The sequence below is a fragment of the Enhydra lutris genome, unplaced genomic scaffold (genome assembly GCF_002288905.1).
Source record: "Enhydra lutris kenyoni isolate GAN:26980312 unplaced genomic scaffold, ASM228890v2 scaffoldscaffold13, whole genome shotgun sequence".
Taxonomy (NCBI): domain Eukaryota; kingdom Metazoa; phylum Chordata; class Mammalia; order Carnivora; family Mustelidae; genus Enhydra; species Enhydra lutris.
Window position 1 is genome coordinate 34,224,557 of NW_019154097.1, and position 138,850 is coordinate 34,363,406.

Here is a 138,850-nt window from a genome sequence, read left to right on the forward strand (position 1 = left end):
CGTGAGATGGAGCCCCACATCCTGCTCCTGTGCTCACCAGGGAGTCTGCGTGGGGCTTGCTCTCTCCCCTTCCCTCTGCCCACCCCCTGCCCAGTCCCAGGTACTCTCCCTATCTCTCTATCTGCAAAATAATAAATAAATAAATCTTAAAAAAAAAAAAAATCCAGGACTATTATTGTCCAAAAGCCAAAAATATTTTTCACAAACCACCACAGGAACAAAATAGCTAATTTTCCTCAAGTAAAATGTTTATGAAGGCTTTGAGAACACAAAATATTATGGTAACCAACATAACCTATGCCAAAATCACTCTTATCTGTTTCTATTCTATGCCAAAGTCACATTTACCTATTCATTCACCTAACAATATTTTACCGATCACCTACTATATGTCAAACACTATTCTAGGAACTAAGGACATAGCAAACAGAAGACAGAAATTCTCTCTTCTCACAGAGCTTAACTACCAGTAGACCTTTACTGTACAGAGCTATAAAGAAATTTACATTCCCATGAGAATTACTAGGTCTTCAGAGAGCAACACTTAAAAGCCCATTGATACATATTAGCAGAGTTGACCATCAAAGTATTTAATAAACAATTACCAACAGATTCCTCAATCAGTCAAAACAGAGACCAGCTGTGCTGAGGCATCCTGGCTGAAAACCACCTTGTCTGTGGCCCAAATCCCTTCCAGAAAGGTGACCAAATACCGTGCTCACCAACAGGGTCCTACTATCTTACTGAACCCTGACCTGGACTGAATATCACCATTTATAAAACAAAAACCAACAAACAAAGAAAAAGAGGAAGAGGAAGAAAGCTTTGCTTACTTGATAAGCAACTTGCTTTCTGTACGCATTTCTTTATTTCGGAAATTAACCTTTTCAGATATGTTCATTAGCCTTTGGAATTTCCATTTGTAACCCTTCTCTCTCTTTTTAAAAAATATTTTATTTTAATTTTTACTTAACCTCTATTCTCAATATGGGACTCAAACTCACAACCCCAGGTCAAGAGTCACGTGCTCCACTGACGGAGACAGTCAGGCGCCCCATAACTTTTCTCTTCTTAATCTTTACCTATTTATTTATTTGAACTTTGTTTTTATCTCATATTTTGCATAACCCCTTCATACACTGGGGCTACCATACTAATTCTGTCATATTTGGTATACATGTTCCTGGTTTGATTAATTATAAATTTTACAGACATTTTTGGCATGGAGACATATGAATGCATGTTTATCTCAGGGGCTTAGAACTATGAGGGATCCCCCCCCACCACTATTTTATACTTCTCTGTGGGTTCAAAATTTTCTTCAGTGAGCATTTGTCCTGATTATCAATGTAGTACTATACCAATGTAATTAACGGGTCTATTTTAAAGACACCTAAGGATATCACATGTAAATATCTATTATGAAGTAAGTTCTACATCACTTTATTAGGGAATTACCATTCTCTTCTTGGTAGTAATTAATGACAAAATAGCATAAACTTGCCATTTTATTCAAGTTTGATGTTTTCAGTAAAAGGAAAAATGTCTCTACTGATATGTTACAGAACATTAAGTGGAAATCCAGGATTCAGGGGCACCTGGCTGGATCAGTCTGTACAGCATGGGACTCCTGACCTTGGGGTCATGGGTTTAAGTCCCATGTTGGGCATGGAGCCTCTTTGAAAGAAAGGAGGAAAGGAAGGAAGAAAGGGAGGGAGGGAAAGAAGGAAGGAAAGAAGAAGAAAAGAAATCCAGGATTCATTTCCAGCTGTCTTTTCCTCCAAATTCCTGAGTCTACTGCCAAGCGCTGCTACCTTTACACTAACCCACTTCCCAAAGGTGCACTTGACATTCTTTTTAAACATTTAAAAAAATTTTTTAAGTAATCAATACACCCAGTGGGGGCCTGAACTCACAACCCCGGGATCAAGAGTCGTGCACTCTGCAAGTGAGCCAGCCAGGCGCCCCCATGCTCTCGGCACTCTTACCAGGAGTGCTAACACTAGTTACCTCTCTCACTTGGCACGCCTCACCTGTACCTGACTCCACACCCTGCCCCATCAGTCAAGACAAACATGCACAACCACCTGCGTACCCTTTGATAAGTGTTTGCTGAATGAATGAACGAGTCCATGGAAACTTCTCCAACCATCACTGCAATACTGCTGTGTAATTCCTTCCAGCCTACGGCCAGAGTAAGTTTACTTCACATTTGTAGTTTATTATTCTGGATTTTAGGAGAATGTGTGCCAGCTGCTCCCCCAAGTGCTGGGGCATGCCGACTATGAGCAACAAAAGAATATTCTGGCCCCGGGGAGTTACTGAAAATGGTATGTACAAAAAGCACATTCATACGAAATTTTATATATATGATTTTTTTTTTCTTCCAGTCATTCCATTAGGAGATCTCAAGTCCCCAAGATCAGGTGCAAAAAAGTTTTAAAAAAAATTCTGGTGCATGGCTGCCTTTCCTAAGGTGTTGCCAAGGAATGTGAGATAGTTAAATGTTTAGTTACCTATAATCCTAGTGGAAGTGTTTTCCTTTCATTAATTATACAGGGCAGTCAGCTCTCCTAATAGCCTTCAAGTTTTAAAAGTAACCATTAATAGATATTTCAAAGAAAACCCACCATGTTTGGCTCTATTCTGGAGGGGTTGTAAATTATTTCAGCTTCATTTTACTTCAATGGTTTGAGCTCCTCTTTCTTCGTTACGAATTTATTTTGGGCAAATGCTAATGTAACCAACACGCAAAGCATTCTATGCTTTAAAAACAAACCAAAACGAGTAAAATGAACATACACAGCGGTGTAGATCACACTAGGCATTTTCTGCAGGAGTGCGGGGTGGGCGGGGGGGGGCGCTCCAGATTCTGCAGCATGAAGCACGAGGGTCAGACCGCCCATGCTCCGGCCAATACCCTCGCCCCACCAGCAAAAAGTCACTTTACTTCTCAGGGCACCTGGGTGGCTCAGTGGGTTAAACCTCTGCCTTCAGCTCAGGTTATGATCTCAGGGTCCTAGGATCAAGCCCCGCATCAGGCTCTCTGCTCAGCAGGAAGTCTGCTTCCTCTTCTCTCTCTGCCTGCTTCTCTGCCTACTTGTGATCTCTCTCTCTGTCAAATAAATAAATAAAAATCTTAAAAATTAAAAAAAAGTCACTTTAGTTCTGTCTTAGTTTCCTTACCCAGAAGAGAAAACAATAACAATAGCACATGTAATGCCACCGAACTGTACACTTAAAAAATGGTTAAGGGGCGCCTGGGTGGGGTTAAAGCCTCTGTTTCCAGTTCAGGTCATGATCCCAGGGTGCTGGGATCGAACCCCGCATCAGGTTCTCTGTTCAGCGGGGAGCCTGCTTCCCTCCTCTGTCTCTGCCTGCCTTTCTGCCTACTTGTGATCTCTGTCTGTCGAATAAATAAATAAATAATCTTTAAAAAAATGGTTAAAATGGCAAATTATATGTTATGTGTCTTTTGCCACAATAAAAAAAAAAAGTTTATAGGAAAAAAAAGAGTATTAGTAGAAGTCAGAAAGATCATGTTGGGCCAGACCATCTGAGGCCATGCTGGCCACTAAAAGGAATTCTGGGATCCGCTGGGATGTCACTGACATACTTGGAGAATAATGAATTTATACTGATATTGTTTATTGGCCCTCCGTATGCATTTTACCCCTTTTAAGTTTCCACTTTATCATAAAGACTGCAAGGCGAAACACTATGTTTCTCAGACTTAGGGATCTGGGTTTGGGTTTCTAGAGCAAGGTGGACTCTCACGAGATCTCAAAACCAAAAGAGGCAATGAAAAAAAAAAAGGGTACCAACTTAGAGCTGCTGGGACATAAAATGAGTCAATATAGAGTAAAGTGCTTAAAACCAGCAGCAAGGAAATAAATAGCTAAATAATACCTTACTGACAAATTAAACATCACAGCAGTATCGTAACAGGTCAAACCATTAACATTTGTGTCCTAAAAGCACAGGCAAAGCCATCTTGAACACTAGACTGTACTCCCCCTTTCGGCACATCAGTTAGTCATGGTGTGAGCTTGTGACTAACCCCACACTGCTGTGGTTATAGGACCATCGCCCTGAGTCTGTAAACAGAAATCCTAGTGTTCCAGGGATTTCTGGCAGGACCATCAGAAACCTCAAATTCAGAGGGAAGTGCCTATATTTCTTCAAAACATTACACAAATGCAAGCTATTTTATTGATCCAGGATGTACTGGCAACCCGAGATAATCTCTAGGTCAACGAACTGGCTACATCTTTGGGCAAGGGTGTTAATGGGTTTAACTCCAATGTATCCGATGTTACTAGCCATATCAGTCGGGCTAGTCTTTTTCCCGTTTTTGCAATCAAAGGTAAGGATCTGGTAAGATTCGTTTGAGACAGACATCATCTAACCTGAGTTCTCAGTCTCCTGAGTATAGATGTTCGGGTCACGGATAACAGTCATGGTGGCTACAATTTCCAGTGTCCTTACTGTGGGCATGCTCTGGTCCAAGCACTTACACAGTTCATTCAATCCCCACCACCATCCTAGCAGGCCGACACTGTTACTATCCCGACTCCAGAAGGATAAAAGAGGCACAGAAAGGTTAAAGGTTAAAGACCTTGTCCAAGCACCCACCCCCCGCAGTGATTAACCAGAATGGATTTGAACCCACAGCTCTAGAGTCTGTGGGCTTAACTGCTTCTCTAGACTGTCGACTCAAGATGATCTTGTCTCTTGATTTCTTCCGGTGTTGGTTGCTCACATGGTGCTAGGTCCTTTCTAAATCTTGTATCTTTCACCCCTGCGGTAATCCCATGGCAAGGCCAGTGTCAAGTCCATTTTTTTGACTTGAGGTCACAGAGCAAGCTGTAAACGGCAGAATTGGAATCTGAACCCAGTTGTGATTCCAAGGTCTGTAATTTTAGCCTCTATGGAGATGGAAAAAGAGTTGGAAAACACTCAGGAAAGAACTTGGTAATGAGCAAAAGACTCAGCAGCTTTTTTGGGTTGGGGGGTGGGTATTTACAGTGGTCACTTGAGTCAGAAACCCACCAATCAAAGGTTGAGTGGGTGTATTTGAAATTTTTAAGTGGAAAGGAGGGAGCTGGCCTGGACGCAGCCTTAAAGAAAGTAGTAATACTCTTGAATATTCAACAGTAGAGTTTTACATTAAGCAAATATTAAAATGTAAAATTTTTAACGTCTACTATAGATGTTAACTTACAAAATACTGAAACAGGGCGCCTGGGTTAAGCATCTGCCTTCAGCTCAGGTCATGATCCCAGCATCCTGGAATTGAGCCCCATATCAGGCTCCCTGCTCAGCGGGAAGCCTGCTTCTCCCTCTCCCACTCCCCCTGCTTTGTTCCTTCTCTCTGTCTCTCTGTCAAATAAATAAATAAAATCTTTAAAAAAAAAATACTGAAACAAAATTACATTCTTCTGTGTCCTTCAACTAATGCAGACTCTTTTAAGTTTAAAATAAAACCCACAGATAATTTTTTCCTTTTTAACAGCTAACAGCTCCAAAAACACAGTCAACAATTGGGGCGCCGGGGTGGCTCAGTCGGCTAAGCATCTACCTTCAGCTCAGGTCATGATCCCAGAGTTCTGAGATCGAGCCCCACATCAGGCTCCCGGCTCAGCGGGAGCCTGCTTCTCCCTCTCCCTCTGCCTGCCTCTCTGCCTACTTGTGGACTCACTTGAGCTCTCTCTCTCTCAAATAAATAAAATCTTCTTTAAAAACAGAGTTTAAAAAAACGCCATCAATGTTATAATAGGTTACCTAATGATCTTAGTGTACTTAACCCATTTTTTTCTATGTAATGTACTTTTTTCCCCCAGGGCATCTGGGTGGCTCACTTGGTTAAGTACTCCACTCTTGGTTCCAAGCTCAGGTCATGATCTCAGGGTCCTGAGACTAGTCCAGCATCTGACTCTACACTCAGCAGGGAGTCTGCTTGAGATTCTCTCTCTCCTCTCTCTCTCCCTGCCCCTCCCCTCACCATGCATGCTTGCTCACTCTCTCTCTTCCTCTCTCTGTAAAATAAATAAATAAATCTTGGGGCACCTGGGTGGCTCAGTCAGTTGGGCATCTGCCTTTGGCTCGGGTCATGATCCTGGGTTCCTGGGATCAAGCCCCACATCGGGCTCCCTGCTCCGCAGAGAGCCTGCTTCTCCCTCTCCCTCTGCCTGCTGCTCTGCCTGCTTGTGCTCTCTGTCAAATAAATAAATAAGGGGCGCCTGGGTGGCTCAGTGGGTTAAGCCGCTGCCTTCGGCTCAGGTCATGATCTCAGGGTCCGGGGATCGAGTCCCACATCGGGCTCTCTGCTCAGCAGGGAGCCTGCTTCCCTCTCTCTCTCTCTCTCTCTCTGCCTGCCTCTCTGTCTACTTGTGATCTCTCTCTGTCAAATAAATAAATAAAAATCTTTTTAAAATAAATAAATAAATAAATAAAATCTATAAATAAATAAATATTTAAACATAAAAAGATATATATATACATATATACCCGTGTATATAAAAAAGTGTATATATACAGATATATACACTTTTTCCCAGCAGTTTCAGGTTTACGGAAAAACTGAGCAGAAAGTACAGAGTTTCCATACGCTGCACCTCCTTCCCCAACCCCCCAGTTTCTGCTACTATTAACATGCTGCATTATTAGGCTGGCACATTTGTTCAACTGATAAGCCAATATTGACTGATACATTATTATTAACGTGTCCATACCTTACATTAGGGTTCACTTGCGTTGTATGGGTTTTGCCAATGGAAAATGTCCTATATCCGCCATGGCAGTATCATACAGAAAAGTTTCATTGCCCTGAGAATCCTCTGTGTTTCCTTCCTCCCAACCACTGGCAACCACGGATCCTTCTACCGTCTGCATAGTTTTACCTTTTCCAGAAGGTCATAGAGTTGGAACCAGATAGTATGCAAACTTTTCAGACAACTCTTTCACTTAGCAATATGCATTTAAAATTCTTCCGTGTCTTTCTGTGGCTTGATAACTCATTTCTTTTATTGCCTGAAAAATATTTCACTGCCTGGATGTACCACACCTGGCTTATCCATTCACCTGATTGAAGGGTATCTTACTTGCTTCTCAGTTTTGACAATTACAGATAAAGCTGCTATGAATTTCCACGTGCACCAATATTTTACCTTTAAAAAGAGAAATTCTTTTTTATTCCCAGGGTTGTTTGTTTGTTTGTTCCTTCCTTCCTTCCTTCCTTCCTAGCAACATTGATTAACAAAACAATTACAGAACTATTTTTAAAGCACACTATACAGAAAAGTCAGGATTTCCTCAAACTAAGTGAACTTTCTCTTGGATGGTTTTCTCTGCACCATCAGGCATTTATAAGAAATGCTAAAAGACAAAAAAGACACAGAGCCTCTGTTTGAGAATTATGAATAATTTAATTATCAGCATGCCTGTGTAATTTTTTTTTTCAGGCCCTATTTGTAAAGATAGCATAAATCAGCAGGACAAGATTCACTTCTCTAGGGAAGCCTCTTGGAAATCCCCAGACTTAGCTGGCTTCTCTTCACATCCGGTCTCAACATGATGTATTCTGCTCTTTGTGGCAAGAATCAGAGCATAAATCCACATTTATCTGATTATCTGTGCGGGCAGCCCCCTCTGTCTGTCTGTGCTCACCCCTGTACTTCCCCAGGACTTAACAGAAAGAATAAATATATTTGCAAAAGTACTCTTGCAAAAGTAACGCTCGTCAGTGTTAGTAAGAAATTCCTTGAACTTATAAACTTACTTCTGGTTTTGAGACAATTCAAGTGATATTTCATATACAGCTAATTAAAAATTCTTGTAGAAAGAAAAGAATTGCTAAGGCCCCCTCTAATTTGCATTACCTCAAGACTGTATAATTAGACGTGACATACAGCATATAGAGAACCCCTGGGTTATTTTATATGTAATCCAGAGTCTCTTTTTACATAGAGTTACTTACCTCCTACTAAAAAAAGTATATATGGATACAGAAGGTGTGGTTTACATACATACAATGGAATACTGAGCCTCCAGAAATAAGGAAATCCTGCCATTTGCAAAAGCATGGAGGGACCACGAGGGCATTACGTTGAGTGAAATAAGTCAGAGAGAGATGAACACTGTATGATCTCACTTAGACGCGGACTCTAAAAAAGCTGAACTAAAAACAGAGTGGAGTGGTGGTTGCCAGGGACTGGGGGTGGGGGGGATGGGGAGATATTGATTAAAGGGTAGAGACTTCCAGTTACAGGGTGAGTAAGTGCCGAACATCTAATGTACAGCCTGGTGATTATAGTTAATAACGCTGTATTATACACTTGAGAGTTGCCAGCAGAGATTTTAAATGTTCTCACCACAAAAAAAGAAAGGGTAATTATGTGATTGATGGAGGTGTTAGCTAACTCCATGGTAGTAACCACTTTGCAATATATAAGTGTATCAATGTTTCACACCTTAAACTTACACAATGTTTTGTTTATGTCAGTTACATTTCAATAAAGCTAGAGGTAGGGGAGCCTGGGTGGCTCAGCCAGTTAAGCGTCAGACTCTTGGCTTTGGCTCAGGTGGTAACCTCAGGGTCCGGGCTCCATATGCTCATTGTGGAGTAGGCTTGGGATTTTCTTTCTCCCTCTGCCTTTCCCCACAACTTGTGCTCTCTCTCTAAAATAAATAAATAAAATCTTAAAAAAAAAAAAAAGTAAAATTGGAGGTAAAGAAGACTAGATCGTAGCTAGATTATATTAACAGAATTTCTACAAACTCTGAAAATTCTGTCCCCTGAAAACCTAAGTGGAGACTTTATTTCAAGCAAATAAGAAACACCTTTTGATGGCTAGAAATAGTAAAATACTACATCAGAAAAGACAATCAGGAGTGCCTGGGTGGCTTGGTGGGTTAAGCCTCTGCCTTGGGCTCAGGTCATGATCTCGGGGTCCCGGGATCGAGCCCCGCTTCGGGCTCTCTGCTCGGCAGGGAGCCTGCTTCCCTCTCTCTCTCTCTCTCTGCCTGACTCTCTGCCTACTGTGATCTCTCTGTAAAATCAATAGATAAAATCTTAAAAAAAAAAATAAAGAAAGAAAAGAAAAGACAATCAAACCAATATATTCTTTCCTCAGATAAAATCCAACATAAAGCAGCCAACATTGTATTTTTGGATTAAGCTGACAAGTTGGATGCATTGGTTTCATAAAAAGTCTTTATGGGTTTCATAGTGATTTTTTTTTTTTTTGGATGAGAGATACATCCACGGAGAGATTTAAGAAAATATTTCAGAATATCAATTTTATAATTTGCTCTAATGTTTACAAAAATCAATGAATAAAGCTCCAAAACAGACCTTCATGACTACTCCATCTGGAGCCAAAATCTGCTGCATAAATTCAAATTTGGCAATAATTAGCTGGAAAGAAGTCAACAATTGTGTGATTTGTTTGTCTTGTTGTCTGGTTAGGTTTTCACAGCGAAGGCTGGCCAGGGAGAAACCTCAAGGTTTTTGAGTGGTCACAGGCACAAGGCTGATTTTATCTATCTAAATACTGGACTATTTCAACAAGCCTTCACTAGATAAAAAACAAAAAAGTCTCCAGAACTGGAAAGTAACTGTTTAGAGCTGTTCTGATGACTTGCCTTTTAGGCAACAGAACTATGTTTTAATCACATTTCTCAATGGGAATGCTAAGAGGAGAAATTTCCTTTGGCTCTTGAAACCCTGGCATGAAACAAAATGGCATCAACAACAAGGGCGCCTGGGTGACTCAGTCAGTTAAGCATCTGTCTTTGGTTCGGGTCATGATTCCAGGGCCCTGGGATCGAGTCCCGCATACCCATATCAGGCTCCTTGCTCAGTGGGAAGCTTCTCCCTCTGCCTGCCGTTGCCCCTGCTTGTGCTCTCTCGCTCTCTTTGAAAAATAAAATCTCCAAAAACAAAATAAAAACAAACAAAAAACAAATGGCTTCAATGGCAGTGACTTCACCTTAAGTAAGAGACCCCTGTGACCCAGGTTTATTTTCCCATCAGCAATACACACGAACATGGGCCTTCTTATTTATTTTTTTATTTATTTAGAGAAGGAGCCCAAGTGAGGGGAGGAACAGAAGGTAAATCCCAGAAAGACTCTTAGCTGAGCAGGGAGCCTGATACAGGGCTCGATCTCAAAACCCTGAGATCATGACCTGACCCCAAACCAAGAGTCAGATGCTTAACCGACTGAGCCACCCAGGCGCCCCAATCAGGCTACTTCAGAAACACCTCTAACTTTTCCTGTGTTGGCATTATTCCTCCCACTCCCCCACTCCACTTTTTTGCTTTACTAAATGTTGTATACTTGAGACGAAACATAACAATAATCATTTTAAAACTACTATTTCCAGGGGCGCCTGGGTGGCTCAGTCAGTTGAGCATCGAGCTCTTAATTTCAGCTCCGGTCATAATCTCAGGGCCGTGGGTGGGATGGAGCCCTGCGTCAGGCTCTGTGCTCAGCACGGAGCCTGCTTCTCCCTCTCCCTCGCCCCTCAGTGCTCGTGCTCTCTCTCTCTCTCAAATAAATAAATGCAATCTCAAAAAAAAAAAAAAAAGACTATTTCTGTAACATGTAAAGTATCTCACTCCAACATAAAACCAAAAGGCGCTAGTGATAACAGTGAGTTACCGACAAGAACGATGAATTAATGATACGCCGCACCAGCTCAGCAGAAATTCAGTCTCACTGAAACCTGAAATCTCTCACACTCTGCTCTGAAATGCCTAAAAAGATTCTAGGGAGGTGACCACTCAAGAACTTAGAAAAGCTCCATCGTCTCCAGCAGCCAGCAGCTTTTAGCCCTTCTAGGAGCAACCGAGAACATAAAATGCAAGGAGGCCAGCACAGAGTCAGACTTCCTTCGAACATCCTCCATTACTAAGACTTATTAAAATCATTAATGAACCCATTCACACAGATTCCCACCTCTGCTTTAAAAAAACCAAAGACTTCTCCAAAACAATGTCACATCGCTGCCTATCTTTCCAAAGTATCCCTGGTAAAAGATCCCGTGAAACTGGTCATTCAAAACAGATGGGCTTTTAGGTAATGAAAAATTATTATAGCAATTTCTGGAAACCTCATCCCTATTAAACATAGGGACAGCTATCAGGTCTTCGTATCTGTCCCCCACGGCAGCCAACTCAGTGCCTTGCACACGTGTTTGTGGAGGTGAGTGGCAACACAGGTAAATAAATGATGTTTATAGCCAATCTAACTATAGTAGCTTTTATTTTTTTTATTTTTTTTTTTAAGATTTTTATTCATTTGACAGACAGATATCACAAGTAGGCAGAGAGGCAGGTAGAGAGAGAGGAGGAAGCAGGCTCCCCACCAAGGAGAGAGCCCGATGTGGGGCTCGATCCCAGGACCCTGGGATCATGACCTGAGCCCAAGGCAGAGGCTTTAACCCACTGAGCCACCCAGGCGCCCCTAACTATAGTAGCTTTTAAAAAGAACTAAATAGTTATTTTCAGTCACACACTGTAATCACAGTAAGGTGTAAAAAAGTCAACCCTGACCGCTCACTGTGAGCTCCGCTCATCCCCTTCTACCTCGGCTCACGCTTTGCACACACTGCGAGAAAACTGCCATTAGCTGGATGGACTAAAAGCCAGTAAATACTGGTTTTAGTAGACAGCTGCACAACTGATTGGTGGAAAATTAATTTGCAGAAAGAACAATTCCCAATTAATCCTCTGAGTCTGGTTTAATGTTGTGGGTATAATTTTAAACAGTGCCTAATATACCCTTACAACCTGTTGTGCAACAAGATTATATAGGCAATCAGGAGGGAGACTTCAAACACAACACAGCAATCCTTTAATTTCTTGGGAAACATTGACAGAACCTTCTGAAGAGTTAAAGATCAATTGTTTCATATACCATTTACAACGGCTCTTGAATTTCCAAAAACCAATGCGCTTCCCGAATTACTTCTTTGCCCTCATAAAGACAACTAAGATGCCCAGTACCAATCTGTCTTGTATCTTTTTTCTTTTTAAAATTGAGATGAAGGGGTGCCTGGGTGGCTCAGGGGGTTAAAGCCTCTGCCTTCGGCTCAGGTCATGATCTCAGGGTCCTGGGATCGAGCCCCGCATCAGGCTCTCTGCTCAGCAGGGAGCCTGCTTCCCTCTCTCTCTCTGCCTGCCTCTCTGCCTCCTTGTGATCTCTCTCTCTCAAATAAATAAATAAACTCTTAAAAAATACATGAAAATTGAGATGAAATTCACATAACATAAAGTTAACCATTTTAAAGTAAATAATTCAGCACCATTTAGTACAGTCACAATGTCGTGCAACACTACTTCTATCGAGATCCAAAATATTTTCATCACCCTAAAGTAAAAACCTGTAGCCATGAAGCAGTTGCTCCTGGTTTCTCCCTTTCCCAGCCCTGCAAACACTGATCTGTTTTCTGTCACTATGGGTTTACTTATTCCAGATATTTTATATAAATAGAATCACATAACATGTGACCTTCTGTGTCTGGCTTCTCTCATTTAGCTGCATGTCTTTAAGGCGTATCCAAGTTTGTAGCACGGTCAGTACTCCATTCCTTTTTATGGCTGGATAATATTCTATTGTGTGGACAGACGACACTTTGTTTATTCATCATCCTCAACGGACATTGGGTTGTTTCCACCTTTTCGTGACTGTGAATAGTGTCGCTACGAACACCTGTACAAGTATTTACTAGAATATCTATCTTCCATTCTTTGGGCTTTATGTGCAGGAACGGCTGCATCCCCCAGGAATTCTGTTGAGCTTTCTGAGGGACCACCAACCCGTCTTCCACAGTGGCTAAGCCATTTTACATTTCCACCAGCAATGTACGAGGGGTCTGATGTCTCGACATCCTCCTTAACACTTGGTATTTTCCACTTTCTTGGACACAGTCATTCTAGTCAGAGTGAAGTACTATCTTGTGGTTTTGATTTCCATTTTCCTGCTGACTAATGACGCTCACCATCTTTCCATGTGATGGTTGAACATAGGTATACCTCTTTAGAGAACCAACGTCCTTGTATCCCTCACTTCTGTGACAATAAATATAAATAATTTTAATCTTTACTATTCCTTTTTTAAGACCCGTCACAGGTGCCTGGGTGGCTCAGTCAGTTAAGCATCTGCCTTTGGGTCAGGTCATGATCCCGGGGTCCTGGGATCAAGTCCCCACATCGGGCTCCCTGCTCAACGGGGAAGACTGCTTCTCCCTCTCCTACTCCCCCTGCTTGTATTCCTTCTCTCACTGTCTCTGTGTCAAATAAACAAAATCTTAAAAAAAAAGGAGTACTGCTTGGGGGCTACCCCTTTGGGTCCCCTCCCTCCTTGGGAGCTTTATACTTTGCTATTGCTCAACAAACTTCGCTTTGCTGCCCACCACTCTCTGGTCTACCTCTTCATTCTTCGAAGTGGTATGACCAAGAACCACGGGCACCAATGGAGAAAAAACCCCCGAAACATTTTTGGGGGTTCGTCCAGGAAATCCACCGTTGTTAAGGACAGCTAACCAGTAAAAGCCATCTAACTCTAAAAGGTGATGGTTCAGATGGAGCCTCTCGTGGAAGCCAAACCAGACACATGCAGGGGACCCCCTGATAGATGGGGATGAGAGGAACCGTGACTGCTGCCCCATCCAACGTCCCTGACCAGCAGGAAGTAGCTACGGTCGGTCATCGCCCTTCTTCGCAAACCACAGTTAGGGTTACCTCTCCAGAGGGGGGAATGACAGAGATAATCGGAAGGCAGGCAGGCAGGGACAATGGGCCCCCACCCTAAGAGGAAACCACCCTTAAAATAACTTTACACAGCCCTGGAAGGAGTCCTCCACCCTTTTCCACAGGACCAAAACCTCACTGGATGACAGGGAGGGTTAATCAGATTAAAACAGCCCACCAACAAGCCCATAAAAACCGGTAGACTTAGAAACTCCCTGGCAACCCTTTCAAGTCCCTCCCTCCTTGGAAGCTTTGTACTATCACTTTGCTTTGCTCAATAAATCGCTCAATAAACCTTAAAAAAAAAAAAAGAGTACTGCTTGGTACATTAATCAGGCATCTTTTACATAATCACAACTAGGAAATGCACAAATTTACTAAGAGTTTACAAAGCTTCAGGTCTAAAGGCATAGAACAATAGGCTCTGTTTTAATATCCTGGAGAATAAAAATGTCCGATAGCCACACTCTTGTTTTTTTATACCAAGAGTGAACTCAATGTTTAGAAATACAATTGCTATTGCATACCAAGTTACAGTTACAAATACCATCTTAGGAGATTTTTTTTTTTCTGGTAAAGGTATGACAAAAAAGTACACAGGTACGGTAGTCAGTCTAAGTGGTGAATGGTATAGTGCTAAAAGAGACAAGCTCAAGGTTCCTAGGGGTCTCAGTCTTTAAGCATCTATCTGCCTTTGGCTCAGGTCATGATCCCAAGGTCCCTGGGATGGAGTCCCGCATCGGCCTCCCTGTTGGACGGGAAGCCCACTTCTCCCTCTCCCACTTCCCTTGCTTGTGTTCCCTCTCTTGATATGTCTTTGTCAAATAAATAAGTAAAATTTTTTCTAAAAAAAAGAAGAGACAAGCTCTTGGGGCACCTGGTTGGCTCAGTCGGGGGGGAGCGTGCAACTTGATCTTGGGGTTATGAGTTTACACACTACATTGGGTGTAGAGATGACTTAAATAAATAAAAATAAATAAATAAACTTGAGAGAGAGAGAGAGAGAGAGAAGCTCTTGTCTAAGTCTGCTTGTTCTGGAGATTAGATTTAATCTAGCCTCTCTTTTCTGGGTACCTAAGATGAGATCATTCTGCGTTAGCCTCTTAGCCGTGGGCTCACTGGTTAAACCACATTTGCATCCTGCTCGTCACCACCTAAATGGAAAGTTGAATAGAGGACTAGAACAGCTGACAGAAAAAAAGATGGTTCTTAAACTTTGAAAAGATGCAGGAAAATTAAAATCACATCTAAACATCACATTTTTAGCCATTGATTAGCCAAATGGTTGGCCACACACCGTCTGGGGGGATGGAGGACCACGGGACTCTAACATCTGCCTGAGAGAGCCCAGGCTGTTTCAGGCCTCTGTGGAGGGTGGTTTGGTGTATTCAAGTTCCTGGTGTCCATCCTCCAAACACACAGGCAAAACAACGCATGAGAGTATTAATCTGTGCTATTTTTTAAAAAGACTTTATTTATTTATTTCAGAGAGTGAGTGCAAGCGGAGGAGGGGCAGTGGGAGAGGGAGAGAAGCAGACTTCCAACAGAGCAGGGAGTCCCACATAAGGCTCGACCCCAGGACCCTGAGATCATGAGCTGAGTCATGAGCCTAAGTCAGATGCTTAACCCACTGAGCCACCCAGGCGCCCCTAATCCGTACTATTTTTAATAAGGAAATATATTGAAAACAATCTAAATGACCACAGTCAGTTTCAGTATATCCATTATATTTTGGGGGCACCTGGGTGACTCAGTTGGTCGGGCAGCCAACTCTTGGTCTCGGCTGGGGTCATGGTCTCGGGGTCCTGGGATCGAGTCCTGCGTCAGGCTCCCTGCTCAGCCCAGCATCTGCTTGAGGATTCTCTCTCCCTCCTGCCCCGATTTCCTGCCCCCCGCAGCTACCATGCACATGCTTTCTCTCTCTCTCTCTCTTGCAAATAAATAAATAAATCTTTTTTAAAAAGAGAGAGATTTTTAAAAAAAGAAGAATTGATACTTTTGGGTTAGGCTCAGAGCCAGCTGATACCGGCTGGCTCAGTCAGTATAACATGCGACTCCTGACCTCAGGATCATGAGTTCAAGCCCCGCTTTGGGTCTAGGGCTTTCTTAAAAAAAAAAAAAAAATAATAATAATAATAAATATTAACAGTTACCTCAAGAAGAAGGAGGCAGCTAAAGGAAAAGAGAACCCCGAGATAGTGCAAGTGATCCAAAGGAAGGGACCAAAGGTGTGAATGGTAAAGAGAGGGGCTTTTATGTACAAACACGTGAGAGCTCCCTGGAAGAATTCACAAGAAACTAGTAACCTTGACTGCCTCCAGGGAAGGGCAGAGGTCACTGGGGGAAATAAGTACCACGAGCACAGCTGCTCATTCAAAAATACACAAAGAATCAAGAAATAAGTCATGCTTTCAAGGTCACCACTTTTCCCCAATTTTGCATCTTTAACAGAGACTCCCAGCATGCTGAACGGTCAGCCTTCATTTCCGTGTGTAACTACATGAAGGATGTTACTGGAACGAAACTGTCTACAAGTAGGGCTAGCGGAGGAGGGGAAGGGCCTGGGAGCTACCTGGGACAGGCTATTCCCCCCCGCCTCCCCGGGGGCCGGGGGTGGGGGGGGGTGGGAGCTAGGACAAGAAGTAGGAGCTGAGGCTCCAGCAGGCTCTCTCTCTCTTTTTTTTTTTTAAAGATTTTATTTAGTTATTTGACAGAGATCACAAGTAGGCAGAGAGGCAGGCAGAGAGAGAGAGGAAGGGAAGCAGGCTCTCTGCTGAGCAGAGAGCCCCACGCGGGGCTCGATCCCAGTACCCTGAGACCATGACCCGAGCCGAAAGCAGAGGCTTAACCCACTGAGCCACCCAGGCGTCCCTCCAGCAGGCTCTCTTGCTTGAAGGATGAGAAACCAAGACCAGCTGGAAGAGACAGAGTGCTGGGCTTGTCTAAATTTAGCTGTAATTCTGGGGCATTAGAGCCTTGTTAGGTCTGCACTCAAGTCTGAGGCTCTCCCACTCCAACCGTATTAGGCAATCCAGGTTCCTAAGGGTTCTCCCCACAGCACCCTTGGAGCTGCCTACAGTATCCAGAGGATGGGTTTTTTTGTTTTTGTTTTTGTTTAAATTCTGGGCATTTAGCATTTTACCCAATTTCCCTGAACTCAGACTTTCATCCACATTAGCAAATCCTACATTCCCCCTAGGCTCTTGTCTTTTCTCCTTTGCTTTCTTTATCCTCACTCCCAATGAGGTTGCCTGATCCCTAAGGATTGGCCCACAGTTCAAAGACTACCAAGTAAATAGAGCATATGACTGTATCCTTCATTGTCCCTTTGAGTGACCTTCGTCTCTGCCACACTGAGAAACCAAGATAAGTGTCATCTTCGGCATGGCCTACCCTGACAATCACTGAACAGTCCGCACGCACACTCCAGCCATGTGATCTGGGCGGGGTCTGTCCCTCAAGCAAACACCACCCGTTTTGAAACAAACAGATCTTTTTTATTGATCCCCACATATTGGTGATACTTGACTGAACACAACTGACATTTCTGCAACCGGCTTTATCAGAGGTTTCAATCTTTTTCAGATAAACTCTAGATCTGCCTGGAGTTCATCAGACACACGTTCTTTCTCAGCCAACTGTTTCCAACTCCTCGTGAGAGCTTTCTTCTCCTCTGACTCAGACAATTACTGGGGCTTCACAGCCACAGAAATCCCGAAAGCGAAGAAGAAAGAAGCCATCAGCCAGTGTTCTTCTCCATTAGCTTGTTGAATATTTTTATCTAGAAACGAAGCATCTGGCTACGGAAGTCTTTCTGGAATGGCGTTATTTACCCCCCTTATTTGCTGATCTACCAAAGTGACAAATAAATCATACAACAAGCCATTCAGGTTTCTCGGCCAAAACAGCTCTTGTTGAGCAAAAACAGTCCCTGATATTTTTGCCTACAGTGTCACACCCAAGACACTCAATCCACGTAGAGTGCCTGACAACTCAAGGAATGTGTCCGATGATTCTATTTATGTGTCACTTTTGGAATTGTGGAACCTTTTACAAACCTCCTATTAACATTATTAGCATTTCTTTGAGCTACAGTGTGGGAACGATACATAAAATCTCCCAATAGAGCTTCTAGCCTTGGAGGTAGCTACTCTACTGTAATTGACATGGATGCGTTCCCGACTTACGACGCATTAGGACTCACTCCTAGGACAACTTTCTCAGCGTCAATCGATCCCAGAATTCAGGTTACCTTACAACACCGGAGCTGAATGGACTCAAGGTCACACAGTCTAGTTTATACCCAATTCATGGATCACTTCTACACCCCTAATGAGGAAATGGCCCTCTGGTTTCTTCTGGATGTGAGATTCAAGACATGAATGAAGTATTATCAGGACCAGCAGCACATAAAGGTGACTAACGACGGCCAATGCTCGTACAGCTTATTGTGACGGACATTTACTGCTCAAAACTATTCATTAGCTCACTTGACATTCTCATTGAACTTAGAACGCTGGCGATACGATTATCCCCATTTTACAGCTGAAGGAACTGAGGTTAGATGACAGGCCCAGAATTACTCAGCTAGTCAGGATCAGGCTACGGACCAAGCAGTCTGGCTCCAGAACAGAACTCTCGAACAACAGGGCACACTGACTGAGTTGTAGAAGTCTCATGAAAATAAAATAGAGCGATTTTTAAATAAGTACCCGTTAGAGACTTATCTAGCCCAAGTCGCCCACTCAGAGAGTGAAGACGCAGAGTGAATGGGTAGCACAGACAGAACTAGATCCGTTATGTTTAGCTTTAGTCTGTCTGGTAGATTCACTGCCTCCAGAACATGGAAAAATTCGCATTTTATTGGATATTCCTCAAACGGCACTTCTGAAGTAGATCAGCATGGCTTCCATCTCAAAGAGGAGATGGATTTGGAAGAGGAAAAACTGGCAAAATGATTTCTTTTTTTTTTTTTTTAAGATTTTATTTATTTATTTGACAGAGAGAGAGATCACAAGCAGGCAGAGAGAGAGGGGGAAGCAGGCTCCCCGCTGAGCAGAGAGCCCGATGCGGGGCTCGATCCCAGGACCCTGGGATCATGACCTGAGCCGAAGGCAGAGGCTTTAACACTGATTCACCCAGGTGCCCTGGCAAAATGATTTCTTACAAAAGGGAATCACAACGAAGCGTCCTCTTCTGCAGGTGGATGGCTTTGACCACAAGGTACAAAATGTGATTTTTATCAAGAATGACACAGGGGGCATCAGAGAAAATAAGTATAAAAACTTATCTTTAATGTTTTTTATTAATGTTCTTCCACTTTTCAACTTCATATTCTGAGGGATTTCTTCAAAAAGAAAGTGATCTTATTTTTCTCTTTAGGGTAGAATAAGAGGGTACATGGTAGTCCTGTTGTTGAATAAATCTATGATGACATCTACTGCTATTACTATTATCTACGATGACATCCAAGGATATTGTTCTAGTTATTATTGTCAAATAAATCACCCCTGAAACTTAGTGGGAAACAACCATTTTATTATGGGTTAGCAATTTGGCAGGGACAACTTATCTCTGTTCCTCCATGGCTGGGGCCCCAAGTGAAAAAGCCTGAAAGGCTGTGGGGACTCGATGGCGGAGGGCTAGAATCATCTGGAAGCCTTTCACTCATATAGCCGGCAGCTGATTCTCACTGTTGGCTGAGACCTCAATTGGGCTGTCAGCAGGAACCTCTAGGGTTGGCTTCTTCATACAATGTGGACTGTCTGGCTTCCTAACAAGGAGGCCCTGGGTTCTAAGAGTAACATCCCGAAAGAAACAAGGCGAAAGTGGACACCATATTTGTGATCTTGCCATGGAAATCACAGGGCGTCCCTTTCGCCATACCCTGTTGGTCAAGGCAGTCCAAAGACCTGCCAAGGTCAAGAGGAGGGGATGTAAGCCCTCTCTTTCCTCTGAACAGAAGCAGTCACATTCTAAGAACATGCAGAAGGGCGCCTGGGTGGCTCAGTGTGTTAAGCCTCTGCCTTCCGCTCAGGTCATGATCTTGGGGTCCTAGGATTGAGCCCTGCATCGGGCTCTCTGCTCAACAGGGAGCCTGCTTCCCCCTCTCTCTCTGTCTGCCTCTCTGCCTACTTGTGATTTCTCCCTCTGTCAAATAAATAAATAAAATCTTTAAAAACAAACAAACAAACATGTGGAATGAGAGGGGCACCCGGCTGACTCATTCAGTTAAGCGTCTGCCTTCAGCTCAGGTCATGCTCCTGGGGTCCTGGGATGGAGCCCCATGTCCGGCTCCCTGCTCAGTGGGAAGTCTGCTTCTCCCTCTCCCTTAGCCCCTCCCCCTCACTCATGCTCTCTCTCAAATGAATAAATTTAAAAAAATATTTTTTTTAAGAACGTGTGGAATGGGAAATATTGTTGTCGCAATCTGTGCAAAGCAGACTCTGACACCATTCGAAGTTGATCTCTCCCCAAAGCCGATTTATTTGATGATCCAGTATTACCCCTTTTAAATCATCTCTGAGAAACAGAAAGAGGAAAATGAAACAGGATCAGGTACAACAGAGATCTCTGTCAACAAGGTGTGAATAGAATAATCCTGAACATTCCCTCCCTACTCATCGCCCAATGTCAGAACAAGTGCGCAGGCAATCCTCAGAGGGGTAGAATCTACCCTAGTAGACCGTCTCCAAAACCCTATTAAAATGATGCGTGTGTGACATTCACTTATCTGATCATTACCAATAACAGAATGCCCAGCGCTGGCCATTTGTTTTCATTTTGCTCATTTTTGAAATGGTGCATTAGTTTTACTTCTAAGCACATCAAAGCTTCAAGATCTGTTTATGGTGCTCTTCTAAGAATTTACAAAACCAATCAACTCTTAATTGCCTGTACTCCTCCCTCTATAAAACAAGTCCCACATAATGATTCTCAGGAAGGTAAACAGTTCAGCAAACAGAACAGCCACCATCCAAAAGGGCAGCGATCATGACAGTTTTGCTATGTGACGGAGTCCTGAAGTTAAGTAAGAGTGCGTGGAGGGAAGCGCGTTTCTGGCTCAGTCAGAAGAGCACGCGATTCTTGATCTCGGGTCGTGAGTTCAAGCCCCACATATGGCATAGAGATTACTAAAAAAATAGTAATAATAAAGTTAGTCCTTGGAGGAATATCACTGTAACAAGAGCTCAGAATTTTACCACTTTAATTCTAGTTTTTCTGATCACCTAAACATATATTGGGCAATCCGATACCAAAAGACCCAAATAGCCTGGACCTGTCCCCGGAGTTCCAAATGCATACATTTAACTATCGACTTGGCATTAAATATACTTCAATAGCTAACAGGCAACTTGCAAAGACGTCCAGCACGATACTCTTGTTCTCCTCCCCATCAACCCTAATCCTTCAGTTCCCGGTATCTTACACCCTTATTTTTCTCCATAGCATTTATCATGATCACATATATTATACAGAGAGGTGCCTCCCCGGCTCAGTTGGCAGAGCATGAGGCTCTTTTTTTTTTTTTTTTTTTTAGATTTTATTTATTTATTTGACAGACAGAGATCACAAGTAGGCAGAGAGACAGGCAGAGAGAAGAGGGGAAGCAGGCTCCCCGCTGAGCAGAGAGCCTGATGCAGGGCTCAATCCCAGGACCCTGGGATCATGACCTGAGCCAAAACCAGAGGCTTTAACCCACTGAGCCACCCAGGCGCCCTGAGAATGAAGACTCATTATCTCTGGGGTTTGAATTCAAGCCTCACATCGGGTGTAGAGATTACTTAAAAATAAAATCTTGAAAAAATAGAGATACATATAGAAAGACCACATAGAAGGGCAATATTTTTTACATTTTGGTTCACTGCCATTTTCCCTTTGCCCAGAATAATGTCTGGCCTCTGTCTGGTAAGTGGTCAATACTATTTGTTGAATGAATTCATGATGACTTAGCAGCACCATAGTAAATCACAACTGGAGAACCACAGAATACAAAGAGAATCTTAGAATGGTTTATGTTGGTCAGTGGCTGGAAGGATAAGGAGCTCCAAAATGTGGCTACATTTTACATTTCTTATAAAGAATTAAAATGAGCAGAAACCAAGAATGCATGAGAAGGAATCAAAGTGTGAGACAGCGCTCGCGGAGTCACATCAGAATGACCTACGAGAGCTTTTCAAATGACAGATGCTCAGACTTGCCAGTTTGGGAAATTCTATAAAGTGAGAAACTGATGAACACCCAGTATCAAATCTGGGTCCTTGAATGTAATCTCAGGGATGCAAGACTGAACAGAGATTCGAATTAAAAAGGTCTAAACATAATCAAATACTCTGCAGACTGTCTAAAGAAAGAATAAAGAAAAAGGAATCATTTATATAGTATGTGTGAAACACACTACTCTATTATTTTTTTTTAAGATTTTATTTTTTTATTTGACAGAGATCACAAGTAGGCAGAGAGGCAGGCAGAGAGAGAGGAGGAAGCAGGCTCCCCGCTGAGCAGAGAGCCCCACGCGGGGCTCTATCCCAGGACACTGGGATCATGACCTGAGCCGAAGGCAGAGGCTTTAACTCACTGAGCCACCCAGGCGCCCCCACACTACTCTATTCTTAATGCAAATCTATCCCTCCAGAAGACACAGAGGCCTCAGGTTTCCGTAACTTGGTGTTACGAGACATGAAATTCATCCAAATCTATTTTGCTTTGATGCTCTCCAAGAAACTTGGTATAGAATTTAGCTTTCCACATAAGAGTAGCCTACAGGGAGAAAATGTGCAGATCAGCAAATATGAACACCTCGTCCCTTTACGGATACACTTCTCATTATACATTTAAAATGTGCAGGGGCTCCTGGGTGGCTCAGTGGGTTAAAGCCTTTGGCTCAGTGGGTTAAAGCCTTTGGCTCAGGTCATGATCCGAGGGCCCTGGGATGGAGCCCCACATTGGGCTCTCTGCTCAGCGGGGAGCCTGCTTCCCTTCCTCTCTCTCTGCCTGCCTTTCTGCCTACTTGTGATCTCTGTCTGTCTAATAAATAAACAAACAAACAAACAAAAAAAGAGAAATATTTAAAATGTGCATTTCAGCTTATCCATCAGTCTTGGGAATTTGGTGAGCGGAAGTCACCTCCAGGCATATTGAAAATCCCAAATCCGTTAGCTTAATAAAGTCGAAGTAGAGACCCCTGGCCAAACCCGGCCGCGGTAGTGCCATTGGAGCAGGATCAGAGAGAGGACCAGAAAGAAGTGACTGCAGGCTTTGGTTTTGTGCCCAGCTGAGGGACGAACAGACCTGAGGCTGACCTACTATTTAACCCACAAGCCAAAGCGGTGAATTGGCCTCACCCTCCCAATCCCAGGGCTCGCCACCCCAGGCACACCCTGCTAGAAGCATCCAAGGCCCCCTAGCAATTCATTCGAACCTAATTCCACCCATATAAAAATAGTACTAGGGCCTGCTCTGTACTCCAACCCAAGCAATGAACCCAATCAGGCCTCAAACCTAATAGGGCCTCCAGCAATTAGCTTCTGTCCAACCCCCACCCTGCAGGAAGGAGACCACATGGCTCCCTGCTTTCCTCCCTTCAAGGCCAGCTGTGTGCCCTCAAGGCCAAGCCACAGGGCTCACATAGCTGTCAACCTCAGTCTACCTTTTTAGGCTCCTCTTGTGCTCTGCTCACTCCCCAGTCCCATGTACTCTTACAGGTATGGACCTTTTGGACATACCATTTACTCCCGGTTCCTGCAAGGCTTTGGATCACCTTCCCAACCTGACCCCTCCTGCCTCCCCCTACCTGCCCATACCGCTTCGCCTATATAATTAGCTCGTCCTATGGGATTCCACACGGATGCCACTTCTCAGCTGTTATATTCCTGTGAACATATTCCCATGGAGTGACCCCACCTTGGTCCTTGTCACACTGTACTGTGATTTGTCTGTATTTCTGCACCCCTACTGGATTATAAGAAGCTTGAGGACCAGAACCATGTCTTGGCACCTAGTAGGTTCTCAAAAAAATGGGCACTGTGGACAAAATACGGACATCTCAATCGTACACATCGTACCTGTATCATCTGACATAATTTTTATAATTTTGTTTAGTTTCTTCTTTTACATTCCAAAGTCGTAATTATTTGCCACCAACATCACCAATCCTCTTACCAAAAACAATCACAGGAATCTAGAATTAAATCTGTCCGTGGCACTTGGGTGGCGGTTAAGCGTCTCCTTTCAGCTCAGGTCGTGGTCTCAGGGTCCCGGGCTAGAGCCCAGAGTCCCGCTCCAGGTACAGTGAGGAGCCTGCCTCTCCCTCTTCCTCTGCCCCTCCCCCTGCTCATGCTCGCTCTCCAATAAAGAAATAAAATCTTAAAAAAAAATGAATTAAATCTATCCTAGGATGAAACTCTCCATGTACACCTTAGTATCTTTTGAAAATTGAACAACGCAAGTAGACAACCTTTTTTAAAAAATGGAACATTATTTAATGATTAAATCCTCATTGTACAAATGAGAAATCTTTTTTTAAGTATAATTAACATACAGCATTATATTAGTTTCAGGTATACATTATAATGATTCAATAATCAGTATACATTACTCAGTGCTCATCAGGATAAGCATACTCTTAATTCCCTTTATCTGTTTCACCCATCTCTCCACTCCCTCCCCTCTGGCAACCATCAGTGTGTTCTCTGTATTTAAGATTCTATTTTATTGCCTCTTTTTTTTCTTTGTTTGTTTTGTTTCTTAAGTTCCACATTATGAAAGAAGCCAAATGGTATCTCTTCCTCCTCTGACTTATTTCACTTAGCATTTTACGCTCTAGGAGGTCCATCCATGTTCTTACAATGGCAAGATCTCATTCTTTTTTATGGCTAAGTCAATCCATCACCTCTTCTTTATCCATTCATCTGTGGGTAGATGCTTGGGCTGCTTCCATATCTAGGCTATTGCAAATAATGCTGCAATAAACATAGGGGTGCATGTATCTTTTCAAATTAGAGTTTTTGTCTTCGGTGCAGCTGGCTGGCTCAGTCAGTAGAGCAGGTAACTCCATCTCAGGGTCATGAGTTCAAGCCCCATGCTGGGTGTGGAACCTACTTAGAGTTTTTGTTTTCTTTGGGTAAATACCCACTAGTGGAATTACTGAATCATATGGTAATTCAATTTCTAGTTTTCTGAAAAGCCTCCAATATGGTTTTCCATGGTGGCTGCACCAATTTTCATTCCCATCAACAGGGCACAAGGGATCCTTTCTCTCTACATCCTCACAACATATGTTTTTTCTTGTCATTTTGGTTTTAGTCATTCTGACAGGTGTAAGGTAATATCTCTGTGTGGTTTTGATTTGCATTTCTCTGATAATGAGTGATGTCGAGTATCTTTTCATGTGTCTGTGGACCATCTGGATGTCTTCTTTGAAAAAATGTTCAGGTCTCTGCCCATTTTTAATTGGATTATTTGTGGGGGTTTTTTGGTGCTGGGTTATACAAGTTCTTTATATATTTTGGATATTAATCCCTTATCACATATATCTTTTGCAAATATCTTCTCTCATTCAGTAGGTCATCTTTCTATTTTGTTGATGGTTTCCTTCACCATACAAACGCTTTTTATTTTGGTAGAGACACATATCGTTTACATGCCCGTATTACCCAAAGCAATCTACAGATTTAATGTGATCCCTATCAAAATACCAACACTTTTCACAGAACTAGAACAAATAATACTAGATAACCTACTTTTAAGGCTAAGTAAATTTAAATCTAAAAATTTAAAGTCACAGTGAAAAACTAAATTTATATATACAAACACACTCATAAAATCCAAATTTCTTTGCCCAAACAATGCCAGGCATTTCCATATATATCCATCCTAGGGCAGATACTTTTAAGCTTCTTAGTTTTCTTTGCTAAGTAGAAGTCAATCTCAAACTAAGCCGATATGTAGAAAAATTCATCAGATTGTGGTCTCAAGCAGCAAACATCCAGCTTTTGGGGGGGGAACATAATGTGACTTCAGAATAACCTTTTTTTAGAAATTGAGACAGAACTGACATATAGCATTATTAGTTTCAGATGTACAACATAATGATTCTGTTTGTATGTATTGTGAAATGATCACTACAGTCTAGTTAACATACACAGTTACAATATTTTTCTCGTGATCTGACAGAATTACTTTACGTCTTAAAATTTTTTTGAAGATTTATTTATTTATTTGAGAGAGAAAGAGCATGAGTGGGAGGGGCACAGGGAGAAGAAAGACGAAGAGATGTAGGCTGGATCCCACCACCCACAGATCACAACTAGAGCCAAAACCAAGAGTCAGATGCCCAAAAGACTGTGCCACCCAAGGGTCCCAATCACAGAATAACTTTTTAAAAATGTGGTAATAATAGCCAAACAAAGCTACTTCCCCTGGAGAGGTAACATTAAAATTATATCTTAGTAGACCCAAGTATATTGCTAAATATTGGTATGGTCAGTGTTTTGAAATGCATTTTTTTTTTAAGATTTTATTTATTTATTTGACAGACAGAGATTACAAGTAGGCAGAGAAGCAGGCAGAGAGAAAGGAGGAAGCAGGCTCTCCGAGGAGCAGAGAGCCCGATGCGGGGCTCGATCCCAGGACCCTGGGATCATGACCTGAGCTGAAGGCAGAGGCTTTAACCCACTAAGCCACCCCGGCGCCCGGAATGCATTTATTTTTTAAAAAAGATTTTAATTTATCTGAGAGAGAGAGGGAGAGCGCAAGTGGGAGAAGGAGCAGAGGGAGAGGAGAGGGAGAAGCAGACTCCCCACTGAGCAGGGAGCCTGACACGGAGCTGGATCCCAGGACCCCAGGATCATGACCTGAGCTGAAGGGAGACGCTTAACCGAATGAGTCACCCACGTCCCCCTGGAGTGCATTTTATACTAAAAAAAATTTTTTAAAGAAAAGAGATAAACATTCATGGTCTCCTAAAATCCAGACTTCCTTTCCAAAGCAACGATTTCCAGGCATTTTCCTACTATTATTTTATTGTTAACATGTAAAAAGAATTTTAAATCGAAGGACAAAGACTTTATTGTGAAAACCAGAAGGCTAGGACAGTGAATTGCTCATTTTTCACGAGTCCTGACTGCAGCAGAATTTTGCAATTAGGTTTCCAAGGAACAGGGCTTTTTTCCTCCCCATTATTATTTTAATTCGGATTTACCCATCACCTCTCATTGAACCATCTCAAAGCACTTCACAAACAAGCACTCACCTTTCTGATTTCTCGGGAAGAGGAAGCAAACGTCATCATACCACTTTATAGGCGGGGAAACCAAGGAACAGAAATGTGAGGGCTTGCCCAACGCTAATGCTAATAAGTGTTAGGTTAGGCAAGGAGCACAGCCCTAGCTGGGCCCTGCTGTGCTTTCTCTCTCACCTGGCAACGCCCACACCATTTCTCCCAAGAACCTGTTGGGTATTTTAATGCATTTCAGGAACCTACTCTCAGTTTTGGTTGTGCAAACAAAATATAAAGGGAATAGATCCCTTTAAAGATGCCATGTTTTCTTTTGCTGTAGGTAGCAGGGGAGATGGTTTTGTTTTCTTAGTCCCCGAGAACCAAAACTTTGCAGGTCCTACATGGGACTGCCAGAGCACCCCAAATGGTCAATTTCTAGAACCTCTTCATTCTTTCCCAATTTAGTAAAAAAGAAATGATTTTTTCAACAACAACAAAAATACTTTACAGCAAGACATACTTTTGGGACACAACGAAATCAGAAATTTAACCTTACTCTTAATACTTTTACAAGTTAATTTCTTTAAACTAGAAAGGAAGAAAAAATTAACTTTGGATTTGAAAAAATGAAGGAACCACTAGACACACACGACACACCTGCTGGAATATATGCTTCATTCACAACAGTTTCCTCTGGGGCTACAGTGCTCAGCCCAGGGAGTCAGTCACTGGTTCTCAATGCTTCTCTATATGAGTAACAGCAAAGGGTGTAGAGAGCCAAACCGGTATCACTAATGGAGAAGTATGAGTGAGCAATGGGTAGAAAAGGGCTTGTAAGCTATGAATACAGAAGATACAGTTTCCCAACTATGCTTGTCTGGTATCAGCAAAAAACAAACGAATAAACAAAAAACAAAAAAATAAAACAAAAATACAACCAACGTAAACCTGTAGCACGAGTGCGAGCATTCGTGGTTTGATGGAGTCTGGTCAGTAGCTTCACTGCTCCGAGACTCCTTTATTAAATGGAGAAAACTAGGGACGCCTGGGTGGCTCAGGGGGTTAAGCCTCTGCCTTCGGCTCAGGTCATGATCTCAGGGTCCTGGGATCGAGCCCCGCATCGGGCTCTCTGCTCTGCAGGGAGACTGCTTCCTCCTCTCTCTCTCTGCCTGCCTCTCTGCTTACTTGTGATCTCTCTCTGCCAAATAAATAAATAAAATCTTAAAAAAAAATAAATTAAAAAAAAATAAATGGAGAAAACTAGGGGTGCCTGGATGCCTCAGTGGGTTGAGCCTCTGCCTTCAGCTCAGTTCATGGTCTCAGGGTCTTGGGATCGAGCCCTGCCTTGGGCTCTCTGCTCCGCAGGGAGCCTGCTTCCCCATCTCTCTCTGCCTGCCTCTCTGCCTACTTGTGATCTCTGTCTGTCAAATAAATAAATAAAATCTTTAATAAATAAATAAGCAAACAAATAAATGGAGAAAACTATTAAGCTCACACAGTTCTTGTTAGCTTATAAAAGGATACACTTAAGTCCTCTAATCAAGGTGCACTGGACACTTAACAACGGGGTTCTCTCCTGTCTTCACATTTTAAGAGATGGGCAGAAGAATTTTGGTTCTTTGCCTGATTGCTCAGAAAAGTGAGTTAGCCCTGAGTGGCTCGCTCAGTTGAGTCTTCATCTCAGCTCCGGGTCATGCATGATCTCAGGCTTGGCTCCACACGGGGCTTGGAGCCTGCTTAAGGTTCTTTCTCTCTCTCTCCCTCTGCTCCTCCCCCACTGCTTTCTCTTTCTCTAAAAATAAATTAGTCAATAGTAACAGATACATTAGAAAAGGGAGGCAGCCGGCTAGCATTACAAGAGGTGGTGGAGAAAACCAGGGGCTCTAAATAAACCCGCTGGGGCCGAAAAGATGAGAAAAGAACAGCAACACACTGATGACTTTCAAGCTGGATGGTAAGGCCGTAAGGCTCATGATATTACTCAGTGTAAGTATGTTTGAAAATGTCCGTAACAGGGCGCCTGGGTGGCTCAGTGGGTTAAAGCCTCTGCCTTCGGCTTGGGTTGTGGTCCCGGGGTCCTGGGATCAGGTCATGATCTCAGGGCCCTGGGATCAAGCCCCACATTGGGCTCTCTGCTCAGCGGGGAGCCTGCTTCCCCACCCCCTCTGCCTGTCTCTCTGCCTACTTGTGATCACTGTCTGTCAAATAAATAAATAAAATCTTTAAAAAAGAAAAGAAAATGTCCATAATAAAAGTTCAAACAACAACAATCTTTTTGAAGGCATTAACTTAGAAATTTTATTTTTTTATTTATTTAAATGTTTGTTTTATTAAGTAATCTCTATGCCCAATGTGGGGCTGGACTCACAACCCTGAGATCAAGAGTTGCACACTCTACCAACCCAGCCAGCCAGGCGCCCCTGAACTTCAACAATTTTTAAAGGCTGAGGAAGAGGGCTCTTACAGCCCAGAGATGTGGAATTGAATCTCTATTTCTCCCTCTGTGAACTTGGGCAAGTTACTTTCCCCTTCTGAGCTTCAACTTCCTCTCTTATAAAGGGGACATTCATGGTGTGGCTGTGGCCAGTGCAGAGATGTCCCGCTTCCAGAAAGTTCTCCCTTCCAGAAAGAATTCGCAGCCTGACTGCAAGGCAGACTATAGGGTCAGCCTTATCTTGGGAGCCAAGGTCATGGTCTTCTTATGGCAACCACCCATCCAAGACTGAGCAAGATGGCAGCCAAGGTCACACTGCTCTTGGCGCAGCCCTTGGCCAATGAACATGCAAGGCACTACAACAGCCTGGCCATTTCTGTAAAATGTGAGATTCCTTGAATGGGTAATCTTTGCTTGGAGCTGGCAGAGACTCTGTCAGTCTGCGTCCTGGTCCCAGGGCTCCCTCTCCCAATCACACTTCCTCCCTCTTTACTGGTGTGTGTTACTTCCCATCAAAACCCTGCACACCTAACCCTTCTCAGCATCTTCTTCCCAGATGCTGAGATGATGGGGCTTAGCTCACTGGGTTCTTGGGAAGAATAAATGAGGTGACGGATGGAAAACACTTTGTATGGCCCTCGGGACTTGATAAGCTCTCAGTCATCAGTGATGGGATAACAACTTTTCAACAGTGTGTAAGGCGATAGGGCACAGTGCACTCAAAAAGATTACAAGAACTATAGAGTTTATGTAATTTATGAGCTATTTCTACTTTCCTAATCCATAAAGAGGGTAGAGAAGTACAAAGGGAGGCTGTACCTGCTGAACTTTATACACTAAATGACAGACGTTAGTCTAAGAGCTAATTCTTCGTAAAACCTTCATTCTATTTACTAGAATGGCAGGTTCTAAATGTCAAAAAATGCACAACACAGCTATTGTGATATTATAGCTTAAATGTGAGCAGGTATTATAACTTTTACAATATGAAATTGGAAGTTTCCTCTTTTTGTTGTTGGGGGTGGGTGGTGGTTTGAATCTATTTAAACTGAAGTTGTTTAAACTTTCCATATATTTAACACAGAATTTACAAATGGGATGAGATTTATGAGTTAAAAGTTGGTCCAATTGGAGGACCATGATTAATCAATATTAAAAACTTGTATACTCAGGACGCCTGGCTGACTCAGTGGGTTAAAGCCTCTGCCTTCGGCTCAGGTCATGATCCCAGGGTCCTGTGATCAAGCCCCGCATTGGGCTCTCTGCTCAGCAGGGAGCCTGCTTCTCGGCCTACCTCTCTGCCTACTTGTGATCACTCTCTCTGTCAAATAAATACATTAAAAAAACAAAAACAAAAACAAAACTTGTATACTCTCCAAAAAAAACCCACCAACTTTTATACTCTCAAAATTCTGTAATATAATATACATAATTTGACCTTTTGTGATTTTAACATTCTTTTAAAAGATTTTATTCTTAAGTAATCTCTACACCCAGTGTGGGGCTCAAACTCATGACCCCCAGATCAAGAGTCACACACTCTACTGACTGGGCCGGCTAGATAGCCACAGATTTTAACAATTTTTTAACGACACACATTAGTAGCCTGAAACTAGTATGAGTATACGTTACTAAAAAAGGAAACAAATATTTCATTATAAACACTAATTCTAGAAGATTTCACACCCACATTCTAAAATCTAATTAGATTAATTTCCCAGGGCATTCATGTATTCTTGGTAGCTTGCAATTTTTAAGTGTCAAAATAAAGCCTTGTTTTTCAATGTGGGCGGTGTTGATGAAACAAGGATGAGTAATACTTGCAGGAAACACAATATTAGCTTTAGCTAGGAAGTGGGTGATCCTTGAATAGTCCTCCGGAGAGCATTTTCCGTGTTGCACAGATGTAAAGCACGAGTTATATTATAAGGTAAGCAGAGACATGTACAAAACTCCGTCAGAGTGCCTGAAGTACAGTGTTACTGACCAAAAATGCCGTTTACACAAATTTTCAGGTTTATGTCTAGATAAAGTGAAGTCAACAAGCTGATGAGGGAACCAAGACTGCCAGCTCCCATTTTTGCTTTCTATCTACTAACCAGAAAAGGTGGTGCAAAGCCCAGGTCATGACAAGGCAGGGATGACAGAATTAAACTCCATTTAGCCTATCTTCTAAGGCCGTTCTGCTCCACTCGCCACAGATCTGGCGGTTATGAACGTCTCTCTCTCTCTGCCCTGTTAGTCTGACTATGTTTTATCCCAAGTGGAAATCTCTGAATGCTTAAGAGCAAAGAGGAGAAGAGCTATGAGTCTTTGCGAATTCTGCCCTACGTTTCGCATCCTGCATTAAGAAGAGGTACTCATTTTCCTAAACCGGGAACTATTAAGTCAATTACTCCAAGATTAAGAAAGAATCAGTAATGCCTGGTTTACAATTTTAACTCGGTGTAAAGTGTTCTTCTATCAAACAAACTCATACACAGCCGGCATCAGCACCATGAACCCCAGAGGAGATAAGTCTTCAAGCCTTACTTTAAAAAGTGAAAAAGGGGGGCACCTGGGTGGCTCAGTGGGTTAAAGCCTCTGCCTTCGGCTCAGGTCATGATCCCAGGGTCCTGGCATCAAGCCCCACATCGAGAGCCCCTAATCGGGCTCTCTGCTCAGCAGGGAGCCTGCTTCCTCCTCTCTCTGCCTGGCTCTCTGCCTATTTGTGATCTGTCAAATAAATAAATAAAATCTTTAAAAAAATAAAAATAAAAATAAATAAAAATAAAAGTGAAAAAGTTACCTTACTGTGCGTATTTGCGGGCAGGGGGTATATGGGAAATCTCTGTACCTTCCACTCAATTTGCATGTGAAACTACAATGTCTCTAAAAAAATAAAGTCTATTAAAAAAAAAAGATGCCTAAAGTTATCAAAAATGTTTACAACTGCGAAAGGGCAGAAAGGTGTTAAAATTACCCTCCCATTACTTTAAAAAAAGCAAATGTTAAAAGGGGAAAAAAGATCCATTCGTTTATTCAATAAATATTTACTGAATTCCCACTATGAGTCAGGCATTGTTCTCAGTACAGTTGGTAGATAACTCTTTCACTTCTGCCTCTACAAAGTGCACACCACCATCAATATCACCCTAGTCAACACACCGTGAAATGTACATTGCATGCCTGGCATTGCCTTAGAAACTCAGGTTAAAAAAACCTCTTTGCTTGCTTTCTTGCTTTTGATATTTTGGGTGACTCCGTTTCTTATTAGCACCAAAGTAAAGCAATGAAGATAGCAGAGAGGACACTGGGAGACCACAAAACCGGGTTCTGTCATTTAGTCATTTGTTAGCAGCAAAGATTAGAATAATTATGAGGAAAGCTAAAATTTCCAGTGGGTTTATTTATACTTTGCATTAATGAGCAAGTGAATAAAAAGCTGAAGTGATACTTCAGTAACTTGTCACTTCCCTCTACTAAGTAAGTAAGTAACAAAAAAACATTCAAATGTGAGAAATTTTTGCTTGGCCTTTTCTCCAACGATCAGTCACAACTTCAACAAGCCAGTGCAATCAATTTACACTATTAACATTACTTTTTTTAAAAAAAGATTTTATTTATTTGTCAGAGAGAGAGAACACAAGAAGGGGGAACAGCAGAGGGAGAAGCAAACTCCTCGTTGAACAAGGAACCTGATGTGATACTCGATCCCAGGACCCTGAGACCAGGACCTGGGCCGAAGGCAGATGCTTAACCAACTGAGCCACCAGGTGTCCCTAACATTACCTTTTGTAACAAAGGCTTGAGTAAATGCAGTTTGGTTAATCTCAGAAACATAAATCTCTCTCCTGACTCTGATTTCGCAGACTAGAGTTAAAACCTACTTTATATTCTTCCACCAAAATAAGTAGATATCCTTCAATGTATATGACATGAGTTGACCAGTATCTTGCATACAGTAATTGTTCAATTAAAAAATTAAGAATTGGGGGCGCCTGGGTGGCTCAGTGGGTTAAGCCGCTGCCTTCGGCTCAGGTCATGATCTCAGGGTCCTGGGATCGAGTCCCTCATCGGGCTCTCTGCTCAGCAGGGAGCCTGCTTCCCTCTCTCTCTCTCTCTCTCTCTCTGCCTGCCTCTGTCTACTTGTGATCTCTCTCTGTCAAATAAATAAATAAAAAAATCTTTAAAAAAAAATAAAAAATAAAAAATTAAGAATTGATTAAAAGGGAATAATATGCAATGGGGTGGGGGACCCTGGGATGGTTCAGCCAGTAGAGCATGCAACTTGATCTCGGGTTGTGAATTTGAGCCCCATGTGTGATGTGGAGTTAACTTAAAAAATTTAAAAAAATAAAAATAAAAAATAAAAAACCACAAAAAATAAAAATTTAAGAGTTGTACAGAAACTACTTAATTATATCCTAATCACTTTAAAACAGCCATTTGTTATGAACTTCTGATACAAAAATAGAAAGCCTCCATTTAAATACAAGCTGATCCAATAAAGTTATTACAAATTACGGGTTTGAGTTCATTTTTATAGTGGTATGATAACTTCCTGACATTTCATGATTTCTCAAAGTTTCCTGGAATATGAAAGTATAACCCTACAGAGGTGTTTAAAAAAAGAGAGAGAGATAAAGGATTTTTTTGTTTGTTTTAAAGATTTATTTATTACAGAGAGATAGAGAAGGAACACAAGTACGGGAGAGCTGGAGAGGGAGAAGCTGGCCCCCCCGACGACTGGGGAGCCCGACATGGGGTTCGATCCCAGGATGCTGGGATCATGACCCGAGCCTAAGGCAGACACTCAACAACTGGGCCACCCAGGTGCCCCAGAAGGAAAGGTTGTACTTCACCTAAAGGAGGACGTGCATTGAAAGCAGGCCTTGCAAGTGTAAAGTGTCCATTAGAAACCCGTGGGTCTTAAAAGCCTGTGCTGATCTTGACTAAAGCCCTAAAAAATGTGTAAAACCTGGTGGTACTTGTGAAGGTCTATGGAGCCACCTGTTACAAGTAATTCATGCCCATCCAAACCATAGCGCTGCCTACCCCCACCTAGAAACATAATTCTACCAACTTAGGCTTTGCACCCTATCGTTATCTCATTACCCACGTGCATGAGTCCAAGCCACCATTCAGGGAAAACCCTCAATGACCGCTCTCCGCCGGGCCGTCTGGGGCGCCGCGCAACATGACACTTCACCCAGTCTCTTCCCGCTGAAGCACTGGAAGCTTCTTTTTCAGAATCCTTCATTATGCCAATTTTTTAAAAATCTCAAATACTGATAAAATAAAGCAGCAGAAAAGAGATTTTGTTGCCCTTAAATCTCTTAGCTTTCACCCTATAATTCGAATACTGCACTTCTTTTACTAGTGCAAGTAATGTGTTTATTCCTTTCCCCTTATTAAACTATAAACCACTCAAGCCCAAAAGCTCATACTCTAGTGAAATGCTTTTTCACACACCCCCTCCTTAGAAATCTTTTCCACTCACTTTTATTGTAGAACATTCCAAGCGTACACAGTAGAAAGCACAGCATCATGAGCCCTTCTATGCCGATCACCCAGCTTCAACAATCACCAACTCCTGACCACTCCTGTTTTGCCAACATCCCTACCCCAATCTATTTTGAACCAAATCAAGACTTCATATCACAGATATATCATAGATATTTCAGTTCCTATTTATTTTCAACAACATTGTCCTTGCTTTCCCTCCCACCCCTGCGGCCCCCTAATAGAAGTATACAGAACAACGCAGGTGATTAGAGCTGCTCTACTGTTTTCTTCCCACAGCTACCTTCTCTTTCCCCATCACCTTTATTCCACTCACTAACATCCCTGGGATGTCCACATTGTACTCAGTCCCTTTAACCTGCCTATTGCACTTTAAAAATACTGTATTTTTTTCCTCCACGATCCTTTCTCTTGTTTGAACAAGTGAAAAGACAGCGTGCCAGGATTTCTCTTATCTTGATAAAATTTACTTCTGATTTGTTCCCCCCACCCCAAATAAGCTAAAAAGAGCCAAAGGGAGTGGAGAAGGAATGGAAGAGGAAAGAAACACTGCACTTAAATGATAGATTTTGCCTAAGATGTACAAATATTTAAAACCATCAGTTATTTTTTTTTAAATGAATATTTGTAAACATCAGCTGAAATCTTGAGTCCTTTTAGACAAGAGGATGTTTATAGAATAAATCACCAATTTAAGGGAGCTTTTGCCTTCAGGATTTTGGTGTCAATGGCGGTAGCTGTTTCTGAGCCTAAGAAACGGTTATGTAAAAACAATTAAAGCCAAAAAAAAAGAAAAATTAAGGGAGGATGCGCTGTTTCTATAGCTGCTCTAACCTTGTTTTATTTTGACGTGAGATTTCTTGGCCTCAGCTCAGACAGCAACCACCACCCCACACTTTCTCCTCCACACCCTTTACAAGTGGAATTCCGAAAGGAGGCACTTTTTGAGTTCATCATGGGAAATGGCTCATCTTGAGAACATTTCAGAGCAATGACTGAGAGATTTCATCCACTCCTCCCCCCGGACACCGCACTGCCCATCCCTCGCCCAGTGATTTCCCCGGGAATCCAGGGAAAGGCAGAGAAACAAGCTCCATGCCACCAGCCACAGCCTCCCCTCCCCGGGGAGGCCTGTGCACTGCCTCGGCATCCCCTGGTCGCCCGGCTCCGGGGAGAGAGCTTCCAGCAAGAGGTTCCAGACACGGCGCGCCTTGTTTACCCATCCGCAGTCCCAGGTTAAGGATCTCAGAGGGCTCCCCACGCCGCCAACCTTCCCCATTTTAAACTGTTCCCTCTGAGCACTTAAAGAATTCTTTCTCCCGCGAATGCCTCCCCCTGAACATGGTCACACAAGCTCTCCCCCTAACTCGGATTACTCTCCCCTCCAGGCCAAACGCCGCAGTCCCCGCCGCAAATCCAGGATCTGAGCTGAGCTGCTCTTCTAGAACTACAAGTGCGCCCCGCGCCGCCACAGGTCAAAAGTCCTCGCTTCTAGAGGGAAGACACCACTTCTCGCCCCTGCACCCCAAAACCCAAGACCTGAGACCCGGCGGGGCGAAAGACGCCCCGCCCCCGAGAGGAGCACCTCCGCCGGGGGAACAGCCCTAGACACTCGTTGCTGGGGCGCCTGAACAAATAACGCAGCCGGGAAAATCCGAGGGCCTCCACGCCCCCTTCGGAGCTGGTCAGCCGCGCGGCGGTTACTCGCCCCGAGGGATTAAGGTTGCTCTTTCCACACACCACACTGGCCTCGGGGCGCCGGGGAGAGGGAGGCCGGCCCGCGCCCTCTGCCCCGGCCGCCCGGGGAACCCAGATCCGCGCCCCCTCCTCGGGCCGCGGGGGGGACTCAGATCCGCACCTCCTGTCGAGCCCGCCGGAGTGGGGGGGGACCCGGGCGCCTACCCAAGCACCGGGGTTGGGGGGGACACAGGTCCGTGGCCCCTTGCCCGGGCCGCCGGGGACTCAGATCCGCGCCCCCAGCTCAGGCCGCCGAGGAGCCCCAGATCTGCGCCCAGATCTGCGCCCCCTCCTCCGGCCGCCGGGAGGACCCGGATCCGTGCCCCCTCCTCCGGCGGCCAAGTATCACACCAGCTCCCCTCGCCTCGGAAGGGCGAATCTGGCTTGCACCTCCTACTTGGGCCGAGGCCGACGAGGGGCACCCAGCCCCCCCTCCCCGTCTCCTCCGCAGGCCGCGGGGACCCCGACCAGCGCGCCATCGCCTCCACCGAGGCAGCCCGGCCCGCGCGCCCCCTGCCCAGGCGCGCCAGGCACCTTCCCCCCAGCCCGGCGGGCCCGGCCCCTCACTTACCCAAAGCTCGGTGCCCCAGCTCATGGTGCAGGGGGCGGGAAGGGGCGCGCCGCGCGGCAGGCGCGGCTCTCCGGTCCCCCTCCCCGGCGGTCCCCTCGCCCCTTGAGATCCCCGCGATCGAGGAAAGCCCGGCACGCGCGCGGCCGCTGCCTCCTCTGGCTCGCCGCTCCTCGCCTTGGGTCTCCTCAGCGGCTCCTCCTCCCCGTCGCTCCTCAGCAAAATGGCCCGAGGAAGCAGCCGCCGCGGCCGCCGCAGCGCCCGCCAGCCCGCCCCACACCCGGAGAGCGAGGGGAGGGGGAAGCGAGGGAGGGGCGGCGGGAGGGGGCGGGGCCGCGCCGGGGGCGGGGCCGGCCTGACAGCTCGCGCACGCGCGCGCCCCGCTCCCTCCCCGGCCCACCCTCCTCCTTGGCGCCCTCCAGCCAGCCCGCACCGCCCGGGGGTCCAGAAGGACGCGGAGAGGGAGGCGGGAGGGCGTCCGGGACCGGGAACCGGGAGAATTGCCCCCGCCAACTTTATCATTAGCGACCACACTCTCTGCTCTTAGAACAACCCCTCGCCTTTGAACGAAGCCGGCCCCTGTTATTACCGGTGCTCTACCGAGGCCTGAGGTTGCTCCCCTGCGCCAAGCACCAATTTAGACTTAAGGACTTTTCCTTTTCCTTGGCACCCATTCGAGCCGATCAGAGTTCGCTCGGGATGCTCTTTCCCCAGCGCCCAGCAGCCGCGGAGGCCCAAGGTGACCTGCAAACTTGTGCTTTGGGAGTGGGGCCTGGTTTGGTGATGCCGTGGAGGATACAGATAGGGAGGGACGTCGAGGCCAAGAGCGACCGAGCCGCTCTGAGTGGCTGGGGAAGGAATGCAGGGCTTACAAGCAGTGATTTTCGATCTCTGAAACCAGTGGTTCCCAACTTGTTCAGCCAAGAAACGCTCAGACGTGAAATCACGTTGCCGCTTAGTGGGAAAAACGCTGGGTCCACAGTTAACGCGTTGGGTTCCAATCCAGCCTCCGGCATGTACTAACTGGGTGGCCTCAGACAATGACTCCACCTCTCTCTAGAAGCTCAGAGCCCCCCCCTCCCCCCCCCCCCCCCCCCCCCCCCCCAGCGGACCCCAGCCCCCCCCCCCCCCCCCCCCCCCGCCTGCCACATGGAGGTGATAACGGTCCATCTTACCCTGTGCTGGTGAGGATCAGGAGATGAACACCTGTTACCCGGAATTTGGTGGGGAAACAGCAGACTTTTTTTTTTTTTTTTCAAGATTTTATTTTTAAGTAATCTCCACACCCATAGTGGGGCCCGAACTTATAGCCGAGATCAAAAGTTGCAAGCTCCCACAACTGAGCCAGCCAAGCTCCTCCTGACTTGATTTTTTAGGTAGATACTCCCCTTTTCTTTCTCTGTGTTTCAAAGGTCTACACGAATATTCCCAAGAAGCTATGTTGAATTTTTGGAGTTCCAACTTTCTTCTGAATCACTGGGTCCTTTCTCCTGCACTTTTCTCTCTTATTTAATACTACAGGATTTTCTGAGTAACTTTGAACTAAAATGGGCCCCACTTTAGAAATATTGCACAATGATATATCTCTCCAATACCCACCCACCCCCCCAACCACCAGCCTCAACAAGTTTACATTCTCCTCCATGAAAGGTGGAACTGAAAACCCTTGCAGATAAACCTACAAGTCTACTTCCTTTGTTGGACACAGTTAACAAAAAAATTTAAACTGTCAAAAACGGTTTTGGTCTTCTTTGAGTTACAAGCGCCCCCTACTCATTTGTTTTTTAGTGTGTGTGTTTAAATATTTTGCTCTGTTAACCAGCTGAGAATTCTTTACTCTGGAGCCTGCTAGACTATTAACAATCGGGATGGCCCCCCACTTACTCCCAAGTAAGCCAGAGTGAGTTGGAGGGCTTAGAATTTCAAACAATGCCTCACAATTTAGTTTGCTATTTGGAAATGGTAAGTGAAATGCAGGTTAGCTTACAAGACCTTGCTCAGTAATCAACTCAATTTTCCTTCCTGCCAATGCTTAAATATTTTCCTAGTCAAATACAATGATCTAATCTTGACTGAGTTCTTGGAGACTTCTCAAAAACAGAGTGACCAGTTGTGAAAATATGCTAATCAGAAGGAAAAACAACCCTCTGCTCTAAAGAAGGTAAAGAAGAGGAAGGGACAGCCGAAGAAAAAAAGACCACATGACAGTGAAACCTTTTAAGGTGAGTAAGCAGGAAATAGTTATAGAAACCCATTAGAAGTCACAGTAGCAGAAGTATCTGAAACCAGGTTAACTAGACCACACTGCAAATATCTTTAACCTCATTAGGTTTGGGCAGTAACCTGGAAAAGGTTTGAAAATGTCAGAATCTTCCAAAAAAAAAAAAAAAAAAGAGAGAGAGAGTTAAAGGAAATCTGATTTCAAGGCAATGGAAACAAATGCAGTTCAGGATAAAGAGAACCCAGCAGAAAAAAATAAAAAAAAGATAAAATACAGCACAGTATTTTCCAACAACTAAATCCACTTCCATTTCTCTTATGGTGAGGGAATAATTCTAAGACAAAGAATTCTCACTATTAACAAATCACTGTGATAAAACCTACTTAGTAATCCATATTCACAAGGGGTATTCTGAACTCTCTGTATGTAAGTGCGTGAATTACACAGATCAGCTGGGGTTAAGCCAACCTGATTCACCTCTCAGGAACATTTGAAGAACACTGATTTACAAAGTTCTGATCTCGGTGGGTGACTATATAAATTTTCGTCAAAAAGTCTGACCGCGTGGACATTATTAGAGACCCTATACTGGTCGCTATGTAGTTAGAGGCCAAGAATGCTACTAGGGTTTTTAACAATTCTAATGCTGCTAGCAAATAATAAACATCTCATTCAGGACCTTTGATGTATAGGTATCTCTATCTTATCCATTTTACAGGAGATAGGTTTTGTAACTGTTAAATCGAGATTTTAGTGTCCCATTACTTACTAGATGTGTGTGTGTGTGACCTTTGCAAGTTAACTTAAACCAAACTTCTGGCTCCTCAGTGGTGAAACAGGGACCTCGTGGGTTGTCCTGAGGCTGAATGGAGCAACTGGCAGCGCGCACCGGCTTTGGTGATAGCGGACTGGGAGAGCCTTGCACGGAAAGCTGGAGAGCTCTAAAAAATGGAAATAATGCTACTTCCTTCCGAGTCACGGAGATTTGTAGCAGCACTTTGAAGATTAAAGAATATGTGTAAAATGCTTAGCACACAAGGGCCCCAATACTGGGTCCTCTTCCTTTCCTCTTGCTTTCTGGAGGATTTTTACTTATTGTATCAGAGAACACAATCCTTGACGCACGTCTAATGCGGAAAAGTGGCTCGCCTGAGCTACAATTGATTGGTTGTCTGTTGCTGAAGTACTATTCATAATGAACCTCTCGGGATTTTTTTCCCCTTTAAAATAGCTTCCGCTAGTTTCTAGCTTAAAATTCGCCATTTGTTTAGCATTCAGACTTCTCACTAAGGACCCAAGAAAGCAGTCAAGTGGAAAAAGTTGGAGTGGGATAAAAGTAGCTACTCTAGGGTGAGTAGAATCTTAAATGCAACCAATTTTTGTACCTGATCGTGGAATCCCCCTGAAGGTCTATGGAGATGTGCACGAAATCAGGAAAAGCCAGGTAGCTGTCCTGCGGCTGAGCAAGTTACACACTGTGCCACCAAATGAAGGGGAAGTGAACTTGATGCTTTTCTCCGACTCACAGGATTTAAGACATGCCAGGGCCTAGTTCCAAGGTGGCTGTCTTTGAGAAGATTTGATGGCTTCCCCCACGGCGCAAGAAACGACGTTTCAAGTCAAAGAATGAAAGTGATATTTCACCAATTTCACCTCTGGTTCTTCACACGTTGTTTACAGAGGTTTTTGGTCTGAAATAACAACTTTTTTGATAAAAATAAATGGCAATTATACCTTATTACAACCACCAAATATTAACTCACTCATTTCTAGGTTTCTGGAAATTTCTAAACTGGTATCAAATGTCATTAATAGTACTAGGTTCAAACTATAAATTCAACTACTAGTGGCAAACTTTAGTGGATCTTGCAAAGTTAGAGGAAATGGAAAAATAGACTTGACTAAGAGAGCGAGGTTAAAAGTCAGGTTTAGGAGAAGAGTCTTTCCAGCTCCTCCAGGCTTTTTCAGTCGATACCTAGAAGTTTAATGTCCCTTTGAAAATGGTGCCAGGGAGAAGCAGGCATAACTTGTTCTGTTACTCAACATGTCTGTTTCCAGTTACAGCATCATGATTATGCAAATAATCTTTTCTTGAAACTCTGAAATTATGTGCCTAAATATAATTGCCAAGATAGTTTTCACCAAATTTGAAAAGTAATTGTCTAAAACCCACTTCACTTTAAGTCTTTACTTTTTTTTAAGATTTTATTTATTTGACAGACAGAGATCACAAGTAGGCAGAGAGGCAGGCAGAGAGAGGGGTGGTGGGGGAGGCAGACTCCCTGCTGAGCAGAAAGCCCGATGGGCTCCATCCCAGGACCCTGAGACCATGACCTGAACCAAAAGCAGAGGCTTAACCCACTGAGCCACCCAGGCGCCCCTCACTTTAAGTCTTTGTAACTAGTGTTCCCTTTCTTCCCTCAATTTCAAACAAATGACTGGCACAATATAGCTCTGAAATACCTGAAGGAAGCGATTCCTTACAAACTTCTGGATAGATACCATTGGTATGTAATAACCCTGTGAAGGTCACATAGTAATTCCCAAGGGAAAAGAAGCAAAGAATAAGGGGTGCCTGGGTGGCTCAGTGAGTTAAGCTTCTGCCTTCAGCTCAGGTCATGATCTCAGGGTCCTGGAATCAAGCCCCATATCTTGGGGGGGGGGGAAACTCTGCTCAGCAGGGAGCCTGCTTCCCCCTCTCTCTCTGCCTGCCTCTCTGCCTAACTGTGATCTCTGTCAAATAAATAAATAAAATCTTAAAAAAAAAAGAAAGCAAAGAATAAGAACCCAACTTTAAGCCCTTGTAAAATGTTTCCCAGAAACTAAAAGACAAAAGCTTTCTATTTTATAAACTATTTAAATGTTTCATGGCAGTTATAACACTTAATGAAATTAAGACTCTTCCTAATCATTCCATTTTTAGAAGCCTATTAGTATATTCGAGTTGAAAACCAGAGTCTCAAAAACGGCACCTTGCTTTAAAAAGTAAACAACAGAAATACTCCAAAGCATTGCAGACTGCCTTTGAAAATGAAACTGCAATTAAAAATCACCTTTTCTTTGAACTACTTTCACAGTGAAGTGAGAATCAGCTATCTCTGAAATCTCTTGATGCCAAAAAGAAAGTACCACTTATTTTCCTACTATGTTCTCTCATTTTGCTGATTTTTAAAGTGCCTTCTGAAATTATTTCTAACATTTCTCTTTTTTTTTTTTAAGATTTTATTTATTTATTTATTTATTTGACAGAGAGAGAGAGAGACTTCAAGAGAGGAAACATAAGCAGGGGGAGTCGGATGGAAGAAGCAGGCTTCCCACTGAGCAGACACCTGAATGCTGGGCTCGATCCCAGGACCCTGGGATCATGATCTGAGCCAAAGGCAGATGCTTAATGACGGAGTCATCCAGGTGCCCCTAGCATTTCATTTAATAACACATTGGTTACTTATATTCTGGGATTTTAATCTTTTAAAAGATTAAAAATAGTAAGACTTAGAAAACCTTGCAAGCTATAGTACGAGATGCACAGACCCAGCTCTGAAGCAGAGGACGTTGTAGTCCTGGTTCTAAAGATACTTGCAGAAGATTAACAACTAGGTGTATGATCTTGACCAAGTCATTTGAGTGCCTTGGATTTGTATTCAAATTTGCTAAACAGCTAGATGCATCTGTTGATTATCTAAGAACCCTTCCAGCCTAATATGCAAATGATTTTTTATAACAACACAGGACAGAGATGAAAACTGGGCTTTGTGGTTGGGGCCTGAATGAGCGGTCCATCTGGGTCATTTATAAATAAGCAGAGGCCCTTGAATAAAGTAATCTAACCCACCCTCATCCTTTAAAAAAGGGAATAAAAATAGATACCTTATAAGCTTTTTGTGACATTAAATGAGATAATGTATATATAAAGTACTGAGCAGAATAGTTGGAAATTCGATCACTTGATAACTAAATTTAACTGCTATCATCTTGAATTCTTAAAGTAATGGTTTCTCATTCTGTTTCTTTGTCTGTAAAATGGCGTAGTAAGATCAGATAAAAATTCTGTTCAGAGATGTAAGATTAGTATGTATGTAACAGACAGCCAAAGATCAGAGGTTGGAGAAAGAAGAGATATGCTTCCCCAACTAGTAAACAGTGCCTCTGTCTTCCTGGTTCCACCTTAGTGCCCTACTTTCATCCTTACAGAGGGTGTGACAGAATCTGTACCAGTGTTTTATTCAAGGGAGGAATTCAGATTCATGATTTCACCAAAATTGCACACAGCTAAAAAAAAAAAAATCTAGTTCCCTGACTCCCTCATTCTTCCTTTCCCTATTCTGTATTTTCCCAACTGATTTTTTTTTTTTTCCAACCTGAGTGCAGCCCGTTAGGGCCATTAAAATATATTAAATATTAAAATATGTTCATTTCATTTCCTAGTTCCAATTAAAACTTCAAGAATGGCATTCCGTCATAAAACACACTCGTGGTTTTTACGTTCTCCTTTTTTACTTGATTGATTTCACACAAGGAGCATGCATCGCTTCTACGACAAGCTAAAACAGAATTTAAAAACGAAACCTGGCTAGTCTATTGGCAATTTTCATAAGCATGTTCTGTAACTTCTTGACAAAACGGTGGTAGAAGGGACCCAAGGGCTGCCTTCGCTACTGAAGACCTCCCTATAAAGACCTCCCTATAAAGCCCACAGATTAGAAGCACATAAAGTTTCCACACAGTATTCAGAGAAAGACGTGGAGACTCAGACTCTCGAGGTAATATAACGCAGCATTTAAAGGCTTCCTTTTGATTGTCAACCTGGAACAAACGACTTAACGTCTCAGAGCCTCAGTTTGCTTACCTGTAAAGTGGGGATAACGATCACACCTACCCCCTACCTCCCCAGATTGCTCCAAGGATCAAATTCAGTAATGCACACAAAGGGCCTAGGTACCCGATAAGGGCTCAGTAAATCGTATTACCACAACCATTTCGTCTGAAATTTTAGTGTGAGGTGCCCCAACAAAACCGAGGGACCTAGGACACGCCGGGAACTCGGTAATTTCCACGGACTCAGCGCCGCTCCTGAAGCCAGTCCGCTCATCGGCCGCGCACGGTGCTGTCGCCACGGAGTCAGACTTCCCACCCGCAGAGAACGCGGATCCCCCTGCGGTCGCGGTCTCGCAGGCCCAAGGTCGCTTGCAAAACTCTGCCCGGCGGACTAGAGGCCCCGCAAGGCGAGAGGGGGAGGAGCGTCCTGCTCGGCCACTGTTGCCACGGCAACCACCACAAATTTCTCAAACATCTCCCCACTACCACCACCGCGGGGAGGGCTCCACCCCTTCCGGCTAAACCGAAAGTCCTCACAGCGGAGGCCAAACTGAATGGCCCCAAGGTAGCCACTTTCGGCCCCTCGGCCACTTCCCCGGCCTCACTCCCCAGGAAACAGCCCCTCAGGAACCGCACTGCCCGCCGCCGACCTCCTATTCCAGGCCCTTCCGGGAGTCGCCGCCCTTTGCCCCCGGAAGTAGGCGGGAGAGGAAGCGGCTGGTGATGCTGGAACAACATGGCCGTCCCGGCGCCAGTCGGCCCCTCGGGCTCCCGCTGTCCTCCGCTGGTCGCCGGCGTCCGGCTGCTCCCCCTGCTGGGGCTGCTGCAGTTGCTGGCTCAGCCCGGCCTGGGCCGCGTCCACCACCTGGCGCTCAAGGTGAGGCCGGCCAGGGCCGGCCAGGGCCGGGCGAGGGGCGGAGGCCGAGGCCTCTCTCCTGGGCTGGGGGCAGCTTTGGCCCACGGTGGGGGGGGGGTCTCTGAGCGATCGCCCTCACCCCTTTTTTCCCCCGGCGTGGCCTTTCTCTGAGAGGGCTCTTTTGGGAACTGTGGGAATGGCGGGGGTCCTCGGGCCGTCTGGAAGGGGCAGGAAGATTCGAGCTGAGCCTCAGAGGGGAAGGGGCTGAACTGCGGCGTTAATCCCCGAGATTGCGGAAGCTGCGCTTGCAGTCCCTGCTGGCTTCCCTAGGTTCCTAGCTGGTAGCGACCAGCTCTTCCCCCTCCCTTTGCACTTCTAACTTTTATCCCCGACTTCGCTTGTCGGCGGTGTCCACTTTTCATCCTCTTGTGCCCCTTGAAGGTATGCGAAACCTTAGCCTCAGTTTCCCGGTGCGGCTTAGGGCGCCGTCTGGACTGATGAAAGCGGGAATCTCCAGGAGGAATTTCAAATCTTGCTGGAAATACACGACCGAGAATTTAAAACCAACATTAAAAATGTGTTTCTAATTAGAGAGCCTGCCCTCTTCTCCCTCACTCATGTCGTTGTCTGTCTAGGGAAGAGATCTATGATGGGCCTGGAATGATCCTTTGGATCTTACTTTGTAACTCACAGCTAACAGCCATCTAAGGCTAAAACGTGCCTCCAGGCGGTTCAGCAGGTTAATATATTTGGGGAGTAGAAAAGTTGTTATGACCCAAAGCCTTGTACGTGTTTTTCAAAATGTATAATTTTCTAAGAAGTTGTAGGATTATAGAAGGTTCGTCTTACTAAACACATCACTTTAACAAACCATGGAGCATTGTATTTTGTGAAGGTAGAATTTAAAGAATATAGAATGCAGATTAAAAGGCCTGGCCAGACCCATGCACCAACTTTTGGTTCTCAGCTTTTGTTGTTTGTAAGTAAAAATTATCCTGATTAAAATGGTTCTTAAGTGCAGGGAGATAGGTGAGTCTTGACTCCTTTTGAGAATCTGTTGAAATCTATAGAACCTCTCCCCAGAGAAGTGCAGGTAGAAATGTAGACAAAACATTCTTGGGGAATTTCTGGGACTTTTTAATTCTACTGAAGTTTACCCCGTGGCAAGGCTTATGACTCCAACTTAAGAACTCCTGATTTTCAGAATGCTTTCATTTTATAGGTTAGGATCCTTAAATTATGTAGAGTAACTGAATTCAGATAGGTTATAAATTAGAGACAAAGCTAGTAATAGGACACACTGGGCCATGTCTCTTGGCTCCCAATCCAGTGCTCTTTCTATATTTCTAGAATTAAAATGTCAGGTGGTCAGCATCACCGGGTACATACTGACAGTATTGGTAGAGATAAAAACATATATTGGCCTCAGTGGTAGAAACACACTGAATTGGTATAATTCTGGTAATTGTTTTCTTCCTGTTGTGCTAAATTACTTAATGTTTTTCATCCGTGTACATATTTCATAAGTATAACGGTGGTCGTTCCATAATAACACTGTAGTGGTTTCTTTTCTGTTAAAGTAAATATTCTGACTTCTTCCCCAAGGAAACAGAAGTCACCTGAAAGGAGCCCCTCAAAACAGCAGCATTAGATTGTCTTCACACGGAGCTTGAACTCACGACCCTGAGATCAAGAGTCAGACATTGAACTGACTAAGCCACCCAGGTGCCCCAGATTCCTTCTCTTTCTCTAGGCTCCGTTTTATAAAATACCTTATTGAGGTACAGTTTACATTTCATGAAATTCACCCGTTTTAAGTGTACAGTTCAGTAAATTTGTTGAGTTGTGCAACTGTCACCACAGTCCAGCCGCAGAATGTTTTTATCCCCACCAAAAGATCCCTTGTGCTGATTTGTAGTTCATTCCCATTCCCACCCCCAGCCCCAGGCAACCTCTAATCTCCTTTCTGACTCTATAGATTTGCCCTTTCTGGATATTTCATATAAATGGAATCACACAATATGGCGTCTTTTGTGTCTGTAGCTTTTACTTAAACTTTTGAGGTTCATCCATGTGTACTAGGTATGAGTAACCCATTCCTTTTTTGTGGCTGAATACTATTCCATTGTGTGGAGAGACCGCATTTTTTTCTTCTTGATTCACCACATGATAATATTTGGGTTTTTTTTTTTTTTTTCCGTTTCTTGGCTATCGTGAATAATGCTGCTACAGACATTCACATGTGTGTCTTTGCGTGGACATGTGTTTTCTAGTTTAATGTATTCTTCTATCCTTTAACTGTTAATTGGACTAGAGGCTTGATCATGTTCGGGATTGATTCTTTTGGCAAGACCACTTCGTAGTTAGTGCTGTGTTCTTGCATTGGGAGACGTAGTGTCTGATTGTCTGTCTTTCTGTCATGTTGATGTCCAGGGCTTACACTTCTGTGTTCATTAGTCTTTAGTCTTTCCAGGCTGCTGTAACAATACCGCAGATTGGGTAGCTTATAAACAACATAAATTTATTTTTTAGACTTCTGGAGGCTGGGGATTCCAAGATGGGATTCTTGCTTTGTTGCGGGCCCTCTTCCTGGCTCATAATGCTGTCTACTTGCTGCACCTGAATGGTGGAAGGGATGAGGGATCTCTGTGGGGTTTCTTTTACAGGACACTAATTCCATTCATGAACGCTCAGCCCTCATGACATGAATTCCTCCCAGAGACCCCTACCTCCTAATACCATTATCTTTGGGGACTAGGATTTCAACACATGGATTTTGGGGCAACACAAACATTCAGACCGTAGCAGTTAGGCATTTGATCTGTAATTATACTGTCCGGTGTCAAAATATAGGACCGTCTTGATTAAGTTATATGTCTGTATTGTAGTAGATCTTGTTATATTTCTCAAATATGGCACAGGAGACAAAAGTATCAAGGTGCAAACAAGTGTTACTCCTTAGGCACTCATATGCTCAGGAAGCATAGACCGCTTGTGTTAGTCATGATCCCACAGGCCATCCAGGCATGGAGGTTTCAGACCAGCAAAGCAAACAGATGTGGTCCTCTATATCCTGAGTATAGTATAGACTTCCTTCTTTTTTTTTTTTTTTTTAAGATTTTATTTGTCAGAGAGAGGGAAAGAGAGAGCACAAGCATGGGGAGCGGCAGGCAGAGGAGGTACACCTGAGCCTGGAGGTCGTGCTGAGATGTGTGGATTTTACTTTGTGCGAGGAGAAACATGCCTTGGTTTTTGGCATAACGGAACAGTTCCGTGGAGAAGGGACATTAAAGCGGAGATCTGGAGAGTGAGTAAGAATGTGCTAGGGTGAGGGAGTGGGGTAGGGTTAGACTGTGTGGAAGAGAAGGCACGAGAGATTGGTGTTCGCTTGCTACTCCGACCCTCAGTTTCCTCATCTGTAAAGTAGGAATGATGCTTGTTCTCTCACGGGGTAGTTACAAGGCTTAGGTACATTTATGTGAAACATAGCACTGAGTAGTAGAACCAACCAAATAGTAATTCATTAATTCCGCATTTATTAAATACCTACTATGTGGGGGGCACTAGAAATGCAAAAATGAGACAGGCACAGAAACAGGTAGTTGTGTTTTGGGTTTTGTTGTTGTTTGTTTTCTCAGTAAACTCTCTGCCCAACATGGAGCTAGAACTCACCGCCCCGAGCTCAAGAGTCACGTGCTCTAACAACTCAGCCAACCAGGCACCCCTCTTTTGCCTGTTTTCTAATTGGATTTTTTTATTGTTGAGTTTTGACAGCTCTTTATATATTCTAGATACTATGTTTTTGTCAGATATGTGCTTTGTGCCCCAGAAACAAGTAGCTTTGTTACAGCATTGTGTTTTTAATAGTCATGCCCTGAAATGGGTGGGGGTGGGGTGGGGGGAGGCAGAATCTTGAACATTTTCTAAGAGTGTAAGACAGGGAAGATTTTCTGTAAGAGGTAGCATCTGAGTGGAATCTCAAGACTTTACATGCTAGGAAGAGGAATTAGCTGAGAGAAGCATATGGAAAGAGATAGTCCAGTCAGAGTGGGCAGCCTCATGAGCATGGTGGCAAGAAATAGTCCACTGTCATGGTGTTGGTGGATAAGGAGTGAAGAGGTATGTGAAGGCATTTGAATCCTGTCTGTAGCATTCAGGGAGCCATTGAAGTTTTTTTAGGTTGGGAGTGATTGTGTTTACATTTTCTTTTCTTTCCTATATTTTATATTGTTTTGAGAGAGAGTATGTGTGAGCAGGGGGCAGGGGCAGGGCACGGGGAGAGGGAGAGAGAGAATCCCAAGCAGGTTCCATGCCCAGTACAGAGCCCAGCGTGGGGCTCAGTCTCATGACCCCGAGATCATGACCTGAGCTGAAATCAAGAGTCAGATATTCAACCAGCTAAGCCACCCAGGCGCCTCTGAGTTGACATTTTAGGTAGGTTTCTGTGGACGGTTGATCAGGAGGGCAGGACTGGAAGCAAGCGATAAGGATACACGGGGTCTAGGTACAAGATTAGGGCCTAAAGTAGGGCATTGTGCAGAGGAGGGAGAAGAGGGTACAGACAACTAGCTTTTTTTTTCTTTTTTTTTTTAAGATTTATTTTAAATTTAAGATCTTATTCTTAATTTTAAGGATAAAATTTTTAAAGATTTTATTCTTAAGTAATTTCTGCCCCCAACATGAGGCTCAAACTCAACCCCGAGATTAAGAGTCAGATGCTCTATCAACTGAGCCAGCTGAGTGCCCTGACCACTAGCTATTTAGAAGGTAAATGATGGACAGATGTAGTGGGGAAGGAGGGGGTGGCATCTAGGTTGCTGGCAGAGGTTATGAAGGGAGATGCTGCTTCTACCACCTATCAGGCTGTAGGAGGACGACCAGGTAATACTGTGAATGTGGCTTCATGGTTGGGAAGGGAGCAAAGGAGCAGGATGGGTATCTGTGCTCAGATTGCAAACGTATGTTCCCACCCTCCTACTCACATTCATGGTGGAAGGATTAAGTTTGGGGATATAATTATCGAACTGGCATATTTTGCGGGACGTGAGGGGCAGCTCCTGTGTAATTACCCATTAGCATAGCTGAATTACTCCTTTTCCTCTTATTAAACCAATGGAGTGAAGCATTGTTTGGCTTGAGCACATGCTGCTCTGTAGGCAGTTGGTGTGGCCAAAACACAGCAGGTTTCCCTTTCGTTCGGGCGTGGATAATGGGAACATATGGGTTGATCTGGGTCTTCGTCATTTTTCATACCTTTTCCTACCTTCTTTTAAGCACCCAGGTGGCATAGTCTACAGCACTTTGAAGGTTATTTTAACACCAGTACCTGCCATTTGAGCTAGAGACTCCTGACCTCAGTGTTTGCTTTAAATGGTTCCTTACACGGACCTTTCAGGGTTTCATCTCTCTCTCTCTCTCTCTTTTTTTTAAGATTTTATTTATTTATTTGAGAGAGAAAGAGAAAGTGAGCGAGCAAGAGAGAGAGCGCACACACGTGCACATGAGCAGGGGGAGGGGCAGAGGGAGAAGCAGACTCCCCACTGAGCAGGGCGCCCAACCCAGGGCTCAATCCCAGGGTTCTGGGATCATGACCTGAGCTGAAGGCAGATGTTTAACTGACCAAGCCACCCAGGCGCCCCTGATTTCTTCTAAGTACTACTGTGTATCAAGCATCCGGTCTTCAGCATGTGTGTATGAGCACATAACAGGCCCTTTTAAAACTGACGACTCTTGGTGGCATACGTGCTAGTTTGCTTTCTTCTGAAGATACTAGTGCAGAGGAATCAAATATCTGATTGCTAGAGTTTTTAATATAGTAGCCCTGGAAAAGTCTACTGATCGTTTCGTCTTTTTTCCCCCGACTTTTATTGCCCCTGCGCCTTCCCCTGCTGCTGTTAGACATTTTTGTTTCTTCTTTTTTTGTCTCCCTCATATGTAGTTTACTACTTTTTTAACTAGTAGAAAAACACTTGGAGTCAAAAAATCTTGTCTGGACCAGCTAGTGGGTTCTCTTTTCCTTCACCTCTTTAGTTGAAGGAGAAGACATATGTGGGCCGGGTAATTAAGACTTAAATACTTCAGTGTGAATGATTAGGAAGATGGATATTTCTGTATCGGTATCTACTGCATTGACTAGCGTCCCTCCAAAATTATTATCTACCCAGAACCTCAGAATGTGCCGTATTTGGAAATAGGCTGTTTGCAGAAGTAAGTAGCGAAGATTAGGTCATACTGGATTGGGATGGGCCCTCCTTGCAAAATGACTGGTGTCCTTACAAGAAGAGACGCACCCAGGAAGGAAGAAGGCCATGTGAAGGCAGAAGCAGAGACCGGGGTGAGGCATCTGCACGCAAAGCAGATCCACGGGTTGCCCGCAGCCACCAGAAGCTCAGAGGACACAGGGAAGGTTTTTCCTTAGAGCCTTTAGAGACATCTGTAGCGGTGTGATGCGGCGATGATTGTAAGTGGATAGAGCAGATCCCTTTCTGCATGAGTACGCAGACCCCACTGCCCCCGATCCCACCAGCCTTACATGGCGGAACTTCCTTAAATCAGTGGCCGTAGCCCTGTTGCACAAACTGCTTTGTGATGCCCCCCCCCACCCCCAAAAGTATCTGAAAAGTTTTGGGAAATTGAGAGAGGATCTTCCTTACCCATGCTGTGCCTCATCTCAGGGCCATGGACTATTCGCTGGTCCATCCTAGTAAACCTCAGACCCTTCCTGGGCAGCCTCCAAAACTGTGGTCATTATGTAAAATAATGTGGTTAGCCTTGTCTGCCCAGAGTATTGCCCAGAGTATTGTTGGTCTAGAAGGGGATACAGGGGCGCCTGGGTGGCTCAGTCGTTTAAGCATCCAACTCTTGATTTGGGCTCAGGTCATGATCTCAGGGTTGTGAGATCAAGCCCTGTGTCGCGCTCAGTGCTGGGCAATGGAACCTGCTTAAGATTTTCTCTTCTCTCTCTCTGAGAAAAGGAAAGGAAAGGATACAGCATGCTCTTGCAGCTGTGCGAGGTCAGACCCAATACCTGGGCCTTGGGAGCATGGAAGAGAGCTTGGTCAGGGCAGCCGACAGCTCATCCAAGGCAGCATGGAGTGAGACAGGAGGAGAGCTGGGCACGTGTGACACTGAGCCAGATGCTGTTGGTACATTCAGTGTTGTTTTAAATCTTTCGTCCCTCTTAAGTGTGCTTCCAGAAGTGTAGTATGTGAGACTGCTATGTGCACGGGAAGGTTGAGACCACTGGTCCACTCACATGTTCTAGGCTCACTTGGAAACGAGGTGTCCTATAGAATCTGTTTCAAGTGGTGGTCATAGCTACTTGGTATTAAAGCATCCCGTATAACCTAGAGACTGTGCTGATGTTGGATGTTTTTATTCTCTGACTCCTTGTAGCAGCCTGTTGAGATAAATGTCTTCGTCCCTGCTTTATGAGTTAGGGAAACAGAACTCGGGTTATGTAAGTGGAGGTGACAGAATTTGAGCCCAGGATCAGGGCTCCTTCCATCTTACCAAAACTTGTGCCAGGCAAGCAGCCCTCAGTGACTGTCACTCAGGAGAGCCCTGATGGCCAGGACCCCAGACTTCTGTGTTTTGTATTTTTTTCAGTTAGGTTAGCTGTCAGAATTTTGCTTTATTGAGTCTATTTGACCTCATTCCTTTTGTGAGTTGCTGTCTGAAAACAATGAGCCAAGAGTTTGCATATTAAGCTCCCTGGGGGAGCGTCTCCTCTCATCAGTAGTGGGCAGGCAGCGAATGGTAGATGGTAGTACCCTTGTTTCTCTCCGTTGTAGGGAAACTGATCATGCGTGCCTTTTGCTAAAAGACATTTTTGCGTACCTTTGAGATCTGATACTGGTTTTCATCAGAGGTCGCAGGCGTGGATGCTGTTGGAGCTAAGTAGAAGCCGTGTGTGCCGGCGCCGGGAGACCCCAGGGAGCGTGACCTGCAGAGCTGCTGCTTCTCCGCTTTTGCTGCATTGGAATGTGGCTGAGACATGCTGAATCTTGTGGTTCTCTTTTTGTTCCCTCAAGAAAAGTTAGAAATTCCGGCGTTTAGGTGATACTAGCTAGCAACTACTTGAGATTAAAAAACAAACAAACATGTTGGCCAATTCTGACACATTTACAGGCTGTGCCATCTGTGGACTGCCAGGTGGTGATCTGTTTAAAATGAAGCCAGGTAGGTGACCTTCGGCTGGCTCAGTGAAGTGTTGCTGTGTTTGTTCTCTTAAGTTCAGTTGATGAGAACAATTAGATTGAAGTCTCTTTCCTCCACTTGCTTTATATTTGAAAGCAATTTAATGTGAAATTGTTGACAAAGTTAAGGTAGAAGCATTTTTTTGTATTTTCAATTTTATTTATTTTTATTTAATTTTTTAAAAGGATTTTATTTATTTATTTGTCAGAGAGAGTGAGAGTAAGCAGGACAAGCAGGGGGTGCGGCAGGCAGAGGGAGAAGCAGGCTCCCCATCGAGCAAGGAGCCCGATGTGGGACTCCATCCTAGGACCTTGGGTTCATGATCTCAGCTGAAGGCAGACACTTAACCATCTGAGCCACCCAGGCATCCCTATATTCTCATTTTTAGAAGAACAGGATTATCCGTGCAAAACAACTATTAATAAGATGAGGAGAAAAGAAGAAAATACCAAAATAGTAATTGTCTTTAGGGATTATGAGTGTTTTTTCCTATTTCATGTTCAGGTCAGATCTTTCTCCTGAAGCTCTGGATAGCTAAATCCATCTCCCCACTTTTTTTTTTTTTTTTTAAAGATTTTATTTATTTATTTATTTGACAGAGAGAGAGAGACAGTGAGAGAGGGAACAGAAGCAGGGGGAGTGGGTGAGGGAAAAGCAGGTTTCCCGGCAAGTAGGGAGCCCGATGGAGGGCTCGATCCCAGGACCCTGGAATCATGACCTGAGCCAAAGGCAGATGCTTAACGACTGAGCCATCCATGCGCCCCATCTCCCCACTTCCGTCCAGTTGTCTTGTAAGCGTCTCTACATGTTGGAAACCCATTTGTCCTTCCACTCCGTCACCCCCATCCTGTCTACCCTCCAGATGGTCTTCCATTGGTAACTGGGACCACCAGCCACTCATTTTCTCAAGCCTAAAATCTTTCCATGACTTCTCCTCACTGAATTCCGTGGATGTGAGGTCCAGGCCATCCTTCTACTTCGTGGGCCAATGTGGTCTCCTTCTAGCTGGTGTCCCAGCGTTAGTCCACTTTGTATTTGTTCTGTAGCTGGAGTGACCTGTCTAAACACTAAATCCAGTTATGTCACTGCCCTTTTCTGCCCATTAGGGGCACCCTCTTCCCCTTAGGAGGGAGCTCACAGTCTAAGCAGGGCAGCCCGTCTCTCTGTGAGCTGGCCTCCTCTCTCATCTCACTGCCAGTCATCCAGTTTCTCAGTCCATAAGTGGGCTGCTTGGTGAATTTTCTTACGACTGAACACAGGTCAAGAAACAGGATGTCACTAGCACCCGAGAAGCCCCCTGGTTCTCCTTTTGGTCACCAAAAGTCCTGAAATAGCCAACACACATCTAAACAGAAGAGAGGTCTTGCCTTACTTGGTTTCAGATCATAAAGCCATATGATACTGTAGCGAGAATCAGACAGATCAATCGGACAGAGTAGGAAGCATTACCTCTTAATGAGATCTTGATGCATAATAGAGGTGGCGCCACAGAGCAGTGGAAGTTAGGACAGATTGCTCTGAAATAGTCTTAGGACCAGTGGCTTTCCATAAGGGGAGAAAAAAATGAAATAGAGAACTACCTTACACAAAAATATATTCCTGGTAGATTAAAGATCAAAACATGAAAGCGACCCTTAAACTTTTAGAATAATGTATCATTACTATTTTATGACCTTGAGTAGAGAAGGATGTTTCTAAAAAAGAAAGAAAGATTTTAAAAATACTATCAGGAAATGAGGTGCCTCCGTGGCTAAGTGAGTTAAAGCCTCTACCTTCGGCTTGGGTCATGATCCCGGGATCCTGGGATCGAGCCCCACATCTGCCTCTCTGCTTAGCAGGGAGCCTGCTTCCTCCTCTCTCTGCCTGCCTCTCTGCCTAATTGTGATCTCTGTCTATCAAATAAATAAATCTTAAAAAAAAAAAAATACTGGGGTACCTGGTTGGCTCAGTGGGTTAAAGCCCCTGCCTTCGGCTCAGGTCATGATCTCAGGGTCCTGGGATGGAGCCCTCCATCGGGCCCTCTGCTCAGCAGGGAGCCTGCTTCCTACCCCCACCCCACTTTGCCTGCCTCTCTGCCTACTTGCGATTTCTGTCTGTCAAATAAATTAAATTAAAAAAATAAAAATAAAAATACCATCAGGAATAAAGATTGATAGGTTTTGTCCTTCAAAATTGGAAAAAAAAAAGTAGGGTAGAAGATACTACACAATTAAAGATAAAGGTGAAAGACTGGGGGAAGACACCTGCAACATCAAAGTCAAAGCTTAGGAGACAGAATGTATAAAGAACATTAAAAATCCAAAAGGAAAGTGGTAGAGGCTCTAAAAAAGGCATTTTGCTGAAGAAAAACCCAAATGCCTACTAAACAGATAAGGTGCTCAGACTCCTGAAGTAGCAGCAGCTAGACCAGCATCAGCACGGTTTCTCCTGAGACTGGGCGAACCTGAAACACCAGATTTCAGTGAGGATATAAGGAAACTCATATGCTTTGGAGATTGTTTGGCGATTTCTAGTAAGCTGAAAGTATGCGCACTCCGTGTCCCAGGATTTTGACATCTAGGTGTATATAGTCTCAGTCCCCACGCAAATATGCGTAAGAAAATGTGTACGGTGATGTTCATAACAGCATTGTGATGGCTAAAGATTGGAAATTACCTGAATGTACACGGATGGGGAAGTGGATGTACAGATCTTCCTTGACTCACCTTTGAGTCCTGATAAACCCACTGTAAGTTGAAAATGTCAGAAGTTGAAAATGCATTTAATACACCTAACCTACCGAACATCAGAGCTTAGCCTGGCCTGCTTTAAACTCTTAGAGCGCTTAACAGTCACCTGCATCTGGGCAAAATCACCTTACACGTGGCCCGTTTATAATAAAGTGCGGAATATCTCGTGTAGTGTATTGGATACTCTACTGAAAGTGACAAGCAGAGTGGTTGTCAGTGTGGGGTTGGTTTTCATTGTGATCGCAGGGTTGCCTGAGCAGCAGCTCGCTGCCACTGCCCAGCAGGATCACACACACCTCCAGCCTGGGAAGAGAGCCGAGTTTAAAATTTGAAGTATGGTTTCTACTGAATGCTTATCACTTTTGTGCCGTTGTAAGGCCAAAACATTGTAGGTCGAACCCTTGTAGATTGGAACTGCCTGTATTGTGATGTACGTGTGTTGGACTATAAGCAGGTAAAATGAGGAACTGGAGCGTGTTAAGTGTATCAACACAGAGATTTCCTCAAAAAGCACCATGTCTGGAAATGCAAGTTGTAGAAGTATTTATACATTATGACACAGTATAGCCAAATTTTTAAAACACACAATGAAACTATGTGGTATTTATGGATATGGATTGGTCTATTAAAAGTATTTTACTTATTTTTTTCTTTTTTTTTTCTTTTTTTATTACTCTTATTAACATATATGTATTATTTGCCCCAGGGGTACAGGTCTGTGAATCGTCAGGCTTACACACTTCACAGCACTCACCATATTAGTAAAAGTATTTTAAAAGGAAAAGTAAGAACACACCCATCCAGTCCATGAGCATGGGGAGGGGTATGGGAGGAGATCAGGGTTAGACAGAGGTACAAAGGTGCTTCTCTTTGTCACTGATGTTTCATTCCTTCCCTCTTTCCTACCCTTCCCTTCCTGTGGATCCAAAGCAACTATATTAAAGACATTTAATAAGTCTGGAGAGTGGGTAAATGCCTATTTGTTGTTACTTTTACTTTTATATAGCTGGGAGGATGGCAAGCCTCCTGAGGCCAAGAGCTGGCTTGTCTGGCTGTCCTTTGGTGCACAGTGCCCGGCACATGGTGGGGTTCAGCAGGTGTGTGTTAGATGAGGGGAGGAATGCCTCTCTGTGTCCCAGTTTTTCTCCAGTGAGCACTTACTGGTGGAGAAGGTATTGTTGGCATGTTTGTAAAAATAGGAATTCTCTGAACCTGGATAGTGGGCTTGTGAGTGCTCAGTAATACACAACCGATCTTGTTTGTTTGTTTTTTTAAGATTTTTAAAAAAGATTTCATTTATTTGAGAGAATGAGCAGAGGAAGAGAGAGAGAGAAGCAGACTCACTGTTGAGCAGGAAGCCTGATATGGGGCTCTGTTTTTTTTTTTTTAGTTTATTTTTTTAGTTTATTTATTTATTTATTTTTTTCAGAGAAGGAGAGAGCACAGTTGGGGAGAGAGCAGAGGGAGAGGGAGAGGGAAAAGCAGACTCCCCTCTGAGCAGGGAGCTGGACACGGGGCTCAGTCCCAGGACCCAGAGCTGAAGGCAGGGTCTTAATGGACTGAGCCACCCAGGTGCCCGACAACAGTCTTGTTACGGATGACGCCAAAGAGTAAGACTATATGTTGTGACTCTGCTGATACCTTTCTAACTAACATAGATTTTTTTTAAGTTTTTTGTTTGGTTGGTTTTTTTTTTAGTAATCCCCACACCAACGTGGGGCTCAAACTCAGGACGCCAAGATCGAGAGTTGCGTGCTCTGTGGACTGAGCCAGGCAGGCACCCCGACATTTACAATTTCTAAAAGTTAGGTTTGATTGTAAAAACTATCCTACAACTCACTCTCAGAAGTCAAATAAAAATGGTTTTGTGAATATAATACTTCATTTTCAGAGGCATAGTTTATAGAAAACAAAAAGTGTTTTGGTTGGGTCCGTATAAATTAGAACACCATGAGTTACAATCACCTTTTTTTTTTTTTTTTTTTAAAGATTTTATTTATTTGACATAGAGCAATCACAAGTAGGCAGAGAGGCAGGCGGGGCGGGGCGGGGGGGAAGCAGGCTCCCTGCTGAGCAGAGAGCCCGATGCAGGGTTTTCGAGGGGCTTGTGGGACTCAGTCCCAGGACCCCGAGATCATGACTTGAGCTGAAGGCAGGGGCTTAACCCACTGAGCCACCCAGGGTGCCCCTACAGTCGCCTTTCATAAATCATCTGGAACAGCAACATAGTATTTAGTGTGTGACAGGTGACTTTTTACGTTTTGCTGATCCAGAAGCTTGACTAATACAAGAGGGCCAGGAGCATGTTGAAGAGACCTTTCCGCTCCTGTCCCCTCAGTTGGGTTCTATGTCATTTTTCCACAGAACATTAATGATCTTCATAGGCGCATTCCCCACTTAGAGGTTTTTCTTTTTTCTTGTCTTTTTTTTGGAGTAATCACACTGTATAAAATCTAAGATCAGGTTTTGTGCAGAGCTCTTCAGTGACTTTTAAGCCAAAGAGCAGCCACGCTGGCCTCCTGTTGTCGTCCTCCGTCTGCCGAGCTCCGGGCCGGTGCAGTGGCCTGGAACACCGTTCGCGCTGCCGTGCCCACACTGCCCTCCTGTCTCTGCCTGGAGGTGCCTCCCCTGTGAAGCTTTCCAGGACCACCTGCCTCTAAGTGCCCTAGAGGCCCACCGTCCCGCTCTCCTCCTCTCCCTCCCGTGCACTTTTTGTCTGCAGAACTCCTCACAGGCGGATAGACCACGGCCTTTACTCCATGTTCTCACCTGCTCTCTGCACTAGCGTATAAGCTCAACAGGGCGGGCTTTTTTTCCCATCTTAGTGCTGCGTTCAAAAAAACTTAAGAGCAGTGCCTGTGGGTACTCAGTAAATACTTGTTGAATGAGTGTCCTTGTCTTTTTCATTTATTAGCTTAGCTTTTTTTTTTTTTTTTTTTTTAAGTAGGCTCCCTGCACAATATGGGGCTTAAATTCACCACCCTGAGATTAAGTGTTATCTGCTCTACCAACTGAGCCAGCCAGGTCCCCCTCTCTCTTTATTTATTTATTTACTTATTTATTTTAAGGGTTGTATTTATTTATTAGAGCGCACGTGTGTACCAGTGGGAGAGAGTGAGTAGGAGCTGGTGGTGGGAGGGGCAGAGGGAAAGGGAGAAGCAGGCTCTGGGCTGAGCAGGGAGCCCAAAGCAGGGCTTGGTGGGTCGCAGGACCCTGGGATCATGACCTGAGCTGAAGGCAGACGCTTAAACCACTGAGCCACCCAGGCGCCGCAGGCACCCCTCTCTTGCAGACATTTTTAAAATGTTGGTATATATGAGCCTACATCCTTTTTTTAGACCACTACAATAATATATCGTTGTAAGGAGGACTCATAATTGATCTTGATTTTAGTTCTAACTAGAGCTGCTCTGAGTATCCTTGTAGATATATCTTGGTGTGTCAGCTCTCCTATTTCTGTGGTGTAGATTCCTAGGCATGGGATGACTTTAAATAGAAGGTACCAAACAGCCTGTAACTACAAGGTTCCATCAGTTCACACTTCCACGAGTAGCGTATAAGAATGTTCAGTGTTCATTTACCCACATACTTCACGACACCCCACACTGTAAGTCTTAGTAACTTCTACTAACCTGATAGAAAGATGACCTCTCGTTTTAAGTTGACTGTTGGTGAAGTTCAAGATCTCAGCATGTTTATTACCTTTTAATTTCAGATTTTCTCTATAAGTCAGATATTTTAGGAAAACTTATTTTGTGAAGAATTTACTTCTGAGTGTATGTATACGCTTAGATGCTAAGAACGTATTTGTGGTGGTAAAAATAAAGTGGCTTGCAAACAGAAAACAGGAAGAAGAGAAAAAAAATGCATGTCCATAATTATGACCTGAAACTGCACATTTAAAAAATATTTTTTGGATAAACTTTCTGGTTTAGAATTTTGATAAATTTTTTTTTTTGCCTTTTTAAAAAAATTTTTTTAAAGATTTTATTTATTTATTATTCATCAAACTGATAACTTATTTCCTTGTTTGGGTTAGTATTTTTGAGATTGTAATTGTGTTTCCACTGGTTTCAGATAATCTAAGTCTACTAGGAAAGCCAGGAAAAACTACAAGTTTTTACGACCCACTGTATAAATATGTACCTGGGATCAGTCCTGTATTTTATGTTCCTGTAAACTTGACTTCTCATGGATGAACAATCTTGCTTAAATAACTTGATAAGCAGTTTATTGTGGTTAAGAACATACCATGTGATTATGGTTATGTTTTTTTAAGAAGCTCTTATCAGATATACACTGAAATATTAACAGATGAAATGACAGAACATCTGGGATTTGAGTTGATTTAGAATGAGATCCCATTTAGAAGAGATCGGGGTGGGGAGGAGTAGAGAGGATCAAAGTGGACGATGAGTTGATGGTTTGAAATTTTCTACAATAAAAAATTTTAAAATGAACAAAAGATATACTCTCTATTTGGTTGTAAAAGGTATGAGGTGGCCAAAACCACATGTTTGGGGTTTAAACACACCTGAGTTAGAATACTGGCTTTGTCACCTACTAACAATATGATTTTAAGCACACTCTGAGCCTCTGTATCCTCATTTATAAAATGGGCATAACAACACCTGCCTTGTAGTGTTGTGATAAGAATAGAGTGGTAGTAGATGAAGCTCTTAAGCACAGTCGGCTCCAAGGTCAAGTGTTTGCAATCTGAAATCCTTGGGGAAACAGACAAATATTACTGCTATGTCAGTGCTAATAGAAATAGTAGGGGGGCACCTGGCTGGCTGAGTTGGTGGAACACGCAAGTCTTGATCTCAGGGTTGTGAGTTCAAGTCCCACGTAGGTTGTAGAGATTACTTTAGCAAAAAGAAAAGAAAGAATAAGGTGGTTTTGAAAACGTAATTAAATCTTCATTGCTTGTGTCTGGTTTGGCCTTTTAACTCTACTTTGGCACCCCCTCCTTGCCTTTCTCCTTTTGCTTTGCCGTCCTGTCTTCAAGAAACAGACCTTGCTGCTCCTTCTGGGAGAGTGTCTGGAGGAAGAAATTGAGTGCTGAGTCTCTCACACTCCTACCCTGTTCCCAGATGCTGGCTGGAGCACTTTGGCACAGGAGGTACAGAATAGATGGGGCGTTTGTCCCAGAGTGCCCAGATCTCTGGCTTTCCCACGGTAGAAAGAGAGGTTTCTGTATTCCTGTTTGGTCAGGACTGACTAGTGGCGGTATTTTCTGGAACTGAGTATTTTTCACTTTTAGGGCTTCGGCCATAAGTGGTGTTTTGTAAATACTGGTTTATTTACACTGAATTGAGTCAAATACAGTTGAATGAGCAATTATGTTTGACCTTCCTGGTTCCTTCTAGTTTAAAAATGTTCGTTTCTATGATTTATGTACGAATTAAGTTTCAGAGTCACTTCCATAAGTGTTATTTGACATGGCGTGATATGATAGATTCAGATGAAGATGGGGGTAGGTTAGGTGAGGGTCCCACCGATAATACTGGCAGATGGTAATACCGAAAAACATTTTTTGATTTTTTTTTTTAAATTACAAGTTAATACATGACCATTATTGGGAATTTTAAAAATAGAGAAAAGTATAAAGAAAAAATTGTTGCCTACCATCCTAATCTTTTCATAGTTTGGTGAATTTCTCTCAAATCCTAAGTGTAAATACATTTGCTTTTTTTTTTTTTTTTTTTTTTTTTTTTACAAATTTAGCTTTTATTTTTGATCACCTGGATTTTGCTCTTTGCGTTTAATATTCTTCCTGGTGGGTGCCTGGGTGGCTCAGTGGGTTGGGCCGCTGCCTTTGGCTTGGGTCATGATCTCGGGGTCCTGGGATCGAGTCCCGCGTCGGGCTCTCTGCTCAGCGGGAAGCCTGCTTCCCTCTCTCTCTCTATCTCTCTCTCTCTCTCTCTCTCTGCCTGCCTCTCCGTCTACTTGTGATCTCTCTCTGGCAAATAAATAAATAAAATCTTAAAAAAAAATATTCTTCCTGGTTTCTTGAGGCATAATTCACAAATAAAAATTATATGATTTTAAGCTGTATATACATTGATATACATTGTATATCAGATTACCACAGTCAAGCCGGTTACCGTGTCCATTGCCTCACATAGCTACCTTTTGTGTGTGAGAACAAGGGAGATTTACTTAGCAGATTTCAAGTGCGCAATACCATATTGTTAACTCTAGTCCCCATGCTGTGCATTAGCTCTCCGAATTATTCATCCTGCGTATCTGGCACTTTGTACACTTTCACTAACATCTCTCCATTTCCCTCCACGCCCCCCCCCACCCTTTGTAACCACCGTTCTGCTCTCTGCTTCTATGAATTCATGTTTTTAAATTTCACATATAAGTGACATCATGCAACATTTGTCTTTCTGTGTCTGGCTTATTCTCCTTAGCATGATGTCCTCCAGTTCACCTACACTGTTGCAAATAAGAAGATTTCATTGTTTTTTAAAGCCGAATATTAGTCTGTGCTGTGTGTGTGTGCGTGAGTGCGTGAGTGCGCGCGGGGACACATGTTTTCTTTATGCTTTTACACTTGACAGCCCTTTAGGTTGTTTCCATGCGATTGTAAATAATGCAGCAAGGACTTGGGAGTGCAACTGTAGCTCTTCAAGATTCTGATTTTATTTCCTTTGGATGGGTACCCAGAAGTGGGATTGCTGGATCATGTGATCGTCTTATTTTTAGTTTTTTGTGATCTTCTATACTGTTATCCGTAATGACTGTTAGCGTTTCCATTTCCACCAACAGTGTGCAGGAACCCTCTTTTCTCTACACCTCATCAACACTTGTTTTCTTTTTTTTTTTAAATATTTTATTTATTTATTTGACAGATCACAAGTAGGCAGAGGGGGGGGGGAAGCAGACTCCCTGTAGAGCAGAGAGCCCCATGCAGGGCTCAGTCCCAGGACCCCGGGATCATGACCTGAGCCGAAGGCAGAGGTTTTAACCCACTGAGCCACCCAGGTGCCCCAACACTTGTTTTCTTTTGACTTTTGATACTAGCCATTCTGATAGGTATGCAGTGGGTTTTGTTTTTTTTTTTTAAGATTTTATTTATTTGACTGTCAGAGATCACAAGTAGGCAGAGAGGCAGGCAGAGAGAGAGAGGAGGAAGCCGGCTCTCCACTGAGCAGAGAGCAGAGAGCCTGATCCCAGGCTTGATCCCAGGAGCCCGGGATCATGACCTGAGCCGAAGGCAGAGGCTTTAATCCACTGAGCCACACAGGTGCCCCTACGCAGTGATCTCTCATTGTGGTTTTTTGGGTTTTTTTATAAGATTTTATTTATTTATTTGACAGAGAGAGAGATCACAAGTAGGCAGAGAGGCAGGCAGAGAGAGAAAGGAGGAAGCAGGCTCCCCGCGGAGCAGAGAGCCGAATGCTGGGGCTCGATCCCAGGACCCTGGGATCATGACCTGAGCCTAAGGCAGAGGCTCAACCCACTGAGCCACCCAGGCACCCCTCATTGTGGTTTTAATTTCCATGTCCCTGATGGGTCGTGTTGAGCACATTTTCAAATCCCTGTTGCCCATCTGTATGTCTTTTGAGAAATGTCTATTGCGATCCTTTGCCTGTTTTTTAATCAGGTTCTTTGGGGTTGTTGGGGGGGGTTGTTTTTGTTTTGCTGCTGAGTGGTTTGAGTTCCTCATGCCATCTGTAAATCGTGACGGTTTTACTTCTTTGCAATGTGGATGTCTCTTACTTCTTTCTCTTGCCTAATTGCTCTGGCTAGGACTTCCAGTACTGTGGTGATGAGAGTGGGGAACGTTATCTTGTTCCTGATTTTAGAGGAAAGTCTTTCAGTGTTTCGCTGTTAAGGGTGACCTGCGTACTGTGGGCTTGTCGCATGCGGCTTGAAATCTGCTGAGGTACATTTCTTCTGTTCCTGATTCGTTGCGAGTCTTTATCATGAGAGGATGTTGTATTTTGTTGAATGCTTTTTAAAAACTTATTGACATGATCATAGGAATTTTTTTCCTTTCAATTTTGTTAATGTGGTATTTCACATTTATTGATTTGCATATATTCACCCATCCTTGCATCCCGGGGGTGTATGACCTTTTATCATGGCATATGACCCTTTCACGTGCTGGTGAATTCAGTTCGGTGTTGTTTTGTTGAGGAGTGTATCATCTGGGCTTATTAGTGGTATTGGCCTGTGATGTTCTTTCCTCGTAGTGTCCTTATATGGCTTTGGTATCAGGATAATGCTGGCCTTGTAAAATGGCTTTGGACGTGTTCCCTCCTCTTCAGTGTTTTTGGAAGAGTTTGAGAGGGGTTCTTGTTCATTTTGCCGTCGCCGTCGTTCCTGTCTGATTGCCTATTCAGTCTCCTCACTCACTGCCAGTTTGTTCAGATTTTCTCATTCTTCGTGAGCCAGTCTTAGGAGGTTGTATGTTTTTAGGAATTGGTCCCTTATTTCCAGGTTGTTCAGCTCGCATCTCCTGTTCCGTCGTGATTACTTATGCATGTTGGGAGGCGGTAGCGTGAAAGTGGCTTCCGCACCAGATCAGTGTTGACGTCCCAGCTTCGCCACTTCTGGTCTGCGTTGTTTTGGGTAGTCATGTCACCCCTGAACTCGTGCTTGCATCCCTGTCGTGGAGCTCCTACTCCAAACTACGCTGGGCTGCCCAAGGATGAGCTATCACAGGAAAGCCCTTTCTCTGGTGTGGAGATGGGGCATTTGTGTTGCGGTTATCAGTGTTTAAAATATTTTTCCAAAGATGTGTTTTTAATGGCATTGTTTTATCATGTGACATGATAATATAAAAGTGAGAACAAACAGTAAAGGAGTATAATGTTTATATGGGCAAAACGACTCCTCTAAGCATGCAACTGAAGCATTTCTCCCCCCACATCCCTAGACAGTACATACGGTGGTAAACTAAATGATGCTGGTTAAATTAGAACAAGCACACTTGTAAAATTTAAACCTTATGCAATGTACATGCTAAAAAAATACTCATTATTAGCCTCTGATTCAGTGGATTTTCACAGGGTAAACACACTTGTACAACCAGCAACAAACAGAATGTTACGAAGCACTTCCAGAAGCTCCTTAAGACCCCTTCCTGTAAGCGACCGCACACCTCTCCCTCCCAAGAATCGTCCTCGTCCTGACCTCTGTCCCCATGGATGATTTCCCCCACATTCAATTTGATTGTACCTGTGGTGATGTGGCTCGTTTCACTTCATCTCATGTTGTGAGGTTCATGTATGTTATGGCACGTGGTGAGAATTTGTTTATTCATTCTGACTCTCCCGTCCTTCTCATCTGGGCATTCTGCCAGCGTAGGAAGCTGTGGTGTGCTAAGGCATCCGTCATATGTAGTTGAATTGATTTCTGTCCTCTGCATCTCGGATGGTAGTAGCCTCGTAGCAGCTTTGGGAGAGGCGAGAAAATAGTCACTCAAATCATTTCTCTTCGAATCCTGAGAAAGGACATGAGCTTTAGCTTTTCTGTGTTTTGTGGTCTGGCAGCCCTCTCCTGCCTTCCAGTGGATGACTTCCACGATCTGCTTTTCTTGTTCTCCCTGGGAGTTCTGGTAGACCGCGCACGGCTCCACCAGGAGATGGAAGTCCAGCAAACATGCTTTAAATGCATAGCTGAATCCTAGGAAAATAAGGGAAGTTCCCAGGGACCAAAAAAAAAGTTGAGGGTGGGTGGGTGGGGAGCTGCGGTCTTAGTGGGTAAAAGAGCACGAGCCAGGGCCTCCCTGAGACGCTGCGGAGACTTGGCCCCTGGAGCCTCGGAGTATGAGCCGTTGGCTGGGAGCAGGAGCCAAAGACTTGGATGGGATTGAGCGGTGGGGAGAAATGCTGGAACCGTGTCCCTCTCCTTAGCCCTTAGTATTACAGGACTCTCAGAGCTATATTCCTTGAATAGAAGAGTGGACTGGGAAACATAACCCTCCTAATGGCTGTAAATGTCTGTTTTAGCTCTGTAGGGGGTTACAGTTTACGATTTGTCTGCCAAAGATCTGATCCACAGCCTCTCCTCAGAGGGCTTTGGGGTTTGCGATCAGACTTGGAGACCCAAGTCTAGAAAGAGAAAATCCCCGCTCACACCAAGACCCAGCCTGCTGGGAATGCCAGCAGAGACAGCCAAAGAGCAGAGCTGGAGTCCCCAGAGCATCTCGATGTGTTGTCAGATGGTTACAATCAAAAGAAACAAAGGGTAGAATTTTTTTTTTAAGATTTTATTTATTTGACAGTGAGCGTGCAAGCGCAAGCAGGGATAGCGGCATAGAGAGGGGGAAGCAGGCTCCCCACCGAGCAGGGAGCCCGATGCGGGGCTCGACGCCAGGACCCCAGGATCATGACCTGAGCCAAAGGCAGACGCTTAACCTACGGAGCCACCCAGGTACCCTCAAAGGGTAGAATTTAACAGATATGAGCAAGATGCAAACAGTAGCAAAAATGACTTTGCCGGTTTTAGAAAGTGCTTAGCTTGGCACCTGACACTCAGGAGCTACTTCACAACTGTTAGCTTATTGCGGACTTACCGAAGGTGCTCTCATTTAGGCAAATGATTCTCTATATAAAACTCATGACTTGGTCCCCAGGGTGGCTCAGTTGGGTAATCATCTGCCTTTAGCTCGTGTTTTGATCCCCTGGTCCTGGGATCCAGCCCCGTGTCAGGTTTCCCTGCTCAGCGGGGATCCTGCTTCTCCCTCTCCCTCTGCCTCTCCCCCTTCCCCCACTCATTCCTTCTCTCTCTCTCTCTCAAATGAATAAAAAAAAAAATCTTTAAAAAAAAGTAAAAATAAAACTCATGACTTTACACAGCAGGACATTTCTCGGTGGAGCCTCAACTTGAGAAGTATTCACAATGTGGTTCTCCCGGCCTTGAAATTTATTGGCTTAGTTGAGATTGGAATCACGACTTTGAGGCCGTTTCAAGCCGCTGTAGTAGGCATTTGCCCACGTGCTCAGTTTCAGCAAATCTGAGGATTATCCTATGTCCCAGAGATCTGTCTCCAGCTGGCTAGTTCCCGGATTCCTTTTGCATAAGGCTTTGTTTCCTGAAGACCTGTCATATGAAACATCATGTTTAGATGCAAATGTAGAAAAACTTGTATTATAAATCAGGAGAGTAATGTCGGTAGCCCTTATCATCCTGCAGTGGGAGGAGGCAGATTCATTAAGACTCATAAGAAGGTTTATAAAAAGGAGTGTATTCCGGGGGCAGCTTTGGCCGCTTCTCCCCCCCCAATATATTTTGAGTGCCTGCTGGATTCCAGGCCTTTGCCAGCAGGAAGCTTGTGAGCATGACGAAAACCTTGTTCCTCTTTCCCTGGAATTCCCATTCCACTTGATCACCAGGTCAGTCCTGGGACCTTACGTATGCATGGGAATGAACTCAATCTATGATGTGCCTCCTTCTGCAAAACTGTTGCTATCTTATGAATTTCTGATGAGTATTTTTCAGCTTATGGAGCAAGATAAGGTGCTATCTATATTGCCAAGTATATGAAACAGTGACTTGTTAGCTAGATACCATACTTTTCAAGCAAATAAGTAGTTTAAATAAACATGTTAACTTCTTCCTATTACTAATTCTACCGCTCTAAATCTTTTCAGGACGATGTGAGGCATAAGGTTCACCTGAACACCTTTGGATTCTTCAAGGACGGGTACATGGTGGTTAATGTCAGCAGCCTTTCCGTAAATGACCCTGCGGGAGCCACAGACAAGGACACAACCGTAAGTGCCTTCCCAGGAGGTCAAGGGCTTTACCCTTCTCTGTTGCTCAGATGGGAGCTTCACCCCACACTTAAATACGAAGTCTCGGAACATGGAGAAAATTAAACTTGTGAACAGGCATCAAATAGTTTTACTTTGAACATGTAAGTTGTAATTCTTAAATAATTTTAGTAATTAGCAATCCCTTTTATAAAACGAACGCTAAGAAAACCATGAGAAGCCTAGGCCAAAGAATCACTTTTTTTGCTCTTTGAGTAAGAAAGGTATGGATGCCAGAGTATCGTGTTGGTATTTACTTCTACTCTTTTTGCCCCCCTTAGATTGGATTCAGCCTGGACCGCACAAAGAATGACGGATTTTCTTCTTATCTGGTGAGCACTGCACATGTGACCTCATCCCTCCCTTCATGTGAGCCCAGGATACTGGGTGAGAGCACCCTGCTTCTGTCCATGCTCTTTTCTTGCGGTGGTGGCTGCTTGGACTACCCCGCATGTCTGAGCTGTGGGCACAGTTGTGTTGTTTGGGTTGGAGGTTGGATCATTTATTTGCCTTGTTCTAGTGTGAGTGAATAAGAGGGGTCTTCCTTCCTCAGGATGAAGATGTGAATTACTGTATTTTAAAAAAGCAGTCTGTCTCTGTCACCCTTCTAATCCTAGACATCTCCAGAAGTGAGTAAGTAATTCTCATGTTCCTTCAGTTCCATCCTCAAGTAAAGTTACAGGGAATTCGGTAGTTAAGCTATCAGTTACTGAGTGTCCGCCATGTGCCAAATACTGTGCTGAGTGCTGGAGGTTAAGAACATGATGGGGGAGACAGAGGTACCACTCCCAAGGAGCTTGGAGATGGCCAAGGGAGGCCAAACACCAATACAGATGATCCCGGCAGTAGAGCGAGATAGTGGGGCAGAGACACTGGTGAATTGCAGAGGACGAGGCAAGGCTTCAGGCAACTCTTGGCCCAGCGAGCCTTCAAGTGAGTGGACTTCACCAGGTAAATAAGGGAAGAGCATTGAAGGCAAAGGCAGAGCAGCTTGAAATAGCATGGCGTGTTCAACAGAGTAAATTCATTATTTACAGTCAGCTGACATTCAGGGAGAGGGGCAGGCCTCTCCTCCATGAGGCAGGACTAGAAATGCTCCCCTCCAGCTCGACCGTGCTAGCTCAGCTCACGTGTCCATTCAGCTGTGGGGCCTCCCCTGCCCTTCACTGGTAGGATGGGATCTTTAAGAAGAGAGAAGAGAGGAAGTGCATCCCAGCAGGCCACTACTTGTGCGCGCTGCCTCTCCCATGCCCCCCTCAAGTTCACTTTAACATCTTACTGGGTTTTTTGCCCCTTGTTCCGTTCCCCTTGTTGAACACCTTATAGATGCTTAGGGGGAAAGTATGTCCATCAGAACCGTGTGGTTGCTAGGGACGTAAGCTTCAGAGTGAGAATGCTGGGTGCTCGCCTGGCTGCTTCTAGCCTCACCACTCTTCAGCAAGTTCTTAACCTTCCTAAGTCCGCATTTTAGCAGGTGCACAGAGGAGCTCCTAGAATCTACATCAGGGATTCACAAGGACTGTCTGAGATGATGGATTTGGATACTGAGACAGTGTGTAACACATGGCACTCAGATGACCATCACATTACCTTGAACTTCTTTTCTTTTCTCTTATTTTGAATGTAGGGTGAGAGTAAAAGCCCCACCAGAAGCTGGTACGCAGTTACCAAAGATCGTCTTCAGCAAGGATGAGAAGGTCCTCGGCCAGAGCCAGGAGCCCGGGGCTAACCCTGTTTCAGCGGGCAACCAGACTCAGCCAAAACAAGGTCGGCTGTCAGGCACAGAACAGCATCTTCTTCCCTGCCCTGCTCTGTAGATTCTTTTTTGTCCCCAAGTAAAAACACACACAGTCACAGCATTGATGTTATTTTGGGGGTCATACAAAATTACGTAACCGTTAAAAAGGTGGAAACTGGGGGGAAGGTGGGGGAAAGAAAAGTCGTTCCTTCATCCTTGCAGCACAAGAACTTGAGTAATCTGTATTCCTTCTGGGCTCTCGGTCTGGAATGGTTGATTTTTTTTTTTATTTTTTTTTTCTGTTTAGATTTTTTAAATTAATTTATTTGAGAGAGAGAAAGCAGAGCAAGTAAGAGAAGCTCATAGTCGTGTTTGTAATTTCCCAAGCATCCCTGTTCACTCAGCTCGCAGGCAGCTCATTCTTACCAGCCCTCCTGTTACGTGGAGACTGTAATTTGCTCAAGCTTCCCCCTTAAGAAGACATTTCCACTGTCTGCTATTATAAATACTGCTGCATTGGGAATTCTTTATTTGTAGAACTTTGGTCCTATCTAGAACTTTCTTCTTTAGGATGGATTCCCAGAATTGAAATGTTTGGTTCAAAGGATATGAATGCTTTGGAGAAGAGTGGTGCCTGTGTTCATTTCCTTTCCAATGCGTTGTATGATTCTATGCTCCTTTTGGGAAATCTGTAGGAATAGTGCCCACATCACCATGTCCTAGCCTGGACTGGGGTTTTGGTGTGTGTTTGTGTTAATCCCAAAGTAAAAGGCAAGAAGGATATTCTTGGTTTTGCTTTCCTTCTCTCTACTGAGGCTGCATTTTATCTCCAGGCGTTGATTGGCTAGTTTATATTTATTGCCTCTTTTATTAACTGTCCCCGTTGTCTAATAGTTTAGTTCTTCAAAGAGAACTCACTGTTTATTGTATTATTTATACATTTTTTTCTCAGCCTATCAAAACTCTAACCCAGATTAAAAGACATGCAGAAATGTTACATCTGTGTGATGGTGTAGCTTAGTGTCTGCACACCGTTCCTTTCTAGCCCTCATATGCATGCACTGCGCGGAAAGTGCTCTTTTCCTTCTTTTATTCTAAAGCTCTTTCCCGCAGGGAGTTTGAAATCCTGTCTTCCCTATGAAGGGTGTCTCAAGTGAGAATAAGTGAGAATAAGGCACAGATGCCCTCTCTGTTCCGTGAAAGGAGCCATTGGCGGTCTTAGCACACCTTGCTGTGGGGGAAAAAAGTATGAATTGTGCTATTATAATTTGCTATTAATTTTTCCATGTGTGTAAATAAATGTTATCTATGTATTTTGAAACAATGGTCTGTTCTCAAGCAGGATAACTCAGAGAATGAGGAAGGTCACTCCATGCGGCCGCTCTGACAGTAACAGACACGGGATTATTCAGAGATGATTTCCCTGTTGGGACTAAATATTATCCTTTATTAGAAAGCACTGATCACGTAACACACTCATTTGCTGCTTCTGCGGCTCAAGAATTATTTTGGAATCTGAGGAGTTGTCAGTGTACAAGAGAGCACATGGCCTCACCTTCCATTAGCTCGAAGTATTTGACATTAGACAAGCTAGAGCCTCAGAAAATGACACTGTAATCAGATACAAGCTGAATCATGCAGTGATGTCTTCTAAATGTTTCTGCTTCTAGACAGTGGAAAATCTAAAAGAAGCACAGTAGATTCAAAGGTAAGAACTGACCACCCCCTGTTTCCAGCTTTCCTGGATGTATATGTACATATGTGTGTATGTGTGTGGATGGATATGTAAACGTATGTGTGTGGGGATGTGAGGGGGAGTGGGGGTATATTTATATACGTACATGACATAAAGGTACACACATACACATGCCTAATCCGCAGGCGGTTGCTCTCTGTTTGGAGAGGAAATGTTACCAGGTTGGAAGAATTTCAAAGTAACATTGAGTTCTGAGTTGTACAGCACTTGCAAGGTAGAGGGTCAGACAGTGAGGGGGAGCCCTCGGGAAGGGGAGGAGTCAGGGCTTGGAGTTTGGCAGATTTGTTTGGGGAAAGAGGAAGGAATGTCATAAGCAAAGACTGGAAATGGGAACGAGCATGACAGATCCTTGGTTCTGGCCTTTGGGAGCAGAGAGAGGGATCTTAGATAATATTTTATTATTTTATTTATTATTTTATTTTATTATTTTATTTTATTATCTTAGATAATAAAAGCCCAGACACCAGAGGGTATTCATTGATGGCGCAGAAAATAGGAAGTTGTCAGGAGTTCTTGATCAGGAAGGACTGTGATGCAGGTGGTGTTTGGGGCAGATGTTCTGAAAGTCATGGGCAGAGCAGCCTCAGAGAGAGAGACAGTGAAATTAGGAGGACCAGGAAGAACACGGTTGTGACGGTACAGATTTAGGGGCAGAAGGACTTGGAGTCTTGGAATGTGGATAAAGAATGGGGGCAGTGTTGCGGGTGGGGGAGGAAGGAAGTAGTTTTTTTTTTATTTGTTTTTGTTTCAGTAGAAGAACAGATGGTAGAAATAGCAGAAGGAAAAAATTGGGAACATTTTGGGATGGGATATCTTGATTTATCAGTAAGGGGGCGTCCAGATGGCAGTATTCTGTTTTTACAGCTGTGTTGAAGGTAAATGACATCCAGTAACTTACACATATTTAAAGTGACAGTTTGCTAAGTTTTGACTTGAGTGTACACCGGTGAAGCCACCACCACCACAAAACGGTGAACATATTTATCACCCCACAAGGTTCTCTTGCCCCTCCGTCTTCCTCCCGTCCTCAAACAACCGCTGATCTGCCTTTGTAGATGAGTGATTAGAACTTTACAAAAGTGCCCTATTCAGCGCTGCTCTGTCTTCTTTGACTCAGCGTAATTCTTTTGAGTTCATCCATGTTGTTGGGTGTAGGTCTTTCCTTCTCATTCCTGGAGTTAGTCCATTGTACCAGTGACAGTAATATGCTTATCATTTGAAATTGGGAATGGTGTCCAGGTGAAGTGTCGGGATATGACCTTGGTTGGCATCCGTAGTCCTCCTGAAGCTGTAAGAATGGAGACACGCTCCAGGGGGATCAGGGTGGTGGGGGAGGGAATAGGGAGCTAGTGGGGGGCAGAAGAGACCGCTGAGAAAAGGAAGTGGGTGAGGAAGAGTTTCTTTCTCCATGAAAGGGGATCACAGACATCTAGAAAGGATGGTGAATTTTATTTCCAGAGAGCTTTTGAAGGTCAGCAAATTTAAGATTTAAGAAGGATGTGCTTTTGTTTGTTTTAATTTTTTTATTAGTATACATTTTCTGCCAGTATCATCCTAAAACAGTTTGTTGTGTCTTTTTTTTTTTTTTTTAGGCAACGGGAGAGAAATCCTTTTCTGTTCACAATAGTGATGGGGCAGTTTCTTTTCAGGTATGTCTTCTCTTTGAGTAATTTTCATCGGATTTATCTCTACAGTGTAAAGGGTGAATTTGCAAAGGAATTTTGAATTTAGGAATAATAATTTAGGCATTCTACACATCACTCAAATGCAGTACCCCTCTCCGTAGCAAACCCACAAGGTGGGTATTGTTACCCACTACTTAGCTGATCATGTCTCTGAGAATGAGTGACTTTGTGAAGGTCCAGTGTGAGTGACAAGGCCCACATCTGCCTGGCTGTCCCCACCCTGCTGCTCTTTAATCCCATGCTGCCTCCCATTTGGAGTGTGTTAGAAGCATAGAATTCTTTTTTTTTTTTTTTTTAAGATTTATTTATTTATTTATTTATTTGATAGAGATCACAAGTAGTCAGAGAGGCAGGCAGGGAGAGCGGAGGAAGCAGGCTCCCCGCTGAGCAGAGAGCCCCATGCTGGGCTGATCCCAGGACCCTGAGCCGAAGGCAGAGGCTTAACCCACTGAGCCACTCAGGAGAAGCACAGAATTCTGTACCTAGAAGGACCACTGGTGATCATTTAGGACGCTGGTAGGATTTTAGAGATGTGTTCACCAAGGGTCAGTGGCGTTCAGTGACCTGCCCATCTGGCCCCGTTCTTCATACCACAACCACAGCTTGTGGTTGGGGTAGGACGTTGGATAGGGTCTCAGCACTCACTTACTGGCTGATGACCTTAGCTCTCAAACTCCTGGATCTTGTCTTTAATCATCTAAGAGTGAATAGTGATGGCACCTATCTCATTGGGTTATTATAAGTATCAATTTTTTTTAACATAAAAGTGCTTTAGAAGCACTGTACAAATAATCATTTAACGTTAATTTGTAAGAATCACTGCCCTTTTTCTAACCAGTTTTCATTAATTAAGGTATAATTTGCTTAGAGTGAAATGCACAGGTCTTAAATATGCAGTTCGATCAGTTCTGACAAATGCACGCACCTGTGCCTCCCACTCTCTACCAAGATTCTCTATGTTTTTACCCCCTCAGTGTCCCCCATCCCTGCATCCTCTGTTCTGATCTCTTTTAGCATACATTATTTTGCCTAACAGTTTTTACACGGTCTTTAAATTTAGTGACCATAGGAATTAATAGCTCATTGAGAGCCTGTGGATGCTTCCCATCTGCCTCAGAGCAAAAGCTCCAGCCCTTCCTGGTCTGCAAGGCCATACAGTCTGGCTGCAGTCTCCTCTTTGACCTTGGCTCCTGTTTCCGCTCCAGCCACAGAGGCCACCTCGCTGCTCGTAGAAATGATCAGGCCTTAGGCTCTGCTCTGACTGTACCCGCAGGCAGGAATGCTTGTCCCTCAGAAGCCAGTGATTAATATCTTCCTCTTTCAAGCCTTTGCTCAAATGTCATATTCTCAGCAAAGCTTCCTCCATTCACCCTGTTTTAAATGCAGCTTCTTTCCCTCCCCTCCTCCTGCTGGTTTCCCCTTGACACTTCTTTCCAACACTGCTATGTACTCATTTATTATGCTTATTTTCTGTGGCTCCCTTTAGAGGGTGGCCATAAGGGAGAGGTTTTTTTTTTTAATTTGTTTTCTTTCTCATGCAAATGAAATCCCTAATCTTGGGCCTGGCCTGTAATAATAGTCTGTCCATTAGTAATAATGGGGCCCTTGGAATGGGTGTGGCGTGCTTACCCATGGTCATTACCTCTGTTCATCCTCCCAACAGCTCTATGGAGGAGGCACTGTTATTATTCCCTTTTACAGATAAGGAATCTGAGGCTCAGAGAGGTTAAGTAACTTGCCCAAGGTGGGGATTCAGACCCAGGTTTGTCTGACACCAAGGCCCATCCTTGTGTTTAATCACTTTTTTACTGCCTCCTTAAGAAAATACAAAAGGTACTTTTTTCTCTTTTCTTTCTCTCACTTTAAAGTGCTTATTAAGGGCGTGTAGGTGGCCCAGTTGGTTGGGTGACTGCCTTTGGCTCAGGTCATGATCTAGGGTCCTGGGATCGAGTCCTACATCTGGCTCCCCCTGCCTGGCGGGGAGTCTGCTTCTCCCTCTCCCTCTGCCTGCCACTCCCCTTGCTTGTGTTCTCTCTCTCAAATAAATAAATAAAATTAAAAAAATAAAAAATGAAGTGGGGGCGCCTGGGTGGCTCAGTGGGTTAAAGCCTCTGCCTTCAGCTCAGGTCATGATCCCAGGGTCCTGGGTTCGAGCCCCGCATCGGGCTCTCTGCTCAGCAGGGAGCCTGCTTCTCTTCCTGACTCTCTGCCTACTTGTGATCTCTGCCTGTCAAATAAATAAATAAAATCTTTTTAAAAAAGTTCTTAATAAGGTAATTTTTTTGAAATTTCTTGAAGCCTTTAAAAAAAAATCACCAAGGAAAGCATGATAGGATATACATACTTGTCAGTGACTAAAGCTTTGTGTTAGGAGGAGTGTCGTGATTAAGGACATTGAGATAACCAGTTCACAGGCTTCTCAGGACACAGGAAACAGGCAGTGGACGGATAGTCTGCCTCTTCCTCTGGCTTCCCTTCTCCTTGTAATGAAGTTTGTAGGTGACACCTTGCTGTTCTGCTACTTAGTATCCTGATTTTGGACAAGGAAGTCATTGTGAGCTTTTCTGCTCTATCCACAGAGCAGAGATGATATTTTATCTGCCTAAAGCAGGAAAGGGGCTGTTAGCTCTTATTCCCACTCTAAAACATACACTTTTGTTTGATTTTTTTTTTTTAAGGTCAGGTGCCTACTCTGATCAACCATGAAGATTATACAGACCTTTTAAAAAATAGCTATTTCTTAGAAACTTCATATGATTCTTATTTTTTGAACTGAAAGTTACTATGTTTAGAAACGTATTCTGGCTCCCCCCTGTGTGGACTAAAACACATGCTCTTAGGTTTACATTGCTGAGTTCAGGACATAATTTAACAAAGTAATAATTTCACCTTGAATATTCTTGGTATTTTATTTCAGTCTTCTTGTCAAATGTCTCTTTCTTCCGTACCCTTTTTTTTTTTTAAAGATTTTATTTATTCATTTGACAGAGATCACAAGTAGGCAGAGAGGCGGCAGAGAGAGAGAGAGAAAAGAGGAAGCAGGCTCCCTGCTGAGCAGAGAGCCCGATTCGGGGCTCGATCCCAGGACCCTGGGATCATGACCTGAGCCGAAGGCAGAGGCTTAACTGACTGAGCCACCCAGGCACCCCTTCCCTATCCTTTTTAACTGGGTGGTATAGTACGCTTGCAGAAGAGCACATAGTATTTATGTCGAGTACAAATGATTATAAATAATAACTTTGTAACCATCGTGGAGACCAAAAATAGAATAGTGACAGCACCCCAGAGACCCCATGTTACCCTCACATCCCTACCTAGCTGTTAAGAAAAATATCATTCCTATCAGTTCCTGGCTTCTCTTTACAGTTTATCATGTATCTAAGCAGCATATTTTAGGCTTCTAGCAAAATGCTCCATAGAATTGACCAAGGAGTCGTATTCTTTGGTCTTATATATAAAATGTCTGGACTTACATTAAACTTCATTTGTACCCATGAAACATGTGAGAAACAGGAAAGTGTGCCCATGTAGAAAACGTAGCCCCTCTCTTGCCTGAAATCACAGGAGTCAGTTTTAATGAGGGAATATTTGTCCTTTACCTTTTCAAGTAGCAGAGGAGCCTCCTTTTCTCCAGGAGTATTTTTTACCTAAAGAGCAAAAGAGTATGTTGACTTGGAAATAAGGTACCTGCTTCGTAGGTTATCCCTGCAGTCCTCAGTGGGAGCCACCGCGGGTAGGGGCATCTGGGTCAAAATAAGGTCGTAGAACCTCAGTGGTGGGTACGGAGGTGTTCCCTGAGCGGTTCTGACCCCTTTTCCTACTACCTTGAAAATTATTATAACAAAATATTGAGACGGAATCACAGAATAAGAAAACATCTGTTTATTTTACTTTGGATTTTTTTTAAAGATTTTTACTTATTTAATTGAGAGAGACAGAGAGCGAGCCAGCATGAGCAGGGGGAGGGGAGAGGCATGGGAGAGGGAGAAGCAGGTGCCCCACTGACCAGAGAACCCAACATAGGGCTTGATCCCAGGACTCAGGGATCCTGACCTGAGCCAGAGGCAGGTACATAACCGACTGAGCCACCCACGTGTCCCGGAAACATCCGTTTCTTCTCTGGGAGAATCCGATAAGAAATTAAGAAATCTGTATTTTTTTCTGTCCGTAACATTCATAATCTTTAAGATTTAAGCATTTAGCTGAGGATTTGGGTACTCTTCAATTTTTGTCTTCTTCACTTTCAGTTTTTCTTTAACATCAGCACCAATGACCAAGAAGGCCTCTACAGTCTTTATTTCCATAAATGCTCTGGGAACGAAGTGCGGTCTGGCGACAAGTTTTCCTTCAGTCTTGATGTGAGTACTGTACAGAAGGTGTTCCTCATGGATTTTGTCAGCCCTGTAAAATGTGAGACATATGATTTCATTGTAAGAGTAGGTTTTAACAGCACTTAAACAGAGAGGAGAAAAATGTGGCCAGAGTCCCATCTCTGCAGAGGATTCACAAACAAAAAAATACAAAGCAACTTGGGATGTTTTTACACTTGAACCTGTGCATTAGGAATGTGGTTGTTACCTGCTGATGCTTCCTTAGCCCAGGGAAGCAGCTTTGGTGACAGATTGCAGACTATGGGATGATCTGTTCCTGAAAAGTAAACATTAATTTCATGTTTGTTTCAGATTGAGATCACAGAGAAGAACCCTGACAGCTACCTCTCCGCAGGAGAGATCCCCCTCCCTAAATTATACATTTCTATGGCCTTTTTCTTTTTCCTTTCTGGGACCATCTGGATTCACATCCTTCGAAAACGAAGGTGAGTTGTGACTTCCTTGAGCCATCCGGCATAGAGTGTGTTCAAAGGTGCATAATTTCACCTTCTGCTGGCTTCTTAGCCTCAGAGGGATTGGCCCCGGCAACCTTGTCCTCTTCAACGGGCTTCTTCTCTGTAACAGGGAGACTGTGCGAGCCTTGCTGTGTGGGGAGCCTTTGCATGCCCTGGTGTTTGTTTTTTTTTTTTTTTTTTTTTAAAGATTTTATTTATTTATTTGACAGAGATCACAAGTAGGCAGAGAGGCAGGCAGAGAGAGAGGAAGGGAAGCAGGCTCTCTGCTGAGCAGAGAGCCCGAGGCGGGGCTCGATCCCAGAACCCCGGGATCATGACCTGAGCCAAAGGCAGAGGCTTAACTGACTGAGCCACCCAGGCGCCCCCGCCCTGGTGTTTGTTTACTTCCCTTTGCTTTGTTTAAAACGCAGATCCAAATATTTTAATAATAGACAGACAAAACAAAATGTATAAGCAAGTGTTTCCATGGTGATGGTGTTAGGGTCTAGGACTCAGAGTGAGCTCGTCGGTCCCATCCGGGGGCTGTTTGTACAGGAGAAGAGGTTAGCGACAGTGGCCCACGGCCTGCCGAGAGCAGGGCGTTGCTGCTCGGTGCTGTGTCTGCTCAGAGCCTGACAGGGGAGAAGTGTTGGCTTCCAGAGGCTTATCACTGGAGAGAACTCACTCCAAGCCCACCTGCCTGGCTCTTGGCCTCTCTTCTGAAACCCGAAGGCTTTACTTGCCTATACTCAGTTCTTAAAGGGAGCACCTGCATGTGCGGTGGGGGGGCGTGGGGTCCCGAGTGTTTAAATCTGTTTCCTTCCAACCAGGAAACAGAATAAAATACTAATTTTCAGTTAGAGAATAGTGTGAAGTGCTTGTTATAAGGCCCATAAACTAAGTTAAATGATGGTGTGTGACTATGGGATCATAATGTGGATTAATTTAAATTCATAAAATAGGCACCCAGATCGTTCTTTCTCTGGCGCATTGGGCAGAAATTGCGACCTCTCTAGTCCCCGGTGGCCTGACTGTCGTGTGGTGGACGCGCCTAGCTGGAGTGGGGAGCTCTGGCGGGGACAGCGCTGGTTCTTACTTGGCATAAGATTCGTTCCGCTCACCAGATGGGAAGAGCTACTTGTTTACTTGTGAAGAACCCTGCACGGTCATGTTTGGACTAGGCGATCAGGCAGCCTTTAATAAGAAAAGAAGAATCTTACCAATTCAGGCTATAAAAAGGTTTTTTTTAAAGATTTTATTTATTTATTTGACAGAGAGATCACAAGTAGACGGAGAAGCAGGCAGAGAGAGAGAGAGAGGGAAGCAGGCTCCCTGCTGAGCAGAGAGCCCGATGCGGGCCTCAATCCCAGGACCCTGAGATCATGACCTGAGCCGAAGGCGGCGGCTTAACCCACTGAGCCACCCAGGCGCCCTATAAAAAGGTTTTTAAATAAAGTTTTGCTTCTGCCTTTATTAGAAAAGTAAGAAGTGGGAGCCCAAGGCCCAATTTCAAGTGTAAACATGGACTGCTCCCACCTGCGTGACTCCCTTCACTCCCTGAGCCACAAAACTGGACAGGGTCATTGCCCCGCTTTCCTCTAAGGGTCTTGGAACCTTAGGTGTGTTATGTGATTGTCCCTGAAATACTGTGTTCTGGAGGCCTTTGCAGATCAGGATGCTATGCAAATCGGAGGTACATAAAAGACAGTTGACCGGGTAGGTGTTCAGCGGTATTTTCGTTCTGTGTATTTAGTGATATAATAGTCACTATCACTGGTTCACTTACGTAAAATTGTGGGAAGTTTTAACTCCGTGGTTAAGTGAGGCTGACCTACTTTGTACAGCACGTGTTAGCTTCTTGCTGAAGGGCAGTAGACACAACCGGGGTGTGTAATGCAAGCCTTCCGCCCTGTCCCGTGTGTTTCCAGGAGACTTACAGGCCGTGCTGTTGGGTTGGAAATTTGAGTCACGTAAAGGATGTGACTCCAAGGCTTCGTGCATTTCAGAGGCTCCCAGTCCCTTCTTGCTGGAAGGAACTGGGAGATCTTTGCCACGTCTTCTGGAGGTCTTGAGAGGGGAAAAGAGAGACACGGTCGGCGACACCTGCCACAGCTGTGAGCGGCGCCCACATCTACTTGCCGAGTATTAAGCGGCTCCTCTCGGCTCTCTGGGTGCTGCCCTGGGCCCTTGAGGTGGGAAGGGGAAGACGGCCGATCGCTTTCGGTGCCCGCTCCTTGCCCCATCAGGCCCCTGATGCCGGTAGTTTCCGCTCATCATCCAGCTGCCCCTTGAAGCAGCCGCTGCCCCATTTTCAGGAGAGGTTAGCGAGGCTTAGAAGGGTTAAGGTGGCCAGCGTAGAACCTGTATTTGTGCCAAGCTGCTGTGGCTGTGGAGCGTGTGTTCCCCCAAACATCACCGCCCTGTGGCTGATGTCTCAGCCAGGGCTGCCACCGAGGGTGCCGGGGCGCGGGAGCGAGCGCCGGGCTCGGCAGTGTGCGCTTCTGCACTCTAGGTACCCAGGGTTCTCAGTGCTGTTCGGGAGTGACAGACTCCTCTGGCCTTGACTTCCTTCTTGACCTTCAAGTAGGTAGGCCGCAGACAGGAAAGTACCAGGGAGGAAATCAGGCCGGAAAGGGAGTGTGCGTCAGTTGGTGACACGCCCGCCTTATCATTCGCACACGGCCCCTTCATTTCCCCGCTTCATTTCCGAGCCCTCGCTCATGCTTCTCGCAGCTGCTCACACGCAGGTAGTAGGTGGTGTTGGGCATGCGTGTATTCTTATAAATAGCTCATGTTTATTGATAGTGCCTGTATTTTTAACTTCTATAAACCATACTATCTACAGATACTGTTCTCGTTTTTCATGCAGTAGTATCTTTCTTACGATCTAATTACATTGCCGTGTGTCCGTCTAGTTCATTAACTTCTAGCTACTCCATAGTGTGTATCCCCACATTCTACTTACCTCTCCCTTTAGTGAGGCTCGGCCTCCATCCCCTGGCTCCCCCAAACAGTGTGGCCATGACCTCCCACCCCTACCCTGGCCTTGTCCCATTATGGCTCTCTCGGGGGTACACTCCCAGAAGAAGGTGCCCTGGGTATGGGGTAAATTCTTACTTAATTTCATTGAATGCTGCCAGGTCACCTCTGCTAGTTTATACTTCTGCCTGTGGGGCAGCAGGGCTCCTGTCTCCCTGTGTACCAACACTGACATCTTATTTTTGGCCAGTCTGATGGGTGTAAACTGGTACTTCATTTTATTTTGCATTTTCCTAAATACTAATGATGTGAAATATCTTTCTAGGGACTTGCTGACCCTTTGGGTTCCCCTTCTTCTTCTTCTTTTTTTTTAGATTTTATTTATTTATTTGACAGAGATCACAAGTAGAGAGGCAGGCAGAGAGAGAGAGAAGCAGGCTCCCCGCTGAGCAGAGAGCCTGATGAGGGGCTCGATCCCAGGACCCCGAGATCATGACCCGAGCCGAAGGCAGAGGCTTAACCCACTGAGCCACCCAGGTGCCCCTTGGGCTCCCCTTCTTGTGACCGTTGTTAGGCTTTGCATATTTTTCTGTTGGGTTTTCTGTCATTTTCTTGTTGCTTCACAGGAGTTTCTTGGATATTTTGGATATCAGTCCTTTGTCTGTCTTAGACATTGCCAATTTCTTCTCCCAGGCTGTTAAACTTGTCTGGGGTATTCATTGTTGAATAAAAGTCTTTAATATTAATGGAGTTAGAGCTCTCTAATTATAATCTTTTGGGCCGTGGGTCTTGGAAGAAGCCTTTCCCTACTCCAAGGTCACAAAAGGTGTGTGTTGTGTTTAGCCCTGGAACCCTTCTGGAGTGCTCCTCTATGTAACTGTGAAGTGGGGAGCCGGCAGTGTGTGCGTTGCGCACGCAGTTCTGAGCTGACTTTCCCCGTGCCGGTTTTTAAACAGTCCTCCCCGTTCCTCCTCATTTGCTGCCCCCGTATCGCTCCTATGTCAAGCCTCCATGTGTCAGGCTTTCTGTTCTCTGTCAGGCTTTCTCTTCTGTCGGCTTGTCTAATGCTGTACCCGTTCCACACGTTTGCCTGCTGTGGCTTCGCAGAACGTCTTGATATCTGAGAGTATGAGTTTCCTCTGTGGCTCTTAGTCAAGTTTTATGTACTTTAAGAGTTTTACATTTGTCTGCTAAATGGTCTGGTGTCCTAGGACATTAGTCCCAGGGCGAGGAGGCAGCCCGAAGGTGGACGGGTGTCTGTGTAGGCACGGCGGTGGGAGCCGACACTTCCCCCGCTGGCCTGGTGTGTCTGGCCTCGGTCCTGCCTGCCGCCTGGCTCCTCCTGCCCCACTCCGGGCCGCCGCTGGCCCCCACAGCCAAGCCTGGGCACCTTCTGCTCCCCCAGGGGCTTCTTGCCAGTTTTGTAGATCCTGTCACCTCATGCTTGACTCTGGGGCCTTTCCAGGGTGGTTACTGGGCACAAAGCTGGCAGGCTGCACGGGTTCCCATCTTATCAGGAGCTGGAACTCGTCCTGTCTGGCTTCAGTGCCTAACGCTACTCCAGTCACAACACAGACTGCACAAGAGGGGACTCTGGGGCTCTGTCGGGGCTGTTTCTGTTGGCGGAAATGAGGTCTCCAAAGTGCTTCATGGGTGTGGTTTGCTTAGATAATATTTAGTGCTTCCTTATAAATGCATCTGATGCCCGGAGCTTTAGCCATCCTTTGGAGGGTGGGGGAATGGAATATTGCTTTTTTTTTTTTTTTTTTTTTAAAGATTTTATTCATTTATTTGAGAGGGAGGGGAGGAGCACGGAGGGAGAGTGAGAGAGAACCAGACTCCATGCTGAGTAGAGAGCCTGATGCGGGGCTGGATCCCAGGACCCTGAGATCATGACCTGAGCCGAAGGCAGATGCTTAACTGACTGAGCCACCCAGGCGCCCCTGGGATATTCCTTTAATTCTTTTCTCTCCATTTTTATAGGAATGACGTATTTAAAATTCACTGGTTGATGGCGGCCCTTCCTTTCACAAAGTCTCTTTCCTTGGTGTTCCACGCGGTATGTATTCACGTTTCTGGTCATTTACGAAATGAGATACGGTGTCTCTACAGTCAGGAAAAACGAAGTGGAAGGAAGGGGAGCTAGGTCAGTGGGAAATAAGATGAGGGTAGACCTTCTCTCATGAGGCATTTGGTGTGGGAGGGGCCGTCACAGGGATAAATCCTGACACCCTCAGTCAGTGACCTGAGCCCGGAGACAGCTTCCAACATAACGCACATACCCAGAGTTTTCCTAGAACCTTCCTTGTTTTTGTTCCTTTTTGTTTGTTTTTTTTTTCAAGATTAGAGTGCCACCTGCCACATTGTTTCTGTGGCTTGATTTTTCTCCTTCCCCGTGTGCCCATTTGATTTGAAGCTTGGTGTGAGCGTACTTGAGAGAACAGTGATGCTCTACACATGGAGGCGTGTGAGTTGCGCTTGCACTTGGAATAGTTGTCTGGCCGCGGAGTGAAGTGCATCTGCCCGCGGGAGGAAGGTCACAGCTGCCCAGTGGCACCCGCCAGCTGCACTTGGGAGGTTGACAGTCTCCAGACACGCGCTGTCCTGCCCTTCAGAGTGTTGGCGTCAGAGGCGTAGTAATGCGTGCAGTTACAGTCTCTGGAAATGACAGTTACTTGGATCATTTCCCATTTGGATCTAAGTGAAAAGAATCTTTCTGGAACTTGGTTGTTAATGAATGACAAGACCCTTGAGTCACTTCAGTGTCCAGATAGCTGTTCGGATGAAAGGTCTACGAAGACATCAGTGCTGGCGTTTGTGAGTCGTGCCAGGAAGCATTGCGAGTGCACTACTGAAACTGGCCTTTTCAATTAAAATGTGCTGGTGGCTTTAAGTAGCTCGAAATGCACAGATTTTTTTTCAAAAAGACAAAACAACAGCACAGGGGAAACTGTGTGACTCCACCTGGATTTTTTCTTTTTTCTTTTTTTTTTGCTGGTGGGAGCCCCATGCGGGATGCCATCCTAGGACCCTGGGATCATGACCTGAGCTGAAGGCAGACGCTTCACTGGCTGAGCCCCCAAGGCATCCTGGTCCTTGGGGATTTTAAAGAAAATAACAGGCAGCTGTCTGCCCGAGTGAATCTCCTGCCTCAAGAGAGGGACCGGGCCTGTGTGCTGGTGGTGTCGAAACTTGTGGCAGGTTTCTCATGCTGCCTGACCTTGGCAGTGCCTTCACATGCTGGATAGTGAATTGACAAGTGAGGTATTAGTGGCTGGGGTGAGGGGACACCCCCCCACCACATGGTGAGGTGCTGTGGTGGTACGTGCTCTGCTTCCCTGTGCGTGAAGGCATGTGGGAGATGGGCCTCTGAAATGCGGTTGTTCCGTTGCAGATCGACTACCACTACATCTCGTCCCAGGGCTTTCCCATCGAGGGTTGGGCTGTCGTGTACTACATCACTCACCTGTAAGTACACAGAGTGACCCGAGAAGTGCTCATCCCACAAGGCGACGTGCTGGAGAAGCTGGGGAGGCCATGGTGGGGAGGGACCCGCCTCGCATGAACAGTCGCTGCCCGCCCATGGCAGCTTGTCCGGGTTCCTGCCACGCCGGAGCTGTGTGGCACCCGGGTGGCTGTCCAGACCTGAGAACTCGGTCCTGCTGGCTCAGGAGGGGGCTGCGTCCGTGGGGCGGGTTAGCTGCACGGAGGTGGGGGACGTGGCGAACCCGTTTGTGTGCTGCTTCACTTAAGAGGCATTTCCTAAATTTGGCCCCTTGTCTTCCCCAAGAAGCCCGTGAAGTCATGAAGGAGCTGAGCAGTGGAACTTGCGGAGAATCTGAAGAGGCCACTGGTGTCTGAAACTTTTTCTTTTGCAGCTTGAAAGGGGCGCTCCTGTTCATCACCATCGCGCTCATCGGCACGGGCTGGGCTTTCATTAAGCACATCCTTTCCGATAAAGACAAAAAGATCTTCATGATCGTCATCCCGCTCCAGGTAAAGGGACCCTGATTCTGGGCCTGTCCAGGCAGAGGGAGGTGGCTCACCCAGAAACCCCGGCTCCTACTGCTGGGGTTCCCTTTCTGGATTCTGGCACACCGAGGCTTCGGGTCACAGCCCTGAGAGCTGTCTGCCGTCACTCATGTGGCGAACGGCTTATGGATGCCTGCACTTGAGTAGAGATCTGCTGGAAAGTCAGGACATGATGGCCTGCCTTCGCGCCTCTGGCTGCCCTCTAGCCGAGCCCAGCTGTATAGTGTTTTAATTAACAAGTTATTGTAAAACTGTGAATGACACCGGCGAGTTCTCACAAGGTGGGATATTAAGTAGACATCAGGGCAACTATTATTAAACCCTTCCTGGTTTGCGACCCTCGGCCAAGGCCACCCTTGCCTGGTTGTGAGCTGCTCGGGAGAGGAACCTTGGGAGAGGCAGAGATTGGGCATAAAGAACTCAGTAAACAGAGGGCCCAGCATGGATGCCTGACTGCTCTGTTCATCCAAAGAGCATGTGTTTGATAAAGTTGTTCTCCTTGTCTGCTCTCATTTGGGAGCCCAGTGTGGGTGTGGCAAGGGGAGCAAGGAAGGGCACAATTCCCTGGGCCTACAGATTCACCTGCTCTGGTGATGGGCAGTCTGGCAGTGTTCGCAGCAAAGCCACCTTCCCGTTAACGACAGAGGGATTCGTGTTAACACCCGGTGAATGGTACAGACCAGTGGCTGTAGGTTTCCCAGGGGAGAGACGAAGGGCCCACATGTGAGCGATCTAGAAGCCTTCTTGGTATAGACCGGCCTTGCCTCGATGTATAAGGAGAGAAATGTGGCAGGCAGAAAAACAGTAGCGGGGACACGTGGTGCTGCTGGCGAGTGAGCAGCGATGCTGAGGAGCCGTCCGGGTCCCGGCGGTCGGTCTCCCGTGGCCGCAGCGCCGGCCACGCTGAGTTCCGCAGCCTGCCAGCGCCTCCCAGCTCTGAAGGGAGGGCCTGGGCCCTCCTCCCCCTGTGTTGCACCGCTTATGGTTGCCCTGTCCCCCCAGAGCAGCTATTGTCCCTCCATGCAGACCTTCCTTCCCCATCCAGACTGGGATGTGATGGGGCACAGCCCTTGCCGGCTTCCCTCTCTCACACCCCGAGGGGCTGACCACGAGGTTCCATGGCAGGCAGCTCTGAGGAAATGGGACATTGAAACCATCAAAAACAAGGAAGTCGTGCATCGATAAGCACGGGGACTAGTCTGAGAAGGCCTTGAATATCAGCCTGGAAACGGAAACTCCTTCTTCGTGGTCATGGGGAGCCAGTGCACGCTTCTGAGCGAGAAGTGATTGATGTACAGATGTGCGCCCAGACTTTCCAGAACGTTTCTGGCACTGCGAGAACACCGTCGGGCAGCTCGGGCTGGCTCTGAGGGCAGGGCCTGAGGAATCTGGGCATCGTGGCTGACTGGGGTGGGCGGTGCCTGCCATTCAGCACCTGAGCGGCTCTGCTCAGGCCTCGGAGCCCAAAAAGCAAAGCAGAGTGTCCTGGTGATTTGTGCTGCATCATAGATCACCCCAAATGCAGTGACAGAGAGCAACAATAACCACATACTGTCTCACATTCTATGTGGGTCAGGAGTTGAGGAAGGGCTGCGCTGGGCAGGTCCAACGTGGGGGCCTCCTGCGGTCCGACAGTGGCTGGGGCTTCCTCGAAGTCTTCGCTTACCTCTGTCCCCAGGGCCGGGAAGACTCGATGAGGCAGACTGGGAAACGCTGGGGCTCCTCAGCCAAATCTCTTTCCCTGCCTGGTCTCTCCACCTTGGCTGGCTCGGGGTAGCCAGACTTTTACAAGAGGGTTCAGGGCTCCAAAGGCGTGTGTCCCCAGGGAGCTGGCCGGCCAGAGGTGGTGTCCTTTGTATGACCGACCTTGGAAATCACACGGCCTCACTGCCACCTAACTGTTGCTCAGGGCAGTCACAGGCTCAGGAGGAGGACACAGAGACACTCCCTGAGGGGAGAGCATAGTATTCTGAAAAACACATGGCACTGGAGAGAATGCTGTGACCGTGGTTGGGGACCTGCAGGCCCAAGGGGCCACCCCCTCCTGGGACTGCTGTTGTGGGGATTTGCCCTTGCATTAGGGCTTCAGCCACTTCTCGTGTCCTGTAGGTTCTGGCGAATGTGGCCTACATCATCATAGAGTCCACTGAGGAGGGGACTACGGAGTATGGCTTGTGGAAGGATTCTCTGTTTCTGGTAGACCTGCTGTGCTGTGGAGCCATCCTCTTCCCAGTGGTGTGGTGAGTCCCCCGCAGGGAGGGGGGCTGCGGTGCGCCCTGGGGCTTGTGTGCCGAACAAGACCAGGCTGCTGAACCAGCCTTTCCCAGTCCGGTCCGAGTCACGTAGGGCATCTGCCGGACACATGCAGCCTCCTGGCTCCCCAGCGGACGTGGGTCCGTCTCCAGCAGGAGCCTGGGGTTGGCGTTTGCATCCAGTTCCTCAGTGCATTCTGGCAGAGCGGATCTGGCGCCGTGGCTTTGAACACAGAGGAGACAATAGAGAAGGGTCTGGAAACGAGAGCTCAGCAGCAGCGTAACCTAGCAGCATGATTTAGAGGGAAGGGAATTGAAATCCCATAAATAGCCTTTTCTTGCCGGGTTAGACACAGAGTGCGGGAGTGCGTGATTCTGAACTAGCGAGAGGCCCAGCGCATCACCACGTACGTATCCCCAGAACTGCAGGCCGGAGGTGCACACGCTGTGCTCCAGTTCTGTAAAGAGGCATTAGCACCCTGTCCGTGGTTGATGAGAGAAAATGTCCTTGTTAAATCTGATGCCAGGTGAAGGGAATTACTGGTTCTGTAGGAAGCAGTAGAGGGAGAAAGTTCTGGCAACAACGCTACAGTGAACTAGTTCATGGCTGTTTGGGAGCAGTTACTTCTTTTTGAATAAAGTTTTTATTTTTATTTTATTTTTTATAGGTTTTATTTATTTGACAAAATGAGAGGACAGGCATGGGGAGCAGCAGGCAGAGGGAGGGGGGAAGCAGGCTTCCGGCTGAATCAGGAGCCAGATATGGAGTTCGAACCCAGTACCGTGGGATCATGACCTGAGCCGGAGGCAGACGCTTAACTGACTGAGCCACCCAGGTGCCCCCAGAGTAAAATTATTAAAAATATATTTACCTGCTTTCCATTAGAAATGATGTGGTCCACACTGCAGTGGTCTCATGAAGTAAATTCTTATTTTCCCGGATCCTGGGATTTATCTTCTTTCCGTTATTCTGATTATTTAGAACATGGTGCCAGTGGAGTGTAATCCTTATTCCAGCCCATCAGACTAAGTCTTGATCCTTACTCTGTCACCCATCACACCGGCGCACGTAGCTGTGCAGTGGCTAGTTTCCAGCAGAGACCACAAAGCACGAAGGAGGCTTTCTGAGCGCTCCCGCCACCCCGCGTCCTACCGGGTGCAGGCAGCTCAGGCACCTGTAGCAGGATGACCAGCGCTGTCTTCAGATAGAGCGCCTGACTGTTCTCGAACAGTCTGATCCCTTCTCTCCCATCTACTACTCCTGTCAGAAAGAAGGGACTTGGGGATTTGGGGAAGATCCGGGTGAGCCTCAGGGCTGCGAGTGGCCATTTCCTGCCGCTTGTTCATTTCAGCACCAACGAGCAGGTGCTGCGTGGCAAGGTTCTTGAAGGTGAAGGTTCTGGAAGTTGCTGTAAGATGTAAAACTAGGTCCTAGAGGAGACTTAAGGAATAGTATCGAAGGTTCTTTTGAAGCGCTCAGAATCTGCTGGCTTGGGTTTGGTGCGAGCTTTGTGCTAGCTGACTCTCCTGCCCTGCGCCATCCAGTTCTCCTGGGTGGGAAGATGACTCAGCGGCAGCAGTGGCGGGAGGGGTGGCTGTCCTTAGGAGAAAAGGCTTATAGTCATGGTCAGATAGAGAGTGAGTGGCCTGTGAGGACTTCAGCCCCCATGTAAGACCCGTCCTCCCCCTGGGTGGATCGGCCTGGGCTGTTGCCATCGTTCTGGGGCAGTCCCTCCCTCCCAGCCTCTGCGCTCTACCTAGAACTCCGGCCCCTCGCAGTGCTCGTCCGGGAATGTGTGAATGCTGCTCTGGTGCTGTAGTGAGCTACCCAGCACATCGCAGCAGGAAGACGGACTCCCTGGAGGCCGACACTTTGTCCAGCCGAGTTCTGCATCTCCAGTCAGTGAAACAGGGAGTTTGCGGGAAACCAAGTGCTCCCGAGCTCCTAGACCTAGACTTTAGAAATCAGCCTCTAGCCTTGGTGTTGGGTGGGGGGAGCATGTTCTCCAGGTAGCAGGTGCTGTCCACGGCTGTGTTGCGGGATGGTGTAGTTGTGGGAATGAAAGATTGTAGGTGGAGGGAGAGATTCAAGAGGTTTGAAATGATTGTTTTGCTTTGTCATCCCCTCACACCCAGGCCCCTGCCAGACCTTTTTTGGCCATTAGAGGGCGTCCTTAACTCGCAGGCTTGAGCCCCAGACAAGGCAAGGTGTCCCCTAGCAGAGATGATGTTGTTTAGGGAGAGTGCTCTAAAGCCATCTGGGCCAGCCCTTTCCGTTGAGAACTGGGGAATTCAAGGCCGTGAGTTACTAGTGCTGGAAACAGAGAAGAATGCAGATCTGCCAACTAACTTTTGTTCTCCAAACATTTATTTTTAGGTCAATCAGGCATTTACAAGAAGCATCAGCGACAGATGGAAAAGGCAAGTTCCCTTGTGCTCTTTGGTGCTGCTGGTCCTTCCCCAAAGCCGCAAGCCTGGGTACTGCCGGGAGGTGGAGGCAAAGGGCTGCTGTCTCCTGGGAGGCAGGCTGGGGAGCCCCAGGGACTTGGTGAGAGCAGCCAGGGTTGTTTGCTCCACAGGCAGGAGGTAAACTTCGCAAAGGTCCACTGTGGAGGGAGGCGGGGGGGGGGGCGATTGCCGCTTGATAAGATGATTCATTCCGTTTCCACTCGTGAGCGTGATTTTCACCTTCTCTAGACTGAGTCAGGAGGAGAAAATCTTGTCTGGGAAGGACCAGATAGCACTTCACTGTGAGAACAGGAGGCATAATGGATTGGGGATGGCTATGTGTAAAGCATCCCTTCCTGCTGATTTAACACGCTTTCAAAATAGATGTGTCGGGATTCATTTAAGATGAGACCGGTGCCAGAGAGAACCTTCGAAACGCTCTGGCCTTTACATGCCGGTGCCTTGATAACCCTCCTGTATCTCTTTGGTTTTCTAACCATCCCTCCTAAGAAAAGCCACAGAGAAAATGTTTTGTGCATTTCTGAGCTGATTTGAATAGTGCACGATGGCATAAAGGGGGGCTTTGGACCACTAGGGACTGAGAAGCAGTGCTTTCTCAGTGCTCGGAGCCACCAGTGGGTCCGGGTGCTGACAGCAGTGTACTTCAAGGCAGATAATTCATTTGTTGTTGATGAAGTTTTGTTGACCCCTTTGCTGACCCTTTCTTTAATTATTGTAAAAGTAATAGGATTCATTTTAGAAAAATTGGAAATCAGGTAATAGGTACCTGTCTTATTTCACACTTGCCATATAATTAATACCACATGATTTTCTGATTTTCTTTAAGTTGAACTACACCCGAGTTCAAGGCTTCACGCCAGTGTCTGGCGGGATCCCGGGGTTTTTACGTAGAGCACCGCACTCGGGGGTGTCTGCTACTCTTGTGATTTTGGTCCACAGTCCTTGCTTTGGAGACTCCTGCCATCCGGCCCTCATAGCGCTCTGGCTCTGGGCGGCCTGGCACCAGGGGGTCCTGCCTCCCTGGGCCCACCCCTCCTGAGTAGCTGCAGGCCCCACTCAGAATGTGCCAGCCCGTTTTCTTTCCTGTCCTGGGAAATAGCTCTTTGTTGTTTTTCCCTCTTTTTCTTCAAAAGCACTGGGTTCCCTTCTCCCTCTGGGACAGATTCTTGTCAGTGAGTTTCAGCTTGAACTTCGTATAAAGGATTTGCTTTTAGCCTGGTTCAGAGCTCAGAGAGCCCTCCTGCCTTCTTGGAATGGGGTAAGGGGAAATCACAAAAGATAAAACACAAATTAGAATCCTAATAAAGCACCGCAGCACAAACAGAAAAATCCAAAATAAAAAATAAAAACTCACCTTCTGAGAATAACTGTCTGGGAGATATTCTTGTCTTCTTTCTTCTTTTTCTGTGCTTGTCACATAAAAAGGAGCCTTTATTATTTTTGTCAATGAATAGGTCGTTCTCTCAGTTTTAACGTATTAAGGGGCAGCCAGCTGGCTTGGTTCGCAGGCTCAGTCGGTGGACCATGTGGCTTTTGATCTCAGGGTCGTGGGTTCGAGCCCCATGTTGGATATAGACATTACTCAAAATTTAAAGTTTAAAAAATGTTTTAATATCTTGAGGTGAGACATTTTACTTTTTCATCTTTATACACTTCGGTGTTTCTGGATTCATTTCTCTTACTGCTGGGCTGAAAATGCTTAAAAATTCCAAGGAGGCCGTCCTCCAGTTGGTAAGTTTTATGGGTAGTTTTTTTCTTGGCCTCGCCGTTCCCCTTTGTGGATCCTCTGACCTTCCTCACCAGCTCCGTTTCCCTCTTCTCCATCATCCTGATCCCTCTGACGGCCTCTCTGCTTTCCGCAGCCAGCTTTGAAGGGCTTGGGGATGACCACGGTAATGAATCGTCTCTGTGACCATTCATTCTGCAAGTGGCTGGTGGCTAGTGGTTGATGGTTAGCCGGCTGAACCAAGATGGGATCGGAATTGTCCCCACGCATCTGTAGTGAAAAGAAATGACCTAAATGCTGTTGTCATCGTCTGGGGCACACGAGGCAGTTTCTCGTTTTTTCCACCAGGTGACAGCACGCGACCTATTCAGCGAGAGCAGTGTCAGAACAGGAAGTCACAGGAGCAGACCAGGGCTCTTGCTCACAGTTTGCTGGTTGACATACTGTTAAGAAAGCCCCCGTTTCGCATCAGCAAATATCACAAATCCTTTGAAAGGGGGTTGGGGTGCCTGGGTGGCTCAGTTGTTGGGTGTCTGCCTTCGCTCAGGTCATGATCCCAAGCTCCTGGGATCAAGCCCCGCATCGGGCTCCCTGCTCAACGGGAAGCCTGCTTCTCCCTCCCCGACTCCCCCTGCTTGTGTTCCCTCTCGCCCGCTGTGTCTCAGTCCGTCAGATAAGTAAATTTAATTTAATTTAAAAAGGAGGACAGAGTAGTTAGAGTGCGGGTGTCTTGATCAGTGTGCTTTCACTGAATTGATTTAGGCCATGGCTGCTTATTCGCTGATCTGCAAATGCATATTTCATTCAGGACTTTGAAAAATGGTTATGCCAGTAACTCTTCCAGAGGCGGGGAGGTCACGTCCCCCCTGCAGAGAACTCTCAGGAATAGCATCCCCTGCCCCTCAGCGCAAGCCACCCTGGGTTGTGACGGCAGAGCAGGTGGGGAGAGAAGTGAGGCAGGAGCTGGAGCCAGCATACTGCTAAGCGCCCTGCCGCAGGCTCCCCGGTGTTGTGCTTGACCTCCCCCCGGCCCCAGCCCGTGCTGCTCAGCGCCCCCTTCTGCGGTCTGGAGGCAGCTGGCAGAGTGAAGGCCATGGGCAGTGATGGCCGCTGCTAGATCCGCAAGCATTTTGCAGGTTGGCAGCTGATGGTTCCTGATCTGAGGCTCTTTGTGCCACTGACTCAGTGCATGACCTTGACAGTGACTTGGGCTTGAGACTCTCCGTGTAAGTGCAGTCCAGGCTCACTGATTGCCAGTGGGGGAAGTGCTGTTTGCAGTGGCTGTCCCTGCATTTGGGGTGGCGGGGGGCCTTCAGAGCGCTTGTTTGGATGTTTACCTCTTTGTCTCTGGAGTCCTTTTGACTGAACCTGAGGGAAACATTAAGGATGAAACCGCCCAGTGTCCTTCAGCTGCGTCTTTGTCTCCTCTGTCACACGCTGTTGCTTCTCTGAGCTCCTGGGTCGTTGAAAGTCACTGTCGCGCAGCGTTCTCTGAACGGAAGCTTCCCGAGTACCGCACAGACACCCGAGCTCGGGTTGCACCAGGTTTTGCCCGCCGACATTGACTGTCACTGCCCTTGAGGGTGGACCTGTTTCCTCCTTACTCCACCATCATTACCTCCGAGGACTGGCCGGGGGATAGACGTCCTACATTTGGTTAACAGTTCCTGCCGCTGCTGGTCTTTTTTCCCTGTCGTGTTTCTGAGGAAGACTCAGAGGAAGTGTTCTGAGGACTCTGGCTTTTATGTGAGCTTCAGAGGCATTTAAACAAACGGTGACAGGCTCTGGTGGCGAGGTTTGTGGAGGCCTGGCCTCACTGGGAGCGGCTGCCATGTTCTGCAAGTAGCTGCGGCCGTGGGAAGTACTCATCAGGGTAGCAGTTCCCACGAGGGTCCTCGGGGTCACGCTGTTTTCGTTGCTGGCCACGGTCATCGTTTTTTGCTGTTGACGTTGGCTCTGATGGTACAGGAGCAGTGGTGGGTCAGGCAGCGGCGGCCTGAGCATGATTCGAGGCAGTAGCACCGAACTATATCAGCAGCCCTTACTCCCTGCTTGCCAGGGGTGAAAGAGGCTCCTTTCACTTAAGAGTGGCCTCAATGGGGGTGCCTGGGTGGCTCAGTGAGTTAAAGCCTCTGCCTTCGGCTCAGGTCATGATCCCAGGGTCCTGGGATGGAGCCCCGCATGGGCTCTCTGCACAGTGGGGAGCCTGCTTCCTCCTCTCTGTCTGCCTGCCTCTCTGACTACTTGTAATCTCTGTCTATCAAATAAATAAAATCTTTAAAAAAAAAAAAAAGAGTGACCTCAATGAAATAGTAAAAACTACTGTTATTAAATCTCAACCCTTAAACATATGTCTTTTAACATTCCAAATGTCATGAAATGGGAAGTATACGTGAAGCACTTCTGTCAGGCACTGGAGTATGATAGTTGTCTTATGGGAACGCACATGTACAGTTGTTGGAGTTGCAAGCTGAACCAGCTGCTTTTCTCTTGGGAAATCATTTTTGTTTGAAAGAATAAAACTTTGGTATGGCTACTCAGACATGAGCTTTTGTCAGACATCTTAAAAATGAATGAAGTAAACAGTTCAGGGAAATGAGAAGTATTTGTTGCTGGCAATCTCATTTTCACTTGAAAGCACAAATGTTAATTTAGGAAGACTTATATCCACCACTGAAGGCTTGATAGCTTCCCTCTTCTTAAAAGACATATGTGAGAAGGGGTAATATTAACAAATGTGACTTTAAAAAGTATTTTATGATAAAAAGAGTCAATATTTCAGAGACCTGTGTGACTGGGTCGAACCTGGCCAGTGCATGTGACACAGTCATGCATGAATAAAATATCCATTCAAAGTGCAAGGTGGACCATTGGATTTTTTCTTTAAGATTTTTCTTTTTTAAAAAAGATGTATTTATTTATTTGAGAGAGAGTGCAGGTATACACGAGAGGGGCCAGGGCAGAGGGGGAGGGACAAGCAGACTCCCCACTGAGCAGGGAGCCCTATGAGGGCCTCCATCTCATGACCCCAAGATCATTACCTGAGCCGAAATAGAGTCGGATGCTCAGCTGACTAAGCCACCCAGGCGCCTCAGGATTTTAAAGTAATCTCTACACCCAGCGCAGGGCTCGAACTCACAACAAATGACAGGTCATGGACGCTCGCTGATACAGTTTCAGATTCCCCACCTCACTAATCTTTAAGAAGCTAGCACTTGTCGGGGCACCTGGGTGGCTCCGTCGTTAAGCATGTTTCAGGTCATGATCCCAGGACCCGAGGATTGATCCCTGCATTGGGCTTTCTCCTCGGGGGGAAGAAGCCTGCTTCTCCCTCTCCCACTCCCCCTGCTTGTGTTCCCTCTCTCACTGTGTCTCTCTCTGTCAAATAAAATCTTAAAAAAAAAAAAAAAAAAGCTACCAGTTGTCAAGTTTTAATGTCAAAGAAGACTGTCACAGTTCTCTGAAAAGGCCCCTGTCTGTATAAGGCCGTATTTTCTTCACATAGTGCAACCAAAACACTTTCATGGCACATTGACTACAGAAGCAGATATGAGAATCCAGCTGTATTCTGTTAAGCCAGACATCAAAGAGATTTTACAAAAACAAAACAATTCCAATCATCTCAAGTTTTTTTGAATGAGTTTTTTTTTTTTTAAGATTTTATTTATTTATTTGACAGAGAGAGGTTACAGTAGGCAGAGAGGCAGGCAGAGAGAGTGGGGGGAAGCAGGCTCCCTGCTGAGCAGAGAGCCCGATGCAGGGCTCGATCCCAGGACCCTGACATCATGACCCGAGCCGAAGGCAGAGGCCCAACCCACTGAGCCACCCAGGCACCCTTGAATGAGTTATTTTTAATTAAAAAAATGTTTATACTAGTAATGGATTTGTTACTTTTAAATTGATTATTAAATACTTTTGAAATTTGTTTAATTTTCTAATATGATAAATATTGGTAGATTTTACCCACATAAACAAAGTTCTTTGAGGTCCTCAGTAATTTTTAAAAAGTGGGAAGGAATCCTGAGACCAAAAGTTTGAGAACCGTGTGATAGGGATGAGGCTTCTGGAATCTCTCGTGGTCATGACTGCCATGACCGAAAAGCCTGCCTGTTTTGTTTTTTTTTCCCCGTGCCTAGAGAGTTTATTTCAGACTTACATAGCCGGATTCTTGTGAGTAAATATTTAGAGTTCATTAGTTCTGGGCATCTCGTGCCAAAAAAGTATGTTTTATTTGGGGGCATTCATGTAAACAGACCTAATGAAAAACCCATTGATGAGAAAGGAAGAAAATTACCCTGGCCTGTTTCTATAAATAGTTTTCTTAAAAGATTTTATTTATTTATTAGAGAGAGCGCATGCACAAGTAGGAGAAGGGGGCGGGTGGCAGAGGGAAAGGGAGAAGTAGACTCCCTTCTGAGCAGGGAGCCTGACATGGGGCTTGATCCCAGGACCCCTGAAGGCAGACGTTCAACGGGCGGAGGGCGCCCCCCCACCCCCCGTCCCCCGCCGGCCCCTGTAAATGACGTTTTCCTGGAATGCACCTTGCCCGTTTGTGTGTGCACTGTCTGTGGGCGCTTTTGCGCTTCAATGGCAAAGTTGAGTCCTTGGGGTGGAGATCATCAGGCCCACGAGGGTGCTCTCTGAGCTTCTAGAGAAAAAGTTCGCCAACTCCTGGCTGTTGTTAGACATTAAAGAGATTCGTATCTATAACAGAATGATACTGACCACTGACTGCTCACCCCTTACTTAGCGCTTTGAAAACTGTAAGGCTTGCATAGATCTAAGAACTTACCGCTTGTAAGCGTTTATGGAACTCCATTTTGTGTCTAGGACTGTGTTGTCATTTGATTGGGGCAATAGCTTTTGCACCATTTTCTGCTTTGATATTGTACCTAATTATTCTAATAGGACCCTGTGTTTTTCTTTCACTAACAAGATGGCCTTTAACATGACTTGCTGTCGGTTTACCAGGAGCGCTCCGGGTTTTACACTTGCACCGGAGCTGACGTTTATAAGCACTGTCTTCCCTGACTCCTTTGACTCAGTTCCTGGCTATAATCTCAGGTTTCTCCAATCTTTATTTACATTTTCCCAGGAGAAACTAAGTGCGCGGGGCCACTGATGCGGTAGGCAGGGAGGATTATTATTACTAGGCCAGACCAGGAAGCCCTAGGTCAAAAGCCCTAGGGTGAAGAAGGAGGTGAGGAGAAGGAGGAGCCTCCCAGCCACACATTTTGCTGTGATTTCCCTTCCCCAGCGCGAGGGGAGGGCTCTAGGACTGGGTGCCACCTGGGCGGGGATGAGTTCCTCCAGAATTGTTCTGTGCTGTTTTCTGCCTTGCCCTTGAAGATAGCGTTGGGATTGCCCACTCTGGAGCACGGTTTCAGGATAACAGGAGAGAAGGGGCAGAAAAAATGAGATACCCTTTATCTGGTCACTCAAAAAATTTTCATCCTTCCTCTTGGCCCTGGGTGTGGAGCTGGAGCATATGTTCATGATCCTCTCCCAACCCTGAAGTCTGAAGCCGTTCACATGAGAGCACCATAAACAGCCCTCTGCTCCAGAAAGGTGGCGTGCTGGCAGGCCAAGAAGGCTTTCTCTCAGGCCGGTATGATGCAGCGGCTCAGAAGGCTCCCCTGCCAGGGCGCCTGGGTGGCTCAGTGGGTTAAGCCTCTGCCTTCGGCTCAGGTCTTGATCTCAGGGTCCTGGGATCGAGCCCCATATCGGGCTCTCTGCTCGGCAGGGAGCCTGCTTCCCCCCCTCTCTCTGCTCCTCTGCCTACTTGTGATCTCTATCTGTCAAATAAATAAAATCTTAGAAAAAAATAAAAGGTTCCCCTGCCATGGGGTGGGGGCAGTGTGGCATTCTGTCCTGCACTCAAGGCCGCCTCATGTCTGAGTGTGGCCAGCTCTCTAGGTCCCACGTTTTCCATGTGGCATCCACGAGTGCATTAGGGGAAGGGGTGTGTAGGCGCCAGAAACTGGGTGAGATTTTGTGCATGCATGCATTTACCTAGGCAGAGGGTTCATGGCTTTCAGCAAATCTCAAAGGAGTCCATGACCCTGGAAAGGGTAAAACTACAGCCAGATAGGCTGTTACGAAGAAGTAAGGCGAAAGAAAGAGTATTTGATTAGACTGGCTACTGCGGTGATTTATCATTTCTTTTAATCACCAAAACCCTGTTTTCATTACTTTCCCCTAGCAGATCACCCAAACTTCCTTTAATGTCGTCAATTAAATCATAGCTTCTGCTCAACATTTCAAAATAATCAGTCATTGTTACAGCCTGAATTAATATAGTCCATAACCAAAAACAGAGAGGCCACTGTATATATCCCCAGCCTGAGAAGCAGTCACATCATGGACACGTTGCCATTTTTTTTTATTAGGCCTTCAAAACATTGGGCACCTTGCTGTCTTGGGGGGCCCCTGGCCACCCGGCAGGCTTGGTTTGCGATGTGAGTCGGTGTGCCCTTCCTGGTCTGGGACAGGGTTCTTCTGCCCAGGGGCCTTGGCTTGGATTTGGTTTCTGCAAGTCCTGAGTCACGGTTGAAACCAATGCTTCTCGGTTGATTACCTACCACAGTATTTGGGGAGATGTGGTTCTCTTATGGAGAAGGTGTTGTCTGCTGTTGGCCAGGCTGTGTCATGATGCAGGGGGACATCTGACTTTCTTCCTCACCCAGCTCATTGCCAACTGTGAGTCTGTGCCATGGACAGGCGGGGAGCGGCGTGCTCCTTGGCTCAGCCCAGCCCCAGCCATGATGTCAGACTAGGGAGGCTTCCAGCGCCATGTGAGCTGTGGGCTGGCGGAGACAGGAGCAGAGTCAGGTCGGCATGGGTCCTTACGACCCCACCTCCCACCTGCAAAGGGCCTTTGGTGTTTCTAGAGCAGAAGGGGACAAGAACAGAAACTCACCAGTTGTGACGGCAGAGATCTTACAGTCTTCCCTGTGGCTGTCAGCCAGTCTCTTGGGCCATTTTTACTTCTTTCTTTTTCTTGTTCCTTTACAGTAACTTTTGCTTACAATAAGGTGCATAGTCCTTACCTGTTCAGTTTGGTGAATTTTGACCATTCCTCAATTACTGTTTTATTGTTTTTTTGCTTTTTTATTTTTTGCTACTTGATGAATAAGGTTATTACTATCTTTATCTGAAATAATCTTCATAGAGAATTGTGGTTTGGTTATTAGCTCTCAGCAGCCCACTCCTGAGCTGGAAGGAAGATTGCCTTCTTCCGAGCTACCCGGTCTTTCTCTTGGGCAAGAGCCATTTTGGGACCGTTCCACCTCTTCTTGGATAGGCAGGCCTCCATCCACTGCTCCCTGGAGGGCCCCAAAACTTGATTTCCGGCAGTAGTTCTGGCAAGCCCTGCATCCAGATAGCGGGTGAAGGGACCAGGTTCACCATCAACGCTTCTTTCCCCGTTGTATTCATCTCCAGTCACTTCCACTTGGCCTTCCTAGATCTTGTCCATGCCAGACCTGTTGAGGAGCCTGCGGGCCAGCAGCGGGCCAGCACGGTACGCTGCGGCATAATTTATCAGGCCAACCTTCCCACCGTACTTTGGGAGTTCATGAGCATAAGCTGTGCACAAATCGTCATATCCTCTGCGGACATAAGCAAGCTGACACATGATACCGCTGTCGGTTACACGAACTGTCGCCTGTATTTAGGTGTTTTGTACTTACTTTTATCTTTTACCAAGCATTTCCTGGCATAATAATCAGTTTTACCCTCTCGTCGTCTTCTGAATTTCGCTTGGTATCTCTTGAAGGAAGTCTTATTCTTGACAACCTTAACAAACCCTGCTCTGGGGGTGCCTAGGGGGCTCAGTGGGTTAAGCCTCTGCCTTCAGCTCAGGTCATGATATCAGGGTCCTGGTATTGGGCCCTTCGTCAGGTTCTCTGCTCAGCAGGGAGCCTGCTTCTCCCTCTCTCTCTCTGCCTGCCTCTTGGCCTACTTGTGATCTCTGTCAAATAAATAAAATCTTAAAAAAGGAAAAACAAACAAACCCACAAAACCTGCTCTGTTTTCTCCTTCCCTTTACCTCTCTCGTGTTCTGTGATCCTGGACCACTTCATTGCTCTTCCCTCCCTCCATCACTCTGAGCTAGTCAGAGCTTAATTTTTCTCCTTAAGTCCCTTTTTTCCCCCATTCTTTTAAAATTAATTCTAACTCTGGATCATTGTTTTAAATGTATATTGGAAATGTATTTTTAAAGATTTTATTTATTTATTTATTTATTTATTTATTTATCTATTAAAGTTTTTATTTATTTATTTGACAGAGAGCACAAGTAGGCAGAGAGGCGGTGGGTGGGGGGGGGAAGCAGGCTCCCCGCTGAGCAGAGAGCCCAATGCGGGACTCCATCATGAGATCATGACCTGAGCCGAAGGCAGAGGCTTATTTATTTATTGAGAGAGAGAGAGAGAGAGAGAGAGAATGCAAGTTCACGAGCAGGGGGAGGGGCAGAGGAACAAGCAGATTGCCCACTGAGCAGGGAGCCCAGTGCTGGGCTCCATCCCAGGACTCCAGGATCATGACTGAGCCAAAGGCAGATGTTTCACTGACTGAGCCACCCAGGAACCCCTGGAAATGTATTTTGATCCACTTTTCACAGGACCCTCAACCATTTGAAAGTCAGAGTTTCCTTCTCTACAGAGTTCTTGTCTTTTTTTTTTTTACTTATTTATTTGACAGAGAGAGAGAGATCACAAGTAGGCAGATCACAGGCAGAGAGAAGAAAAAGCAGGCTCCCTGCGGAGCGGAGAGCCTGACTCGGGGCTCGATCCCAGAACCCTGGGACCATGACCTGAGCCGAAGGCAGGGGCTTAACCCACTGAGCCACCCAGGCGCCCCCAGAGTTCTTGTCTTACACAGCTGTTCCCCATGCCTGCTCCTCATACTGTCTTCATGAGATGGGTTGGTGGGATCTCCTCTTAGTGGAGGCCAGAGACCACCTGCTGAGCTGGTGTCTCCCCAGAATGGATAGTTTCAGGCCAGCGTGGTCTCAGGTCAGCATGTGGCCCGGCTTCCAGGCCTGTGCTCGGCCACGAAAGTGGGGGCAGCTGCTGTGCCACCTCCCACCCCCCCGCCCCGCCATCAGCAGGGGGAGCTTGAACTTGGAGCTTAAGCAGACTGTAGAGCCGCGGAGCTTGACAGTGAGTCAGAGCAACGCTGACGCCAGCCAGGCCTTGCTAGCATCCTTATTTCTGCAATTTTTGTGTTTGACTCAAAATTCCCTTTGAAGCATGGCAGGGAGGAAGCAGGAGAAAAGGATTTGGGGTAGGTGGGGATGGTTTTAAGCTTCGGGGCTTTCTTTATACCCAGAGAAGGATTGTTTTGGAAACGTTTCACCCTTGAAGAGACTGTCACGGGCCTTTGCTTCTGTGTGCCTTGTAAATCGCCCAGTATTAACTCCTCAGGATGGATTGCTGGCAGCTCCTGGGCACTGCCCGGCATTTTGAGCCATGGGCTGGCAGGGGGATTACAAAGCTATGAATTGCCTTTCTCTTAGTGCAGAGTGTAGGCATTGAGAACGTGGTCTTTAGAGAGCTGTGGACTTGGATGTTGAGTACTTGCTTTTCTCCTTAAAAGCTGTGTGACATTGGCTAATCTGCTAAACTTCTCCAGGCCTTAGTTCTTCCTCTGTGAGGCAGTGGTCACAGCGGTTGTTCCTTCACGGGGGCTGTTGTGAGGTTTTTACCCCAGAGGAAGCATGAGAGGTGCCTGGCACATGGTCCCTCACTCCGCCGATGCTGACAACCAGTGTCGTGGTTCAGGACCATCCAGGCGAGTCCACTGGGGAGGAAGGGGGCCATCTGTCTTCTTGCCAGCCTCCTCGTTCCTCTTGGGGGTACAGAGGAAAGGTAAAAGTCTAGGGAAGGGGCAGTATCTCCTCTAGCTGGGGTACCTTTGCTCTTGATACTGGTCACAGAGATGGCTGCCTTGGTAATTGTTTGTGTGTTTTTAAAGATTTAAATTATTTGTTTATTGGGGGGGGCGGCAGAGAGCACAGTAGAGGGAGTGGCAGGCAGAATGGGCAGAGGGAGAAGCAGGCTCTCAGCCGAGCAAGGAGCCCAATGTGGGATTTGATCCCAGGACCCTGGGATCATGACCTGAACCGAAGGCAGATGCTTAACTGACTGAGCCACCCAGGCGCCCCTGCCTTGGTAATTATTTGAAACAGCTGGGCCCTTCCTGCCTCTGTGGGCACTTGTTCTGTTCTCATCAGTAAAAAATAGTTGCCAAAATCCGGAGTCCTGGCCATTTCCTGGGGGGAGAGTGGGGGAGCCCATAGCAGGAGGTGGGCCTCACAGGAGCTCCTAGAGCAGGTGCACAACCTCCCTGCCCCCCGCCCCCTCCTTCCCCGTTCCCTGGGAGCTTCTTCAAAGTCCTTCTGGCTAAGTCCAATTCTGTAACAATGGCAGCCGGGCATCTGTTCTAGGAGAAGCTCTCAGGGTGATGCTGGTGCTCACCCCGGAAAAACCATTGCCATAAAAACATCCTGACCACAAGCAGACCCATGCCTGAGAAGGGAGGGATGGGCCAGGCCCAGGCACACGGAGCCATGACAGTGCAGTGACTAGACTGTGGGGCTTTGGGCTCTCGTTCGAGGCATTTTCCTCCCACCAGACTCACTCTTTGACCATATTTGCTGTTTGTGGTGATGGGGTCAGAAATAGCCAGCCCAGACTCAAGGGGCCTCTATTCCCGTGGGAGGCTGGCCTGCCTCGAGCCAGTGAGTAGCGAGCTGGCAGCGTCCGCCGCTCCAGGGACAGCTCTTTTGGAAAAAAGCAGGAGGCGGCCTGGGATCCCGGGCTGCGACGTGCTGCCTTGCTGGCTGCTCTTTGCGTAGTGCTGGTGAGGCTTCCCCTCCGGGGCTGGATCCTCGCTGCTCGGCAGGCTGACCGCGTCGTGTGCAGATGGCAGCCCCCGCGTCCCCGCTCGGTCCAGTCGCGCTCACTGGAGCCTGGGTTCCTGCCAGATGCGGCAGCCGCTGTACCAGTCTGCGGCCCAGTGGTGTTGGGTCGATGCTATATAACCCTCGTGCGGAAGCAGTAGACATGGGCTGCGTGCTTACTGGATGCCGTTTGCTTTCCACGCACTGACTCCTCACCTCTGCCAACAACCCTCATGGTAGGCGTTGTTATCCTTGTTGGACAGATGAAGAAACTGAGGCTCAGAGAGGTTAAGTGGCTTTTCTGAGGTCACACAGCCAGCAAGCAGCAGAGTTGGAACTTGAACCCAAGTTGTTCAAATGTGCAGGGCCTGCGCTGCTACCTGCTTCTGTTTCCAAGCTCAGTACGTGGGCTCCCTCCCTGACTCTGCGGCCCCCGCTGTGACTGGATCACCCTGTGGGGGCCTGGCCCCCGGAGCAGGGCCAGCGGTATGTCTCGTGTGTGACTGGAAGTGACCTCTGTCGTGACTGCTGGGTTTTGCAGATGACACAGAGCTTCCCTTACTGGGGCTGCCTTTCCTAGAGGCCGCACCACTTGTCCCCAGGTCTGTTTGTCTGTCCTCGCCCGCGTCCTGCAGTGGCACGGCATCGGTGCCGGGGCGTGGGCGCACAGGCTCATCTTTGAGGCACTTCGTGGCCTGCCTCAGCTCAGGATGTCTTACAGCAGCCTGGAGGGTGCGACATGGTGGCCCCTGGCTCCAGGGAGACATGAGATGTGGCGCCTTCCACACCCTTCCCCTCACAGTGGTCTTGGCCCTGCAGCACCCTCACCCCGTGCCTCCCTCCCTCGTCAGCCCCGAATTCTTCGCCCTGGCAGGGAGGGAGGGGACCACCAGACTTACCTAGTCTGTCCATTTCCCCCGCCAGCCTCCGAGGCGGGGTCTTCACTGATTGAGAAGGGCCTCACCACAGTTCAGACGGACCTCTGCGAGTTCCAGGCTTTGGACTGCAGTTGGGCTCTCGTTCTCGGTTCTTTCCATCCTTTCTGTGGAGAAATTGTTTTTTTTTTTTTTTTTTTTTTTTTTAAGATTTTATTTATTTATTTGTCAGAGAGAGAGAGGGAGAGAGAGCAAGCACAGGCAGACAGAATGGCAGGCAGAGGCAGAGGGAGAAGTAGGCTCCCTGATGAGCAAGGAGCCCGATGTGGGACTCGATCCCAGGATACTGGGATCATGACCTGAGCCGAAGGCAGCTGCTTAACCAACTGAGCCACCCAGGCGTCCCGAGAAATTGTTCTTGAATGTCGATGTGATCAAGGCACCCCGGCTTCGGACCCTTCAGAGGCTCCCTGGTGCCCTCGGCTCCGCCAAGGAGGATGGTCGGTGGTCTTCTGCATCGGCTCTATTTTCGGCTCTCCCTGCGGTCCAGCCCGTGCCCTGGTCCCTCCACCGTCCGGCTGCCAGCTTCCTCTTCCCCACACGCAGGGGCCTCTCAGCCCTGAGCCCTTGTATCTGCTCTTCCCGAGCGCCGTCCACTGGCCTCTCTGCTCTTTCTCCCTCCCGAGCCCCGGTCAGGCCTCTCTGAGGCACCAGCTCCTCTGGGAATCCGCTCTCTCACCCCTGGGCCCCTGGTCTAGGTCGGGAGCCCCTTTCTGGGAGCAGCCCAGCCTGCCTGGGACCTTAACATCCAGCACTAAACCGCTCACACTTCTCTCCGGCCGGCTAAGGGTGCTCGGTGTAGCCAGGGCAGGGTGTGGCAAGGATTTCAGCAAACGAAATTCAGAAGACACTTTTCAGGCATTTTTTATTACCTAACGGTGTAAGTGTTAATGTTCTTCCTTGGCGGTTCACAAAGAAGAGAACTGAGTGTTCGTGTTCAAGAACTATTTCGCTTCGGGGCGGGGGGGTGCATTTCCTTGACCACAGGAGCAGCAAATGCCCACGCGGAAAGACACACGAAAGGATACTGGTTCGTGCAGATGTGTGAAGCATTTAATCCGTGGTGGCTTAGCTTGACACAGAATTCTCAGGTTTAACCCTTGGTCCTCAGTGGAACGTCTCCTACCCCCGCCCTCAACCCCGGACCGGCAGGAGCACCTACTTGCGTTGCGCGCTCCCGTCACCCACTGGGTACCCTGTGTCCCTTGCACTGGGCGTGTAGCATCTCCCTTTCCCTGAGGGACGGCAGCCGCTGGGGGCAAAGGCCACAGCTGTCCCATCTTGGGTCGGCTGCATCCCAGAGCCTGGCCGGGGGCAGAGTGAATGGCAAGCTGGCTGTGAACCAGAGAGATCTAATTTTATTTAAAAATAACAAGACTTGGGACGCCTGGGTGGCTCAGTGGGTTAAGCGGCTGCCTTCGGCTCAGGTCATGATCCCAGCGTCCTGGGATCGAGTCCCACATCGGGCTCCTTGCTCATCAGGGAGCCTGCTTCTCCCTCTGCCTCTGCCTGCCATTCTGTCTGCCTGTGCTCGCTCTCTCTCCCTCTCTCTCTCTGACAAATAAATAAATAAAATCTTTAAAAAAAAAAAATAACAAGACTACCGGTGAAGAAAACTTTGCTGATCTGCCTGCTTTCATTTACCCTCCTCGAACGTGGCGTGCGTGAGTCGATCCCAGCTCCACACCTGGGTATCACAGCCTCTCAGCTTGGAGGGTTAGATTTGCTCTGAAAATTTTCTGATCCTCTCCTCATGGAGGCGTTCAGTTTCTCCCAGAAGGTTCTTGCACGTACTATTAGCCAATCATCACATTGAAGATTAATTTAGGATTCCAGGAATTTCTTTTGGAACCCTAAGCTTGACTGCCCCCCCACTAATCATGAGCCAGAAGAGGGGGGGAAAGGAAGAGGAACCTTCTCCACCCACGGCGCCATTCTTAAACGGAACCAGTAATTGAATGCTATTAAGCCAAATTAATTTGCCTCCTGCAGGAAGGTTTATGACTGTGAAAAGCTAGCTAATCGGGGAGGGAGCCAGGCTACCCTCTGTGGTCATCAATATTTCATGGCCATAGGCGGTGGCAGGAAGTTAGCTGTCCTGGCTCCCTGACCTTGAGCGATCCAAAGGTAGGACACAGCCAGCAGGGTTGTATTTAAAGGGCTTGTTACAAGCGCAATTTGCAAGATGCACTTGTGGGTTAATTGAATTTAGACCCTCAGCTAGTGGGATGCTCAGGGCCCCACCCCAGATTGGTCCTAGTGGGGAGCGCAGCTCTGTCAGCCACAGGGACAGAGCTGAAATGTTTACCATTGGCTTTTGGAGGCAGGGGTGGCTTGATTTTTAGTGTCTGCCCTTTTCTGTGGTGTCAGTATACCCCCCCAGCATGGCAAGTTGAAAGCTCTTGAGCCCAGAATGGGGAGATGCACTGGCTCCCATAACTCCCGGATTCTTCCTGGGTGGTGGTGGGGGGGTGATCCTTCCAAGCTGATGCTTTTCCAGAAATAGAGATGTGCCCCTGGGCAGTACTCATCTGCGTTAGACTTGGCCTCTTAACAGAGGGCACTTGAATGTCACTTGTTTTTTAAAAATGAGAAAAGAAGTTAATGTGCCTGTCATTCTGTTCTTTCTTTTCCCTAGCTGCTATTAACTTAGCAAAACTGAAACTTTTCAGACACTATTACGTCTTGGTGAGTAAAAAAAAAAAAATCTTGAATCTGTAAATAAGATCAGTTCAAGGAGTAGAACAAATGAACTTCCAAAGAACTGGCGGAAGCACGAGATGTGCTACCTTGGCCGTGCAGATTTCATTTTATCAAACCAAATTGTGTCTTTTGATCGGAGAAATTAAACAGCTGAGTCACGCCTTCTTAAACGTTAGGTTTAAATTTGGCTTTAAATACTCGGAAAAATAATACAGGCTTGATGTTTTCTTACAATAAAGGGACCCTGATCTTCTACCCCTTCACCCCTCCCCCTCCCCCAGGTGATTCCCGGTAACGGTTCTGTGCTCGTTTCTCTGGGCGCCCGTCCAAGCACAGGCCAGACAGAGCAGCCCCTTGGCTTGCTTGTTTTAGTCATTTGCAAAAATGAGAAAAAAGTCCCTATGAGCAGACACCAAAAGGCAGGAACTGCTGTAAATTATTAAGACAAAGATTATTAAGACAAAGACAAAGCTCTTCAAGAGTTTGCTTCCTGATTCCTAAAAGAAAGTTTCTGAGCCCTCTTCCATCTGTGGGTTGGACAGGTCCTTCCCTGGGCGTGGTCCCAGGGGCCGTCGAGGGGAATCCTTGCCACATCTTCCCTTACTAGAATACTCGGTGTTACTCTGGTACTCAGTACTCAGGTACGCCCTCTGGGTGTGGGCCTCTGCCGCAGAGTTGGAAGCAGTGTGGGCCCTGAGGGCTGTGTTTTGCTATCACTACTCGGAAACATGCCTCAGGGCCTGGGAAGGAAAAATCCTGTCCTTTGGGGATTGAAGTCAGTGGGTCGTGTATGTGGAAAAGGTGGAGGAAGGCGTGAGAGTTCAGAGCAGCCACACCCGATGCCTTGTCCTCCCCATGTCGGGTGGGTGGTCCCCTAGAAGTGAGGGCCAAGTCCTTTTGAGTGGGGTGGCCAGAGAAGCCGTCTCTGCCATGTTTATTAATTAGCACCTTAAGTGTCAAATGATTTTCCTCAGGGAATTCTGTCTTCTCTTTTGTTGTTCCTTTGTGACAGCAAGATGTTGGAAAGAAGCGATGCTGTCCTTTCCATGTTGATTTCATTTCTTATCCCTGCCCCATAGATCGTGTGTTACATATACTTCACCAGGATCATCGCATTCCTCCTCAAGCTTGCTGTTCCGTTCCAGTGGAAATGGCTCTACCAGGTGCGAGGCTCGGGTGTGGGGACGGCGCAGGGTGCAGGGGGAGGAGGGGGCGAGGGGGAGGGGTGTAATGTGAGGTCGCTCAGGAGGGATCAGGCAGTGGCCACTCCTGTCGCCTCTGGCCCACAACTAAGATGATCTGTTTGCCCAGGAAAGCTGCTGGATTACATGAAAAATCTGGAAGTAATTGCATTATTGATTTTAGTTTTCAATTTTACAAGACTTGGAAGAGAAAAGCCTCAGGCAGAGAGTGTGAGCCTCGCCCTGGATAATTAAAACGCAATGAGTCGTGGTTTTTTCCTTCAGTTATGGGGCTCAGGAAAGCTCAGAATCCAGAACGCCCTTCTTTACCCACGAGTATTTCAGTAACACAGTGTCTTTGCCGTAGACTCGAGCTCGTTGACTCCTAGGGGAAGCCACCGAATGATCTAGAGCCTGTTGCCTTTCTTGTTCTCGCCGGGACGTGTAGTCGGCACTCGGTGCTGCACCAGTTCCGGGCGGAGGGCACAGCAATGAGACTTCCTTGAGGCGCCCGCTTGGTGCTGAGGGCACTACGGGAAACGTGGGGCTAGAAGGGGCTCTTAAAAGATTCTGGTGAAGACTGATTAAAGCCTGGGGTCTTAACCGTCATCCCTGGGCAGAATGCTCCTAGCTGAGGCTCTGACCCACCTCGTGAGGGGACCCTACCCCAGCTCTGCCCTGACCTTTGGTTGGGGGGCGAGTACTGCACCAGTTTTAGTTCCACTGCTTTCAGAAGAACAGCCTTGCTAATCCATTTTTCGGGGTGGGTTTTAATTCGCAGCTCCTGGACGAAATGGCCACGCTGGTATTCTTTGTTCTAACGGGCTGTAAATTCCGTCCGGCTTCAGATAACCCCTACCTACAGCTTTCTCAGGAGGATGACCTGGAAATGGAATCCGTGTAAGCAATCTCCCCTCGTGTCCCTCCTCCTTCGGCCCCCGGACCCCGCCAGACAGCACGGTGGGAGTTGGAGTCGGAGCGGCTTCTCCCTGCGTTCCGTTGCTCCCGAGGTGTTAACTCTATATTTAGCAGAAGGAAATGGACACTTGAGCCGCAGGCTGTCTTACTCAGTTTGAAGTTCAGTGTCTGCCAAGATTGCTCCGCCTTTGCAGGGGAAGTGGAACCAGCCCTCCGATTAAGCATCCCCCAGCGTCGTTGGCACCTGCTTCCAGTGAGCCGGTGGTGAGAACTTGGGCATCCGCTTGGCCCGTTCAGCCCTCTCGGGGATGGGCAGCCCCGCTTCCTGTTGGCCCCCAGCCTCCGGGAGCTGATGTCTAAAAACGTGATCATCTGAGTCGTCTCTGGGTCTGCTGCTTGTCCGCAGGCTCCTCTGGCACCAGATAACGAAATGGTTTTCACAGCAGGCACAGCGACTTGACCTCTGTGCGAGCGTTCAAGCCGGCTTTTCTGAGTCACAGGGCAAGTGACTTTAGGGTCCTGTTTTCCGGGAAAGGGCACTCATTATCTAGAAAAGAAATAGTGATGGAGAGTTGGCTTGTTTACTGATGGACTGTGGTAGGCCAGTTTGTTGTGTTTGATGATTAGCCTAAGGCGGAGTTTCAGGTGTGCTGCCTCCCAGCTGGGTAGGTGGCCCTTTGACTTGTCCCAATTCAAAAGCTGAGCCTCTGGCCCCTGCTGGGCTGTCGCAGCATAGGACAGCTCTCTGTGCTCAGCCCCACCACAGGAACAGTCAATGGAAGGCAGCTCCCACCGATGGGCCCCAGACAACAGCTCTCAGTACAGAAGAACAAATACCAGAGGGGAAGGCAGTAGAGCCGCCAGGTGTGCCTTTTCTAGAAGCAGCAGAATCTGAGCCAGTAACTTGGTTGGAGGAGCTCAAGTGAGAGGCAGTGGTGTAAGCAGCCGCGGGCCGGCTGTTTGTCTGTCCCCGGCTGTTTGTCCGTCCCCGGCTGTTTGTCCGTCCCCGGCTGTTTGTCCATCCCGGCTGTTTGTCCGTCCCCGGCTGTGTTTGTCCGTCCCCGGCTGTGTTTGTCCGTCCCCGCCCCTCCGCAGGGCTTCCCGGGGTAGCAGCTAGAAGCCGACTGGCTGGGTCATTTGATGTTCTCCAGCAGTGTAGGTGTTCGCGCCCGTGTGCTTTCCATCGGCCGCCGCGCCAGAAGCGCAGAGGCGACGTGCAGGTATTCTTGTCTCGTGGCAGAATTTTTTAAAATTTTGTTTTGTTTTTTCATTTCTTGCTGGCGATACGTGGTAACTGTTTTAGCAGGAGGGTCTTTGTGTGCTCGGATCAGGGCAGGGAAGCGGGGAAGTGGTCAGACAGACCGCGAGTGCCGCGGAGACTGGAGGGCGTGTGTCCTTCGTTCTGCCAGGCTGGGGGGAGAGCGGAATGTTACGGGTCACCCAGTGTTCGCCTCCGCTTACGCTCCTGTTGGAAGGGAGAAGCGCTGCGATGACACCGTGTTTTCTGTGGCTCAGTGTCAGCCGTCCCGGGACAGCGAGGGAGCTGCTCTTCAGTGGCGGAAAAGCTGAGTATATCCCAGTATATTCACCACAGGTGAAGGCTTTGTTTAGTGGGGGGTGCGGTTTCCACGGAGCACCAGTCCTGCTTAGCCTATGAGAAAGAAGTTGGGGGACACGTGGGTGGCTCACTGCGTTAAGCATCTGCCTTCTGCTCAGGTCCTGGGTCCTGGGATCGATCCCCACATTGGGCTCGCTGCTCAGCAGAGAGCCTGCTTCTGCCTCTGTCTCTGCCTGCTGTTCTGCCTACTTGTGTTCTCTCTCTCTCTGTGTCAAATAAATAAAATCTTTAAAAAGAAAAAAAAGAAGTTGGGCAGCGGACTGAGGCCATATGCCTTTAAGTCAGCAGGGAAATTGTTCTGGGGCTTCTCTCTGGCTGAGAGAAAGTTCTGTGGATTAACAAGCTGTGTCTGAGCAGAACAGGCCGAGGTGGAGACTCCAGCCCTCAGCCTGCCGTCCACGCTGACCTGCGGGTGAGCGTGAGGGCTGATGGCAGCTCCTCGGGGACGCCACTGCACCCCAGGCTATCCCCCCTCTCTCCTGCTTGGAGGTGCTGTTCCTGGATGGCACCTCTTAAATTTTCCAGAAATAACTCAAGCCAGAGGCAAGCAGAGCCATTATTTGTGTTTTCTAAGAAGACAGGAGCTCTCTGTTGTCCCCTGTGAAGGGTGTTTCTTGGCGAAAGGAGCTCCTTCTGATCCTTGCCACAGAGCATATATCCCCGGCTCTTTGTGGAAAGGAATATTCCTTAGGCCTCTCACGCCCCAAAACAAATCCTCTTCCTAACGAGACCAACCCATCAGCGGCCCATGAACGCTGAGCTGGGCCGCTCACTGCCCTTATTGATTGATTTTCTGGGTAGTTTCTCTTCTACGTGTTTTCATTCCCTTTCTCTGAAGTCGGTGCATTTGGGAGGCATCTTGCCAGGTGAGCCCAGGATGGGCCGGGCTCCTCCTGGGGGTAGAGCGATCCCCCCTTCCTCTGGCCCCAGCCTGCCCGAGGTCCGTGCAGCTGCCACCCCCCAGCCCGACCTGGCTTGTCCCGCGGGGCCCGCAGAGTGAAGGTGTGGCCTGACGTACCCGACTTCCCGTCATTTTCTGGTTTTCTTTCTGTAATGACTCTCCTTGGGCTAAAGCTTGCAAAGGCTTACCCATTTTGGTAAGAGAATTTATCACTAAAAGGTCAGCAAATTAAAAAGTAAATATTGGGTGCAGTTTTGGTGATCAGACCTGGTTAGCCGCCTCCTGTGCTAGGCATGTCCTTGGAGATCTGAATTCTTTTCTGCTATCTTGAGATGTCAGACTGGGAAGAAATACTTGGTGTGGGTTCCAGGGCCGGGAAGTTGCCTCTCTGAGGTGCCCAATCCAGAACGCTGGCCTCATGGTTGCCAGGAACCTTTTTTCTGCTGCGCTGCCTTCATTCAAGTGGACGGCCAACAAAAGGGGAGACAGCAATTAGAGACGAATAGAATTGTTTCTCACCCCAGGCCTTTCCACATTTCAAGTCCAGAAAACACTTTTCAACTGGGTTATACTTTACCGTTTGGTTTGGTTACAGAAACAGATGCTTCCAGGGGCCACTCAGGCCCCAGATCACAGCGTGGTGCAGGAGGAAGAGGGATGGGTGCCCGAAGCTTCCCTTCTTATGGTGCCTGTGTGCAGTAGGCCCGTTCGGTCGCAAGCACAGATCGTCAGGGTTCTGCCAGGAAAGGAAGGGTCACCTTTTAGATGGAGGAGGGAAGCGGGAGGCAGCACTGGGTCCGTCTACTCTCCAGCTCCGTTACACTTCCCTGCTCCTTCTCTCTGTCCTGCACACACTCTCCCGTAGGTGCCGTCCTAAAGTCAGCAGCAGTCACAAGGGCTTCCCTGAGCAGGCACTGGAGGCGGGACAGCCTCTGCCGGGAGCGGGCTCTGGGCTTGGTGGCCGGAGGGGCCTTCCTGGCACTGGTCACTGGGTCCATGTGGGCCCCACGGTGAGTGGCCCGGTCAGCCCCGTAGGCAGTTTGGAGCACCAGCCAGTGCAGCAGCCCGGCCCCCGGGGAGCTTGCGGGCCCTCTGGGGAACAGTGGGATGGATGCAGCCAGCCTCGGGGCCCGCCGTGCAGCCAGGGGTGCGCCTGGCGCCAGGAGCGAGGGCATCTCGGCCGCCGGGGCGAGGAGGAGCTAGTCAGGCAGAGAAGGGCTGAGCAGAGCGAGAAGGACAGGCCCGCCCTCTCTGGCCTGGTCGTCCCCAGCTGGCGAGTGAGGGTGGGTGGCTGCGTCCCCAGAGTTTGTGTTAGACCGGGAGTCGCAGCCGCCACTGCCTACCCGGAGCTCGGAGAGCCCCTTCCCGCCCTGGGTGTAGGGTCTCTGAGAGCCCCTGCTCGCACGGTGGCTTTTCTGCCGTTGTCCCCCTTCAGCATTTTCCCCCCAGAGAGGGACACGCAGGGAGGTGCCCGCGGAGCTTTGAGGTCGCCAGAGGCCCTCGCATTCCCGCCTGCCAGGCTGTCGCTGGCTCCTGTCTCACCGCGGCGGCATCGGGACAGCGGTCGGCAGCAGCCGGCGGGCTGGTCTGCGGCACTTGGGCGCCACGTGTCATGGCCACTTGCCCGCGGCCTGCTGGGACCCGGGATGCAGAGGCCGCCCAGCATCACTGCCTTCCCGAGTCGCGCTCCGCTTCCATTCGCCTCGCCCGCTTCCTGCTCCCGTGACCTCCCTCTGTGCTGACAGCTCCCCACTTCCACCGACCGTGGGGGCTTCTCCCTCTTCTCGTGGGGAGGGCTCGCCCAAGCCCGAGGTCGTCCCCGACGTCTCCCCTCTGACACCGCCCCACCCCCGGCCCCCCCGCTCCAGCCACTTGCTTCCTCTGAGCTCTAGGTCCTTCTAGCCACCTGCTCACCGGTACCCAAGCTTGTGTCCCCTGCGCTCCCCGCGGGCGCAGCCGTCCACCACTCGCCAGCAGCAGCACGTGGCCGTTGCCCTAAACACCTCCCTCTTCTCGGGCCACGTGGAGTGAGTGGCCATTTCTTGGGGACCCAATGTCGCGTCTCCTCTCCCCCTTTGCCCCAGCGCCCTGCCTTCCTACAGCCGATGTCCTCACCCCGGTCTTCCTCCCTCCCTGTCCGGTCTCTTGGCTCCCAGAATCACTTGTGGAGTGTTTTTGAAGGAGAGTCCCTGGTCCCTCCCCTGGAGACTTAATTCTCAATGTTGAGGCTCAGGTACCTCTGTCCTTTTTTAAGTCCCCAGGGCATCCTGCCTGAGCCAGGACTGAGAACTCCCGTGTAAGGGTCAAGTCCTGTTGCCGTGACAAGGCAGACAAGGCCCTCCACGGCCCTGCCCCGCCTGCCCTTGACCCTCCCGCCACTTGCCTTTGCCAACAGCTGCTTCATACTCCCTGACCAGGCAGGGAGCTTTCTTTTGTTTCTTGCATGCTTTTTGCCCTTTACATTTCTTTTGTTCAGAAGCTCCCTAGCCACCACACACACACACACACACACACACACCCCACCCCCCCACCCCCCTCACCCCACCCCCGTCTTGCCGCTAATCCTCCTTCCATACAGGCTTCGTACAGGCTTCGAAGCCGCCCCCAGCCCCAGGCAGGGGTGATTCTCCCCACCCCGAGCCCTCGTCCTGCCTGCTCAGAGCTCTCCTGTCTGCTTCCAGCAGCTTTGTGTGTTGCCCTGGGAGACTGTCTTCTGCTGGGCTGCGGGCGCCCCAAGAGCCCCGATTCCTGTCCCTTTCTGTCCCAGCCCAAGGCTGGCATGACAGAGCGAGCCTTGTTTTCTCAGTTGGCCCACCAGCTGGAAAGCAGTGTTTTGTTGGGGAAAGACAGGCAGCAGGTGTGTCTCCCAGGCCGCAGCCCGAGCCCCACTCGGGTCCGACAAACAGGCTGTTCTCAGCCCCAGCTGTGTGGAAGCCTTGTCCTGTCCAGGAGGGGCCGCAGCCCGACAGCAGCTGCTGTCACCGCAAGTGACTCTCAGAGACTCGAGGGTGCATTTCTTCCCTGATCTCACGCGCTTGGAGAAGCTGTGCTGGAGCTGGAAAGGCTTCTGGGCCTACAGCTGTTCCCCCTGCATATCCCAGTCCAGTGACAACCCCGAGAGGACAAGACCTGGGTGCATGCCTGCGGCCTGGGAGAGGTGCACCCTTCCTGGAGGGCTCAGGCCCTGGCCGCGCCAGGTGACAGGAAGTGGTGCCGGGTCACATGGCGAAGGGGGTGCTTTCCTTTGCTGGGGACCGTGTTTACACTCGCAGCATCTGTAGGATCCCCCAGATCCCCTAAGAGCCACGTCTGGGCAGACCACCTTGTCCTGACTTGCCAGAAGTACAGCCAGCCCCCGGGTCTGAAGGACTCCTGTCTGGGAGAAGTCCCAGCTCTGGGGAGGACTGGCTGGCTTTGGGGCCTGGTCACAGCAGCAACACGGTGGCAGGAATGAAAGGAGAAATAAAGGGGGAAATATTTTCCTTACCCCATAAAATCACTTATTTGCCTTTAGGTCCAACTGGACAGCCTCTAGGTGTGTGCCTTGTAGGGCTACTGAATTACCATTTGTCGGTGAAAGGATTCAGTAGCTGGTGGGGGGTTAAGGAGAGTCCTCAGAGAGATCTACTGAGTTGAGTGATGGAATTTATTTTACTGTTTCAGAAATTCCTGTAGGTCCATCATGGGGTACATAGGTGCCTCGTTTTCTCAAGTACTTAGGTAGATGCTGGTGGGTGTGTTTGTTACTTGTTTTTAATTCTGTTTGTTAGAACAGTTTCAGGTTCACAGCAAACTGGACAGGAGGGACAGAGATTTCCCAGGTGCCCCTTGTCTCCACCGCTGTAGCCGCCTGTGTTACCAGCAGCACCTCCAGGATGGTAGGCACATTTGTTACAGTCGATGGACCTACACTCACCCGTCCTTATCGCCCACAGTCCGTAACTTACCTCCGGGCTCACTCTTGGTGATGTGTGTTCGGTGGCTTTGGACGAATGTGTCACGTCATGTGTCTATAGTACACACCCACCCAGAGCAGTTTCCCCATCCTGCAACTGCTCTGAGCCCTGCCTGCAGGGCGGAGCTCAGTCTCTCTGCCTGGCGTCTTCTGCTGCAAAGAAACCCAGAGCCTTCGTAGGTCCTGTCCAGCTCACAGCTGGTGAGGCAAGAGTTTGTCTTCTCCTGCACTCCACCTTCCCGAGGGATGTTGTGACTCACTGTCTGGAAAGGGCTGCTCTGCTCGGCTCTGCACATTCTCTGAAGCCGGCCTTCTGCCCTCTCTGATCTACACATTCAGTATAGGGTTCCGTGGGACCTCCTTAGTGCCGGGCACCAACAGAGGCAAGGCCCCTGTCCCCGGTCCCAGAGAGGAGGCCCAGCCACGTGCTCCCGGACAGCCATGCAGAGACGAGGGCCTGGGTCTATTTCTGAGGGTCAGAGAATCTTTGCGCCAGAAGGTTCCTCCAAACCTGTGGTTCTGTCCCATGACTCTCAGAATGACTACCCCTGCTGAGCTTTCTTTTCAGAAGGTTAGGGCACAGGCGGTGGTCTCGTAATCACAGTCACGTAGCCAGGTAGCAGTAGAATTGGTGGAGGCCACGACGGAAAGCGAGGACCGGATCAATGTTGATTGTAGTAGTAACAGCCGGTGTTGTTGACAAGATGCTCTGGAGAATTGCATTTTCCCCTGATCACAGTTCTGGGAAGCGGGAACCGTTTCTCATACTTAGAAGGGGGAGAGCAGGCGTCTTGGCGGGGTTACGCAGCTAGCCAGGAGCGGGGTTGGGACCGGAACCCGGGTCTGTCTGATTCCAGAGCCAAGACATGTAGCCCCTCCGCTGTGCCGTGGTGACAGTGGCCTTTCACTTAAAGACCGAGATTTTCCCAATTGTTGTGTTTTGTTTTTCTCTTCATTCAGAGTGACGACATCAGGGGTGATGGAGAACATGAAGAAAGTCAAGAAGGTGACCAACGGCTCGGTGGAACCCCAGGGCGACTGGGAGGGCACCGCGTGACGGAGCAGCCTCAGGGCTGGGACTGTCCAAGAGAACCTCTAATTTATTAATCGTCCTAGTGGTGAGCAGGAGCACTTGGCGCCTCCCGACAGTGACAGCACAGAGCACGCGGCTGGGAACAAAGTGCCACGGAAACCTAATTCTCTACTCTCTTTTATGGAAACTGGATCTGTGGCTGGTTATGGGCAGCTAGAATTCTCCTTCAGGTGGGAATGGTGGGGAGGACGTGTAGACAGGAGGAGGATAAGAGGAAGACTTTGTTTGTAGTTTCTATTTCTTTCTTTTTCTTAATTGGGAACTCTCCAGAAAGACGCAGTTGTGCCCCCCAGTGTGTGGCAGCAGGGAGAGGAGTGTTGGTGGACGGGGAGGGAGGGCAGCGGCGCGAGGCTGGGGCCAGTCCCGGCTCGGGAATGAGGCCGCAGGAAATGAGCAGGGGCTGAGGCAGGATACAGGGACTTAGAAGAGAGACGGAACTCACCGTGGCATCTTTGGTTCACAAAAATGAACGAAATTAGGTTATTTTAGAAGGCAACGTCAAAACCCAGTTTAGTGTACAGAGCTTGCCGCAGGGTTCCTGGCCCAGAGTGTTGCCCCAGACCTTGACCCCAGACTCTTTGTGACCAGGAACCAGCAGCTCCAGAGGCCCGGCCATCTTCTTCCCAGAAGGGCTGTGTCATCTGGGGGCCAAGCGTCCCTGTCAGAGTCACGGCTCCGGAACCATGGTGGGAAGTGCTTTTCTTGATTGAAGCGGATGTGGTGGTGTCTAACGGATGGACAGAAGTGTACGTTTAAGCTCAGAAAGCGTTATCCAGTAGGATTCCCTCAAACATCTGGCTCCCCTGACTGCCCAGAGCAGGTCCACCTCTTCCTTCTCTCGCTGTGGCTGTGTCTGTTTCGTGTAATCAAAATATGGGGAGAAACAGGAAGGAGTTTTCCTTAAAGGAGCAGCTGGGGGCAGACAAGGTAGTGTTTAAGCAGATATTTAAGTACAAGCAAAAATCATCATCACTAAAAAGTTTTTCCTATAAACCAGGTAGGTTTTCTGGCAGGAATGAAACAGACCTCGTCCCCATCTCCCCGGACCATGCCTGCCAGGAGAGCAGGTGTGTTGAACAGCTTTTCTCTCTGGGGCTGGGGAATGGCGAGCTCTTTCTCGGAGACTCAGCAGAGCGCCCTTCCAAACTCTCCGAGCCTGGAGAGGAGCACGGGCAGCTGCCTCAGGGGAGCAGTGGTACAGCTGGTAGTGAAGTCCTTTGGATGGTGGGATGAGCTCAGAAGGTCCACTGTGGCCCCGGGGTGGAGGTGGGCGGTAATCCCCCACCAGAGTGATGGTGGCCCAGACCTGAGCCCAGAGGCTGAACCGTGGTCTTGTTGGAAACGTTTCCAAGGGTGCCAAGAGCCTGCACCTGTGGGCCTGGGGCTGGGGGTGGACAGCCATCTCTGGAGGTGGTTTTCTCCCCTCCCTGGCTTGAAAGCGTCCTTCAGAAACTGCAGAATTCGGGGGATGGCCCTCAGCTCCCCAGGTTCACCAACTAAAGAGTCTGTCCTCAATTGTCCTTCTCCTGTCCTCTTTGTTCCGGACGAAGGGAGCAGGAAAACGTCCTCTTCATGCACTTTGCTTAGCCTTCGGTGTTCTGCGCAGCCCTTCCTGCACAAAGGCTCCATCCTGGCTGGGCATGGGGTGTGAGCTGGAATCTTCTGTCTTCTGAGGCCGCTGCTGCTCGCCTCGCTGCAGATTTGAGGGCAGGAATCATATGTCTCCCCAGTTTGAGGAGCAAGGAAATTTGCCCTAAGTATTTATTTAAGGGACCGCTTCTTTGTCTTTCTGTCTTCCTTCCTTCCTTCCGTTTTCTTCGATGGGGGCTACGTGATCGGGGAAGGAGGTCTCAGGGAGGACGGGAATATTAAGACTGTTTTCCTGGTGTAAACACAGTCCCGGTACTTCCAAAATGTGTCTCATACTGTGATCAAACCCCGCTCGGTGCTCCCCTCAGAGGGACGCCTTTGCCGTTCGTCCTGCGAGCAGATATTCTTGACTGGTCCCTAGACTTCTTGGTAAGACCCAGAAGTGTGATGAACCCCCCACCCCGGAAAGGGTCCCTGTGGAGGTGTCCTCGATCCACTTGCTGGAAGCCAGGGAGCGAAGGAGCCCGGGAGGAGGAGAACGCGTTGGGGCAGCTCTGACCTGACTGCCCTCCCCGAGCTGGCCGTGGCTCCCACCTTCCTCTGCCAGAGCCTCGAGCCTCGGTAGCCATGCGAGGTCGGGAGCCAGAGCGTCGGGCTCCTGGTGCCACACGTGCGCCTCAGGGCTCAGGCGCACAGCGGCTGAGGGGCCTCAGGATGGCCGCGACCCTTCTGAATGGGAGGGTGCAGGCCAGATGAGGTCATGATGTAGGAGTAAACGCTAACGAGTCTGCCCAAGTCCTGTATTGTAACCGGCAGGAGGTTCGAAGTGAGGCCCAGTGATCAAGAAAAGTCAAAACCCCAGCCCCAGTTTGGGAAAACTGGTTTTCCCACATTTGTACAGGTTGTTAGAGCTCTCCTTCCTGTTCTGTAAAAACGTCTCTCCGGTGTCCATCATCTGGGCGCTGTGACCTGCCCTCAGCTCTCCTCCCGAGCAGAGATGACTGCGGGGGTCCGAAGCCAGCTGGTCGCCCCGGTCCTTCCAGCAGCCCACGTGGTGCATCGGGAGGCAGAGCTCCTGCAGCTGAACCAGCGTTTTGGGGCCCGGGCAGGAAGGCTCGGGTGCGCGTCCGAGAGCGATGGGCAGTATTTATAGCTTCACCTTGTGCTCCTGCTCCCCATTTCTGCTTCTGCAGGGTTGCCCTGCATCCTTTGAGAAAGCTGCTCTGGACCGCCCGGGCGGCTGGCTGCCAGCTTTGAGGAAGGAAAGGGTCTGTTGTCCCGTAATAAAGTGTCTATGTTTTGCTAGAAAATTACTACTTAGCAGGAACAACCATCGATCTCTTCATCCTGGCTTCTAACAGTGGCCAAAGACGCCATCAGCCTGTTTCTTAGGTTCCTTGATGCTTTAAAATTTCAGTAGCCACGTGTCGAACCTGCTGACTCACAGGAGGTGCTTACTCCAGTGTGAAAGATGGCTTCCCCTATCATAGCCTGCGTCAGTTCCGTTTTCTTCCAAGAAATCACTTTGGAGTAAAACGTCCAGGCATGGTTTCTCCCGGACACATCTGGGCAGCCCCGCAGCACTGCCTCTTCGTGCTCCGAGTGCCTGTCCTGGCGCGCTTGCTGACCCTGCGTTGTGAGCTCCACGGGATGGCTGCTCCCTCTTGTTCCACTACCTGCCTCCCCCAGCCGCTCCTCCTCCCCCCTCCTCCTCTCCCTCCTCCTCCTGCTCCTCCTTAGCCCACGGCTATCGATTGCACATGGGCTCCGTCTGGGACTGGGGGCTGAAGGCTTGGTGCACTGCAGCATTTTCTCCCGGTAGCCGTGTGACAGATGTACTTTCTAAGCCAAGGAGAATTTTCTCGAGAGTGTACATACTGATGCTGCACGTTGCGCCTTGGGCCCTCGCACACCAGTGTGTTCTGGTTTAATACTTAAGAGACTGTTACCAGGAGCCAGTCCTTATGGACCAAGAAGAGTGTGAAAGATCCCCATTTGACTTGCCAGTGGCATCCTGGCCACCTCCCACAGCCGGAGGCATCTTCTCCCCAGGAAGGCTCTTAGAACATTAGAGGGTCTGATGAAGGGGTTAGCACTGCTCCCTGCACTCCGTGGGACAGCGGGACCATTCCTGCTGACCCGCTGCTGGATCTCAAGGGAAGCCCATCCCAGCCCCCTCCTTGCCCCACACTCCACAATCACCCCCTTTGCTTTCCTCTGACCCACCCTGGTCTTCTAACAGATTGAGAATGTGCTTGGTCTCCAGTGCCCGTGGCTGTTACCTGTCTCTCCCATTCAGGATTCAGTCAGTAAATGAGAAGCTTCCCCACTAAAGAATTTAGGCTTTGACTTGGTACTTCTTGGTATGCCAAGAAGGCATTCATCTGGAACACACCATATGTTCCAAAAGATTGCTCTTGACTCCAGGTTTCTTCCTCCAGGGTGCTTGGGGCCCACCTGAGTTGATGCTAATACTTGTCCTACCTGCAGTGTGGTTATCGATCAGTGAACTGAACACTCCAGCTCTCCCCGGGGGCTATGCTCTACCCTGTACCCACTTTGGATAGCTTATTCTTGAAAAATGTTTCTCGGTGTCTCTCTGTTAGGGCGTGGGACATGCGCATCCCCCGAGCCCCTGTGTGAGGAAGGCAGCCCGGCCGAGAGAGGGACTAGGTGGTGTGGGAGCCAGGATCTGGTTGTGTCGCACAGGGACTGTTGGAATTCTGGGGGTAGGAAGTCTGCAGGCAGGCCGTTGGGGAAGAAGGAGTTCTGGACAAATTAAGGGTTGAAGTGAGACAGAAAAGCTCACTCAGTTCAAGACAGCTCATTCTAGGGCCATTTTTGAGGTTGTGCAGTGGACAGCCAAATCAGATGGGGGTGGGGGGCAGCAGGGCAGCCTTCTTAGCATTTCGGATACTTACTACAAAAGGATCCCCAAATCCCGGCCAAACGGGGGCGGGGGCAGTTCTTGGCGCCTTAAGCAGCTTTTCCCACCATAAATTGGATTTGCCTGGTCATGTGACCTCAAAAGAAGTCAGACACATTTAATCCAGAAATAAGTTTCATTTGGGGGAGAAAATGTCTGTAAATATCATTTGCTTTCCACGTTAGATTGGGATGCAGGAGTTTTCAGTATTTCTTTTTTTTTTTTTTTAACATTAATGATCACTGAAGAGTATTTATGTAAACATGTACTGGGTGGGGCTTCCAATCAGGGTGAGGTATGGGCTGGATTCTCTCGCTGTGATGCAGACATGTAAAATAAAGATTCTCTGACGGAAATGGATGTTTGTAATCCTGTAGGGAGTCACCGACTCCGGGCTGCTGTCTCTCTTCCTCCTGCTCGTCATTTTTCCCTTTGTGATCCTTGTTCATTAAATTAGTTAACTGCCTCCCACCTGCTGGCACTGACAGCAGTGACTCCTACTAGAGACGTTCAGCTGCACCCCCAGGGGCTTGGTTCTGGAACAGACTGGAAATCCCCTGTGGTTTCCTGGTGCCCTGCCTCCATGGGGCAGGCAGGCGCCTTCCAGGGGAGGACCTGCCTGCCCGCTGCGGCAGCTAGAGGGGAGGGGACAGTGCGGCCTGGGGGTGACGCCCTCGCTGGCCCAGAATCCCGAGCTCTGCCCTCTGACACTGCTTCTCAAGCAGGCCGCGATCCCATAAGAATCACAGAAATCCAAGACTTCAGACTCAGAGCCTTTTTCGAAGTCATGCAATCCCAAACCTCTTATTTTACTACGAATGTTTTGAACTGAGGTGTAACTTCCAGACCATCAAGTTCACTCTCTAAGTGCACAGTCGGATGAGTTTGGACAGATGTGTACATAGTTCTGTGGCCGCCGCCATAATCGGGGCGAAGCATTTCCAACCCCCATGAGGTTCCCCCGTGCCCCTCCTCAGCCAGAACCACCCCCTCCCCGGAACGGCCACACCCCTGCTCCGATCACCACCTGGCAGCTCGGCCTCTTCTGGAGCTTACATCCCTCCTGTCTGGCTTCTTCCACGAGGCGGACTGTTCTGTGGTTTACCCATCCAGTGCTCCGGCTTTAAAGCTACAGAAACTGGGGCTAGAGGTTATGCCCCTCCCCAGGACTGCTGTGGGGTGGTGAGGATTCTGTCCTCATTGGTCATGGTCTAGACATTCAGGGGTGGGGGGTGAGGGATGGGGGTTTAGAAGCCATGTTATTTGGCCTAGATTTCCCAGGGCGTGGCCGGGCTTTACCCCCAGCGCCCATTCCTGACTCTCTGGGGGCTTTGGGTTACCAACGGTGTCTGGAATCGTGAGTAGGATGGGCTTCTAATGGGGGATCCCAGGAGTCAGATGGGGCTCTCAGGGTGAGAGATGCTGGGGCAGCCAAGAGAAGGCATGAAAAGGACCTTCGGGACCCCTGATCCCATGCTTCTCAACACTTGCGCAAGCACCAGCCCTTTGGAGGGCCTGGAGTCTCCCACGGGACCTGGGAAGTGGCACTGCTCGCAAGCTTCCGGGTGATGCGGCCTTGGCCCGTCCCAGATCACACTTAGAGAGCCACCCACGTGAGCCCGCCGGCCCCTGCTGGAGACTCGCCTCCGTCACGCAGCTGCACGGGTCCGAGCAGCCCTCACACGAGCTCCGGCTGGAGCCACCACGGTGAGCATTGAGGGGTGCTAGCAGGGGCTGGGGGTGCCGGCTAGACGCTCCCTCAGATCAATACTGGCTTCCTCCTCCGTAGCCAGGCGAGGGCTTCCTCAGCCAGAAGGCAGCCTTCTAGGCCTGAAGCCAGCCATGGGGCCTGCACTCAGGACCTGGGCTCGCATCGGGAAGGCCAGCGCCGGGGCACCTGACCGCAGCTCACTCGCCTGCTCTCCCTGTTCTGATGAGACGCAGAGCAGGCGAAGTCGGGAGCCCAGCCTAGAGCTGCCCCCTGCCTTCCAGGCCCAGGAGCCTGGTGGGGCCTCCCAGTGCCCCCACAGCCCCCTTCCCTGCTGTGGCTGCCTGTGGCTGTCCGCCTTCCCCGGGAATCCGGCAGGCTGGCAGATGGATAGCTGCACGTGCCCTCCAGCTACGGAACGACGAGGCCACTGAGAGCTGTAAGAAAAATGCTTCCTTCTTCCTGCAGACCTGCTGCTTCTGCCAGGCCACATTCGGGAGAATTCGCAGAGCCCCTGGGCATTAGCCCGGTCCCCATCTGGAGGGATGCTGGCTCGGCTGTCTGGGGACCAGAGTTTAAGGGTATGGGATGACGAGCTCCAGTTGGCAGGGGAATGCCGACCTTCGTGAGATGAGGAAGCTGCTTGTTAGAGCAGACCTGCAGGGACTGAGCCTAAGGCGCCCCGGTCACTCGGGGTGAAAGTAGTTCTCCGCACGCACACTTGTGTTTGTGGGAGATCCGAGGGGAGCCTAGTGTCGGCGGTGCATGGGGGAAGCATGGGCGGCTGGGAGCCATGCCACCACTTTCTCCTGCCCCCACCCCCCCAACCCCCGTTTAACAGCTCCTTCGGCTTTCCCATTCAAAATCATTCAAAATCAAACCACCCCAATCCCCCTAACCAGCAGCAGCCCCCCACCCCCGCTCCTAGGCCAAACCGCTCCAGTGTGCTTCACCTCGATGTTCACCTCACTGCAGCCCGCTTGCCATTGGCCACCAAAGTCACCTGCAACCTCCGGAGCTCCGTTACTATGTGTGGGACTTGACAGACTCTTCCCCTCCCTGACGGACCCTCAGCTCCCACCGCGCCTTGCAGAGCGTCAGCTCCTGGCCTTGCACACTGGCCAGTTAGACCTCCTGCCAGCTCCCTCTTCCCTCCAGCCGTGTGGCCCGGGTCTTAGTGATGGACTCCTCGGCAGCGTCCCAGCTCCCACCCTGGCAGCCTCCTCCGTTCCCCTTCTTGCTGGGCCCAGACTGTTATTTCCTGCCTGGAGCTGTTCTGAGCCCCTGGTGGCTTATCCAGCTGCTTCCTGGGCTGTTTTAAAGGCACGTCAAAGCCATGCTTTCAGAATGAGCTCACCACGCCTCCTCCCCAGTCCTGTAAGTGTGATCCAGGCCAAAAACCTGGGCCTTGCCTTCGATGTTTCCCTATCCCCTGTACCATCCCAGGGCACCCACCTCTCTCCCCACGGCCACTGCCCAAGCTGGCCGCCCTTACCCTCGCCTGGATTACACCACCAGCCACCGCCTTCCAGCCGGCCTGGCCTCCAGTTTTGCCCTGCTTCCAGAATTTTGCCATGCCTTAGCCCGGGGAGCTTTTAAAAGTGTCTGCCTACCGTGTTACAGCATAGAGACACCGAAGCAAGCAACGAGGATAGAAAATCAATATAGAAAAATAAGCCACATTTCTATACACTTGTAGTGAACAATCCCAAAATGAAATTAAAACAGTTCCATTTACAGTAGCATCAAAAAGAGTAAAATACTTAGGAATACATTTAACAGTAGTGCAAAACTTGGGGCACCTGGGTGGCTCCATTGGTTAAGCATCTGCCTTTAGCTCAGGTCATGATCTCAGGGTCCTGGGGTTGAACCCCACATTGGATTCCCTGCCCAGTGGGGAATCTGCTTCCCCCTCTCCCTCTGCCCTCTCCCCGCCATGCTCTCTCTCAAATAAATAAAATCTTTAAATAAATAAAAAGAAGTGCAAAACTTGGACTCTGAAAGCTGAAACATTGAAAGAAATTAAAGGAGATCCAAATACATGGAAAGCTATCCCATATTCATGGATCAGAAGACAATATTAAAACCATAATACTCCCAAATTAATCTATAAATTCAGTACAGTTCCTACCAAAATAAGGCCTGACTTCTTTGCAAAAATTCACAAGCTGATTCTGAGATTCATTTGCAAAGACAAAGGCTCCAGAATAGCCAAAATCATCTTTTTTTTTTTTTTTTTTTTTTAAGGGAGAGAGAAGGGGAAGGGACAGAGGGAGAGGAAGAGACAATCTTCCGCAGACTTTGCTGAGCATGGAGCCCCACGTGGGGCTTGATCTCACGATCCTGAGATCATGACCTGAGCTGAAACCAACAGTTGGATGCTTAACCGATTTTGCCACCCAGGTGCCCCTCAATTTCAAAACTTATCACAAAGCTGTAGTAATCAAGAGAATGTGTGGTACTGATGGAAGTATAGCTGTATATAAATCAATGAAATAGAAGTGAAGTCCAAGAATAGACCCTCACATTCATGGTCAATTGATACTTGGCAAGGGTGCCAAAACAACTCAGTGGGGAAAGAACCATCTTTTTATTCAACCAGTGGTGCAGGGGCAACTGGACATCCACATGCAAAAGGTAAATGTGTAGCCCGACCTCACACCATATACTAAAATTACCTCAAAATGGATCATCCACCTAAAACTATAAAACTCTTAGAAGGAAGTGGGTGAGTTTTCATTATCTTGTATTTTGGCAAGGCTTTTTAGATATGACACCAAAGCCTAAAGAACAAAGGAGGCAAATAAATAAACTGGAGTTTTTTTTAATTGTATTTTTTTTAATTCACTTTTTTAAGGTTTCATTTATTTATTTGCGGGAGAGAGAGTGAAAGAGATCATGAGAGGGGAGAGGGTCAGATGGAGAAGCAGACTCCATGAGCGGGGAACCCGATGCGGGACTTGATCCCAGGACTCCAAGATCATGACCTGAGTCGAAGGCAGTTGCTTAACCATTGAGCCCCCCAGGCATCCAAATAAACTGGACTTGATCACAGTTAAAGCTTATGTGCTTCAAGGACACATCAACAAAGTGAAAAGACAGCCCAGTTGCTTGCAAATCATGTATCTGATAAGGGTCTCAATTCTAGAATATGTAAAGATCTACAACTCACTAAAAAGATATCCCATTTTAAAAATGGGCAACAGATCTGAGTAAGCATTTCACTTAGCATCATACTTTCAGGGTTCATCCATGTTGTAACGTGTGTGAGAATTTCATTTCTTTTTAAAGCTGAATGCTATCTCATTGTATGTATGGATCGCATTTTGTTTGTTCACCCATCCACTGATGGACACCTAGATTGCTTCCACTTTTTGGTGTGAATAATGCTGCTGTGAACATGAGCATACAAATATCTGTCCATGTGTCTGCTTTCAGAATTGGAATTGCTGGATCATATGATAGTTTTGTGTTTAATTTTTTGAGCAACATGATACCATTTTCCACAGCAGCTGTACCATTTTACATCCCCACCAGCAGTGAGTGCACAGGGTTCCAATTTCTCCACAAGGCTGCTTGTTATTATTATTATTATTATTATTATTATTATTTTAAATTATTATTATTTTTATTTTTTATCATAGCCATCCAAATGGCTGTGATTTGGTATCTTATTGTGGTCTTTTTTTTTTTTTTTTTTTAAAGATTTTATTTATTTATTTGACAGAGAGAAATCACAAGTAGGCAGAGAGGCAGGCAGAGAGAGAGGAGGAAGCAGGCTCCCCGTTGAGCAGAAAGCCCGATGTGGGGCTTGAACCCAGGACCTGGGATCATGACCTGAGCCGAAGGCAGCGGCTTAACCCACTGAGCCACCCAGGCGCCCCTCTTATTGTGGTCTTGACTTGAATTTCCCTAATGACCAGTAATGTTCAACATCTTTTTGCATGCTTATTGGCCATCTATATGTGTTCTTCGGAGAAATAAATATTCAAAGACTTGGCCCATTTTTAGTTTAGCTTGGTTTTAATTATGGCAAAATATATGTAACATAAAATTTACAATCTTAACAATTTTTAACTGTGGAATTCAGTACAATTGCATTGTACAGCCAATCTTTAGAACTTTTCATCTTGCAAAACTGATACTCTATACCCATTAATCAACAACTCACCATTTTCCCCCATCCCCCCCACAACCCCTGGAACCACCATTCTACTTCCTGGCTCTATGAATTTGACATCTCTAGGTACATTGTATAAATAGAATCCTATAGCATTTGTCTTTTTGGACGTATATTTCACTCAACATGATGTCCTCGAGGTTCGCTTTGCCCATTTTTGAACTGTTGTTGTTGTTGTTATTGTTGTGGTTGAGTTTTAGAAGTTCTTTATATATAGTGGATATTAATCCCCTATCAGATATATGATTTGTAAATATTTTCTCCCACTCAGTGGGTTGATGTTCATTCTTGATAGTTTCTTTAACGCACAAAAATTTTTAATTGTGATGAAGTCTAATTTATTTATTTTTCCTTGTATTGCCTGTGCTTTTGATATCATGAAGAAGAAATCACTGTCAAATCCACTGCCATGAAGCTGTTCCTCTGTTTTCTTCTAATAGTTTTATAATTCCAGCTTCTAGGTTAGAGCTTTGGTTTATTTTCAGTTAATTTTTGTATTTAGTGTGAGACAGGGTCCAACCTCATTCTTTTGCATGTGGAGATTCACTTTTCCACGTTCCTTGGAAGCAAGAAAAGGACCCTCCTTTCCCCTACCAGATGGTCTTGGCATCTCAATAGGCAGCCAGCAAGTACAAGAAAAGATACTCAACCTCATTACTCATCAGGGAAATGTAAGTCAGAATTAGTGAGAATACTGATTCATTGCCACTGGCATGGCTATAAAAAAAGACATTATAACAACTGGTTGGTGAGGATGTGGAGCAGTTGGAGCCCTCACACACCGCTGATGGGCATGCAAAATAATGCTTTGGAAAAATCTGGCAGTTTCTCCAAAGATGAAGCATAGTCATCATGTGACCCAGCAATTCCATTCCTAGGTACACAGTCAAGAAATGCAAACAGATGTCCACACAAACACTTGTCTACAGACGTCCCTAGCAGCATCATTCCTGAGAGCCATATAGTAGAAAGCACCCAAATGTCCATCACTGATGAATGCACAAAGTGATCTACCCAAACAAAGGACGTAAAAAGGAATGAAGGACTGACACCTGCTACAACAGGGATGGACCTTGACAGCATTTTACAGCAGACGTAAGCAAAGATAAGCCAGCTGCAAAAGGCCGCCATTTACATAATATGTCTACAGTAGAAAAGTCTGTAGAGGCAGAAAGTAGATTGGTGGGTGCTGGGTGAGCACAAGGTGTCTTTCTCGAAGCGGTGAAAATGCCTTTGTGGTGGGAGTTGTACAACTCTACATAAATACTAAAAACCATTAAATGTGCACTTTATTTTTTTTTTTTTTTTAAAGATTTTATTTATTTATTTGTCAGAGAGAGAGAGAGAGAGAGCGAGCACAGGCAGACAGAGTGGCAGGCAGAGGCAGAGGGAGAAGCAGGCTCCCCACAGAACAAGGAGCCCGATGTGGGACTCGATCCCAGGACGCTGGGATCATGACCTGAGCCGAAGGCAGCTGCTTAACCAACTGAGCCACCCAGGCGTCCCTAAATGTGCACTTTAAATGGGTGAATTGTATGTGAAATGTATCACACAAAACTGTTAAAAAAAAAAATACAGTGATCCAAGCTGAGAGATGTCTGGCAACACAGAGCCTGGAGCCCTGACCCTGGCTAGGTCAAGAAGAGCTGCAGGGAGGAAGTACCATTCTGCGTAGGATGAATTAACCTGATGAAGCGGGTGGTGGACAGGGGTTCAGGCAGGGGGAACAGTATGTGCTAAGGCCAGTGATGAGAGACAGCCTGGCATATCTGGACAAATCCAGCAGAGCTGGAACCATGAGTGGGAAGTGGGAAGCCAAGAGAAGAGACTAGAGAAGCAGGCATGGCTACATCAGGATGCCCTCTGCAAGAGCTTGGACTTGCCCCTGAAGATAGGAGGAAGGCACTGGAAGCTTTAACAGGAAAGTAACATGGTCAGATGGCTCTGTGATGGGCACACTGATAACCACAGCACAAAGGAGTGATGTGGGGGACATGTCTCGGCTGCCTCTCTGGCTTTCATCCCCCCCTTCTCTATCCCAGATGCAACCTCTGATTTATCAGGATTCTGGTTTGGGTGAAAGTGACCCCACATTCCTGGCTCCAGACTTGAGCCCTGATTGGTTTATTTTTATTATTTTTTAGAGAGAGAGTAGGGGTTGGGGTGGGTGGAGGAAGGGCAGAGGGAGAGGGAGAGAATTATAAGCAGATTCCATGCTGAGCGCAGAGCCCAATGTGGGGCTGATCTCATGACCCTGAGACCATGACCTGAGCCAAAATCAAGAGTCAGATGCTCAACCAACTGATCCACCCGGGGGGCCCATAGCCCTGCCCCTCCCACATTGATTGGCTTGAGAACAGACAAATGACCGCCTTCAGGCCATCTGGTCCAAAGAGATGCCACCTTGGAGTCTCAGTTGGCGGGGTGGGAGGACTTGGGTCACTTTCAGCCAAGAAGTGAACCCCTGGAAGCCGTAAGCGGCTGCCTGTGGCCCAGCTGGAGAGCGTTGGTCGGAATAGGCCCCGACACTGAGGAAGCAGAGCCAGAAACAGAGAGAGGAAATCCTGAAGCCTGGATCAAGCCTTGCCTGAAAGCAGACACTGCTGGTCTCTGTGTTACATGAGTCGCTTCAGCCAGTTTAGGTCATGTTTTCTGTTACTACAAAGCTTGATGAGAGGGATACACAAGGCTCAGGGAGCCCTGAGGGCCCTTTGCAGTCTCCCTGGATGGTCCCAGAGGACTGCCCGCAAAATGTGGGGGCAGAATTCTGAAAAATGAGAAGGAAGTAATTAGCAAAGTAAGTGGAAGGGCTGTCGTGGAGAGGAAGGGATGATTTATATGGTGTCTTTCCTGAGAATCTGCTAGTGATATTCATTCATCACCAATGCCGGAAGACAGGCGTGCAGCCAGGTGGGATTTCAGTAGTCTGGCGGGAGGGGGTTTGTGGGGGGACCCTGACCCCAGACCCACACTGAGCACAAGAAGGGCCCTGACAAGCCATCCAAGGTGAGGCCCAAGGGCACAAGCCTAGGTGAGCTGTCTCCTGGGCTGAGTCCTTTCCACACCGCTCAGGGTAGGACTAGAAGCAGCAAAGCTTCCAGGGCTGAGCCTGGGAAAAGCTGATTTTGCTGTTTTTGAGAAAAACTTCATTAATCCCATCTGGAATTCAGGCACACTTCTTCCCTGTCCCCCCCTGCCTCCCAACTTTACCTGTGGGCGTCTGGCTGCGGCTCTGGCCTTTTCACTGTCAAGGCCCTCATAAAACACATCCATGGGTGGCCTCATTGATTTTCAACCATGTTTTACCTCCACATAATGAGTCTCTCCAGGCCCCTGAGAATTACTCTTAACTCGGATCAACTGGCTCCCGAGCCAGGGTCATTCAGACAGAATAATTAACACGGCTCTATTTACTTCTCCGGAGGCGCTTGCTGGGAAACGTGGATGAGCAGCAAAACGGGAGAATCCAGGGCCACTCGGGCAGTAAGGGGCCTCGTTCCAGCAGGGTTGCCCCCCCCCACCCCCATGGCCTGTGCTGGCTCCCACAGCCTCCCAGGCTCAGGGTCAAACCCTGTCTTCAGAGACAAGGTGGAGACAACCAAGAAACGGGGTGTTTGCGGCTTGGCTACACCCAAGCCGTCAGCCCATGTAGAAGGACCCCAAGTTGCACCTACTCTCCACGGAGGCTCCCCCGGGGGGCGGGGGGGCCTTGCAGTTAGCTCAGCCTTGGCAGGTTTCCTTCAAGCCAGGAAGCCTCGCTGAGAACTGCAAGGAGCAGGAGGGGCTGGGCGGGGACGCCCAGGGAGATGGGGGCCGAGCCCAGGAAAGACGCTTCTGGAACTTCCCCTCCAAACTCAGCCCTGTGTCCCCACCTACCAGTGGAAATTTCCCTACATCCTAATTTACAACGTTCCCAGAAACCACATGAAGCCTCGGTCTGAGCTCCAGCAGTGCGCTGGTCTTGGGGGGGTGGGGGGAAGGAATCCTGCGCCGGCATGGATTTTCCTGGGCTGGGGAAGTGGGGTGCTCAGCCTGGCCCTGTGTTAATGACACCCCAAGGCCACTGAAAACAAAGGCTTTAAAGATCCACCACAAATGATGGCTGTCCACTGTTTGCTGGACCCCAGGAAGGGGGCTGTCGGTCTGTGTCTGCAAAACATTGGGAGGTGAACAGGAGGTGAGCAGTGCCCACCCCAAGCTCCCCCAGAGCTGTTTGGAGGTAGGGGTTATGGGGAGTTCACTCATCCACACAACAGTGAGTACTTGGTATCGCTGAATCCTGTGGCCCTGCGTCCTGCCAGCGTCGGCGGACCGTGCAACCAAGCAGGCCTCTGCTGAGCGCACGTGTCTTCATACCCTGGCGCCAGGATGTCTGTGCGCCACAGAGTGAGCCCCCAGGCTGGGGAGTCAGACAGACCTCCCTTGAATCCCTATGGCCCGTCCGCAGCTGTGTGCCCAGGCTCAGTGGCTCAACCTCTCTGGGCCTTGCTGCCTAATTCTAAGGATCCTGCAAAGGCTCAGGGGCCCACGCATGGGAAGCACTTGGTGCGTTGTTAGGCACCCTGCAAGGGCATGGTGAAGCGGGGGGGCTGCAGTTGTTACCCTGGGCCCTGCGTTTTACCAAGTCCTTGCAAGAAGGACTGCCAGGGAAGGAAGATGTCCTGCTTCTATTCTGGTCAGTTCTGCCCCTTCAAGACTAGACCCCAACGCAGAACTGTCAAAGCACACAGCGCCCCAGATGGAAGGCACCTTGTAGCCCCTCAGTGTACAGGTAGGGAAACTGAGGTCCAGAGGGTGAGAACAACGGTCCAGGTCTGTGCCAGAAGTGAGTGGGCCTGGAACCCAGGACAGGGGCTTGGGGGCATTATTGGATTCTGTATGTGGTTGACCTCAAGGAGATGGATGGACTTAAGGTCATGGCCAAGGAGGAGGAGAGGGGCTGAGGAGTCACGGCCCAGCCATTCACCAGTGTGGTCTGAGCTTCCTCTCCAGGCTGGGCTCTGGGCAGGCAGCAGCAACGAGATGCACGTGGTTCGACCTTCCTTGGGCCCATGCGTGGCTCAGAGATCACTGGCGTAGGGGACCCAGGGCCCTGGGAGAGCTGGGCCGGATCGCAGAGGCCATCAGGGGCTCAGAAACCAACAGGCATCTCGCTGATGAGCCAGGGACAGGCCAGGTCGGGGGTAGCTCCCTGGCACGAGGGCATTCATGGACTCCTGGCCTGGAACCTCCAGAAAAGCTGCTCCTCCTCCCCACCCCGGCTCTGAGCGTGTGTATGAGCTTGACCTGGGGGAGCCCACTGGCTCTTGGGAGCGCTACCCTGCACCTGGCAGAAGCCACAGGACACAGCATCCTCCGATCTCCCATCTGTAAGATGGGCACACTGGGCCGAGTGGTCTTCAAAGTTGTGGCTCCCAGCTTTGAGGATTCTCGAGTTCTGTGGCTGGTAATATTTAGGGGGTCAGTCCAGCTCCCCTTTCCTGACGGCAGGCCTCTGGAGCCATAAACTATGTGACCTGACCCTGGTTGGCCGGGACTGATTGGACCTGACTCACCTGGGCCAATCAGATCCTCTCTCTCAGAATTGGGGTTTGTGACTCAGCGGTCAGGCTGGCGGGCAGGTCCTGGAGGGCAGGAGGCCTCCAGGAAGCTGTCTGCAGACCAGCTGCCTGGGCGTGTACTGGATCTGCCCCCGACCCCAACATTCACTCCCCATTCTTTTAGGAAAAGTGCTCAGTTTACCTTGGTGGGGGGGACTGCCCTTCTCCCACTGGAGGAGTTTCCCACCCCACGTCCAGTGTGGTCCCAAGACCCCAACACTGCCCACAGTCTCTCGCAGGACTGAATTCTGAACACAGGACTACAGAGTGGGAGGAAATGGCAGGAGCTGCCAGCCCTCTGGACACCCCGTTTCCTCGGCGTTGCCTGTAGATCCCATATCCTGGAGATTCGTGGGTCCTGGTTTTGCTCGGCAACCTCTCCAGCTGCTCCCCAGGGCCCTGAGCACTCCTGTACCTACACACATTGCCAGCTCTGCTGCCATGAGCAGCTTTGGTCCCTGTTGTGGGCAACCCCGAAGCCGGGAGGTTCCCTTCCAGGGGCATCTCTCTGGGGCCCTGGCTTGTCTCCTGTCCTTCTCATATATCGCTCCATGCTGGGACAGCGGGAGGCGTGTGGGAAGGGCCTCACTCGAGACCCTCCCTGAAGGCTTCAATGCTTGGAAGGTGAGGTTCAGAGAAGGCACCTGTCCCCAAGCTCTCCAGCAAAGCCTGAGTAGACCCCAACAGTCTGCCTGTCCGTGGCAGGATGGCCAGGCACCCCAGGAGGGAAGGGACCCCATTCTCAGTTCCAGGGCACCGGAGAGAACTGAGGAGAGAGGCCAGCTGGGCTTTGCACCTGTTTCTCATTCACAAAGGTGCTCGCTCAGCTGTTCCACGCTCCTGTGACCCAAGGAACCCGCTTCAAGCCCACAGATGGCCCCGCAAGGCAGCAGGTGCCCCTCAGGACACTGTGGTTCCCACTTACAAATGAGGAATTTGAGGCTCAGAAAGACCCGGGATCCCACAGGCAGGACCGGCACTCAGACTGTTGGTTTAGGGCCCTTCCCACAGATGGCTTCATTAAATGATTGCCTTTTCCTTTGTCAATAACAACTTAACTATTCTTAAAATACAATGTTATTATTCATCAATAACAGTAGCCAATCTATACTGAATGGCATGAAGTATTTTACACACATCACTTCGCTTGATTCTTTTTTTTTTAAGATTTTATTAATTTATTTGACAGAGAGATCACAAGCAGGCAGAGAGAGCGGGGGTGGGGGGAAGCAGGCTCCCTGCTGAGCTAAGAGCTTGATGCGGGGCTCGATCCCAGGACCCTGAGATCATGACCTGAGCTGAAGGCAGAGGCTTAACCCACTGAGCCACCCAGGTGCCCACTTCACTTGATTCTTATAACAACCTTGTGGGGAGGTGGCATCTTTATGCGCCCATTTACCAGATAGGAAAACTAAGGCTTAAGGAATTTAAATAAGTCACCCAAGGCCACACAACCAGTAAATGCAGGTGACTTTGGGGCTGTGTCAACCAGTGTCCCATGGGCTTCCCTCGACAGGGAGGAAGTGACTGGCCACGTCCACGGGTTCCTAAAACACAGGGCTGGCCAGAGGGCCCAGGGAGGACATGCCATGGTGGGCAGCTCTGATATGAGTGGACGACCAGCTCCTGGTCCTCTCCACACACCATTTGCCCTGAGTCACTCAGACGAGCAAGTCACTCAGACGAGCAAGATGAGTGGGAACGACCAGAAGATTCTCCCTGAGAGAACACAGGGAGGCACACTGCCCAGGCCAGCCCTTCCATCTGCTTAACCCTCATCAGGGTTCAGTGTTGTCTCACTTACCTTGAGGGAATGCTCTCCCCATCATTTCTCCCAGGGGGGTTGGACTGATAAAACAGGGGGTTCCTCAAGCTTCTTTATTCTATAGGATTCCAGTTCTTTAAATGCTAATGGGAGTTAAGAAAAAAAAAAAAGGTACCAGCCACGTAAGTGTGGAAAATGCTTACTTAAATAAAATAGATTCCTTCACTGCAGGACTTCTCAGAGCCTTTACAATGCTCATATACAACTCGACTTTGTGGACAGAGTGGTTCACAGTATGGCCTACTCCCAACTAGCGTCGTAGAGGGGAATGCTTCTTCCCATGGATGTATAAATCAGAAACTGGTTTTTCTTCAGGAGGCACAGACTTATGTACATTTGACAATCTTTTTTTAGTTTTGGAGAAAAATATGGGCGCCCGGGTGGCTCAGTCGGTTAAGCTTCTGCCTTTGGCTCCAGTCATGATCTCAGGGTCCTGGAATCGAGCCCCGCATCGGCCTCTCTGCTCAGGAGGGAGCCTGCTTCTCCCTCTCCCTCTGTGATCTCTCTCACTTCCACTCTCTCTCAAATAAACAAATAAAATCTTAAAAAAAATAATTTGGAGAAAAATATGATAAAAAATGACTCAATGAAAATACCCAATTATGTGCATAGATTCTTTTCCCCCCACAGTTGGGATCCTCTTATAGGGTTTTCTGAAACTTTTCTGTGTGTTTTGCGCTGCAAACAGATCTATACCTTGTGAATAGGTTTCCAGCTACGTTATAATTTAATGTCATACAGGATCCCACAGTACAACAGGCGAATCGCTCGTTTGGGATATATAGTCCACTTCCGTTTTTTATTGTCATTATTTTAAATGTTGCTGCAGTAACATCTTTGAGGTTTAACATTTGTATAGATCTCTAATCGTTGGCTTAGGATAATTTCCTAGAAGTGGAACTGCAGAGTCCGGGAATATGGGTATTTATTGCCAAAGTGTTCTTTAGAAAGGATGTACCAACTTGCATCCTGCTTGGCAGTGTCCGGATGCCCATTTTCTTGCTCCTATGCCAACACTGGGTATGATTATTCCCTTTTTTTCTTTTTGCCAATTTGTCTTCTTTGATGGCTTGTAAGGGACAGCTTTCCCGAGGACTGGCTACTTGCATTTATTCTTGTGTCGCTTGCTTGGGTTCCTTCCCCAACCTTCCATTGAGAACTCATCTTTGGGGCACCTGATGGCTCAGTTGGTTAAGCGTCTGCCTTCGGCTCAGGTCATGATCCCGGAGTCCCTGGACCAAGCCCGGAAATGAGCTCCCGAATCGGGCTCCCTACTCAGCGGGGAGTCGGCTTTTCCCTCTCCCTCTCCTCCTCCCTCATTCATTCTCCATCACTCTCTCTCAAATAAATAAATAAATAAAATCTTTAAAAAAAGAGAGAGAGAGCTCATCTTTTTCTTATTGACTTAGAAAGTTCTTGAAAGGTTAAAGATATTCACTTTGTCCTGTGCTCGTGGAAAGCATTTTTGCAAGTCTGCCCTCCCCCCATGAGAAGATCAGATTAGTTTATGAGATGTGATCTACCAAAAGCCATCTGGTGCATGAGGGACAGGACTGACCAGGACTGGGGGGGGGCGTGTCACGCTCCCTGATGGGGGCTCAGTGGGATCCCTCCTCTTCCCCTGTGCCCCCTCCACTGGGCCAAATTTCAGCACGCCCTGCCCCCAGCAGCTGACTCTGTCCTGGGCATCCTTCATTTGTCCCCTGATTCCCCCCAGGCCCCTGGAAAGGAAGGGACTTCCCTAGACACGCCTCCTTATCATATAAAGTGTCACAAACCATGGACCAGGTGCCTATGGGAAGCTGCACCCCAGGGGGACCTGAGTTCACCTGAGCGAGCCAAGGAAGTTCCGAGGAGGTGATGTTGATATGCTGCCCCACAGAAATATTGCGTGAGCCGCAGGTGCATTTTTCAAGTTTTAGTAGACACTTAAAAGTTAAGATATGGAAACTTTCTATCCCTAACATTACCAGTTCAATATGGCATTCAACTATTAAAAATATCAACGAGGTATTTTTTCCTTCTTTTGTTTTGGGCAAAACTTCAGCATCTCCTTAGGCCTGGCCACAATGCACGTGTTCAATGGCCTTGGTGTGGGAGGGGTCCCTGTGCGGGGCACGGCAGGTGTAGGAGGGCACTGGCAGGTGTAGGAGGGCACTATCGTAGGAGGGGAAGAGAGACCAGTCCTGGAGGAGGAAGCCCCATGAGAGGGAGCTAGAGGGGAGTCAGGAGAGAAAATGGCTTTGGGAGAGGGCGGTGGCTGGATTCACCTGGCTCAGGCTGAGGGACAGAGGAAAGTGTTCAACCTTGCGGTCTGTTCAGGGAGCAAAGGCCAATGGCCTAGGTGCAGAGGATGGATGTACAGAGTGGGGTCTCTGGGGGAGAGCAGGGGCGTCTGAGATGTTTCAGATTTTTGGCTGGAGCCAGAGTATAGGAGAAGCCATTTGCCCAAGAAGAGAAGATTCTTGGGGGGCGGTGATAAATGATGTTTCCGGCCTGATGAGTTTAAGGGACACCCAAATGACCACACCCCATAGCACACTGGATACGCGCACAGGAGAAGACCTGGAATTACGAGACTGGGCCGGAGCTGCTGATCTAGCGGGGGAGGTACCGACGCCCAGGATGCAGGGGCATAGGGAGTATTTAATCCAGACTCTGCCTACCACAGGTCCATCCTTTTTGTTCCCCAAGGGCTTTCTGGAAGAACTACTGAGCAAGCTTCTGGGGTCACTGTCCCAGGAGAGCTTATGAAATAAGACAAGGGACTCTCCGCTGAAAGGCAGGGGAAGGTCCAGAGGCTGGGATAAGATGCCGATTCCCAGGCAACGCCCCCACCTCATTCAGATCTGCCCCTTCTAGATGGGGCCCGGGCATTTGGGTCATCGCTACGCTCGGGCAGGTGATTCAGGAAGGCACCTTCCCTGGGCTACCGCAGATGAGAGAGATGACTTGATTGAATGTTTGTCTTATTCAAAAGCAACGGGTTAGCGGCAGAAAACAGTCTGTATAAAATACAGGTGAATTTGTGGAATCGGTAGTGATGACGGTGTAACAACCCAGCCAATATCCTGAAACCACGGAACTGCACAGTCTGGGATGGTGGATTTCATGTTATGTGAATCATATCCCATTCTTTTTTAATGCAAGGAAAAAGGCAAATGAAGGCGGAAAGTAAAGGGACTTGTAATCCCACCAATACTGGTAACAAATGATGGAAGCCCTGCAGGGAGAACCTTCAGCTGCTCTTCGCAGGTGTATGTAACTGGTTCAAGTACTTTATACACTCTGGTTTATAACCATCAGGGAGCTGCTCTTGACCGATCCCTGTCCCTGAGGGTTCAGTCGTCCATGCTCTCCCTGTCTACCTTCCCTCCTTAGTGACCTTATCCTGCCATGTGGCTTTCCATTCCGTCTCCGCGAGGATGACTCCGCAGGGGATCCTCGCAGCCTCTGTGACCCTGAACTCGAGGGGTCCGAATCCCCTGTTTCTTGGGCACCTCGTCCAACACAGTTTCATACCTCAGACGACCAGAGCTGGACTCCTGCTCTTGCCACCTCCACACCTGCCCACTCCCCACTCGACTGATGGACATCCATTCTAACAGTTGCTCAGGTCAAAATCCTTGGCATTGCCTTTGACTCCCTTCTTTGTCCCACACCCCCATCCAGTCCATTAGGCTACCCCACGGTCTCTATTTTCAAACTATAACTGCGTCTAACCAGTTCTCTCCGTGTCTTCCCCTGCCTCGCCGGACCCGGTCGCCAGGACCCTGGCTGACCATGCAGCACCCTCCTGTGGGCCCTGATTCTGCCCATTTCTGCCGAGAATCAGGGCTGGGAGCTGCAGCCAAAGGATCCAGTTAAACACCAAGAGATGTGGAGTCTGACTTACCTCCCACCTCTCCCTGGCTCTCCAAGCCCCACCTTGCTGTGCCCCTACAAGGCCACATAAGGGCCGCGGGGCTCCGGGGCAGGGCCGGGGCAGTGCTCCCCCTTCTCCAGATCATTCCCCACTATATTCCCTGATGAATGGCTGGCAAGGATATGTTCATCCGAAGGCTTCCTAGGGCCTGGGGCTCCCCCCAGGCTAGGTGGTGTAGGGAGGGGAATCGGGAATGGGCCATGTTTGGAGGCAGGAGGGGGCTCTCTGGGGTTTGAGAGGCCCTCCTGGTTCCTCAGGGTACCCCAGGCCCCTTGAAGTCTGAAGAGTGTGCTGAAGTGGGGAGAAAAAGAAACCCTGCCCACCACCCCATCCTTGCCTCTTCCTCCCGTGCTCCGTCCACCCCGAGGCCCCCAGCCCCCTCTTTCTCATCAGGGAGGTTTGCTGAGTGACCACTGCAAGTCAGGTGCCTTCTAGATGTTAGAGATACAACTACAAGAAAGACAAGAACTCTGCCCTCAGGGGGTTCGCCCTCCAGGGGAGGGGACACGTAGGAAATAAACACAACCTACAAAACAGACCTTTAGTCTGTGGTGGCTGCGAAGGAGAAAAAGCTAAAGCTTTTTGGGACAAGAGAAGTCCCAGCATAAGGACACTGTAGATGCTGATGGCCAGGGGAGGCCATGCGGACTCTCTCTTGCCTCTGTTCATCCAGGTGGACGCCCGCCCGGAGGGCCCCTCCGCAGGAAGCACCCCCCACCCCGCTCCTGCATGGAGACCAGAGAAGCAGAGAAAGCCCATCTACCCCGGTCACCCCTGTACTTAAAGCCCAGAGGCCCAGCTCCTTGGGGACAGGGGCAGGCCGGTCCCCACTGGCCCTGGCCCTTCTCTTGGGTTTCAGATCATACCCAGCCCGCGCCTGCGGCCCTGTGCTCTGAGAGGAGTTCTCCCTCGGGTTCGGGCCTCTGCTCCTGCAGGTTTTCGTGGCCTGGAACACGGTTCCAACCACCCCCCTCTCTCCCCGGGCTTGGAGGTCACCTTCTCCCCACGCCGCGGTAGGTATCCCCCAGCAGACATGTGACATCCTGCAGCGCAGTGATCCCCCTACCTCCCCCCCCCCCCCGGGACCGCGCCTGTCCCATTCACCCGCGGGTCCCCGGCGCCCCACAAATCCGCGTCGAATGAATGAGTCTCGCCGCGCAGAGACTTGGCCCCATTCACGTCAGATCTTCCGGGCCCTCCCCCGCCCGGCGGCGCCGCGGGGGGCCGGGCGGGGGTGGGGGGGTGATGGCCCCCTCCCGCCGCGGGCCCGGACGAGGCCGGGGGTTGCCCCTCCGCCGGCCGGCTCGGTGCCCGGGAGGCGGCCGTGCGGCGGAGCGCAGGCCCGGCCGGGCGGGTGCGGGGCGGGAGGTGGCGCCGGGCGCTGAGTGGCGGCTCCGGGTCCACCCCTGGCGCGCCGGTGCGAGCGGGAGGCGGGAGGCGGGGAGCGCAGGGGCGGCGGCGAGAGGGAGCGCAGCAGCGAGCATGTGCCGCGGAGCCCAGTAACCAGGGACGACCGCGGCCACCCCGCGGCCGCGTCGGCGCCCAGCCCAGCGCAGCTCCGCGCCGCGGCGCCCGGAGAGGGCGGCGGCCGGACGGCCCGGGCCTGCG

The 138,850-nt window shown here is 47.8% G+C and overlaps 2 protein-coding genes across 5 annotated transcripts in view; one reads left to right on the plus strand and one right to left on the minus strand.

Annotated features, from left to right (window-relative positions):
• LOC111145720 (formin binding protein 1) overlaps positions 1–37,316 on the minus strand; it is a 145,328-nt gene extending 108,012 nt beyond the window's left edge. For all 3 annotated transcript variants that reach the window (XM_022500871.1, XM_022500874.1, XM_022500872.1), the window contains exon 1: positions 37,226–37,316. In XM_022500871.1, coding sequence (XP_022356579.1) covers positions 37,226–37,249 — 24 coding nt within the window. In that variant the 5' untranslated portion in view covers positions 37,250–37,316. The remainder of the gene's footprint in view (positions 1–37,225) is intronic.
• A 7,660-nt stretch (positions 37,317–44,976) lies between these two features.
• Positions 44,977–120,354, plus strand: LOC111145678 (G protein-coupled receptor 107). Of its 2 annotated transcripts, XM_022500772.1 has the most exons (19): positions 44,977–45,135; positions 67,655–67,777; positions 68,098–68,148; positions 68,370–68,449; positions 69,444–69,583; positions 71,225–71,262; positions 72,903–72,959; positions 77,243–77,353; positions 77,678–77,811; positions 82,783–82,858; positions 84,194–84,267; positions 84,678–84,795; positions 86,941–87,071; positions 89,461–89,516; positions 91,634–91,688; positions 105,756–105,807; positions 106,902–106,985; positions 107,785–107,903; positions 115,356–120,354. In XM_022500772.1, the coding sequence occupies exons 1-19, from the start codon at positions 44,995–44,997 to the stop codon at positions 115,450–115,452; spliced, it is 1,737 nt and encodes a 578-aa protein (XP_022356480.1). In that variant the 5' UTR covers positions 44,977–44,994; the 3' UTR covers positions 115,453–120,354. The 2 variants fall into 2 exon arrangements, with proteins under 2 accessions (XP_022356480.1, XP_022356481.1); XM_022500773.1 differs by lacking the exon at positions 91,634–91,688 and having other exon boundaries at positions 89,461–89,504; positions 105,758–105,807.
• The last annotated feature ends 18,496 nt before the right edge of the window (positions 120,355–138,850 follow it).

Bases quoted from the DNA above. Each gene is read 5' to 3' on its own strand.
- LOC111145678 (XM_022500772.1), top strand. From the start codon at position 44,995: ATGGCCGTCCCGGCGCCAGTCGGCCCCTCGGGCTCCCGCTGTCCTCCG. The intron at 84,268-84,677 runs GTAAGTACACAG...TTTCTTTTGCAG, and splicing joins GTGTACTACATCACTCACCT to CTTGAAAGGGGCGCTCCTGT. The intron at 89,517-91,633 runs GTGCTCTTTGGT...ACCAGGTGACAG, and splicing joins TGGAAAAGGCAAGTTCCCTT to CACGCGACCTATTCAGCGAG.